Source organism: Neoarius graeffei, chromosome 4 (assembly GCF_027579695.1).
Source record: "Neoarius graeffei isolate fNeoGra1 chromosome 4, fNeoGra1.pri, whole genome shotgun sequence".
NCBI classification, from domain to species: Eukaryota; Metazoa; Chordata; class Actinopteri; order Siluriformes; family Ariidae; genus Neoarius; species Neoarius graeffei.
The window spans coordinates 104,642,553-104,786,731 of NC_083572.1; the positions used below are offsets into that span (position 1 = coordinate 104,642,553).

At 42.4% G+C, this 144,179-nt stretch overlaps 6 protein-coding genes across 10 annotated transcripts in view; 1 reads left to right on the forward strand and 5 right to left on the reverse strand.

Annotated features, from left to right (window-relative positions):
- Positions 1–15,707: 15,707 nt before the first annotated feature.
- LOC132884655 (uncharacterized) lies at positions 15,708–20,794 on the reverse strand. Its single transcript, XM_060918493.1, has 7 exons — positions 20,791–20,794; positions 20,263–20,586; positions 19,777–20,121; positions 17,817–17,951; positions 17,604–17,708; positions 17,230–17,285; positions 15,708–17,069 (listed from the first exon to the last, which is right to left on the reverse strand). Exons 1-7 carry the CDS (start codon positions 20,792–20,794, stop codon positions 16,755–16,757), a joined length of 1,284 nt encoding a protein of 427 aa, XP_060774476.1. The 3' UTR covers positions 15,708–16,754.
- Positions 20,795–22,303: 1,509 nt separating this feature from the next.
- LOC132885440 (CMRF35-like molecule 8) lies at positions 22,304–22,901 on the reverse strand. The gene is made up of 2 exons (XM_060920111.1): positions 22,832–22,901; positions 22,304–22,738 (listed from the first exon to the last, which is right to left on the reverse strand). The coding sequence occupies exons 1-2, from the start codon at positions 22,869–22,871 to the stop codon at positions 22,341–22,343; spliced, it is 438 nt and encodes a 145-aa protein (XP_060776094.1). The 5' UTR covers positions 22,872–22,901; the 3' UTR covers positions 22,304–22,340.
- A 10,121-nt stretch (positions 22,902–33,022) lies between these two features.
- sec61a1a (SEC61 translocon subunit alpha 1a) lies at positions 33,023–67,275 on the reverse strand. The gene is made up of 12 exons (XM_060920117.1): positions 67,169–67,275; positions 62,666–62,733; positions 62,498–62,563; positions 56,190–56,268; positions 54,008–54,139; positions 51,042–51,151; positions 46,304–46,457; positions 45,275–45,435; positions 44,992–45,189; positions 38,263–38,454; positions 38,092–38,168; positions 33,023–34,098 (listed from the first exon to the last, which is right to left on the reverse strand). Exons 1-12 carry the CDS (start codon positions 67,173–67,175, stop codon positions 33,912–33,914), a joined length of 1,431 nt encoding a protein of 476 aa, XP_060776100.1. The 5' UTR covers positions 67,176–67,275; the 3' UTR covers positions 33,023–33,911.
- tatdn2 (TatD DNase domain containing 2) lies at positions 64,879–92,510 on the forward strand. 5 transcript variants are annotated; one of them, XM_060920114.1, is made up of 7 exons: positions 64,879–64,994; positions 73,047–73,358; positions 78,124–78,459; positions 78,831–79,697; positions 82,062–82,189; positions 82,283–82,466; positions 91,731–92,510. In XM_060920114.1, the coding sequence occupies exons 2-7, from the start codon at positions 73,056–73,058 to the stop codon at positions 91,869–91,871; spliced, it is 1,959 nt and encodes a 652-aa protein (XP_060776097.1). In that variant the 5' UTR covers positions 64,879–64,994; positions 73,047–73,055; the 3' UTR covers positions 91,872–92,510. The 5 variants fall into 5 exon arrangements, with proteins under 5 accessions (XP_060776097.1, XP_060776095.1, XP_060776099.1 ...); XM_060920112.1 differs by lacking the exon at positions 64,879–64,994 and adding an exon at positions 68,011–68,091; XM_060920116.1 differs by lacking the exon at positions 64,879–64,994 and adding an exon at positions 68,011–68,091 and having other exon boundaries at positions 78,157–78,459.
- A 744-nt stretch (positions 92,511–93,254) lies between these two features.
- Positions 93,255–99,083, reverse strand: ghrl (ghrelin/obestatin prepropeptide). Its single transcript, XM_060918494.1, has 3 exons — positions 98,967–99,083; positions 94,877–94,963; positions 93,255–93,371 (listed from the first exon to the last, which is right to left on the reverse strand). The coding sequence occupies exons 1-3, from the start codon at positions 99,078–99,080 to the stop codon at positions 93,255–93,257; spliced, it is 318 nt and encodes a 105-aa protein (XP_060774477.1). The 5' UTR covers positions 99,081–99,083.
- Positions 99,084–142,024: 42,941 nt separating this feature from the next.
- Positions 142,025–144,179, reverse strand: part of ip6k2b (inositol hexakisphosphate kinase 2b) — a 10,908-nt gene continuing 8,753 nt past the window's right edge. The window contains exons 4-5 of the mRNA XM_060918396.1: positions 143,581–143,756; positions 142,025–143,406 (exon numbers count right to left, since the gene is read on the reverse strand). Coding sequence (XP_060774379.1) covers positions 142,861–143,406; positions 143,581–143,756 — 722 coding nt within the window. The 3' untranslated portion in view covers positions 142,025–142,860. The remainder of the gene's footprint in view (positions 143,407–143,580; positions 143,757–144,179) is intronic.

Below are 144,179 nucleotides of genomic sequence, written 5' to 3' on the forward strand. Positions count from 1 at the left end.
AGTACCCGGACCCTTCTTCTACGCAGCCATGATGCTGTAATTGATGCAGTATGTGGTTTGGCATTGTCATGTTGGAAAATGCAAGGTCTTCCCTGAAAGAGACGTCGTCTGGATGGGAGCATATGTGGCAGATCACAGAATCCAGGGACACATGTCCGCCCGGGGGCATTTTGAGTTATTGACAGATTCAGAAAGTACAGTTTCTAAGCTTTCCAATGATGCCTTCCATGTGGAGATCTGACAATATTTGAAGAATGTATGGCCTTTTGAAAGTGTATACTTCTTAAAACAGAAAAGGGAGAAAATCGCCCTCAAAGTTTTCCATCTCAGCTACTCTGGGTGTAGGGCGGGCACATAATGGTGCTCATTTGCATGACATTAAGGAAAGCCCTACCCCCTACGAGCTAGCACGATAATACTACTTTCATGTAAACAAAGATCACCACGTCAATTTTCCTTCCATGCAAAGTATGCCCAACACAATTATGAAGTACAAAAATAAGTCCTAAAGTATACTTTAACGTTTTGTGGTTGAAAAATTACTCACACCGTAAGAAAGAAAGATAGCACGATGATGACACAACTAACACAACACTAGTTTCATGTAAAGCCTCAGTCACAACCGGCCGTATGTGCTCCTACGGCCGGTCTACATGCAAAAAACGCAAGAAACACACGGAGAGCGCGCATGAAACGCACGAGAGCGCGCGTGTGAAAAGCACGAGAGCACGCGTGTGATGTGCTGATTTTCGAGCTGCAGAGGTTCTTTGTCATGTCAAACAAACTCTACGGGCGCTTACGTTTTTTTCAGGTTGCAAGACAAACTTACGGCCAACGCACGTCTTTCTCCATGAACAAAAAAAAAAACGCAGCGATTTGGGAAACGCCAAAAATCACACGGCCAAAAAATCATACGTCCGGTTGTGACCTAGGCTTAACCAAACCACAACACACTCCGTTACATGCAAAAATAACCACACAGTCTTAGATTAATAAACTTACCCCATCAGAAAGAGAAACGTCGCCTTGCACACACCAATGCCTCCGATGGAATGTAATCCTAGAACGGTCCGTGTATCATCCGATCATTCAAGTATTCCATTCAATCTGGAAAACGAGATTGCTTTTTTTTTTTTGCTAGAAATGGTGATCTCCGATGTAAATACCGTGTGTCTGTTTGCTTCGCGGTCTGTCACCTCCTCTGCGCTCTGTTTAGCAACTCATTCCATAGTGAAATCACACGCCTGTATGCAGGTTAAGTAGCCATGCGCTCAACTCGGATCATACAGCTGATTCGCGGAAAAAAAAAACAAATGACTTGAATCATCATGTGAATGGCCCATATGGTAATTTACCCACACCCCCCAGCAGGCTACAGTCCTGACAAAAACGAGACAATTTGCAACAAAAAATATATGCTTTTCCAACAAAACAATCTATTATCTGAAATACTGATTGCATTCTTCAAGATCTCAACTTGCACATGATGGAAAAAAACAAAAATCACAAATTTCGAAAAAAAAATGCTTCTTTTGCGATTATCTCGGATTCGTTTCGGCCGACGTGTTCCTGGATTCGGTGAGGGGTCACATATGTTGCTCTAGAACCTGGATATACCTTTCAGCATTGATGGTGTCTTTCCAGATGTGTAAGCTGCCCATGCCACACGCACTAATACAACCCCATACCATCAGAGATGCAGGCTTCTGAACTGAGCGCTGATAACAACTTGGGTCGTTCTTCTCCTCTTTAGTCCGAATGACACGGAGTCCCTGATTTCCATAAAGAACTTCAAATTTTGATTCGTCTGACCACAGAACAGTTTTCCACTTTGCCACAGTCCATTTTAAATGAGCCTTGGCCCAGAGAAGACGTCTGCGCTTCTGGATCATGTTTAGATACGGCTTCTTCTTTGAACTATAGAGTTTTAGCTGGCAACGGCGGATGGCACGGTGAATTGTGTTCACAGATAATGTTCTCTGGAAATATTCCTGAGCCCATTTTGTGATTTCCAATACAGAAGCATGCCTGTATGTGATGCAGTGCCGTCTAAGGGCCCGAAAATCACGGGCACCCAGTATGGTTTTCCGGCCTTGACCCTTACGCACAGGGATTCTTCCAGATTCTCTGAATCTTTTGATGATATTATGCACTGTAGATGATGATATGCTCAAACTCTTTGCAATTTTACACTGTCGAACTCCTTTCTGATATTGCTCCACTATTTGTCGGTGCAGAATTAGGGGGATTGGTGATCCTCTTCCCATCTTTACTTCTGAGAGCCGCTGCCACTCCAAGATGCTCTTTTTATACCCAGTCATGTTAATGACCTATTGCCAATTGACTTAATGAGTTGCAATTTGGTCCTCCAGCTGTTCCTTTTTTGTACCTTTAACTTTTCCAGCCTCTTATTGCCCCTGTCCCAACTTTTTTGAGATGTGTTGCTGTCATGAAATTTCAAATGAGCCAATATTTGGCATGAAATTTCAAAATGTCTCACTTTCAACATTTGATATGTTGTCTATGTTCTATTGTGAATACAATATCAGTTTTTGAGATTTGCAAATTATTGCATTTTGTTTTTATTTACAATTTGTACTTTGTCCCAACTTTTTTGGAATCGGGGTTGTAAAAAAAAAAAAAGTTATAAAGTTAGCGGTGTGACCTTGTTTGATCTTGTTTGAGCTGAATTTTATCTGGCTAGTATAATCCTACATTGTTAAAAGGAAATAAAAGGTTTCTTCTTTGAATATGTATTATGGCTCAACTTACCCACACCTATGAGGGAGTATGTGTCTTAAACCATATGAGTTATTTGGAAGTTTTTGGCTACAGAAGATAGAGAAGAATTTGAATTTTTGTCTGGTTTGAAGATTGCAAAATAAAACTTTTCACACACATTGCAATGATGAAAAATGCAAAAAATGGCTCATTTTACCCCACTCTCCCCTACTGATCTACTGCCAGAAGGCCTCGACTGCCCTCTAGACCACAAGGTGCGACACAGAGGAAGAAAGATACAGTTTAAACTGAACACTACAGTATTCACTATGGATGATTAAAATTTTAATAATCAGAGAGCAGGACTTTATCTGAATTGTAGAAGTTTCTGGTGCTGCTTTGGGAAAACACATAATCACATATTCACATCATCTGAAGTTCTTAGATCAGTTTCCTGCATAACAACACCGCTGTGTGTCTGTGAACACTAGGGGTGTAACACAATGACACTTTCTGTCCCTGTATCTGTTCAATGCTCTAAATATCCAGATGTGCATGAAAATATTCACTAATTCACTCATACAAATGACATGTTTATAGAGATCCTAGCCTGGACACTCTGTATATAATGTGTTTATATGCCTGTTTAATGAAAGCTGATCCAAAGTAATGTACATGCATGGAGTGATGCTTAGTGTCAGTGTATCTACACTGAACAAAAATATAAACGCAGCGGTCCATATTTTATGAAATACAAATGTTCAGATAGAAATTCATTTTCATTTTTATTTTCTATGTGCCCGAGCCCAGTCCAGACAAGAACGTCGTCGCCCAGCAGTCAGGTCCAATCCTCGATGAGGTCTACGTGCATGGAGGCCAGCTTCTCTGAGTCGGTTTCTCACAGTTTGACTGCTGACCCTGCGATTGTGTCTCCCCACGGTCTCATCTGCGGTCCGTGTTGCAGTCCGGCACCGATCACGCAGGTGGGTCAGACGGATATGCCGGTCTTGTGCTGGAGTGGTGACACGTGGCCTGCATGCATGTGGAATGTTGTCTGTGGTGCCATGCTGCTGAAATCGTCGTCGGAGGCGGACTATCGTGGAATAGCACCCCCAATTGACGCCCTACAGCTCTGATGGACATTCCAGCCTGCAGCATGCCAATGGCTCGTTCCCGGTTGATTCTGGTCATCTGTGGCATCTTGACATTTGAACATTTTTGTCATTTTAGGGTGGCCTTTTATTGGCCCCATATAAAGGATGGTCATGACATGCATTACTCAGTGAAATTTTTGTCTGCAATGGTCACACCCGACTGGATCATGGATTATCTCAAGTCTGGGCACTGCTCAGAACTTGAGTAGAGGGACATTTTTTTTTTTTTCAAAAAATGTTTACTGGTATGCTATACTATCATTTGATGTGGGCAGAAAAAAAATCAGTATCGGATGTACAAAATAAATAAAATCTTTAGGTGCTGCGTTTATATTTTTGTTCAGTGTATAATGAGTGCATGTGAGTCTGATAAGTGTGTTCACCTTTTTAATCTGCTGCTTGTGTTGTGAATGAGATTTAAATTATTTTCTTCTGAGAAAAACAGTGTGATTATTAAACGCACATGGATTTCTAGTGGATTATTAAAAAGTTTTACTCGACTTATTACTCAAATTATTCATTCGGATCGGCCTCAATCTGTGTACTTTATTCCAACAGAGTTATCAGTCTGATTAACAGGTTATAAAGCCGCATGTAAACATCATCACTGTGGTGGATTCATTTCAATACTGAGCTGGAATTGTCTTCCATTTTGTAATTTTCACCCCAATCTTGATGCCGTACTTCACGTTTCTGGATCTATTTTTTGTATCTTTTTTTTAAACCTCAGTAGTGTCCAAAACCCAAAATCAGTTTGAAATAAAATGAAAGTTGATCCACTTTTAAACTCTCAAAAAGGTTTTGTTGTCTGGTCCAGACTTGGATTCCTCGCTCTCATAACTTCATATGTTTGCCATTTTAGTTGCTGATTAAAAAACAACATTCTACTGTAAAATCAATCAAGTGTTTTTAGTAAGCTGTGAGTCGGGGATTTCACAATTCTGGTTTAAATCCTGGATACCCAGTGAAATACAGCTTAAAGAGGTTAATTCTACAAGTTTGAGGATCAATACTGCCATAGAAAGGAGCCTTTAGCATAGTGACCTGGAAATTGTGCCACAACTTGAATAATGAAAAGTTAATATTAGATGTAGGGCGGCACGGTGGTGTAGTGGTTAGCGCTGTCACCTCACAGCAAGAAGTTTCTGGGTTCGAGCCCAGTGACTGACGAGGGCCTTTCTGTGTGGAGTTTGCATGTTCTCTCCATGTCTGTGTGGGTTTCCTCCGGGTGCTCCGGTTTCCCCCACAGTCCAAAGACATGCAGGTTAGGATAATTGGTGACTCTAAATTGACCGTAGGTGTGAATGTGAGTGTGAATGGTTGTCTGTGTCTACGTGTTAGCCCTGTGATGACCTAGTGACTGGTCCAGGGTGTACCCCGCCTCTCGCCCATAGTCAGCTGGGATGGGCTCCAGCTTGCTTGCGACCCTGCACAGGATAAGCGGTTACAGATAATGGATGGATGGAATATTAGATGTTTCAATTTTCCTTTTTTGTTTTTGAGTTTTAAAAATGTGAAAACTTTCTTCATTTTCAGTTTTTTGAAACTAGATTTTAAATGTGGCCTCAGACTTTTGTATTATAGCTGTATGTGTATAATAATCTGATATATTGGTTTAAATATTGGCCTGAGATGATGACTTACTGTGACACACTTGCGAACTTTTCAAAGTTTATTCTGGAACAGCCTGCTGATCACATCAATACTGAACAGTGCTTAATTAACGCTACATGAAAACAAAAATTCTAAATGACAAAAATACACTGCGCTTTACTGGGGAAACAAAACCACCACTTCACAAGCGCATGCCTCAATACAGGAGAGACAATTCCTCAGGCCAGGACTATGCAGTCTATTTTCATCTCAATAACAAAGGACACTCATTTCCGGACTGCAATGTACACATTTTAGCCAGAGAAGACTGGTGGTTTGAAAGAGTTCAAGAAGCCATCTTTTTCAACTTGGAATGTCCATCACTGAACAGAGGAGGTGGTCTGAGACATCACTTATCAGCCACTTACAATGCAGTCCTTGGCACACTTCCCAGGAAACTGAACACACATCCACACCACGACTCCGCTGACTTCAATGATTCACATGACAGCAGAGAGCCAACGACCCACAAGTCAACCTAACAACCTTCTAGGCTGCTATCACCATTCACACCCGGCCTTCAGTGACCCGAACACCTACAGGATGACTGAGAGGGTGAATGACCCATGTGACCTCAACGACTCTCCTTAGGGTTGCTTTTGGTCCACTAGAGGATAAATACCTGGAACTCCCCACTAGTCAGACAGAAATGAAGAAGCCTTTCAGATGAGAGGTTCAAGATTAACTTTATTGTCTCACAAAGTGAGAAATTTGTTCTGGGCCATTCGCCCATGCTGCAGCCACAACACAGAACATACAATACAACACATTAACAAACATACAATAGATATACGCATCCATATCATACAAGGTGCCTAAAAGTGCAAGAAACATTGTGAATTTAAATAAATAAATAAATAAATAAGAGAATGAATAAATAACACCTGATTGGTGTAATAAAATGCTAAAATTCTAATAACTAAAAATACTAACCTGTGCAAAACAATCACAAGTCATCTGTGCTCAGGGCCCTGTACTACGAACGGAGGTTAACCTACCCAGAAGTAACCCAGGGTTCCCCCGCTAAACCGGGGTTGACAAAACCTGGTTATCTTGTTTGGGGTTAAACGGTACTACGACGCCAGTTATGAAGTTGATTTGTTGAACCTGTGTTAACCTAATCAGGATTAATGCACGTTCACGTGAAAGGGGAGGTTATCAGCGCAAATCACCACTGTTCACAATGGCACGGTCGCCGTACTTCACGGAGGAAGAATGCGCTGTCATAATGCAAAGCTACGAGGAGTTCAAAACAACATTAAGAGCAAAATCTAAGACAGCAGCTGCCAATAAGGAGCGGCAAGCATGTTGGCAACGAATTGCCGATCGGGTAAATGCGCAAGTACATTCTCCCTTCTACATGTTCCAGAACAGAAGTATAGGATGAGAGAAAGCTTCATGATCAATCACAAGTCACAGAAAATGGTCCTTTGACGTGGCCCCAGTCATATATAGCTTGTTTAATGTCCGAAAAATCCTGAATAAAATTTGGTATGGTAAATTCATGGAGTAGCCTACTTAAGCTGATATGTGCACAGAGTCACATGAATTAGGACGACTGACTGTTCAGTCCCTTTGACTAAGTTGGTGTATGTCCTGTGAACATTTCAGAGGCAACAGCAGTGCCAAACGCACCTGGCAACAGGTGAAAATGAAATATAAAAACATCATTCATAATGGTGTGTGTGTGTGTGTGTGTGTGTGTGTGTGTGCGCGCACGTGCAAGCAAGCATTCATTTGCCTTTTATTTATTCAAGTTTTATCTGTTTGCCTAATAGTTCAAATTGTTTTGTATATGGTTTATAATGTTGTTGCACGGACGTTCATTTAATTTATTCTATCTTCATTTTGTTTGTTCTATTTTTGTGTATTTTATTTATTTATCTGTTTGTCTAGTTGTATCTATTTTTCTAATAATAATATTTTTTTGCGTTAATAGTTTGTTTTTTTCCTATTAAAATAATCTTGTGTTCTTGTTATAACTTTATCTATTTATCTGACTGTTTAGTTGTATCTATTTTTGTTACAATTTCAATATTTAATATAGAAAGTGGCGGCACGGTGGTGTAGTGGTTAGCGCTGTCGCCTCACAGCAAGAAGGTCCTGGGTTCGAGCCCCGTGGCCGGCAAGGGCCTTTCTGTGTGGAGTTTGCATGTTCTCCCCGTGTCCGTGTGGGTTTCCTCCGGGTGCTCCGGTTTCCCCCACAGTCCAAAGACATGCAGGTTAGGTTAACTGGTGACTCTAAATTGACCGTAGGTGTGAATGATTGTCTGTGTCTATGTGTCAGCCCTGTGATGACCTGGCGACTTGTCCAGGGTGTACCCCACCTTTCGCCCGTAGTCAGCTGGGATAGGCTCCAGCTTGCCTGCGACCCTGTAGAAGGATAAAGCGGCTTGAGATAATGAGATGAGATGAGAATATAGAAAGTTTGTTTTTTTCTATTAAAATGTTCTTGTGTGATAACTAGTTCTTGTGTTATATTTATTGTAGTTGTATCTATTTTGTATCTCAGACTTAAATATTTTTGTAAAACAAGTGTTTTTCTATAAAATATTCTTGCGTTCTTGATAACTATGTTCTTGAGTGGGTTCTTTTTTTTTTTTACAGAAAAGCCGTTCTGCATGGACATTCATTGAAGCCCTCATTGTTTTTTAATGGTTATTTATGAGCGTTTAGGGGTTACAATAATGTAAGTCTAGGTTGCTTTATATAAAAGGTATGTCCAGAAATATTGTCACTGTCTAAGCAGAGGGATCTGGCTTCTTTAGACGCTGTCTTCTTAAAACTGAATAAATATTTAAAAAGAGCCAAATGAGCCAGTCTTTTGAACGGCTCTTTTCAAAGAACGGATCACAAAGATGCGGATCCCATCAAAGAGCCATAAATCCCATCTCTAATCTGCGCTCTGATATCGCACGGGTCATCCAGGTACGCTGGCATTGTCTCTAGAGGAAATGTCGGTGGAGAGGTGGTGTTTAAAAAGGGTGTGGTTAATCGGAAACCTCGGGTTAACCAAGAACATAACCTGAGACGAGCAGGTTTGAGATGCAGCGTAAGTTGCCATGGCAGCATACCTCGGTTTGAACATAGCCAACTTTCGTAGTATGGGTTAATCGGGAAGTTACGCTGCACGTGATCAAGTTACTCTCGAAGTTACCCTGGTAAGCCAGAAAACCCGCTTCGTAGTACAGGGCCCTGGTCTTATCTAACCTTGTTTACCAGCTTAATTGACACAGGAACAAACGAGTTTTTAAATCCGTTCAGTCTGCAGTGAGGAACTCTAAACCTTCTACCAGATGGTAGCAGCTCATACTCACCATGCATGATGTGTGATGGATCGCAGATAATCTTATTTGCTTGTTGCAGAGTGGCCTGTTCATAAATACTCTGAATGGAGAAGTGCTCTTTAACACCAATAATTTTTCCAGCAGCATGAATTAGCCGAAGCAGTTTGTTCTTTAGCTGCACAGAGAGGTGACCAAACCAAGCTGTGATACTATACCTGATCAGACTTTCTAAGACTGCCTTATAAAAAATCAACATAAATCTTTGATCAACACCATGAATTCGCAGACGACGAAGAAAATGCAACCGTTGCTGTAGTCTGCAACAGAGGCTGTCGACGTGTGTGCTCCAGGTGAGTGCGTTGTCAATAAAGACACCCAGATATTTGTATGACTGCACCTGGGCAATGGCTTGATTGTGGATGACCACGGGCCTGTGGTCACCCACTCCTCGAGGGTCGAACACCATTTCTTCCGTCTTATTCACATTCAGAATGAGGTGGTTATCGTCGCACCACTCAACAAACCGCTGAATTTCCAGAAAGTAGTCAGATATATCATGATTCTTTTTCAACAGTGATAAAATTGCAGTGTCGTCTGAGAACTTAATGATGTGATTGTTTGTATAAAAACTTCGACACGCATCTGTGTACAGAGTGAACAGAACCGGTGAACTCACGCATCCCTGTGGTGCACCTGTGCTCAGAGTTTTAGTTTCAGATAAAGTTCCATTAACACTGACCCACTGTCTGCGATTTGTTAAAAATGAAAAGTACCGTTTAATAATAAAAGGATGAACATCAAAATCATTTAATCTGCTAATTAAAAGATGTGGCTGCAACGTATTAAAAGCTGAACTAAAATCAACCAGTAAAAGACGTGCAAATGAACTAGAATCCTCCAAGTGCTTATTGATAAGGTGGGTCACAGCTAAAATGGCATCTTCAGTGCTTCTGTTGCACTTGTAAGCAAACTGAAAGGGATCTACAAAACCACTAACTTCTGTCTTCAAGAAATTGATCATGAGTTTCTCAAAACACTTCATTACCAATGAAGTCAGTGCAACAGGACGGTAGTCATTATTCTCTTTACAGCCTGCTTTTTTAGACACAGGAATGATAACAGAACTTTTCCAGATAGAGGGAGCAGAATGAGTGTCTAGTGATTTCTGGAAGATGGGACACCAGGCTTCTGCCAGTTCTTTGCTACAGGACTTCAGTAGGCGCCCAGAGATGCCATCTGGACCAGAGGCCTTTCTGGGGCAGATGCATGAAAAACGTCTCTCCACAGCATGCTGGTCAATAGTGATTACTCCAGGGCCTGATTCAGGTACGCCATCCATAGCTATTTTCTTCTCGTATGAGAAGACTCTTGAGTCAAATCGGCAAAAAAAAGTTATTCAGCTCATTAGCCTTTTCCTCCTCATTTAACACACAGATACACCTCTTAGCTGGAGTCATGTTTGTCATGGTTTTCATAGAGTCCCATAGTTTTTTAGTATTCGTACCTGAGCAATGAGATTCAAATTTCTCCCTCTCCTTCCTCCTAGCAGTCCTTAGTTTGTGATTAAGTTCCTTCTGCATGTTTTTCATGCTCAATAAGTCCCCATTCTTAAATGCTACTTTCCTCTGTACTATGCACTCTTTAATCTCCTTGGAGATATACGATTTATTATTTGGGTACATAGTGATAGATTTTTGAGTTAACACATTATCTTTACAGAACTTAATATAATCGGTGATAGTATCTGTGGCCTCTTCTAGTTCCAGACTATGAAAGAGGTCCCAGTTGGTGCAAGAGAAGCAGCTTTTCAGAGTTTCTACACTATCATTGTTCCATATAGAAACAGTTTTAACTTGTGGTTTGTTGCTTTTAAGCAGGGACTTGTAAGTAGGGATTAAATGGACAGCGTTGTGATCAGAGGACCCTAAAGGAGGTTTAACCTTAGTAGTATAGGCATTTTTGATATTTCCATAACATTTATCCAATGTGTTTTTTCCTCTGGTATTACAGTTAACATATTGGCTGAACCCAGGTAAAGTAGCCTCAAGTTTACAATGATTAAAATCGCCTAGAATAAAACATGGTGCTTCAGGGGTGCGTTTCAGTTGTCTGTGAACACAGTCTGCTATGATATTAGCTGCCTTAGCAGCACTACCCCCAGGCGGGATATATGCAGTACATAGTAAAATATTCCCAAATTCACGTGGCAGGTAGAAGGGTCTCAGGCTTAAACATACCAGTTCAATGTCGGGATCACAGACCGACTCTCTCATGGTGAACTGCGAGCACCACAGGTTGTTGGTGTAGAAACAGGTGCTGCCACCTTTGCTCTTGCCAGAGTTGTCGTTCCTATCAGAGCGCACCAACGAGAAGCCATCCAGGGAAACTAAGGAGTCGGGCACGTCCTCCTGCAGCCACGTCTCAGTGAACACGAGCAGGCATGATTCCCGGTACTCGTGGAGAAACCTGGCGTTGGCTCTGAGCTCCTCACCCTTGTTCTTCAGGGAGCAGACGTTACAGAGAAGCATGGACGGCAGTGGTGGTCTATTAGCTCTTCTCCGTAGTCTCTGTCGTACTCTGCCACATTTCCCCCTCTTCCACGTCCGTCTCCTGCAGCCTCTCTCCGGGCGTCGAGCCAGCAGTTCACACGGTAGCTGAGGGGCCGGTGTGGACCTGGTACAGAGAAGCAGGAGCTGGTCCCGGGTGTAACTCAGCAGCGCAGTCGGCATAGCACCAGCACCTTCTGGCGAGGGGCGGCATGATATAAGCTGGACGATAAAAGCCACAAACAGTCCTCTTAATAAAAGCAACATTGTTTTGCACAATCAAACACCGTGTTGGATAAAGAAAAATGGTTAAAAAGTTAAAAAAGACCCCACAAATAACAACAAAAACACTTAAAACGCTAAAGCAGTAGCACGAGGTGGCCCGGGTCGCAGCAGAGCAGCGCCACCCATGCGTGGAAACCCACCACCAGAGAGCAATCTTCTGTGAAACATCTTCCAGGATTTCAAGCAAGTCCAGCTGCCTTCTTTAGCACCGACGGTTTACGATGACCTGGATGACTGAGAACCTTCACAGACATATTTTCATGTGACAGTTACAAGGCCCACAGAGAACTCAGGTTTGCTGATGGATGTAATCATGTACTGTCAGAGAGATAAAACTGAATATTCTCAACAAGTCCCAGTGTTTATGTGGTTTAAAAAATAAAGTGAAAAAAAATGTTAATGGGATTTCAGGACTTTTTTTTTCCTCAACACTTTCTCCTCTGACTTATTCAGTCAGGATTTAAATCTAAATTTCTATGTCTATATTTAAAAACACCATACAAATCAAAATACAAAAAAATCATTACATGTACAGCATCCAGGAGACCCCCTTATCCAGAGCGACTCACAGATGTGTGTTGAAGTGTCTGTCAATAAATCCATCCTGATACTGGTTCACTAAGTCATGGACTAAAAACGGACTCCAGAAAGTTTCAGTTATTTTATTGTTTAACATCCTGGCAATAGCCTCAAAACACAACAGAGCCTAATTAATACAGAGATAACTTTACATCATTTAGCAAATAAAAAGTTGTGAAAAGCAACATTATAAACGCCCCAATTCCATTATGTGCTCCTTTAACTGATGAAGCAAACGTGCCAGAATCAGTTGCTCAATAAATTAGTACAAACAAATAAAAAATACTACAATCTGTAAGTATTAGAGAAGACAATACCAGATGCTTTCAGCGCAGTGCACTAATTTCACTATTTCTTTTCCAAAACTGACATGTTTTGCTTTAGGCCACTACAGCCAGCCCCCAATCTCAGCATATCACACAGCTATGGATCAGTATTTCAATTTCATAAACTAAAGAAAACCATGGAAATAACTGGACCACTGATGTGAGGTCACTTGCAATCAGAGTGGCAGGCAGTAGCTTGTGATTAATAAAATGGGAGCAGGCCCAATATGCTGTGTGACTGTGGAGGAAACCCTAGTCGGGGTCTGAGGAGCAGAATCACACGAGCTCATTATCAGCACTGTCCTCCTCAGTCTGGCCCACAGGAACTCAATACCATAGAGGGGAAACACCAACTGTGAAGAAATATCTTTAAAAAACCCCATTCCTGTCACAAAGTGGAAGTGGAGGTGCAGAACTCTTTAATAATAATAATAATAATAATAATAATGAATCTCGGAAATAAAGAAAAACTGGTTAAAACTCACAAAATCTCAGAAAACTGTCATAAAAGCCGAGACTGAGGCGAGCCAAGGCAAAGGAAGTGAACATGGAACATAAATGTGACCCATCGTGCAAAAAATACAACACACAGTAACAATAACAAAACAAACCCAATCAGAGTTTCTCAAAATCAAGGACACATCCTTTAAAGGCTGCATTTCAAGGATGCTACTTCATCAAATCCCATCTAAAGACTGATCCAATGTCTAGGATCCTTCAATTTCTACCAAGGACTGTATCCTTATTTCAGAGAAATTTTCAAGGATGTATGTGCGGATCCTCGGCATTCTTAAAATCACCCACAATCCTCTGCACACCAATAAGGTGGGGCCTTTTCAATGATCTACCCCAACACGACTGAATACAGGGGACACAAACCTAAATTGCAGTCAAAGATTGACAGGAAAACATCAGTCTGGGGTGTGTTTATACTGTGGGGACGCATACTTTTGGAATGCAGGGGAAAAAAACTGGTGGATTTAGCTAAATTGGCAAAATGTGGGTTGATATGAAATAGACTGCAGTTTCGAACCTGGAACACAATCCACGACTAAAGCTGTTTTCATATTTCTAAGAATGTCTCGAGTTCTTAATTACAATTAAACTAACTTTTTCTTTCTTTCTTTTTCGAGCATTCATATTCCCAAACGTATTCAAACCTCAGTCCTGCACTTGGGGGGGTAATGCACTAAGATTGCAAGCTGCCAGTAACTCAACAGAGGAAGAAGACACACACCTGCACACTCACTTCACTGTTACAGTTATGTATTCTCTGATTGTTAGGAAGGAGTCTTGCCTCGCCTCTGAAGACTCTGACTTGGAAGGACATGTCCTACCAAGGAAAGATCCTCGACATTGAGGGAAAATCCAATATTTCATTAGAGGACAGAAAACACAGGCCTTAAATAAGGGTAACAAATTAGGTGAAACAAAACACATATGCACAATCAAGGAAGGAAGTGGAGTAAACATCAAAAGAAGAATTCAAAAATAAAGGAAGGTTGACCTCTGGTGGTTTGGAGAGGAATTGTCCATGGTGATCATGACAAGTTCAGCCAATTTAAAGTGCACCTGACACCAAAAAACATGTTAATTTGTTAATTTCCGCCATATTGAGTTGAATAAAATGACAGATTTACTTCACACATCGGTGCGACAGAATAGTAAGTAACATCGTTTTGAATGGCCCGCCACGCAGATAAATCGATATCACGGCGAGCCAACCCACGGCCAAGGAAGAAGGCGGATATGACGTCACATGCAGAACCGCTGACAGACATTTTCTCAGCTTCTCGTTGTTCACCAGTGCTTTTGCAAGTGAATATTTTTGCGTCTGACTTGTGGATTTTGGTGAATATGCCTGCTCGCTGTGTGGCTGGGTTTTGCTCCAACACCAGGGAAGCCAGGTATAGTCTGTATACCTTTCCCAAGGATCCCATCAGACGCGAAGAGTGGGCAAAACAAGTGCGCCAGACACGGGACATGTGGACTCCCAATGACAGGTGGGCCTCTGACAGACTTGTGACACTTGTTTGATTAGCTGTTGATTGATGATTTTTCGGTGTAGATCTCCATCTTGTAATGAGATCTTTCCTACTAAATAATAGCAATAGGTGAATCTGTTCATGATTCAAAGTTCTGCCACAGTTCCGCTGCAATACCGTGTTGGCTGGAGCTTATAGGCCTAACATGCAATTGAATTTCATCAGTTCATAGAAGTTTTTATTCTTATCAAATAAAAATATGAGAAAACGGCCCAAATCTAAAGGACCATGAACTTTCAAGAGAGCATTTTTTTAAAAGGAAATCAGTGCAGTAATATTGTCAATGATTGTCAATTTTATATGATAGAAGTATTTTATCCTGTTATCATTTACCACCTAAGATACGGCCTATTTTTCAATGAAAAATAACATTTCGTATTATGAATATTCATAATAACACAATAGTTCGCAAATTACTGAATCTTCAAATCTTCAATCTTCAAATTTGACGTGAATCAAAGGGTTTGTATGCAAACCTAAGGCGATTTTTTGGTAATTCTATCAATGAAAACCAATCCAGTGCATACAAATAGGATGCTGTCGTATAAGATATGGGCAATCTGACTACTTGCATGGAGATTTCACAGTATTGTCTCTTGAGAGAAATCTTGAGAGAAATCAACATACTAACTCTGTTTAACAGGAAGTGATTAACACAAACAAGTGAAATGACCTAATCATTATCACGTTGCCATTGATGGCAGGATGTGTAAGGTAAACAAATCCCGCTCAGGTGGCAGCCGGGATGTGTACCGTACCTTACCAATCCCACTGTCAGTGGCAACCAGGAAATTGTTGCAGAATAATACAGAATAATACTGACTTGCTTCTTGTGTTACAAATTTATTATTATTATAATAAATGTTCAATCACTCAGTCATAAACTCTGTACTACACGGTACATCTATATCCTAGGTAAGTTTTTAGATGCTTGGTTACAATAATAGGGGAGAGGCCTGGATTTATGCACCAGTCCACATCAAGACCCAGTGTGTGTGTGTGTGTGTGGGGTGGCGTAGACTGGGCAAGGGGTCATTCCCTGCCTAATCGCCTTCCTCCCCCGCGCTTTCCTCCCTCATCCTTCATCCCCCCCCCCCCCCCCCCCCCGAGGACTAGATCTATTATTATTATTATATTACCATTCAGTGCTTTGGAGCCTCCCAATGTCAGCTGGGATCACGACGTCATCTGCTTCAGTCCCGTCATTGTCGTCTGTCCGAGTCGGAAATCTCGCCTTCTGCAGGCAAATCGTCCAGATACAGCTCAAAACGATAAGGAAAAATGCCACCCACTGCTTCGTCTTCATGTAATCCAACGTGTCCAGTGTCAACCTCAAAAAGGGCCTCAGTTTCTGAAGACTGATCAGAAAATCGCTCTGTTTCGTCGGCCATAGCTGCATAGAAGGCCGAGCAGTCGTTCTGCATGTGACGTCACGGCAAATATGGCGGCCACTGACAGCGGCTTGGTACTTGGCCAGATTGATGCAGCTGCGCACAAAGAGTTTCGTTCTGTTGGTGGTTAGTTCTATCATGAAAGTGATCAGTGGTGTTTGTAGTTTTATTACAGAAACCTATTTTAGAACATAATTTTGCTCTCAGGTGCACTTTAAGCAACAGAACAATGTACTGATCTTTACTTCAAACATGGCCTGTAGATTTCCAGCTACCTGACATGACCTCATCACCTATCGAGTGACGCATTTGGGCTTCATATATTTTGTTGAAGAAGAAAAAAATATCTGAAGAAAGCATCCATCCATCCATCCTGTTTGTAACAGCTTATCCTGTGCAGGGTTGCAGGTAAGCTGGAGCCTATCCCAGCTGACTGTGGGCAAGAGGCAGGGAAGACCCTGGACAAGTCACCAGATCATCACAGGGCTGACACACAGAGACAAGACAACAATTCATACTCACACCAACAGCCATCAATTAGCCAAACCTGCATGTGGGGGAAACCGGAGCAAACACACAGACACAGGGAGAACATGCAAACTCCACACAGAAAGGCCTCTGTTGGCCACTGGGCTTGAACCCAGAACCTTCTTGCTGTGAGGAAACAGTGCTAACCACTACACCACCGTTCCACCCCTGAAGAAAGCAAAAGATCCCTAATGATGGGAAACTAGCCACATGAAGTAACATGATTGACTGAAGCAGAGTCACATGAGAGCTCTTCCTTCTTGAAGATAATCGGAGGAACCGGTGGCCTTGGTGTGAAATCTCACTGTTGCGTAATTCAGACTTTCATCAGATTTCTCCGCTGAGACACATGTGGGTAACTGAGCTGTGGAGTTAGATGTAGGTAGTTGAACAGTAGAATAAACAACAGAATCACAGGGACTTGTGGGTATCTCTGTGTTTGTATAAATAGTTTGAGGATCAGAGGAGATTGTTGGTCGTTGTGCAGAAGAAAAATCTGTGAAAGTTCCAGCATCTGATGCAGAAAGTCGTGCAGTGCCTTTAATTTCCTCATACTCACAGACAGCAAGCAGAACATGAGAGGAAAGAGAAACAAAAAATATTAAATTTCACACTTTTAGTGTTGGTCTCACACACACACACACACACACACACACACACACACACACACACACACACACACACACACACACACACACACACACACACAATTACCTCTTGGTTGTTTCCTGAGCTTTCGATAAAACTCCTGGCAGTTGCAGCTCTACCTGCTGAAAACAGCAGCCAAGTCATCAGCAATTGTTCTAAATTATCTTATTTTAAACTTTGGATTTTGTTATATTTTGGAATCAGTTATGAATCATTAATTTCCAGTAAATGCTTTACATTAGTCCATTACAGGGCATCACATACCCACCTACCAGCATGTTTTTATTGAGTGGGATATTCAAAAGAGTAACCCAAGCTCAGGATTGAATGCGGGACACTGAAACTGTGATGCAGCAATAGGACCTGCTGTACCATGAACCAGTTACACTAAACTGAATGTGTTAAACATTTGAGAATGTGTTGTGCTTGTATGTGGGTACCTCGCATCTTGCGTCTTCTTTGTACAATCACAAAGACGAATGAGATTCCAATCAGAAACAGCAGCAGAATTATAAACACAGGGATCACAGTGGAAGCTGGAAATCCTGGAAGAGAAACAGTCAATTCAACAAACATGCTGATCCATCATAAGGGATCAGATTCATCAAAGTCATGGAGTTAGACTATGGGGGTGATGGGGATCTGAGCAGAACCTGCTAGAGGAGAAGCTGCTGTAGGCTCAGATGATGATGACAACGATGATGATCGTGGTGATGATGATGATGGTGGTGATGACGATGATGATGAAGGTTGTTTTGGCTTCAGGGTTGAAACTGGGACATGTGGATCTAAAGCAGTGAAAAGTTTAGTTAGATAATGAATGAGAAAGTGAGTAAATCTAGTATGTGACTGATAGCAGTGCAGATGCAACACTATACAGTGTACATTTTGTATGTGTGGAACTTCAGAAATACTGACTGCTGTTTGTACATCTGATAAACCACAGGAAGAGTACTGAAGCAACAATATTTTTGTACTATAATCAGAGCCGGCCCATGGCATAGGCAATATAGGCAAATGCTAAGGGCGCTGCGTCCATCCAGGGGCGCAGAAACGGGGGGAGAAAAATTATGACTTCCACTATTCTGAAAATGAGTCAGCATTATAATGTCTTAGCCTAATTTAATTGTACAGCAAAGCATGTAGTTAGAGTGCGATTTGTCAAAAAAAGCGGGGTGGGGTGGGGTGTGGTGGTGGTTGTTAATCATGAACAATAAGCGCTCAACAGTGGTTCGCCCTGTCTATAGTGTGTCTTTGGGCGCGCAAGTGCGCATCCGCGGCTATTCTCTGTTTTGGCCATGTAATCATAGCCGGCGATTGCTATAGGCGACCTCGGCAATTGCCTAGAGCGCAGTGTGCCCAGGGGCTCCAAGGGCGACCAAAACCCCACCAAAAAGGAGGGATGGAGTTATTGAATGGAGATGTTACCAAGTGCATCAGTGGTGTACAGTGTTTTCAACCACTGTGCTGCCGAACTCTAGTACCGCGGAACACTAGTGTGCCGTGAGAGATCACCAAGTGTACCGTGGAAAATTATAGAATGACTGTATATTGTAAATATTGGCAACAGCGTTTTAGTTTCAGTCAACATTTTCTATTGGTGATGTGCCTTGAGATTTTTTCATCGAAAAAAGTGCGCCCTGGTTCAAAAAGGTTGAAAAACAAGTGTAGCCTACGCAGTAGTGGTCGGTGATTTCCTTATGCCTACTAAAAATGCACAATGATAGGTTATAAGGGGGGCAGGGGGAGCGGTGTTCATCAGGGAATGAGAATGGCTATCCACTGCAAAAAGTAGCCCAGACTACAAGTGCTTAAATGAAGAAATCCAAACTCTCGGGTGCGCAAGGGCGCAAACGAAGGCTACAGGAAGAAACAAATAGAGCCAAGTATAGAGGTAAGTCTGATCTAATCTCTCATATCAACCATTATAGTGGCAAATTAATATTTTAGACGCCTGAATCAATGTCTGCCTAGCTAACTAGATGCAAACAGCAATAGACTTCAATAACAAAGTACCCATAATAGCACTTTTGTTTGAAAATACAGCCCATTGATGTCCTAACAGGGTGCGCAAGTTTGCACAATTTAGAATTGTAGAATTTATTCATTTAATTTGTTAATTCTTCAGAGATGACTTAACTTTTAATAGCAAAAAAGAAACTAAAAATAATTTATTGTTTATTGTCCATGCACTACACTTTGAACAGGGTGCGGAAGAGTTTTTGCCCATTATATGGAGATATGTATTGAATTTGTGTGGTCATTTTACTTTGTGACAGTTTATGTTAATAATGATAACAATAAAAACAATAATGAAAAAGATAAAAATGACTTCTTGTTTATTGTCCATGCACCATACATTGTTTAATAGTAATAGAATAGAGTGATTAGATTAAAGTGTTATTTAGATGTTATTAGAGGGTTTTTTTTCTTGGGGGGGTGGGGTGCCAAAACTCAATCTCGCCTAGGGCAGCCAAAGACCTAGAGCCGGCCCTGACTATAATTATCATTATATTATCGTTATATCGTAGGTTAGTCTTGGTTAGGATGTGCACTGACTCTGTAGTGTCAGAATAGTTAATATAATGTGTCTGCATGTCTCTCCAAACTCACCAGTAGCTCTCAGGTTGATCTGTGTGAAATAAACCTTGTGTCCATGATCAGATGTCCCGGCTCCTTCAGCTCCACACCAGTATTCACCAGAGTCCTGCTCAGTCACATTTCTAATACCAACAGTGAAGATTTGTTTTGCTCTGTCATCATACAGGGAGAATTTCCCCTCATTTACATACTTTCTTCTTTCTTTAACAGATCCTTTATAAAAACAAGCAGCTTGTTGCAGCGTCTTCCTGCAGAGAAACTTGGGGTCACTCCTGAGGGATTCTGGGTATTTACAGCTGATGTTCAAATCTCCTCCTACATGAACAGTCTTACTGATGGACTTCTCATAGAACAGATCTGCAAATCACAAACAATCAGATCAGTTTATATGTGTATGTGTGTATTAGCTCTGATTAACAACACACATACAGTAAATTTACATAAAAATATAATCACAACATGTTTCTTCTGCTAAAATCCATAATTATAGCTGCTCACCTTCTGCTACATTCAGCTTCACTACAGTGTAGGTCTTTATTTCATCAGACACAACAACAGCACACGAATATGTTCCAGTGTCCTCCGTAATCAGCTCTCTGATAAACACACTGAAGAATCCTGCACTTCTGCTGTCATGAACTGAGAATCTGCCATCATGTGACCATTCACTGTTTAGTTTTGTTGTTATTTGATTAAAACACCACTGATCAGCTCCGTTCTTACAGAAAGATTTTGGTTTGTCTTTATATTCATCCTCATATCTGCACTTGATGTTGATTCCTCCCCCTGCATATGCTCTCACTTCTCTAGAGACCAAGTCCCCTGTTCAAAACAAGTTCAAATCATGCACAATTCATTAAAACTGGAAATAACTATTACAATTTTATACTGGAATTCAAGTTTTAATAAAATATTTTTCTTTCAAGATGATGTCTCTCTGGCAAATTCCTGACGATGCACATGATTCACTTTGAATGAAAATTTCTTAAAGTTCAGGTCACAGTTAGACAATTGAAATCAGAAAACTCATGGTCATAAAAAGGCAGGAGTGAAACAGCAGGCAAACTGAGCAGTAGGGGAGAGCGGGGTAAGATGAGCCACTTTTTACATTTTTCATCATAACTACATGCTAAAGCCATTTTTGCTTACAGTCTACACACCATACCAAATTTCAAAGTGTACTGTTACTATCTGAGCAAAAAATAATTGATAAGCTCTTATGGTTAGAGTGATATTACCTCTTGAAAAAAAAATGTCAAGTGGCTCAACTTACCCCATGCACGGGGTAAGATGAGCCACTGTGTGGGGTAAATTGAGCCAACACAAAACATGTTAGGTTAACAAAGTAAACAACTTTTATTATTAGAAATGCAATCAGTGAATCAAGTCAAGTCAAGCAAGTGGGGGATAGGGCCGTTGCATAGAGAAGGGGAGATGAAGAGAGAGGTGATAGAACGAGATGGGATAGGGAGGGATAGATAGATGGATAGAGAGAGATATATGCATAGATAGATAGAAAGAGGGATGGTTAGAGAGGGAATGAGAGATATACTATATTATAGAAATTACTAAAACAGTAGAACAGTGCCAAAAAATCTTATTTCTTTCAGTAGGTTAAAACATTGCTAAAACATGCAGCAATCATTCCATCAATCATTTCATCATTATTCAATGTTCCAAGCGTTCAAATTGCAAGGGAACACCATTTGCCTCTCCCTCCGTGCTGTCCCCCCAACAGTAAAGGGGTGGGGCAATTTTTTCACAATATCCTGTCTTGACAGGACAGCCTCATCTTTCTCTTTGAAGACAAAGGTTGGCTTTCTTGCAGAGCCATGGCATGACCGGCTTCTTTTGACAAATCTTGCCTCTATTTCGAAGACATCCAATTTGATTATCTGGCCAATGAAGAAATGCACTTTCTTCTTCCCCGTGAATTTTGCCACAACATAATCCCCCACATCTAACAACTGGTCTTCCTCATCTGATGTCATATATATATGTTGTTGTCATATATGACTAGTAAATGTGAAAACTTAAGTGTCATCCATATTGGGTAAGCTCAGCCACCAATGGGGTAAGTTGAGCCAGTGTCTCAACTTGCCCCACATCTAATGGCTCGTCTTACCCCGTGGCCACCATTTTGTAGAAAAATGCTAATAAAGGGGATTAGGCTAATCAAAATTATTTTTATTAGCATTCATATCATAGCTTAGAAAGCCACTAACTTAACCCTAATGTGTCTAAATATTATTCTACTTTTGTCTTCTCTAAATCATCTTCACTGTGGACAAACATGGAATTGACTTAGAAAGCACAAAAACACATTTTTATAAATATCTCCCTCACCTAGTTTGACATGTGGTGCTCCTCTCCACAAGTGTAAGTAAATGGTCCCCCCCCCCCCCCCCCCCGTTTGAATGTGGTCACATGGTCACATTTGTTTACTGTTTCTTAGAAACAGGGGGTGGCTCATCTTACCCTCTGGCTCATCTTACCCCGCTCTCCCCTACAGGGCAATCAGAAACCAAATGAAGTGATGTTATAAATAATAAAGTTTTTATGTTAATAAAGTATGATTAGCCGGTTATTTGTTTGTTAATGACACTGAAGCTTTGTGGAGATAAACAGAAGGCAGTGGTGGGAGACTCACCTTCCTTTACCTTCAGTTCCACAGCTGTATAACTGTCTGTCTGTCCTGATATATCAACTCCACAGTGGTACGTCCCAGTGTCCTGTACAGTGAGCTCTCTGATCATCACCCTGAACTCTGCTGATTTGGTGTCATCAAACAGTGAGAATCTTCCTGACTTTACCCACTCGCTTTTATCTCCTGACCTTATTTGGTCATAACAGCCTGGAGCCCATGAATCCTTACAGAAATATTTTGGGTTTTGTGTGTATTCTGTATCATACTTGCACTTGATAAGGACTCCTCCTCCTGAATATCCTGTTACTTCCTTGGAGGCTCCTCCATCTAACAAAACACCAAACATCCATCTGAGCAAAACCTTCCTTCCTGTAACACTGCTGCTGATAGTGAGGATTATTTTGAAGTGCGTTTCTTTACCTGAGATCAGGCAGAGGGTGAAGATGAGGAGGATCTTCATCCTGAGTTCACACTCACAGATCAACACACCAACTCCACTTCAGAAAGATATTAAAGCTCCTGTTCTGTTCCACACTGTTACTGTCTCTGTCCTGCTCTGTAAATGTTCTGTCTTCATCTGTGTCTTAACCAGAAAGTGCTGTTTCGCCCACTTCCTCTTGTGGCCTTGTGAGAAAGAGCTGCACAGCAAGTTTGTGTCTGAAATATATGCATGAACTAACCTGACACAAAAATAAACCTCTTATTACTTTGTATGTAAACAATCATATGAAAGTGTCCGAGTGTTTAATATTACCATTCTGCATGTGAGCGTATTTCTCCATGTGAGTTATTTTTCCTCTCAGTGCTCCAGTGTTAACTTTACTGAGGATATTTATTACTCCATGTCAGTGTGTACTGATCTACTGCCAGAAGGCCTCGACTGCCCTCTAGACCACAAGGTGCGACACAGAGGAAGAAAGATACAGTTTAAACTGAACACTACAGTATTCACTATGGATGATTAAAATTTTAATAATCAGAGAGCAGGACTTTATCTGAATTGTAGAAGTGTCTGGTGCTGCTTTGGGAAAACACATAATCACATACTCACATCATCTGAAGTTATTAGATCAGTTTCCTGCATAACAACACCGCTGTGTGTCTGTGAACACTAGGGGTGTAACACAATGACTCTTTCTGTCCCTGTATCTGTTCAATGCTCTAAATATCCAGATTTGCATGAAAATATTCACTAATTCACTCATACAAATGACATGTTTATAGAGATCCTAGCCTGGACACTCTGTATATAATGTGTTTACATGCCTGCTTAATGAAAGCTGATCCAAAGTAATGTACATGCATGGAGTGATGCTTAGTGTCAGTGTATCTATAATGAGTGCATGTGAGTCTGATAAGTGTGTTCACCTTTTTAATCTGCTGCTTGTGTTGTGAATGAGATTTAAATCATTTTCTTCTGAGAAAAACAGTGTGATTATTAAACGCACATGGATTTCTAGTGGATTATTAAAAAGTTTTACTCGACTTATTACTCAAATTATTCATTCGGATCGGCCTCAATCTGTGTACTTTATTCCAACAGAGTTATCAGTCTGATTAACAGGTTATAAAGCCGCATGTAAACATCATCACTGTGGTGGATTCATTTCAATACTGAGCTGGAATTGTCTTCCATTTTGTAATTTTCACCCCAATCTTGATGCCGTACTTCACGTTTCTGTCTATTTTTTGTAGCGTTTTTTAAACCTCAGTAGTGTCCAAAACCCAAAATCAGTTTGAAATAAAATCAAAGTTGATCCACTTTTAAACCCTCAAAAAGGTTTTGTTGTCTGGTCCAGACTTGGATTCCTCGCTCTCATAACTTCATACAGTGGTGCTTGAAAGTTTGTGAACCCTTTAGAATTTTCTATATTTCTGCATAAATATGACCTAAAACATCATCAGATTTTCACACAAGTCCTAAAAGTAGATAAAGAGAACCCAGTTAAACAAATGAGACAAAAATATTATACTTGGTCATTTATTTATTAAGGAAAATGATCCAATATTACATATCTGTGAGTGGCAAAAGTATGTGAACCTCTAGGATTAGCAGTTAATTTGAAGGTGAAATTAGATTCAGGTGTTTTCAATCAATGGGATGACAATCAGGTGTGAGTGGGCACCCTGTTTTATTTAAAGAACAGGGATCTATCAAAGTCTGATCTTCACAACACATGTTTGTGGAAGTGTATCATGGCACGAACAAAGGAGATTTCTGAGGACCTCAGAAAAAGCGTTGTTGATGCTCATCAGGCTGGAAAAGGTTAGAAAACCATCTCTAAAGAGTTTGGACTCCACCAATCCACAGTCAGACAGATTGTGTACAAATGGAGGAAATTCAAGACCATTGTTACCCTCCCCAGGAGTGGGCGACCAACAAAGATCACTCCAAGAGCAAGGCGTGTAATAGTCGGCGAGGTCACAAAGGACACTAGGGTAACTTCTAAGCAACTGAAGGCCTCTCTCACATTGGCTAATGTTAATGTTCATGAGTCCACCATCAGGAGAACACTGAACAACAATGGTGTGCATGGCAGGGTTGCAAGGAGAAAGCCACTGCTCTCCAAAAAGAACATTGCTGCTCATCTGCAGTTTGCTAAAGATCACGTGAACAAGCCAGAAGGCTATTGGAAAAATGTTTTGTGGATGGATGAGACCAAAATAGAACTTTTTGGTTTAAATGAGAAGCGTTATGTTTGGAGAAAGGAAAACACTTCATTCCAGCATAAGAACCTTATCCCATCTGTGAAACATGGTGGTGGTAGTATCATGGTTTGGGCCTGTTTTGCTGCATCTGGGCCAGGACGGCTTGCCATCATTGATGGAACAACGAATTCTGAATTATACCAGCGAATTCTAAAGGAAAATGTCAGGACATCTGTCCATGAACTGAATCTCAAGAGAAGGTGGGTCATGCAGCAAGACAACGACCCTAAGCACACAAGTCGTTCTACCAAAGAATGGTTAAAGAAGAATAAAGTGAATGTTTTGGAATGGCCAAGTCAAAGTCCTGACCTTAATCCAATGGAAATGTTGTGGAAGGACCTGAACCGAGCAGTTCATGTGAGGAAACCCACCAACATCCCAGAGTTGAAGCTGTTCTGTACGGAGGAACGGGCTAAAATTCCTCCAAGCCGGTGTGCAGGACTGATCAACAGTTACTGCAAACGTTTAGTTGCAGTTATTGCTGCACAAGGGGGTCACACCAGATACTGAAAGCAAAGGTTCACATACTTTTGCCACTCACAGATATGTAATATTGGATCATTTTCCTCAATAAATAAATGAACAAGTATAATATTTTTGTCTCATTTGTTTAACTGGGTTCTCTTTATCTACTTTTAGGACTCGTGTGAAAATCTGATGATGTTTTAGGTCATATTTATGCAGAAATATAGAAAATTCTAAAGGGTTCACAAACTTTCAAGCACCACTGTATGTTTGCTAATTTAGTTGCTGATTAAAAAACAATATTCTACTGTAAAACCAATCAAGTGTTTAGTAAGCTGTGAGTCGGGGATTTCACAATTCTGGTTTAAATCCTGGATACCCAGTGAAATACAGCTTAAAGAGGTTAATTCTACAAGTTTGAGGATCAATACTGCCGTAGAAAGGAGTCTTTAGCATAGTGACCTGGAAATTGTGCCTCATCTTGAATAATGAAAAGTTAATATTAGATGTAGGGCGGCACGGTGGTGTAGTGGTTAGCGCTGTCGCCTCACAACAAGAAGGTCCGGGTTTGAGCCCCGTGGCCGGCGAGGGCCTTTCTGTGCGGAGTTTGCATGTTCTCCCCGTGTCCGCGTGGGTTTTCTCTGGGTGCTCCGGTTTCCCCCACAGTCCAAAGACATGCAGGTTAGGATAATTGGTGGCTCTAAATTGACCGTGTGTGTGAATGGTTGTTTGTCTCTATTAGTCAGCCCTGCGATGACCTGGTGACTGGTCCAGGGTGTACCCTGCCTCTCGCCCATAGTCAGCTGGGATAGGCTCCAGCTTGCCTGCGACCCTGCACAGGATAAGCGGTTACAGATAATGGATGGATGGAATATTAGATGTTTCAATTTTCCTTTTTTGTTTTTGAGTTTTAAAAATTTGAAAACTTTCTTCATTTTCAGTTTTTTGAAACCAGATTTTAAATGTGGTCATGGACTTTTGTATTATAACTGTATGTGTATAATAATCTGATATATTGGTTTAAATATTGGCCTGAGATGATGACTTACTGCGACACACTTGAGAACTTTTCAAAGTTTATTGTGGAACAGCCTGCTGATCACTCCTGAATATCCTCTTTCTTGGAGTAACAACAAACCAACTCCACTTCAGAAAGATATTAAAGCTCCTGTTCTGTTCCACACTGTTACTGTCTCTGTCCTGCTCTGTAAATGTTCTGTCTTCATCTGTGTCTTAACCACAAAGTGTTGTTTTGCCCACTTCCTCTTTTACCCTTCGCCGCAATCCACGCTAACTTATTCTAACTTTTTTTTAATTTTTCTTATTAACAATACTTCTTGGGACCAGAAGAAAATTACAGAGGTTTTTTTTAACATATAAAGTTTTAAATGTGCATAAATTGAAAACCTTTGCCTATGATCTTTAAAGGAGATATGCAGAACCATGGCCTCACTTTTTGTTTATAAATGCCTTGAGACCTCAAGAATGGCACAGGAATAGTTTTAAGCATTAATAAAATTAACACTTAAAGCGTTAATTAAAATCTAATATCGTAATTTTTATGATTAAAGTGATTCATATAGGTAGTGGTCTGAGTGAATAATCTTGACATCTATGACATCACTGCAGGAAGTCTATCAGTCTCATCGCCATTTCCGCTAAATTAAAACACAGAGCTGACTGCAACTTTGACCTTCCATTTTGAGCTAATTTATCATCATGTCACGTAGATGTGTTGCTGGCCGGTGCAGCAACACGACAGAAGGTGGATTTATATTGCATTCATGGCACAAGAATGTTCACACTGCAAAGATTTGGATGTGTTTTGTGAGAAGTTCACAGGCACATTGGGCGCCTACAAAGTGGTCTCTCCTCTGCTCTGCACATTTTGCTGAAGACTCGTACAGACCTCTGATATGTTGAGGAGCGTTGGCTATAAACCCCTATTGAAAGAGGGTGCAGTATTGTTATGCTCATGTTAGATATGGGAACTACTTTTCTGTTATGAGCATTGATATTTAACATACAGGCTGGTAACGTTTTGATACACTGAATTGAGAGTAGTGTATTGCCTAACTAAACCATGACTTGTAATGTTGAAGAAATACCTAGTAAAGACATCGTTAACTTTACTCTGGTGTTCATTGTATGTATGTTGTGAAAGTGAGAAACACAACAGAATTGGCGACGAGGACTATTTGGATGTACTCGCGTGTACAGGGACTTTAATGGAAGTTTAATCGAAGTTTTCGGTTTGTACACGTTGCTGCCTTGATGAAAGCGAGCCAGCTAGCTCCCTCTACAGTTGAACAATGGCGAACGACGGTACAGTGAGTAACTAAAACTGGTGGAAGAGACTGAAAATAAAAACGAACTATGGCCGGTGCTATTGGAAATGTGGATGCTTTTGACAGTAGCGTGGAGGAATGGGACACGTATATTGAGAGACTGGAACAGTATTGCTTAGCTAACCAGATAGAAAATGTTCTCATTCTCATGAGTGTTGTTTTTGTTGGATACAAAACAACACTCATTGTTTACCTGTATTTAGATTAATACAGTGCTGAGCGTAAATGAGTACACCCCCTTTGAAAAGTAACATTTTAAACAATACTTCAGTGAACACAATTTCCAAAATGTTGACAAGACAAAGTTTAATATAACATCTGTTTAACTCATAACGCAAAAGTAAGGTTAATAATCTAAACTTAGATTCCACATTTTCCAGTTTTACTAAAATTAGGGTGGTGCAAAAATGAGTACACCCCACAACAAAAACTACTACATCTAGTACTTTGTATGGCCTCCATGATTTTTAATGACAGCACCAAGTCTTCTAGGCATGGAATGAACAAGTTGGCGACATTTTGCAACATCAATCTTTTTCCATTCTTCAACAACGACCTCTTTTAGTGACTGGATGCCGGATGGAGAGTGATGCTCAACTTGTCTCTTCAGAATTCCCCGTAGGTGTCCGATTGGGTTCAGATCAGGAGAAATACTTGGTCACTGAATCACTTTCACCCTGTTCTTCTTCAGAAATCCAACAGTGGCCTTAGATGTGTGTTTAGTCATGTTGGAAAAGTGCATGATGACCAAGGGCACAGAGTGATGGTAGCATCTTCTCTTTCAGTATAGAGCAATACATCTGTGAATTCATGATGCCATCAATGAAATGCAGCTCCCCGACACCAGCAGCACTCATGCAGCCCCACATAAGGACACCGCCACCACCATGTTTCACTGTAGGCACCAGGCATTTTTCTTTGTATTCCTCACCTTTGCGACACCATACAGTTTTGAAGCCATCAGTTCCAAAAACATTTATCTTGGTCTCATCACTCCAGAGTATAGAGTCCCAGTAGTCTTCGTCTTTGTCAGCATGGGCCCTGGCAAACTCTAGGCGGGCTTTTTGGTGCCTGGGCTTTAGGAGAGGCTTCTTTCATGGACGGCATCCATGCATGCCATTCCTCTGCAGTGTACACCGTATTGTGTCACGGGAAATAGTCACCCCAGTTTGGCTTTCTACTTCTTTAGATAACTGCAGTGAACTTGCATGCTGATTTTCTTCAACCCTTCTCATCAGAAGACGTTCCTGTCGAGGTGTTAACTTCTGTGGACGACCTGGACGTCTCTGTGAGATGGTTGCAGTTCCATCTTTCTTAAATTTTTGTACCACTTTTGCAGCAGTATTCTGACTGATAAGTAAAGCTTTGCTGATCTTCTTGTAGTCTTCACCTTTGTGGTGTAAAGAAATTATTTTCCATGGGGAATTCTGAAGAGACAAGTTGAGCATCACTCTCCATCCAGCATCCAGTCACTAAAAGAGGTCGTTGTTGAAGAATGGAAAAAGATTGATGTTGCAAAATGTCGCCAACTTGTTCATTCCATGCCTAGAAGACTTGGTGCTGTCATTAAAAATCATGGAGGTCATACAAAGTATTAGATGTAGTAGTTTTTGTTGTGGGGTGTACTCATTTTTGCACCACACTAATTTGAGTAAAACTGAAAAATGTGTAATCTAAGATATTATTAACCTTACTTTCACGTTATGAGTTAAACAGATGTTATATTAAACTTTGTCTTGTCAACATTTTGGAAATTGTATTCATTGAGATATTGTTTAGCCCTGTGATGACCTGGCGACTTGTCCAGGGTGTACCCCGCCTTTCGCCCGTAGTCAGCTGGGATAGGCTCCAGCTTGCCTGCGACTCTGTAGAAGGATAAAGCGGCTAGAGATAATGAGAATGAGATATTGTTTAAAATGTTACTTTTCAAAGGGGGTGTACTTATTTACGCTGTACATGTAACTTGTATTGTGTGTTGAAGTTACCGGTATAAGATTATTTAATTTGCTTCAGAACGTGATTGTCTCAGTTCATCTGATTATTTAATTCACCTTTTACGTTTTATCAGTGAAAATGCATGCATGTACATGTTGCATAAGTTATAACACCCATCCTGTTTTAATGAGAGTCAACCCACAATCAATGAAGTCAAATCAGTCTTAGTTGAGCAAGTCGGTAACGGTATTTCTTACTTTCACCTGTAATGGAAACTTCTAATAAACACTTCAGAACGCTTAGCAGTTGTCTTTTCAGTTATTTATTATAGTAGATCATATAAAAGATATACAAGAAAGGAAAGAAAGAAAATTAAAGCAGAACACCACCTCTAGTGCTGTGAGAGTACGTGCACGCTCTGAGTTGTGTTTTAGTGGCTGTTATCTATATACTCTAAAGGCATTCGCTTTACTGCCCGTGTCTTCATGTGATTGGCTCAAGATTTTCTATGAAGCTTTGCTAATGAGTGCACCTGGCATGCTTTGGTACGTGCAGGCAGATGCAAGCAGGGAGAACTCAAGCTCTCTGCTTATCACCACCAAGGTCAGGAAAAGGTGGTTACATCATGAGAAGATGCGTAGTTAAGATGAACTCAAGCATCCTGCTCATTTCCACCAAGGCCACAGAAAGGTGATTACAGCATGTGGAAAACATCTCTTCTCAGTACACTAAGCTACTTTAACTCAACATACAGAAATGCAGAGAATAATAATGGTCCTCCATTAAATTTCCCTCACACACCCTAAATTTTTAATCGATATGACTTTGGCCTACAGCTGGAAAAGGCTGAGGCCTTAAAACCGGTTCCTGTTGTGACGTCACGCACTCAGGGCTGGCTGGCTCAGCTCGAATGCCAACTTTGCGGTCGATTTTAACTCTCAAATATGTATAAAATTTTTAAATTCCAATTTATGCAGCATACAAGAGTCAAGGATGGAGATACTATCCACTCAAATTTATTTAAAAATAAAGGTTCTGCGTATCTCTTTGAAGAACCAATTTTTCTCAGAGGAATAGAAAACCTACTGTATTTTTGGTATGTCTGTCACCTGGAAGAGTTACGTTAAACTCAGAAGAACCAATTGCTGGACCTTTGGGGAACCCTTCGATATTCCACAGAACGAAAATGTTCCCTCATCTTCCAAATAGAACCCATAAAAGAACCCTTTTTTCCCTCCAAGATTGCATGTATAATCAGAAAGTAAACTCCAATTGTTGCTCATTTTCTTCTCAATACCTACACTCACTGGCCACTTTAATGGAACTTGTTCTTGGCTGCAGGACTGGAACCCAATGTGTTCTACTGTTGCATGCAGAGATGCTTTTCTGCTCACCACAGTTGTAAAGAGTTGCTCTGAGCTACTATATCATTCCGGGCAGCTCGAATCAAATCAATCTGTCCATTTTCCTCCAACCTCTCTTAAAAGGACCCATGGCATGGTGGTTTGTTGATGCTTTAAACGGGCTCGTGGAGGTTTCCGGATGTTATATCCGCAGCCTTTCTCGAAATGAACCCTCGGCATGTAGATATAGCCTCCTGGGAGAAAGCCCCATTTCAGCGCTTTTCCCAGTGCGTCATTTTGCTAATGAGAAGCATGGAGGCGGGGAAGGGTAGAGGGTGGGGGCGGGCCATGGGGGAGGGGGAGGGGCTTGACCAAGCTGCAGGCATGCTACCTGTGTGTGAACAGTAGCAATGGCAAGCAATGGCAGGTCAAGCAACAGTCCAAGCTTTCGCTTTTGACCCGGAGTCCAACCCCGAAGCTAAGACAAAACCCCGTTCTCCCTCGGACTCCTTTCGTAAACTCAACGTGACACAGAGAACAGAGAGAGAGAGTGTTCGGAGTGGTAGTTTACGAACGTATAATACCCTAGGCTTGAACACGCACTCCATAACCAAAGAGGATAGAAGCAGCAACTACAGCAACATATCGCTTATCCAACAGAAGACCTGCATTGCGGAGCAATAGTCAAACATAAGCTCATAAGTTACAGTCAATTTCCAGACTAAACTTAGTTTAACAGAGCATGCTGCATGCTTTTTGGTTTTGTAGCACGGAGTACCTGGCTAACTGCAGGAAGCGGTTAGCTGCACAGCTAATGTAGCCATTGCAGGCTAACGCACCGATTTTAAAACACGGCAAAACGACTTAACAGTTATACACTTACTTGTTCGGTGTTTGTGGCTGATGCGGCAGGGATGCTTGGTACGGACCCAGGCTTCAGTGACAGTTGATGTGCAAAACCTGCCCTGTACTGTCCCAAGTTGTGGAAACATTCCTCAGGAAAATGCTTCTGACAAACATACACCGTCTTAGGTAGACTCGACGGCGTATTATTGAAGTAAATAAAATTAAGCCACTGCGTCTTCAGGGGCTCTCCCGTCGGCAGTAAAAACAGACTCCTTTCTGTGTTGTCACATCCATGTACAGCGCAATTTCCATGTTTTGCTCGCTTAGGTGGTGCCATGTTGTTGTGTCCTCTATGGTCTCCTCACTACAAAATTGAAGTGACATATCTATGGTGGCAACTTTTGAGCTGGGCGGGCAATCCATACAGTGGGTGGGAATCCAGAGGGGGGGGGGGGGGGGATCATCTCCCTTGCTGACGTAGTAAAGGGAAGAGCCTATCAACGCACCATTTTGACACACCATTCTCAAGTGTTGACAAAGGGTGGGCATAGTTTGGTTTACACATTGACATTTCTAGCCACTGGGGTGACTTAAGAAGGTCAGAGGAACTCATTTTAAGTGTTAAAAAACCTCAGAAAGTGAAAATTTCATGCCCTGGGACCTTTAACAAGGCGTTTGTTTCCACCCACAGAACCGTCGCTCGCTCGCCGCTTTGTTTTTCACACCATTCTGTGTAAACTCGAGACCGTTGTGTGTGAAAACCCCAGGAGATCAGCAGGTTCTGAAATACACAAACCAGCACCCATGTAACAATGAAAGAAAGTCACACTTTGAGTGAACATTAACTGAAGCTGCCAAGGGATTGCGTGATTAGAGAACTGCATAAAACATCAGTGACCAGTGCGTGTAGAAACCTTTATAAAGTTTCAGGGTTCGCCGAGAGCCATAACAAAAACACAAACAGCTTTACACAAAAAGAACTTTTATTGAGAATGAGCACTCTTTCCAAAAAGACAGATGTTTCACCATTTTTGTACATAGAGAGGAAAACAAAAACAAACAAAAAACCTTAAAGGTTTGTTACATGGTGGCACATTATTATATATACACACACACAAACCGTCAAATAGACGAGAGGAAGGAGGAGAGGGGAGGGAAAGAAAAAAAAAAGTCTCTGTCCATGGATGATCGATATATATATATGTAGACAGCTTCAGCCTGGATAACACCACTTTATGGGTGAAAAGGAAAGAAGAGGGGAAGAGAGAGGGAGGGGGAAAGGAAAAAGAAAAAAAAAAAAAAAAAAGGTCTACACAAAATGCATATGGTTGGATTTGACATCACAACCGAAATGTCTAATAATCCTACGAGTGTGAATATTCCCGTGGCGTCATACTGACAGCAGCCAAGAACAAAGAACGTGGCGTGGACACGCAACACTGCACCTTTTAACGAAAGGCTGGGCATGATGGAGGAGAAGAAGTGAGCATTGCTATCACTATACTGAATACAGTTGAGCAGCAAGCGGAGTTTGGGGGGGATGGATGAGTGTGGGAAGTGAAAACATTAAGGTCCCCCCCCCAAATCAACTATCGTCAGAGCTCACAGAGTCTAGCTTTACTCATCACGTCTCGCTCCGGAGTTTTTCATAAATACAGCATCTCTCTCTCAATCAATCTCTCTGCCACATCGCAAATCACATCTTGAAGCCGAACCTGGCTGTTCAGAATGGACCACTTCAACTCACTGTGCCGAAAATATATAAAATAATAGTAATAACACTCATAAAAATAATAAAAGTGTTTGATTAGGGTGTGTCTCAGCATACGCATGGCATGTGTCCATGATGCAGGTTTAGAAGAGTAGCGCCCCCATGCTTCCGACTTCACTCTGCTCCTTAACGAAGATCTCGAAATACTGGTAGATGATCGTGACGGCCAGTAAGATCCCGGTTCCTGAGCCGATCGCTCCCAAGAAATCGGCCATGACCGAGAGGCCGCCGATGCACAGGCCACCGAATGCAGCGGCTGTCGGGATGTACCTGCTCTCGCACACACGCACACACACAATCAAATGGTTAAATTCTCAAGAAAAAAAAAAAAAAAAAAAAAAAATCACCAATAGACCTCCTCGGCCTCACGATCACGTGATCTGAAACGGGTAACGAAAAGGACAAATCTTGAAACCATATTTTCACTGCCTGTTCGCTCAAAACCCCTCTCCTTCCGAGGCGCTTTGTCTCTCTCCATCTTTCAGCAAGGCCTTATGTCTATGGATTTCCTCGAGCTTTGTGGGGAGTGACCTTTGTCTTGTAATCTTGCGTTCAAGACTCAGGTTTTAATCTCCTTACTTTGCTTTGAGTATTAATAAAAATGTGCCAAACATACTTTTGTTGAATTGGACAGCTTTAAATCTCTCAATTCTCATCATCCAAATTTAAAAGAAATACAAATTTAACTGGCTCAGCAAGACACAGGTTTCAGCGCTACAGCGCACACAACTACCAATGCGAATTTGTTTGCAAATGTAATAATTTATTACCTCCTGAAGTCTTTTATCGCTTGGAACAGAATGAAATGAGAGTAGTCGATCAGTTGAATTGTTATTGCAGCCATAAGGTGTGTAATAATGTACCATTTTGAGCTCGATCTCAGACTCCACCTTCATGAATACAGATAACCCATGAACACATGGTGTTTGTTTACCCATTTCAAAACCACGTGACCACAGCACTTCAATGGAGCCGAGGAGGTCTACACACAATGTACATATAAGTAGGGAATAATATACATTTAAAAAAAAAAACAAAAACAAACAAAAAAAAAAAAACACACACAATGGGCGTTGTCTGAAAGCAATGAACAGCGACATCACGTGATCAACATGCATTACTGTTGCTACCACAACCATTTTCTCCAACAGCACATCCCAAAGTGCTTTATTCCCTTTATACCAAAGCAGTTCGCGAACGCTGACAATTTAAATCATTAACGAACATCACCACTCTGCTGCGCTCTACAGTTGCATTTAAATGTTGTAGAACATCTGTGAAACAAGTTCTCACTGATGTTACAGCAGTTCAAACTAAGATACAGTGATCACCGTCTCCCTTTAACTCTCACAGCCAACAAGACAAAATCGCAGCTTCTCAATTTACCGGGGGGGGGGGGGGATTTTTCCTAAAGATAGGAATGTTAATTCAATCCCTCCCAATGATATTTTGGAAAATAAATAAAAATAATCGAACTTTTTTTTTCGCGGTCCGGTTTCCATCAAATCCTGCACTCTGATTGGCTGGTGAGCGGGTCCGTATCCTACGATACAGACCCCAGTTACGGACCTCTGGCGACTCGCTCGTTCACAACAAACATAATAGCATTTTTTTTGTCAACATTTATCTTTTTTTTTTATATAAAAGATTATCAAAAATCTTATAAATTTGCCAGCATTTCTCTGGAGAATAGCATTAATTTTACAGCATGGATAGCGATAACGACAGTGTTCACAGCGAAAGCGAGTTTTACTACCCTGAGGAAGAAGAAACAAAAGAAAAAACATTTCAGGAGAAAGCTAAAAACCTCTAACTGTTGCCAACGCCGAGCAAAAACATGGCTGAATCCTGAATCAATTTTGTATAAATAGGGGACGACATAGGCGGCAAAATGTAGTTTTTTTCCTGCCATGGAAGTGCACTTGTATACCGAGGAGGAAGCCATTTGCATTACAGCCGTGAATGAGGATTCAAAATGGCGTCTCGGCTTGGTTTCCCCTTTCGGGCGCTCTCGTTTTTTGTTAGAATTTGGTAAAGAAAAAAATAAATATATTATTTACCAGCTTAAGGTCGGTTCGTATGGTGAAATATCATGACCTCGGCCTTGAATACTGTACTTTCAAGACCTCGGTCACGGTATTTCACGATTCGGACCTCCCAGCTGGTAAATAACTTATATTAAATGAAGAAAATTAGGAAAAAAAAAAACTACGCTATTGTTTAAAAGTTAAATATTTGTTAAATTACATAAATTTAAAAACATTTGCATCATTTTCTTAATAAATGAACAAAAATACTACATTTGTAAAAGTTGACTAAAATATCCTATGAGCTAAAATATTCCTTTTATTAAAAATGAAAACGTCTTTTATTAATAAACTGATGAACATTTGTTCTGCCTCCATTTGCTTCTCTTTTATCTTTCAGCAGTCTGTAAACAGAGAGCTCTGATTTCTTGTTAAATGCATTTGTAAACGATAACAGCGCTTTCACATTTTAGACCCGTCCCCCCACAGCATATAGCGCCCCCTGTCTAAACACTTACAGTGAGAAAAAACTAGGGGTTGTTTTACAATCAGGGTACAAAGTTTGTGTCACAGGGGTCCAAAATTCAAATTGATTCAAACTGGTTCTTGTACCAGTTTTTAAGTGAAGGACAAGTTAAAGAACAGATTTCAGGTCATTTTTTGACATGTGTGTATGGTAGTTTTGTGTAATCTGCTATAAGATGGGAGAAACAAATGAAGTGATTCTCGGAGAGGATTTTTTTTTTTTTTGACAATTCAGAATCCACTACTTCCATAGTGCTTTTAAATATAAGGCTGCAAGCTTTGTGTTAGTTGGCTCTAATATTTATGTCCCAATATCTTGACCACAGGGCGGCACGGTGGTGTAGTGGTTAGCGCTGTCGCCTCACAGCAAGGTCCTGGGTTCGAGCCCCGGGGCCGGCGAGGGCCTTTCTGTGTGGAGTTTGCATGTTCTCCCCGTGTCCGCGTGGGTTTCCTCCGGGTGCTCCGGTTTCCCCCACAGTCCAAAGACATGCAGGTTAGGTTAACTGGTGACTCTAAATTGAGCGTAGGTGTGAATGTGAGGGTGAATGGTTGTCTGTGTCTATGTGTCAGCCCTGTGATGACCTGGCGACTTGTCCAGGGTGTACCCCGCCTTTCGCCCGTAGTCAGCTGGGATAGGCTCCAGCTTGCCTGCGACCCTGTAGAACAGGATAAAGCGGCTACAGATAATGAGATGAGATCTTGACCACATTTTAGATATGTTATTTTATATTGAAAAACTAGCTGTCTCAGAGAGGACATTTTTTTTGACAATTCAGAATCCACTCCTTCCATAGTGCTTTTAAATATAAGGCTGTAAGCTTTGTGTTAGTTGGCTCTAATATTTATGTCCCAATATCTTGACCACATTTTAGGATGAAAATAATCATTTTAGATATGTTATTTTATATTGAAAAATTAGCTGTCTCGGAGAGGACATTTTTTAACACAATTACATACTAATTTGATCAAAATAGTCTGAAAACTTACTGGCATTCAACATTAAAACTTAACTATGTTTCCAATGATATGGAACCAAATGTGTTTTCTGGTATAAAGAATGATTTAAGTGCATCCCTTTTGGAGCTACCTGGGGTCAAAAAAGCACCTTTTTCTAAATGACACGTAATTTTGCTAAATATGACATATTGCCATACATTCACCAAAAATAACGTTATCACCAAATTTTTTTTTGCATGGTAAATAGAGCTATCACAGGGCTACAATAAACAACCAAGTTTATTTAGTCAAGCCTTTTGATATTGAAGATAAGTGTTAAATGTGATTTTTAGCTTGCGTACCCTGATTGTAAAACAACCCCAACCTTATTATTAAAAATGTGTGCTTTTTTAAATGAATAAAAAAAAAAAGTGTCATAAATTTGTACTGTGATTTATATCGTTATGTGCCTAACTAGAGATGTCAGAAAACTGACTGTTACAGAGCTCCGACACTAACATTTACAGAAGGAGTCTTGAAACACAATGTCACAGAAACCATCACAATTACACACACCTTTTAGCCCGTTCATGTGGAGTCCCCGAGAATGAGCTGAAATAATAATGTACTAAAGCGCACTGACTTAGAGCTGACGTTATAGGAGAACAAAACAAAACCTTTGAACCAATCAGAGAAGAGAATTCAACAGTGCTGAGATATTCTTATAAATAAAAAAAAAAAAAAAAAAAAAAAAAAAAAGATAACCGACGCAGACCTGTTGAGTTCATGCACCATGGACGTCTCTCTGTGTCCCCTCATCACCATCTGCTGCTCCTTGAGCTGTTTAGCCACCTGAAACAAACACACCCCCTCTCAGAACACTTCAGAAAGAGTACAGTGGCTCCAAAACAAGTGCTCAATAAAAAGAAATGAAACTGAGGCGTACATCTTTGGCAGATGACCCGGACACTTCGATCCACGTCTTGGAGAAGAACGCGCAGGAGCCGAGCATGAAGACGATGTAGATGATGGCGTGGACCGGATCCTCTAACACGGAGCCGAACGATTCCGGAGGAGAGAGATAGTAACACAGACCTCCTACAGGGTAGGCACGAGCTGGACCGCCGGTTGATGTGTCCTATTAAACAGAAAAACAAGTCATTTTTAAAATTACTTTTACTACTTTCGCATATACGGATGATAGAGCAATCTCTATCTCTAGCTGCTTATCCTGTACAGGGTCGCAGGCAAGCTGGAGCCTATCCCAGCTGACTACGGGCGAAAGGCGGGGTACACCCTGGACAAGTCGCCAGGTCATCACAGGGCTGACACATAGACACAGACAACCATTCACACTCACATTCACACCTACGCTCAATTTAGAGTCACCAGTTAACCTAACCTGCATGTCTTTGGACTGTGGGGGAAACCAGAGCACCCGGAGGAAACCCACACGGACACGGGGAGAACATGCAAACTCCGCACAGAAAGGCCCTCGCCGGCTGCTAGGCTCGAACCCGGACCTTCTTGCTGTGAGGCGACAGCGCTAACCACTACACCACCGTGCCGCCCTCACGGACGATAGATCTTTTCGCAAAACTAAAAGCGAATTAAAATTCAAAGACTACAGCTACACAGCTGTCACCTCCTTTAGGAATTCATTATATTGTTCGTTTGTGCTTTTTACACAGGCAGCAGAAACAAAATCGCGCCCACCTTCCTTTGTTTCTCCACACTCGTTCTCTGTCGAGGTTAAGCTAAGGTCACACTGCAGCTGTGAGGCGGTTTGGTGGCGATGTACAGACGAGCTAAAAGTTGCGGTCACACAGCAGGTGAACACTTGACTGTCACGCCTTCATGCACTTGAGCAGCTATTGCACACTCACAAAGCGCCTTGTGTGCTCTCTTGGGACCCAGTCATTATGGGAAATGCCTGACGCTGATTTGAGCGCAATCAGCACAAGGCTTCCCATACATAGACCATTGTGTGGCGCAGCGCCACACAATGGATTCCTATCGCCACACAATCAGACTCGCGATTTTGAAAAAAAAAAAAATTTCCATTGCGTTCCGTTCATTCATAGTGCTCTTTCTTCTCGTTCACACGCGCGCACACAGAGACGGAGAGGCGTGTCCACAGGCCTGCCGGTGCACATATACCCGAACTGCAAGTAGGCCTGTTAGGTTAATTAAAAATAACGCAGCCTTCCCGACCCCTTATTTTAAAAGATAGTCTACGTCGTGCTCGTGATGAGCTTTATCATAGCCTTCTTGGCTTACAGGAAACGGACATCCCTGAGTCAGGCTATAAACCAAGTTTGATGCATACAGTAGCAGCTTGACACGAGGAACCGGCCTTATTGCATTATCCCGTTTATCCCGCTTCAGCATTCATGCAAGTTATTAATAATGGCTTGACATTAACAATAAATAAGGATTTCCCACTAGCCTACATAAAAATGTTATACTCGCAGGGATGCCTAGTTGATGCTATCTGAAGCATAAAATATGAATATTTTAAGAAACATCTTTATGAGCTTTATTGGCGAAGTAGAATTGCGAGTGGGATTTCTCAGCTATGAATAGGGTAAGCACAGAAATTCAGTATTCCTTTGTATATTTTTTTGATGTAATGGAAATTTTTAGTGCTTTGATGAAGAAAATGTACTTTTTTATCCATAGATTAAAACAGACCTCAGGAATAGGCTCCAAGGGGAACACCTGGCAGCCTGCTTACGAATCTCCATAAATGGTCCCGAACCCAATGACTTCCCTTACGATAGGGCACTTGAGTTGTTTTTCAGTAAGCCATGCAGAATTAAACGTTCTGATAGGGCATGCAGGCTTTGCACCAATTAGGGTAATGCTTTTCATTATTGTTAGTTGCCTTGGTGTTACCTTAAGTGGTTTCTTACATCTAATTATGATATTTTATTTTATTAATTATTTTGTTGTTACATTATACTATTCATTTTCATTTTAGTATTGGTTGAGGTAAGTGTTGAGTTCAATATTTAAAATAAAAACCTTCAGCTTGTTTTTTTGCAATTTATTCCTTGAATGTCAACTAAAGAATGATTGAAAGATTGCCACCAAAAAGGCAAAAAACTAAAAGGTAAAAAAATTCAAATTTTGGTGAGTAATTTTCATAAATTTAAAAAGACAGGTTTTCCACCAACATCAAGCCCAGCAAACTAATGGCTTGCCCTGTAATGCAAAGTTGGGTCGAGGAATGAAACCAGGCAGGGTTCTGGTAAAAATTGTTTTAGCTGTCTTCTCTTAAAGAACTTGAAAGAATTTAGATTGAACTGAATAATCTCAAATGCTTCTTGTAGCTTTAAAATAGTCCCAGCAGGTGACTCTGAAGAAAAATACTGTGTGTTTGAACACCGCCCGCTGTAAACACTTTGCATACACCCCAATGACCGACTCCACCGACCGCCACAACACCACCGCGCACGATTCCCTCATCGGCACAGTGGAGCACCACAAATTGCTACCTGGTCTGTGGGAAACACTGCAGCACACGCATATAAGGACGCTGTTTTCAGAGACTTTGTGAAGTATTATCATGTTTGTTTCTAGCCATGTTTATGACTCTGGTTAAAATACTGTGCTTTTTGTTACGCTGACCTTTCCTGACATTTTGCTTTCTTGTAAAACATCACACCTGCTAATAAACACTCTTCTTGCACTTGCATCCGTCTACTGCCGCATACCTGACAGAATATTTCAGAAGTCTTTGAAAACAGCGTCCTTATCTGTGCATGCTGATCACGCTCAAATCAGCATCAGGAGTTTCCCATAATGACGGAGTCCCAAGCACGCACAACGCACTCCAAAGGATCCCCAAATGTAAATGCACCAAGTCTCTGTGAAGGTTAAGCAATGCTGAGCTGCTGTGTTGAGACTCCTGCAAGCATCAGGGATTTGGATTCAAGATAAATACATCAAGAGGTCCAGCGAAGGTTCCCCGATCTTCAGGAAGCTTTCCCAAACCCATCTGTGAGTAGTCACTGCTTAGTTTGCCAACAAAAACAAATAAACATCGCAACCAAATATCTCAATGCATGCACTGAAATTTTTGGCCTCTCAAAAGGCGGAGAACATTCGCTGTGCGTCACGCAATTAGTGGCAATGCGCCAAGTATTCGCAAACCCATCACGAGCTGTAGTGTGAGCAGGGCCTTAGACTCGTAGCCACAAAAGCGTGCATGTGCAGATCAGTGATCGGAAGCTTGTTTTTAACTTGCTTTATTGTCCCATCACTGCTCGTTTCTGTTTAAACACTCGGTGACTTGGTGGTAAATCCAACTCTCACTTCAGAAAACTGATTCACTCTGAGTGATGTGTCGTTCAGGGAACGAATCGACTCTTTTAGACGAATTTTAAATTGACAAAACAAGCAAACAATGATCTACAGCTTAGCACAACTGGATGAAGGTAAAAACAACTTCAGTCCAGTTATCAGTGTGATTGGTTTGGGAATCGCTTGACTCCATTGTTTAAAGGTGGAGACTTTTGGGCGGCACGGTGGTGTAGTGGTTAGCGCTGTCGCCTCACAGCAAGAAGGTTCTGGGTTTGAACCCAGCGGCCGGCGAGGGCCTTTGTGTGGAGTTTGCATGTTCTCCACGTGTCTGCGTGGGTTTCCTCCACAGTCCAAAGACATGCAGTTAAGTTAACGTGGGGCGGCCTTGGACTGAAGTGCCCTTGAGTGAGGTACCGAACCCCTGACTGGGCACTGTAGCGTGGCTGCCCACTGCTCTGGGTGTCTTCACTGCTTCAGATGGATTAAATGCAGAGGATGAATTTCACCGTGTTTGAAGTGTGCATGTGACACAAAGGTTTCTTCTTCTCTTTCTTCTTTCGACAAGGAATAGCACTCGAGAAGAACTGACCGCTGATTTTACCATGAAGCGGTCTTGCCTGGATGATAAATGACCCAGATGAACGCTAGAGCACACGCACAAACCTTCCTACTTGCCACAGACTGCGTTTAGACGGCAAGCGGGAACAAGTTGCACCCACCAGTGTCAAATTGTTCTGGAATAAAATCACGTTTCGATGGGCAGTTATGCCAGCGCAAATACCTGTGTAAAAGCAGCTTTAGGCCCACTTCACACGGGGACGGTCTGAAACAAAAACGCACAAGTCCGTTTTCGTTCTCACTTTTTTCCGCGTCTACACGACCGTTTTCAAGGAGGAAATCTGCGTCTATACGGTGACGCATAAATGTGTGGAATTCAATTGGATGTGCATGCCAGGCGGCTAGGTGGCGCTGTGAAAGACCTCCGCTACGTCTGCACGCATGCGCAACGTCTTCCGTCTTGTCTGATCTGCACATCTGCGCCGCGAAAACTTTGACTACTCTGGCTATGGTAAGTAAGAAAGTAAGTAAAAAAGTAAGAGCATACTATACCCGCCTCTGTTCATTAACGGTATATGTGCAGATTCGGTATAGATGTTCGAAGGACTCCTGGACGTTTATTAAAGCTGCTAGAGCAGCTTGAAGGTCCGTTGGATCGATGTAATCAGACATGCTCTTACTTTTTTACTTACTTTCTTACTTACCAGGCTGGCATGTACAGTATATGACATATGTATGACGTAAACGCATACCCGACGTGAGCAGATCCGAGCAGAGTTTCGCGTATTGGGTAGTTTAGACGGATATGCAATGGGGGCTGTTTTTAACTTATCCACTCTGGAAGGCGTTTTCAATTTTTTCCGTTTTTCAGCCTCGGAAACGTCGTCCCCGTGTAGACGAAAGGCACTTCCGATAATATATTTAGTCGTTTTTACCCGACAGCGTCCTCGTGTAAACGGGCCCTTATGGCCCTTTTCCACTACCCTTTTTCAGCTCACTTCAGCTCGCTTCAGCTCACTTCAGCCCGACACGGCTCGCGTTTCGACTACCAAAAACCAGCACGACTCAGCTCGCTTCAGCCCTGCTTAGCCCCTAAAACTCGCACCGTTTTGGAGTGGGGCTGAAGCGAGCCAAGCCGTGCCGAGTGAGGTTGGGGGCGTGAGCAGACACTCCCCTGTGCACTGATTGGTGAGGAGGAGTGTCCTCACATGCCCACACACGCCCCGCGAGCGCGCTGGGATCTGTAAACACCGCAAACCCGGAAGGAGAATAATTACGAATTATGAGAATTTCTGAAGCCTTATGCGCCTCGCCTCATCTATACGCTCTTGCCAGTATCTGTCCGCGTTGTCGGTGACAACAAGCCACAGCACCAAGACCAGCAACACTAACGACTCCATGTCCTCCATGTTTATTGTTTACTCTCCGGGTCGTGAGACTACCGCTTAAAAGATCACTGAATCAGTGACATACAGAGCATCGTGGACGAGTTCGCGGAGCGCAAGGCTCGCCGTATGCCCTTCAAATAATGCGCGCAGTAGGCTATTGATGTTTTATTATGAGCCATGTACAGTATGTCACCTAATGTTTTTTTGTTTCTGAGTTACATGTTCGTTTGAAGGACTTAATGTACAAAATAACATAGTTGCACCCCGTAGTGTTGAAATTGGTAAACACAGTGCATTCAGTGAGGTTTGCACCGCCCTCCTTTTATTTCTGACTCTTCCTGTCACCGTTGCAACCTCTGAGCGCTCATTTGTATGCCCTTCAAATAATGTGCGCAGTATAGGCTATTGATGTTTTATTATGAGCCATGTACAGTATCCTAATGTTTTTTGTTTCTGAGTTACATGTTCGTTTGAAGGACTTGATGTACTAAATAACATAGTTGCACCCGGTAGTGTTGAAATTGGTAAACACCGCAGTTGCGGACATTTTGTAGCCTAAAATGATGTTATGATAAGCTTTAATAAAGGGCCCGGTCATTTGCCCCGCCCCCGGCCCGGCTCTGACTTGTTCCGCCACTGTCACTGATGTCACCGTTTGCGCTGCTTAACGACATCACCTGACGTCCACCCACTTTCGCTAACTCCACCCAATGTGTCCACCCACTTCCAGCCAGCACGGTTCAGCGCGGTTGTAGTCGAAATGCAACTCCAACAGCCCCGCTCAGCTCGACTCAGCACGGCACGGCTCAGCCGCGTTTGTAGTGGAAAAGCGGCATTAGTGTGCGCTAATGAACATCGCAGTAGTGTTCGTTACGGTTTTTCAGCCTCATCAATTATGTTTCCAGGAACCAAACAGTACTGCGCAGCACGGTGGAGCTTTGACTCGTAAGATTGCCTAGATCAGACAAATATATCAGTTTCTCCACTTGCATTTATAGATGTACAAGACGCACTAACTTAAGATTTTTATTCTTCGTGCAATCCTGCTGTTGGGAAAAATATCGTGCTCCAACTCAATTTACAGCCTCTTTTTTTTTGTGTGTGTATTATTCAAATGAAATTTGACTGAATGTCATGAATAAGAATGATTTAAAAAAAAAAAAAGGAGTTTGATATAAATATAGACAAAAGGAAGCAAAGTGTGACATCACCCTGGCTCAAACGACTCAATTTTCACATCAAGTGCACCATAAAGAGTGGAGAGGCCACTTAATGGTCATTACATACGTTGCTGCACACATACAGGAAGTCCTAAAGGGCAGCCGAAGCTTCCGAATCCAACCACCTGACCTCCAGAACACTACCCGGTTATAATCATCGTAAAAAAGAAATACCAGTTTCTTCCCCTGTATGTAACTTACAGACCAGGTTCCAAGCAGGTTAACCAGGAAGTTGCCGCTGAAGCGAGTGGAGAGCATCTGAGAGATGACGTAGAGGTTGGACACCAGCGCAGACTGCAGGATGATGGGAATATTGGAGGTGTAGAAAAGCTTGATGGGATACGTGTTGTACTGGCCGCGGTAACGTGCAGACTTGATGGGCAGATCCACTCTGAAGCCCTGCGATTGAGAAAGAGCGTTTAGTCATTTCTGTTCAGTTATTTCGCATGTTCTTCATTCTTGGTCTGGGGAACATCTCAGTCACCTGGAAGTATATGACCACGGCGAAGACGAAGACAGTAGCGATGAGGTTCATGAGGTTGGGGAGGTTCTGCCTGTAGAAGGCCTCTCTCAGAGCGCGCACTTTATCAGTCCGAGTGGCCAACAGGTGGAACAGAGCGATGATGGCGCCCTCAAACTCGGTGCCTGGGAACATTAGATCAAACAAGATTGCCTGATTTTAAGGCTAAGTGAAGAGGTACGGTTTCACATACCACAGTGCTGCTGAATTCTTGGTTCTGATTGGCCGCTGGTAGTGATGGCTTAACGAGTATCATGGATGTGGCTGAAGAAGCCCTGCATCGACGCCTGTATCATTTAGCAGAAAACCACATGACCAATGACAGTTTCCTGCTGGACGATACATGCCTCGAAGCGAGGCTTCATCTGCCACGCCCCCTTATACTCTATACGCACGTCAATCAATATTTTTATCTAAGAACGTAAGGCGGCTACATGGAGAATTGCACTTGTAGGTGGTACAGCTATATGAATGCACTCACGCTATCGTTTCTATAGCAACGTATCACACATATTTAACGTTTATGGAAGGAACCTCCAGTGTCGGTGCTTTTGTAACAGTCAGAAATAAAGCAACGCTAAACCAAGTTTTCCAACATGAGGGTGTTAACACTGATGAGGGAAGACAAGCTGCTTTTTTTTTCTCCTTTTTCTTATCTTAACACATACTTGATTAGGGAACAAAGGTTAATAACTGCTAACACAAGTAACAAGCAAATTGCCGAGGTATAAGAGGAATAGAACACGTTCACGGCTCGGTGTTGTGCTGGTATAGTCAACTTTAAGACAGCAAGAGGAACTCTTGCTTCTTCAAACCACCCTGCTGCTGATTATTTTTCTGGAACAGCATGCCCGGAGTGTGTTTTATATTCCTGATATAACAAGTCAGTGTTCATCTCTGATTAAATTCCGACAGGACAGTCATGTCTTCACTGGGCAAAATGGCAGTACTACACCGCGACTGATAACACACAGACAAAGACTGTGGACGTACCTCTGCCCGTGTTCACCGTCGTTGGACTGAAGGCTTTCCAGACGATGGTCTCACAGATGTTAGTAGCGATGAAGAGGGAGATACCAGAGCCCAAACCATATCCTTTCTGAAGCAGCTCGTCCAGCAGGAGCACGATCAGACCAGCCACAAACAACTGAACACGAACACACACACACAGTCTCTTTCAAACCTACAGTCTTTATACCAGACACCCAAGTTCTCAAATCAACAAGTACACTACCGTTCAAAAGTTTGGGGTCACCCAGACAAATTGTGTGTTTTCCATGAAAAGTCACACTTTTATTTACCACCATAAGTTGTAAAATGAATAGAAAATATAGTCAAGACATTTTTCTGGCCATTTTGAGCATTTAATCGACCCCACAAATGTGATGCTCCAGAAACTCAATCTGCTCAAAGGAAGGTCAGTTTTATAGCTTCTCTAAAGAGCTCAACTGTTTTCAGCTGTGCTAACATGATTGTACAAGGGTTTTCTAATCATCCATTAGCCTTCTGAGGCAATGAGCAAACACATTGTACCATTAGAACACTGGAGTGATAGTTGCTGGAAATGGGCCTCTATACACCTATGGAGATATTAAGAATGGTGAAAACTTAAATAAAAAAAAAAATCTTGACCAACCACCAAGCCTTATTAGCCGGTTAACCTAAGAGTTTGACAGGGATGCAAATGGCACGCCTTTTGGCGGATGCCGCCTTTTTCACAGCTGAATCGTGCAGATCCGATTTTTTTTGGGGGGGGGGGGGGGGGGGCGCTGGAGTGTCTGAATAATTTCAACGGCATTTGCTTATTTAGTAATTTTGATACAGAATTTACTCTGATGAAATTATTCAGACACTCCAACGCCCCCCTAAAAAAAAAAAAAAAAAAAAAAAAAAAAAAAATCGTATCTGCACGATTCAGCCGTGAAAAAGTCGACATCTGCACCTTTAGTTTGTGTGGAGAGATATGATCTGCAATAACATGCATTTTTGGCTACAGACCGAAACATATACTTTCAGAATGCACTGGCTAAGGCAGGACTAAACTCGATGTGCCTTCTAATAATAATTAAAAAAAAAACAATAGTAATTTGCAAGCTAAAAACCCCTGTGTCTACACTTTCCTCTCGCCGAGTGGCAGCTGTTTTCAACTGGGGCGGGAAGGCGGGACATGACTGAATGGGTGTTTCTGATTTGTCAGCTGTCGTCCTTACACCGCATGGCATGCCCCAAGCGTTTACAACACAGAACTCCAGGTTCTCTGCTCCAAAATCGGCAGCTTCAAAACTTTTTTTTTTTACCGACAACCAAAAAAAAAAAAAAAAAATTAACCGGTTGACGTTGATTCGGTCAACCGGTCATCGGTTAACATCCCTAGTAGATATTGCACCAAAAACCAGACATTTGCAGCTAGAATAGTCATTTACCACATTAGCAATGTATAGAGTGGATTTCTGATTAGTTTAAAGTGATCTTCATTGAAAAGAACAGTGCTTTTCTTTCAAAAATAAGGACATTTCAAAGTGACCCCAAACTTTTGAACGGTAGTGTAACTGAAAACCCAATAATCAGACTCTTCCTCATTCCATGTGTTGCATATAAAGGAGATTTACAGGAAAAAAAAAAAAAAGGGGGTGGAGCTAATTTCCTCCCTCTCATTACACTTTGCGAGCAGGAATCAAGTTCTTTTCCACCACTGTGATTAACCACCGTCACCCAACCCTTTTTGCTTCTGAAAATACAGAGACTCGTTTAAATTTTTTCTAAAAACGTCCCAAAACCCACTCCAGTGCCTCAAGTCTTTTTTAAAATACCTCTTCACCTCATTTTAAAATGACACGTGGTTAATAGAACAGGATCTCTACTTCGAACGGACTTTCTCCTGCCAATAGCAGATGCTGAAAAAAGTTCTCTTACATTCACCACACTGACTTTACCCCGAGACTGAACAAACAGAATACAGGTGTATAAACGCATGCATATAGCGCCCTCCACAATTATTGGCACCCCTGGTTAAGATGTGTTAAAAGCCTTAAAATAAACTCAATTTTTATTGCAGAAGCATAATCCCTCACTGAAAATTGTAGAAAAATGTAACCCTTAACTCAAGTGAATTTAAAAAAATAAATAAATTAAAAAAAAAAAAAAATCTAGGAACCTTTAATTAGTAATTCATCACATCCTGTTTCCCTGGGGTATAAATATGATGTGACACAGAGGCCTATTTCTCTTATCCACTCTTCAACATGGGAAAGACAAGAGAACACACCATTCAAGTAAGGCAGATGTGTGTCGACCTTCATAAGTCAGGCAACGGCTACAAGAAAATAGCCGCTCGCCTACACCGGCCCATATCTACTGTCAGAGGAATCATCAAGAAGTTTAAAACAACTGGAACAGTGGCAAACAAGCCTGGACGAGGATGCAAGTTTATCTTGCCACCACGCACAGTGAGGAGGATGGGAAGAGAAGTAAAAAGTTCTCCAAAGCTCACCGTTAGAGAATTGCATCAGAGTAGCATCTTGGGGTCACAAAGTCTCCATAACAACCATCAGGCGCTATCTACATGCCAACAAGCTGTTTGGGAGGCATGCACGGAAAAAGCCTTTTCTCACTTACAAGCATAAACGTAAACGTCTGGAGTTCGCCAAGCGGTACTGGGACTTCAACTGGGACCGTGTGCTTTGGTCAGATGAGACCAAGATAGAGCTTTTTGGCAACAAACACTAATACATCACAAAAGATGAGTATGCGGAAAAGCACCTCATGCCCACTGTGAAGTATGGGGGAGGATCGGTGATGCTGTGGGCCTGTTTCTCTTCCAAAGGCCCCAGGAACCTTGTTAGGGTGCACGGCATCATGAACTCTTTGAAATACCAGGACATCTTAAATCAAAATCTGGTGGCCTCTGCCCGAAAGCTGAAGATGGGTCGTCACTGGGTCTTTCAGCAAGATAACGACCCTAAACATGTGGCCAAATCCACACAAAAATGGTTCACCAGACACAAAAATCAAGCTCCTCCCATGGCCATCTCAGTCCCCAGACCTCAACCCAATTGAAAACCTGTGGGGTGAGCTGAAGAGGAGAGTGCATAGGAGAGGACCCAGGACTCTGGATGATTTAGAGAGATTGTGACCCTCAGAAAGAGGGTCGAATATCCCTCTCTCTGTATTCTCCCATCTTGTGAAATGTTATAGAATATTAAGTACTGTCTTGTTGGCAAAAGGGGGTTGTACAAGTATTAACATCAGGGGTGCCAATAATTGTGGCACACATGATTTCATGTAAAAGAATTATTTCTTAATGTGGGATTTTTTTTCCCACTGAATAAATGCACTTGAATTAAAGGTTGGATTTCTCTCTTTGCATTGTTGTCCTATATTATTTAAAAAAAAAAAAATTAGAAGCCGAATAACATATCTTAACGAGGGGTGCCACTAATTGTGGAGGGCGCTGCATGTGGCCTTGCTTAGATTAGCTACCCAATTAAAAAAATAATAATAAATAAGTTATTCGACATACGTAGCTACATATTTAGTTTCGGTGTAATGATAGAAAATGTAACTTTTGTGATCTTCATTGCCACCAATTTGCGAATTTTACTTTGAGATTTACGGAGACTCTGGTCAGCTCCCATCACTCTAATTATATACACTGTTTACATCAGGGCTCGACATTAACGGTAATCCAACTGTCCGGAACGACCCAGTGGACAACTCAAACCCATATCTGCCTGTCCGACGGGACGAGCTGAATATTTGTTGAAAAATTACCGTTTATAGAGGAATTATTCAAGAGTTACACCAATAAAGTTCCAACAAAACGAGTTCAATCCCCTCAGTGACCCGGCCGTGTTACTGTTTGCAAAGTTCCGGAGAAGCCGAGTCCAGCAGGTGTGTGTAAAAATAACCACGGCATAATATCTAATTATAGATTATTAGACTTCATTGAAATTGGAGAAATAGCAATCAAATACCTCAATTAAAAAAAAAAAAAAAAAAAAAAATCTCTGCGGTGAATCATTTCATTTCATTTGGATATTCACTAATTTTTTTTTTTTTTTTTGGTATGGTTCACATTAACCGCACAAATGTGGTAAAATATTTCTGGGAATTTTACAACAGTGCCAAACTCATTTATGGTTTGTTTTTATTCACAACATGATTCGGTCACTTATGTCCAACTCGTTTACTTTAAATTAATTTATTCTTCAGGTTTTACTGGATTAATCAAGATTTAACTTTATTTCCTCCAGAAGCTTTGAATTTCAGAAAGAGAGAGAGAGAGAGAGAGAGAGAGAGAGAGAGAGAGAGAGAGAGAGACTGTAACTCAAAACTGCAGATCAGGTAATGGGAGAGAACACCATACGCACCACACTGGGGCTTTGGATAGCTTCTGTTTATTGTTAAAGTGAGTTTTATTGAAAAATTATAAATTAAAGCAGAATGATCAAAACTATACCTGCTTTTTCATAAACTTGGTTAAATCACTTTCAGTGAACTAGTAAATACAGAGGAATAAAAAGGTTCTGGTCAGGACAAGTGAGAGATCTGACTGCTTGTCCGACTGGACTAAAGGGGAGTTAATGTTGAGGTGGGGAGAATAAATCCAACCTAATAACAACAATGACAAGAAATCAACTACTCAAATGATCCAGCTTGGCACTAGTCAGCAATCGGATCATGAGCGTAATCAGAGTAGAGAAAATCAGACAACGTGTCGCATGCAATTTACCTGAATGATGATGAGGAGACAGATCCCAGCTCCCATCTCTGACGGATCTCCGTACATGCCCGTCATCACGTACACGATCGCCTGGCCAATCGTGATGATCATCCCAAACACTACACCCACACAAAAAAGAAAGATCAGGAGAGCATGAGTTCCATTCCCAATCAGTGTTCTCCCAGGATTAAAATGAAGCCCTAACTTTTGGGTGGCCACAGGACACCCTGCACGGCCCGTAGGGTGGAGAGTACGCCCGTCCCGTCCCCTATCCCCCAGAAAATTTTGCAAAAAGGGAGCCATTTGGTGATATCTGGTGAGCTTTAGGAGCATTTTATGGTGGATATGTGAATTTTGTTCTTTGATTTCCAGTTCATGAGGATAGTTTTCTTGGCGACAGCTAGCGCAACCAATAGGATGATGTTGTTAAAGTGATTCAAGGTGGATACAGTGGTATCTCCAAGCAAACAGAGCAATGGAGAGGTTGGGATGCAGCAGCCAAAGAAAGTGGAAAGTAGATCTGTTACCTTCTCCCAAAATTGTTTGATGGGGGTACAGTGCCAGAGTGCGTGAATATAGGTGTCCAGGCAGTTTTGAGTACAGTGAGGGCAGATATCTGTGGAAAAACCCACGCAAAACAATTTGTGGCCCGTGAGATGAGTCCTGTGGATAATCTTGTATTGGATTAATTGTAGGTTGGTATTTTTGGTCATGAGAAAGGTATTTTTGCAGACTTGAGTCCAGAATTTGGCATCAGCAGAGATAGAGAGATCTGAATCCCATATGGCAGATGGTAAGCTCATACTGGTATCAGTTTGTATCAATAACTTATAAATTTTGGATAATAGCTTTTTTGAAGAAGATATATTAATAAAATTTGAGATGGGTGTAGTGAGTTCTAAATTGGGTGTTTTCCAGGCAGATTCACATATCTGCCTGGAAAAACTTGTTACTGGACCACATATCATTAGAAACCTCTAATATCCCATCTAATAACAACCTAACCTGGTCATCACTTTCCAATTTCTTACAGTTATAACCGCTCTGGTGGCCCTCTCTGCCTGAGACAGGATGAGACCCACCCCCCCTTTTCCATTGTTTATCTATCCCCCCGCGCCCCCCATCAAAAACACAACATAACATCAGTCTCTCCTCTGTACTGCTCTGGCTTCCAGGGGTCAGGGGCTGGCTGACTTGTGTGAGGGGTTCTGGCCATGGTGGGGCCTCTCCCCCACTGCAGACCCCATCCTCCCCTGGAATGGACTGGGCTGCCTCCACTCTGCGTATCTCACTTTTTAACGCTCCACATTAGCTGACTCAGAAGGTACATTCCCACTCAATAACACAAACACCTCCAGTAAGTAAGGGCCAAGGTGGGGCGCTCTGTAGAGTGGCCTGTAAAAAGGCCCGAATCAGCTTGCGCCTCACTTCTTTTAATGCATCACATCTTAGAAAAATCACAATCTCAATTTATAGGAAAGGTGGGGGTGGGTCGGGGGGAGTCTTTAGTAAGGCGCTCTCTCTGCTCTGCCCCCCCTCTTTTTAATGCATTTAGACATTAGATAAAACACATCATAGGGCCAGCGAGGCGCGTGGATTGGGAGAGCCTTGGGCTCCTGTTCTGTTCGGGATGGTGGGGGCCGGGGGTGGGGGTGGTCTGGGGGGCTCTGCAGTGGCCCTTTCCTGTCCTCTCCTCCCGCTAGGGTTCGGCTTGTACCTCTGATGCACTGGGGCTTGGAGTGGTCAGAGGAAGTCATCTTACCCCCCCCCCCCCCCCTCCATTTTATTTTATTTATTTATTTTTTCTCTTGGGGGTGTGATTGTGTCTGGGGGGGTGCGTCAGTTTGCCCGAAGTCTGCTTCTCCCTCCCTTGTCTCTTCCTCCCTTCCTCCACTCCCTCCCAGTGGGACTCATCCTAATCCCCCATGCCCCGGACTTTTCTGCTCACATATCATTTACATAATTGCTAAACTGATAATATACATATGTATTCATGTACACACGCACACAAATACCCCCCCTCACACCCACACTCAAACATCCCCCTCTAACACACTCACAGACACACACACATTCTAATACCCCCCCCCTCAGTACCATGTCCCTAGCCCTTATTGAATGTCCCATGTCCTGGTTCACTAATGTATGTTTTTTGTTATATTGTTTGTTACACACATCTTGGTTTTGTAGTAAATTAAAAAAAAAAAAAAAAGTCACTTTTTCCTGTTAACATGGTTGAAAAGGTTGCTCCAACAAGTGGAGGTCCGTGATGCTGTGGTTTGCAGCGTGGGGGTCACATGAGCAAAAAAAAAAGTAATCATCTGATAATGTAGTAGATAATAATGCTGTTTTATTACCGAACCACTGCCAGAACGCCACTAACCAAAAGTTTAAATGAGTTCTGTTGTAGTTCAATAATAACCCTTACTGCACAAATGCCCTTTATACTTCGGCATACTTAATACTTCAAACACCAAAAGCACCTTCGAATAAACATGTTTGAGCAATAATACTTCTAGTCCATGTAATTATTGTACTAATTAATCATGTAATTACTGTACCATCAACTATTAGATAAAATGAAAAATAAAATCTTACAATATTGCCTGAAAGTCTAGAGCAAGATAGTTATTTTACAAAAAAAAAAAAGCACCAAATATTGAAAAATAATAAGAATCACTGTATAAATGACTGAGTGCAAATAGCTCTGTACAGTGGTGCTTGAAAGTTTGTGAACCCTTTAGAATTTTCTACATTTCTGCATAAATAGGACCTAAAACATCATCAGATCTTTATTACAGCCATCTCCCCGATAAACTAATCCAACCCGAATAGGGCTATCAGCTTCAGGTTTCATGAAGCACATGTTCACCTTCACCCTGCTGCCTGGTGAGTGGGAAATGGCCCCAAAAAAAGAAACTTGGAGAAAAATAAAAGACAAATCAAGATACTGTAATAAAAAGGCACACACTCACATTTCTGGGCTCCGTTAAACAGCGCTCGGTCTTTAGGTGTGTCTCCAACCTCAATGATTTTCGCTCCAGCCAGCAGCTGCATGATGAGGCCTGAGGTCACGATGGGGGAGATACCCAACTCCATCAGAGTACCTGCAACACATTATAATCAACCTAAACATCTCCAGTCAACATTCCTCAGAGTTAAAACACTGCCACAAAGCTTTCCAACATGTGTGACCTTATTAAACAAATAACAGGCTTTAGGGTTGTTTTACAATCAGGGTACAAAGTTTGTGTCACAGGGGTCCAAAATTCAAATTGATTCAAACTGGTTCTTGTACCAGTTTTTAAGTGAAGGACAAGTTAAAGAACAGATTGCAGGTAATTTTTTGACGTGTGTATGGTAGTTTTGTGTAATCTGCTATAAGATGGGAGAAACAAATGAAGTGATTCTCGGAGAGGACTTTTTTTTTTTTTGACAATTCAGAATCCACTCCTTCCATAGTGCTTTTAAATATAAAGGCTGTAAGCTTTGTGTTAGTTGGCTCTAATATTTATGTCCCAATATCTTGACCACATTTTAGGATGAAAATAATTAGATATGTTATTTTATATTGAAAAATTAGCTGTCTCGGAGAGGACTTTTTTTTTGACACAATTACATACTAATTTGATCAAAATAGTCTGAAAACTTACTGGCATTCAACATTAAAACTTAACTACATTTCCAATGATATGGAACCAAATATTTGTTTTATGGTATAAAGAATGATTTAAGTGCATCCCTTTTGGAGCTACCTGTGGTCAAAAAAAGCACTTTTTCTAACTGACACGAGTAATTTTGCTAAATATGACATATATTGCCATACATTCACCAAAAATAACGTTATCACCACATTTTTTTTTGCATGGTAAATAGAGCTATCACAGGGCTACAATAAACAACCAAGTTTATTTAGGCTACGTTCACACTGCAGGCTGAAGTGACTCAAATCCGATCTTTTCGCCCATATGTGACCTGTATCCGATCTTTTATTGACAATATGAACGACACAGATCCGATTTTTTTCAAATCCGACCCAGGCCGTTTGGATATATGGTCCTAATTCTGATCCCTATCCGCTCTTTTCATATGCGACTTCAGTCTGAACCGCCAGGTCACATTCATCCGACTTACACGTCATCAACAAGCCACAAACGTCACTATTCTGCGCTGAAGTAGGCGGCGGGTCTCTCAAAAAAAGTTACAACAACATGGCGCATAATCACGGGCACAGATAGAGGGGGGATTCGTCCCACCCAGATTTAAATTCACCTCGTTCGGTCCCCCCCACTTATAGGGAGGAAAAAACGTCTATGCTGTCTTTCTTTGCATAAGGCAAACCTCACGGAAAAATCAAAAGACTAATTACCATTCGGTTTATTGAGGTGCACAGCAGTGTATACATAGTTGCAACAACTCACATAAAACAAAGACTGATATTCGGTTGGTTGAGCTGCGCAGACTGCACAGGTTGCGAGCTCGAGCTTGGTTGCTATGGTTACTAACAACAAGTTTGACAGGCATATCGGGGTTGGGGTTGGTTTGCTGGCAGCTTTGTCCCTCCCAGTTCAAAAAACGTATCTGCGCCCCTGCGCATGACATCAATGCGAGGGACGCTTCGGGCTGTGAAGGTTCTGAATCTTCTCAATGGAAGGACGCAGAGGTTAGGGAGCTGATTTCCATTTGGGGGGATGCAGCTATTCAAGCTAGATTGGATGGGTCATACCGCAACCGGGCGGTTTTACTTCCGTAAACACTGGCCATGCTCACTGCGTGTGACGTCGTCGTATCCTGCAATGCGCATGCGGAACACTTTTAGGTCGCTTTTCGTTCATACTGAGGATCACACACAAGTCGCATATATTTGTTAATGTGAACGACCTCACAAAAAAATCGGATTTCACAAAAAAATCGGAATTGAGCATTAAGCCTTGCAGTGTGAACGTAGCGTTAGTCAAGCCTTTTGATATTGAAGATAAGTGTTAAATGTGATTTTTAGCTTGCGTACCCTGATTGTAAAACAACCCTTTAGCTCCTGTTCCACAAGATAAATTTCATGGAAGTAAATATAACATTCGTGCTGCCATGCTTTTGGGAAACTCGGCTCGTTATAACAGCATCACGATTACAGTGATGAGGACGGGTATGGAGACTGACCCCTGTTGGAAGCCAGAATGACTCTCATCCAGTAGAAGGGATCTGCGGAGTCTGAAGACATGATCCCAAACAGAGGGATCTGAGAGAGAAAGAGGAAAAAAATAAATAAAAAAACCCTGCAAAAACACACTAGGCATGTATTATATTATATATCGTGCAATAAATTCCAAGTGTGATACAAATTTGACAATTCAAATCAATTAACAAGAGTGATCTGAGAGCACAATATCCCCCGCTGGCAACTACATCTATAGGGATCGACCGATATGTTTTTTCAGGGCCGATACCGATTATTATGGAATTGGGATGCCGATAACCGATATGTGCAACCGATAAACGTAAACATTATAATTCACATGAAATTAAACATGGCACACACTGACACAGACCTTCATATCCATGAAATGTACGTTTAATTGTAAAATTGAACATGAAATTTTGTGCAGGGAGATGCCAGCAGCATTTGTACAATAAAGTCAAACAGTTAGAATAAAATGAGATAAAAAATAAATATTCACCAATAAAAAAATAAATCACTCCCTACTATATTACAGCTCACCATTTTCAGTGGAAAATAAATGAAAATACACTCTGGATTCTTTTACACCAAGTAAGACTTACCAACTTCAAGTAGTTTTTAAATAACAAAATCAAGTGTAGGGAGCTGCCTGGAGCATTTTTTAAAAAGTAAAATCAAACATACAGTAAAGTAGGCCATCACTCCCTATAGAGATCTTGCAGTCACGTGACCAGAAAGTACACAACCGCCATCGTGTCGGTCAAAAACACCGCTGAATACTGCTGCACTCGTGTACAGAATGGATCAATTTCAACCGACGGACTACACGGCTCATTTTTCTAATGAACAGATAACTAGATATATGTCTAAAATAAACGATCTACAGATTTGTGACCCTTATGGCTTTCCGGACGGAGTTTTCACGACCGGATATTGAACTGCCAGCGGAATACCCGGACGTGTATGATTACCTCATCAACTTTCCCTCGCTGTTCAGTGGTGAAGCACTGCGTGCTTATAAATCTCTGGACAGTTTTCTTTACAGAAATTCAGGATTTGTCAGCGACTCAGATGTGGCATCTTGTAAACAAGAAAATGATCCTCATTGGATGGGTAAGTCACTTAAGTATTGAGTATAGCACTGACCAGCCGATTATAGAATAGAATAAGGCAATTCCAAATCGTCCGTCTTGTTTACATGGATCTGGCGTTGGAGAGGTAGAGGCTTGGCAGTGGAGATTTGAGTGGCTGTTTTCTGAGCTTAGTCAACAAGCCGGCTCTGCCTGTAGCCTCACTTTTGCTCCCGGCGCCGCCTCCTTCGCTTTGCTTCCGATAACAATCCACGGAGACCCCGCTGGTCTCGCTATTTTTTTTTTCTCGTCCAGAATGTTGTGCATGCGATGGAAATCGCTACAAACCGTCATTTTCTGCTGGAAACCAATGTCCAGTAAGTCCATACGGTTGTAGTGGATATTGAAGTCTGGTACAGACGAACAACACGCAAAAATACACACAAAAAACACAAAAAACGTGCACAGGTAGGGAGAGCTTGTAGCCACAGCCGTTGTAGTAGAATTGTATATAGTAGGGTTTTCCAGAAGAAAAGGTAGAAGTAAAAGCAGAAGTAGAAGGTGGAATATGGCGTTTGACCTACAAGATGGCGTCTGTCACAATCTGGATCGGCTGTGATGTCACATGCAAGATCTCTATTAGGAGCGGCTGCTCCTTTAAGAGTATATCGCTTTCCGAATCAGAAGCGCTAGCGAGGAGAATCACTTGCGCAAGAATTATAAATACTAGTCACACCTGGCTTGTTTAAATGTTCAAATAGCGCTTTATAAAGTTCCCTAACATATACAAGTGCAATGCGCTTTTTGAGCACGAGTCACGTCATGAAGTTTACTCATCACCATAACAAATAGCCTTCTGTAGGCTAGGCTTGCGCTAGCCTACAGAACACAAACACTACGTTTTATTTCATCTTCCCTTGACCACCTCTCTGTATGGCTGTCATTCTACTGTTCGAGTAGAACTACTGACACATTCACAACGTTTCCAGACGGGGATTTAAAAATGACTGCAGCCTACGTTATGCTGTTTCAGCGAGACTAGTTGGTTGTAGGCTAATTCAAGTGCTTCCTTCCGTAAGCTAAGTTTGCCTGGCTACACAGATGCAAATGGACAATTTTAACGAGTAGTAGATGAAGAATGTAAACATATAATGATGTGCTTTTGCAACTTGTGTGTTTGTGACTTATTGCGGGAAAAGCAGCATGTCCTTACCTTGATACGGGCGCTTTGAAACAGTTCAGAGTATTTAGCTGCACGTGTCGATTGGCTATATCTCTTGTGCCAAACAAATCAGATGTTGTGGTGGGCGGGACCGTGTTCTTGAACTCAGAGAGGCGAGTGCAGGAAAAGACATGCAGTGACAGTCGCGTTAGGAACGAAATGGCTGCAAAAAGGCACGTTATCGGCATATCGGTGGAAATTATGGCCGATACCGATAACCCTAAAAACGCAGAATATCGGCCCGATATATCGGCCAGGCCGATTATCGGTCGACCCCTATATATCTATGCTATAAGTGCTTAATATACCCTCATGAAATTGTCAAAGTACAAAGTTTGGTCATCAAGGGCCATAACTCCAGTAAAACGCGACCGAGTTGAACAAAATTGCAATATGAGTATTACCAACATACAGTGCCTTGAAAAAGTATTCATACCCCTTGAACTTTTCACATTTTTCCACCTTACAACCACGAACTTAGAAGTTTTTTATTAGATTTTATGTGATAGACCAACACAGAGTAGCACATAATTGTGAAGTGAAACGAAAATGATAAATGGCCTTCAAAATTTTAAACAAATAAAAATCTGAAAAATGTGGTGTGCGTTAGTATTCAACCCCCTGCATCAATACTTTGTAGAGCCACCTTTTGCTGCAATTACAGCTGCAAGTCTTTTGTGGTATGTCTCTACCAGCTTTGCACATCTAGACACTGAAATTTTTGCCCATTCTTCTCTGCAAAATAGCTCAAGCTCAGCCAGATTGGATGGAGAGCGTCTGTGAACAATTTTCAAGTCTTGCCACAGATGCTCAATGGGATTTAGGTCTGGACTTTGACTGGGCCATTCTAACACATGAATATTTTTGATCTAAACCGTTCCACTGTAGCTCTGGCTGTATGTTTAGGGTCATTGTCTTGCTGGAAGGTGAATCTCCTTCCCAGTCTCAAGTCTTTTGCAGCCTCCAACAGGTTTTCTTCCAGGATTGCCCTGTATTTAGCTCCATCCATCTTCCCATCAACTCTGACCAGCTTCCCTGTCCCTGCTGAAGAAAAGCATTCCTATAGCATGATGCTGCCACCACCATGTTTCACAGTGGGGATGGTGTGTGCAGGGTGATGAGCAGTGTTAGTTTTCCGCCACACATAGCGCTTTGCATTTAGGCCAAAAAGTTCAACTTTGGTCTCATCTGACCAAAGCGCCTTCTTCCACATGTTTGCTGTGTCCCCTACATGGCTTCTTATGCCCGTCTTTCAACAATGGCTTTCTTCTTGCCGCTCTTCCAAAAAGGCCAGATTTGTGGACTTATAGTTGTCCTGTGCACAGATTCTCCCACCTGAGCTGTGGATTTCTGCAGCTCCTCCAGAGTGATCATGGGCCTCTTGGCTGCTTCTCTGACCAGTGCTCTCCTCGCTCGCTCTGTCAGTTTAGGTGGACGGCCATGTCTTGGTAGGTTTGCAGTTGTGCCATACTTTTTCCATTTTTGAATGATGGATTGAACAGTGCTTCTCGAGATGTTCAGAGCTCGGGATATTTTTTTATAACCTAACCAGGGCTTTGAACCGGTTCAAGGAACGAAAACGAAAACCGGGAACTTTTTCTATTTCACATGGAACAGAAATGAAACCAGAAACTTAATTATTTTTTGTGTTCTGGAACAGAAACGCTTATTAAAAATAATGGTAACCGGTTAATACCGGTTTTTATTTCGTTCCTCAAAGTTTCCGTAGCCTACAAATAAAAAAGCCATTCTTCTCCTGCGCAAGTTTCTATGACCTGCTGGGGTTCACTTCCTGTGTGACGTTCGCTGACTGAATGGAGAGAGCGGGAAGGTGGACTATCACGTCTCGTGTCTGAGCAAAGAAGAGCCTGAACGATGCAACCTCCCTATTGGCTGTTTGTAAAAATGTATCAGTTGTTGCCCTTCCCACGGGAATCATCGCGGGCTCGAGAGACGAGACCTGACGAGTTAGTTCGTTGGTAGCAGAACAAAATGTCTGGACACAAATCGGGTTTTCAGAAAAGGAAAGAAAATAAACGGAGGGTTGAAAATACATAAAAGGAGGCAGAAAATGCAAAACGAGTTTTAAGGTAGGACAAATGGTTACTTTTCTGAGGCAGCCCGCCGTGGCTGCCTGCAGGCTTATTTATTATAGCCCATTAAGTTAAAATAGTTGATATAAAATGTTTATAGTTATAGTTATGTGATGGTTGTCCTGATTTAGACTGGTTTTTTTTTTTTTTGGGGGGGTGCGCGATGTTGCACCCGGGTCCAGATTAGGGCAGAACCGGCCCTGGCTACATTTCAGGTGTAGTTTGTTTTATGTACGTATGTACTTGCATAGATGTGTACTTGGTCTTCCAATATGGCGCCTAACAAAATCTCGCGGCGCGGTGACATCATGCGGTAGCCCTCTATAGGGCCTGACTAGCCTTTGGTAACACACTAAACGAATTCTCTTTCATTTTTGGCACTTTTTCTGTTTGTGTAGATGGGAAGACATACTGAGAATCCAAATCGCCAACATTTGAAATAATTGTTTTGAATTATTTCTTGTCTTATTTAATGAAGGTTGTAATAGAATTAGCCTACATTTGGCTTAAGCTGGATGAGACAGAGACATAATTTTATAGCCATTTGTTAAACCGCTGACAGGGAACGTAATTAACTGTTCCGGGAACGAAATTTTTTTTGTTCTAACCGGTTCGGGAACGTCTATTTAATGGTGGAACCCAAAACCGGAAACGTTAAAATTACGTTTCTGTTCGGAACGAACCAATAGGAAAAAAATTTCTGGTTCAAAGCCCTGAACCTAACCCTGCTTTAAACTTCTCCAGAACTTTATCCCTGACCTGTCTGGTGAGTTCTTTGGTCTTCATGATGCTGTTTGTTCTTCAGTGTTCTCTAACAAACCACTGAGGCCTTCACAGAACAAGTGTATTCATGCTGAGAGTAAATTACACACAGTAGGACTCTATTAACTAATTAGATGACTTCTGAAGGCGATTGATTGCGCTGGATTGTATTTAGAGGTAACAGAGTACAGGGGGCTGAATACTAACGCACACCACGTTTTTCAGATTTTTATTTGTTTAAAATTTTGAAGGCCATTTATCATTTTCATTTCACTTCACAATTATGTGCGACTCTGTGTTGGTCTATCACATAAAATCTAAATAAAAAACTTTTAAGCTCGTGGTTGTAAGGTGGAAAAATGTGAAAAACTTCAAGGGGTATGAATACTTTTTCAAGGCACTGTATAACAAAGAACCCGGCCAAGTTTCGTGAACTTCCTCCAAAAATTGAGAGGAGTTGATTTCAGAAGGTGAGTACCCTTAAGAATGCTAATTTTAAGAAAACCCTTTTGTTTCACTAAAGAGTTAATTTGATGAAAATCACATCTCAAAAATCAAATCACGAATCCGGTGAATCATTTCATGCTCAACGTTCACACAGCCTGCTTTTATGAAGATAATACCACACTGTGGTGTTGGTGGTTAACAGAACACCCAGCACTGTTTTACTCCTCTTATACCACAGCAACTCACAAATCACAGGTTTATATCTGTCAAAGAACACCATGTCTTTAAATCCATTTATACTTATAGAAATGGATTTATACTTTAAAAAAAATTCTAAAGAAGCGTTCAGCATACGAGTTACTATGGAAACGAGCCCATTCATGTAAACCTGTGATTTGCAGCTGCATTACGGCCAAGAACTGCTGTGACGAGTGGAATAATAATTCAACACCTCCTGACCAATCAGAATAAAGAGATCTACAGTGCTGTGGTAGACGACTTCATCTTTTATTATTTGTTAGTTATTAGCCTTGAGATTTTGGAAGAGAGAGATTTCATGAATGGCTTTAAAGGACCGAGGCGTTTCCATGGAGCCCAAGGACGCAGCGATGGGTCGAAATGCTGTGTGGACTTAAGTATTACATAAGTGATCGATTTCAAGAAAAATACATTTATTAAAATGAATAAACAAATACCTGGCAGCAGACAAGAAAGATGAACAAGGTGATGGCCGTCCATAGCACCTTCTCTCTGAACTGGATCTGAAGGACGGATACAGACACAGGACCGACAAATGGAGTTTACAAGACAGAAAGAAATGTAATATATCGAGGATTATCCTTTAAGTGAAATGATGCACAAACCTTTCTTTCTGGTTTTTGGATCTCGGGTAAAACCGCGCAGAACGGCTTGATGACCTCCAAGAACTTAACTGAAAGCATTAAAGCACTTTGTTAGAAAACAGTTGCTATAAGATTAAGATCATAAGATATTCATGTCACACACACACACTTCACACACATATCTAGGAGTTGAAATGGCTTTGTGAACGTCTCAGACTGTTACGTCACTTCATCTATAATGTATCCTTCAGCAAATATTACTGTAAAACAACCTATATGACTTTTTAGACCAAATAAATATGTTAAAAATGCTACGCGCTAATTTAAACCGACATCATGAAGTTTACAGCTGATTTTCTGTTAAGATGATACTATAAAGATTTTAGTTCATTCCTCTGGATTGGCTGCACCAAAATTTAACAAATTATCCCGTTTTTTTTAAACAAGATAAGCTATAGATTTAGAATATCCAGTAAAACCACTGCATTTTCTCATGACATGTCCCATAGTGTCGTCCTCCCCCCCCAAAAAAAAAGTCCCATATGGTGCACACCTCCATCCTCATATCCTGTAAACCTGTGTCTAGCTTTTCTTTTTAAAAAAATTAAAAACAAACAAGTTATAAAGTAAAGACTAATAATCATCTCAATTATTATATCTCAAATTCCTAGCCGCTTAGAACAAATTGCTCATCCTGAATAATAATAATAATAAAAGAAGGTGGTGTCCCTGCTGATTTGAGACAAAAGAACAAAATGTTTAGTATAAATGCACAGGTGATTATAGAAAATTGTGCGCTCCGATTGGTCGAGAAATTCATATAGATGAAAGTCCTCTGGATGCGATTTTCTCTCCGTGCTTCCACGGAAGGCGGTCGCATTTTCTGCTCTCCCTCTCCCTCCTTTTTTCCCTGCTTGTGCTCCGTGTCTTGTCTCATCTGCTGTACTTTTTGAAGAGACTCTTCCTGCATTACTTTCTAAACTAAAAAGCATGGAATTGATAAACTGGTCTCCTAACGAAATTGACACAGTTTTGGGTTCGGGGGAACCCGTCTGTCCTGCCGGAACGTTTGCGGCTGGTTACACGATGGACGCGTGGGAGCGGTGGCGGGTCGTGTGCCTGGCGATTCTTTCTGTGGAGGACATTGAAGATATCTACCTATTCGGAACCATGATTACAGGACTTTTGCTGATTGGATTAGGCATTGCCCTGGTATATCGAGGAAATCAGACAATGGTGACAGCTGTTCAAAGCCCCACAAAGCTCCCCGATATGATTGGAGTGGTGGGCAAAGCTGTTGGCACTCAGACTGTGGACATTCAGAACTTTAACCACAAAATGGTTGTTATCTCGGAGCAGCTTTCAGCTTTGCAAGGAATACGTTTTTCGGAGATCAATTTGAATAGAACGGACAGATATGGATGAGCGGTGTGGATGTGCAAAGACTGCATCTGGAAAGACCAAACAATTCATATCTTATCGACATTCGGCTCCCTGAGACAGCTCTGGCCTCGGTTCAGGCCGTTGCTGAGGCAACATTTCCTCCTGAAGGTCACTGCCGGGAGACACACTCACATTCCTTCTCTAACTCTCCACGGTCACCATTTTTACCCCCAGTGTGACAAGCGGGTGCGTGACCAGCGCCTTCATGGCTGCAGGAGCGGACGGCTGCTTGCTTGCACTGGATTCCCCCCCCCTCAAGTCCCATGTTTAAAGTGTACTTGTGTTGTTGTGTGCTTATGCAAAGGTTTTTTAAATGTTCCCACACTGTACTCCTGACAGGAGCAGAGGGTGTGTGTGTTTTTTTTCCCCTCATCTCTCCTCATGTTGTGTTTCCTTTTTATCTTTATCCCTGTCTTCCTGTCCTGTCTACCCTATGTCAATTGTATGTTGTCTATGTACGGACAGGTTGATTGCTAATTCCGCTGGTACATGTGAATAGTGACAAAAGGGCATCATCATTTACCCGAAAATTTGACAAAACTCTTGAAAATCTACGGTTTTCAGAATGGAGAAGTTTATTTTTTGCATTTCTAGACACGGCGTAATACTTTGCATCGTCCTTGCATGGGCGCAGTCCTTAAATAGCCCATAGTTCACTGATTAAAGACAGGTGTCCTTTGTGAACGGCACGCGTGCCGGAGCTTGTTAAGCGCCTTCAGGTGCACAAGCTAAGGCGTGCAGGAGTGACACCGTTCTGTGCAAACCCAACACAATCGCATTAGAAAGCATGTTCAAGCTGCCAGTGTAGCTGCAGTCTTTTTAGTTGCGAATTACGAGTATTTCCTCGTGTTAATAATTCGCCGTGTCAAAACAAGCAAAACTTTCCTCCTTCTTTCGACGTGGAGAGGTACGCAATTTATTATATATTTTTTTCCATCAAAGTTGCATTTTGTGGTTTTGAAGCCAAGCTTTAGTGCCGTTTCTAGAACACATCAAGAAAACGTGGAAGAAACAGCAATAATGGAAGAGCCGGTTTCTAAGCTGCCTAAAACTAGCAATGGGAATTATTTTTTGTTACATAATGCACTCAGGCTGCCGGTCAGTGTGTGGACCCCCCTTTGAAAAATCCTAGCGATGCCCCTGATTTATATGAGAAATTTGGTTTTCATTGGTGTGTTTAAATTTACAGACAATACGAACTCATGTAAACAATTAGCTTCAACTCGCATAAATCTGAATTGGAAATGTTTAGTTCACTTTAGCTTACGCAAACGCACGACTCTACTAAAAGATTGTTAAACGAGGCTCAACGTCCCCAACATTGAAACCTGAAAGCTTTAGAAACTCTAACGCTACGTTCACACTGCAAGGCTTAATGCTCAATTCCGATTTTTTTGTGAAATCCAATTTTTTTGTGAGGTCGTTCACATTAACAAATATATGCGACTTGTATGTGATCCTCAGTATGAACGAAAAGCGACCTAAAAGTGTTCCGCATGCGCATTGCAGGATACGACGACGTCACACGCAGTGAGCATGGCCAGTGTTTACGGAAGTAAAACCGCCCGGTTGCGGTATGACCCATCCAATCTAGCTTGAATAGCTGCATCCCCCCAAATGGAAATCAGCTCCCTAACCTCTGCGTCCTTCCATTGAGAAGATTCAGAACCTTCACAGCCCGAAGCGTCCCTCGCATTGATGTCATGCGCCATGTTGTTGTAACTTTTTTTGAGAGACCCCCCGCCTACTTCAGCGCAGAATAGTGACGTTTGTGGCTTGATGACGACGTGTAAGTCGGATGAATGCGACCTGGCGGTTCAGACTGAAGTCGCATATGAAAAGAGCGGATAGGAATCGGAATTAGGACCACATATCCAAACGGCCAGGGTCGGATTTGAAAAAATCGGATCTGTGTCGTTCATATTGTCAATAAAAGATCGGATACAGGTCACATATGGGCGAAAAGATCGGATTTGAGTCACTTCAGCCTGCAGTGTGAACGTAGCCTAAATATCGGGCCATGTATATAATATAGTACTCGACATGACTAAAGCCTAGGTCACAACCGGACGTACGATTTTTTGGCCGTGCGATTTTTGGCATTTCCCAAATCGCTGTGGTTTTTTTGTTCGTGGAGAAAGACACACGTTGGCTGTAAGTTTGTCTTGCAACCTGAAAAAAACGTAAGTGCCCGTAGAGTTTGTTTGACATGACAAAGAACCTCTGCGGCCGGTCTACGGCTCGAAAGTCAACACGTCACAAGCACCCTCCGTGCATTTCTTGCGTTTTTTGCACGTAGCCCGGCCGTAGGAGCACGTACGGCTGGTTGTGACCGAGGCATTATGAGTAGTGTTCATGCTTATACTAACATCTTGGTTATTCATCTTCAGCAACTAATTGTTATTAATAACAAAAAAAACCCTCTCTCTCTCTTTCTCTCTCTCACACACACGTGTGCAGAGAATTGATAACCAGTTTACTCTTATTTGAATTTAAAAAAAGGTACAATAATACCGTGAAACCGCGATACTTTAAGACCAGATCATGATACCGAGACCATATCAAACCGAAACCCTTGTGATGTGACTGAGGTTGAGGAAATCTGAGATTGAGCACCTAAACTCAATCATCAGCTACTGGTTCACAGCTCATACTTATTGCTAAAAAAAACCCCGATTATTTAATTCATACTAAAGATAAACAAAACAAAGCCTTACTTAAAAAAAAAAAAGCTGTAAATAAAAGCAGGCTAACCCTGAGAGCTAACTAGCTAGCGACAAAACGAGTGCTTAATAAGCTTTTTAATCCACACTACATACTTAACTCGGTTTATTTTCTTACCTTAACATTAACACTAATATTTGTTTTTAATTTTAGCGTGTATAGTAGTGATTCTTTCCTCTAATGTTACATTTCTAGACTAGCATAAGAACTTTAGCCGACTAGCTAACATCCAATCAATGGGCAGTGAAAATGCAGGACGCTACGCTTTTACTAGCTCAGGTTAGCTAGCTGAATTGTCGATTAATCCATTATAAAGTAGTACACTTCGTGAATAAATAACATTAAAATGGTACTCACTCCCCATGGCGGTGGTTATCAGAGTGTAACCGGGTTAAGATCTCTGCTCCTGGAGTTAATGCGCCGGCAGAGCGCCTTAAAGACACGTCACCACTATACTACTCCTAAATACACGTCAGCCATATTAGCCGCCCTCGCTAGCAAACGTCAATACGTCGACACGTCCGCCATGTTAGAAAGGGCAAACCGACCAATCAGAATCGTCACCGTTCCCATGATGACCATACAGGAACTGGAAGTTTCCGAATAGATAGATAGATAGATAGATAGATAGATAGATAGATAGATATTCATTCATACTTCCTTCCTAGTATATTAAATATCCGTTTGAATGAACTTTCTAACTCGTAATTCTTCCTCAGCAGATTTCCCGATTCTGTGACGTCACTTCAATATTCAATATGGCGGCGCTCATCAGACTTCAGTAATAAACAAGAACAAAGAACGACAGAGCGGTTTCAGGTTATCATCACCAGCTACTAAAAGCTAAACATATTAATCACTAAACAAACAACTATTTAGTTCTATTTTACTGTGATATTATTACACTTATTATTGAGTTTCGCGTGAATGCTCCAATATGGGAAGTTGGAAATTTCCGACTTCCCAGTTGTCGTAAAAGCAGCACATGACCCGGATGGAGATTCTTTTGAGACGAAATGCTCAATTAAATTAAATAAAGCTGCTTTTATATTTAAAATATGAATACTAATCAGTAAATTATTACCAATCATAATTTACCAGCGCTGTTATTATAATCCAAGTTAAATCGGGAAAAACATGTAAAGTGCAGTGTCACGAGCCATTTATATCAGTTTAGCATTTCTGCTTTTCACCAGTAGGTGTCGTAAAACTGCTGTAAAACCCGACGCTCTGGAGTTCACTGGCTTTTGAACAGCAGCATCACTCTCTGGACTCTAAAGGTTAGGAAATATAGTTCATAGTATAAACATATTTAAATTCTTACATTTTTAATATTAATACAGTCTTTAAAGATTATTAAGGCTTGGCTGAGGTGCATGAGCGCAAACAAAGTGGCGATAGCTAGCTAGCTAGCTAGCTAGCCAGGTCGCTAACACAATTTATACTATGTATAGTTGTTTGTTTAATTAAAAAAAAAAAAAAAAAGATGGCGGCAGATAATGTCCAATTTTACGTGATTTTATCATGAGTATGAACTTTTTAGTTAATTTATCTTATTTATTTTATTGCTTTTAATTCGAGTAGCTCGCTAAAGGTCGTTATGATTCCAGATTTCAAATCGTTGGCTCTGATTCTGAATCAATAGAGTCGATTCGTCAAAAATTATTTTATTTTCATGTCACTGAAAATATAACTTGTTAATTTTTTTTTTTTTTTATTGCAATAAATTATCGCCACCTGTCTCATATCCACTGTGACTTGGTGTGTATTGTAGACTGGGTGGGTGTGATGTGTGATTCAGTTTTCTGTGTGGATTCGACTCTAAATCCGGAGAATCGACTCCTTGCTGTGTGCTCGTGCAGCGAGTGAGTGACGACGGTTCAAAAAATTCAAAAACATTTTTCCGTTAAAACCGTTAACGCTTCAAGGTATGTATTATATTTATAACCTGGTCAAAAATTCAACAAAATGGCGACAAGTTTTGAAGTTTAAGGCGTTAAATTTATTTTGTTCAGCTCATGTGTACTGTTGTGAGGTAAATATGCTGTAAACAGACAAAATGTATATTTAAAACTAAGGAGATACTATATTCTGCTAGCTAGCTAGCAAGTTGCTATTAATGGTTAAGGCTAGCTAGCTTGTAGCTAACTTTTTTAGTACAATTTGCACACAAACTTTAACCAAAATAATGTCCAACTGACATACTGAGGTTTTTTTTTTTTTTAAATATACACTATCGTTCAAAAGTTTGGGGTCACCCAGACAATTTTGTGTTTTCCATGAAAAGTCACACTTTTATTTACCACCATAAGTTGTAAAATGAATAGAAAATATAGTCAAGACCATTTTTCTGGCCATTTTGAGCATTTAATCGACCCCACAAATGTGATGCTCCAGAAACTCAATCTGCTCAAAGGAAGGTCAGTTTTATAGCTTCTCTAAAGAGCTAAACTGTTTTCAGCTGTGCTAACATGATTGTACAAGGGTTTTCTAATCATCCATTAGCCTTCTGAGGCAATGAGCAAACACATTGTACCATTAGAACACTGGAGTGAGAGTTGCTGGAAATGGGCCTCTATACACCTATGGAGATATTGCACCAAAAACCAGACATTTGCAGCTAGAATAGTCATTTAGCACATTAGCAATGTATAGAGTGGATTTCTGATTAGTTTAAAGTGATCTTCATTGAAAAGAACAGTGCTTTTCTTTCGAAAATAAGGACATTTCAAAGTGACCCCAAACTTTTGAACGGTAGTGTAAATAGTGCACACACTGTGTGTGTGCAGTTGCTAGAAATCAATATTAACACATTGTCTGGCCAAAAGTATACAGACCTCTCCATGAGCTTGTTGGATATCCCAATCCCTAACCATATGGAGCTTCTCAAACCCTTAAAGTGCATATCACGGATAAATTCAGGAGCATGATCAATGTAATTCTCTTATTTTATATTAAACTTTGGTCAAATATCTGTCACATTCTGCATTCTCTGCAATTTTTTTTTTTATCTTACGCAATACCCGAAAAATTCAGTTGAAATCGAGCCATTTGAGGTGAATTGGTCCGCCTCTGGAAAAACTTGGCATTTAGATTTCCCGGCAAACATTGATTTTCGTGACGTCGCGTGCGGGACGCCTCCTTCTGAATCCTACGTCAGCGCTGGTTTGTTTATGAGAAAACGACCTGGTGGTTTTCTGCAAATTTCTTCAACATTATCGTGTAATTCTTAAAATGGTTAACAAATGTATCATAGGAGGGTGTAGCAACAATGGGAGAGAAACGGGAGCGCTTGGTCTACACAGGCTGTGCACTGAAACCGTGCAAAGCTCTCGCAGCCTGCTGGCGCTTCCGCAGGTAACATCATGAATCTGGCTCCAGACTCACTTGGGATTTTTCCAGACGCGTTTTATTTTATTTTTTTTTCTGCTGCAGACAGACGGCCTTGTGCAAAACAACCCTTCTGGGTGGCACGGTGGTGTAGTGGTTAGCACAGTCGCCTCACAGCAAGAGGGGCCGGGTTCGAACCCAGCGGCCGGCGAGGGCCTTTCTGTGTGGGGTTTGCATGTTCTCCCTGCGTCTGCGTGGGTTTCCTCCGGGTGCTCCGGTTTCCCCCACAGTCCAAAGACATGCAGTTAGGTTGACGTGAGGCGGCCTTGGGCTGAGGTGCCCTTGAGCAAGGTACCGAACCCCTGACTGCTCCCCGGACGCTCTGGTGTGGCTGCCCACTGCTCTGGCTGTGTGTGTGTTCACTGCTTCAGATGGGTTAAATGCAGAGGATGAATTTCACTGTGCTTGAAGTGTGCATGTGACACAGGTTTCTTCTGGATGAGTGTGTAAAGGGACATTCTTTCATAAAAAAAAATGAATTTAAGAACAGTCATGTCAACCCGTCCTCCGGTACACATCCCAGCAGGAACCGTTCTCCTGACGATCACCAAACCCACGTTCATTCATCCACCGGCCGTGTTCCATCACTCTGACTCCAGAGAACATGTTTCCAGAATCCAGTGGCAACGATCCACACCAGGTTTTCGGCTTAGGACATACGTTCTCAACCATGGAGAAGCTCCTAATGTAACGTTCTCGTTCTGATGTTGCTTCCAGATGCAGTTTGGAACACAGGATGGGTGATATTTATTTACATGCTCTATAGTGCAGTATACCGACTTACTTGTGCAATACTTACACATGCAATTCCACCTTCGTAATACACTTTTTTATATATATATATATATATATATATATATATATATATATATATATATATATATATATATATATATATGTGTGTGTGTGTGTGTGTATGTATGTATGTATGTATGTATATGTGTGTGTGTCCGTCTCAGAAACTGGTCTCTCGTTTGGGACATTATGGTCAAAAAATAAATTTTTCTAATTTTACTTTTTTTCTTTTGTCATGTCTAATAAGAATATAGCATCTTGCTTTATCTGGCCTCCACTGTGGAAATTTTTTTTGATTACAATTCAAATACTTTTGTAAAATTGATTTCCATATAAAATAACTCCATCATGAAGAATTAAAGCCCCTCCTTCACAGATGAGTGAAAATATTGAATAAATTTCCTCTTTTTGATTGCTTGGGTTAAAAATGCCAAGTTATGATGACTGACTTGATTATTCACTTAAATATGAATAATATGATACATTTTGGGTATTTGATATGGCGAAATAGGACACAATGGAAAAATCAAGAACACGCCGGAAAGATGAGAATCACGGCGGTGGTAAAAGAAGAGCGACTGTACCGGCTGAAGGTCGCGCGGGTCTCTGCTGCGGCGCACGAGCAACGGGACATCACTACCGGGCGGGGCAAAATGACTGGCCGTAGATTCTATCAAAAGTTCGATCTAAACTGACCATGGTTGCAAAATATTGGCCAAAAATATGCCAACACTACGAAATATGAAAGTAAGATGAAAAAGAAACATTCTATTGCCTTATACTGCAAGACTAAAACAAAATAAAACTCTCAAAACTCACCTTTTCAGTGATAGCGTCCGAACAGATCACCCGCGTAACAGAGAGACCGCAAATGGAAGCGCGATCAACTTCTAACTGCTGGAGCGGAAAATTCCATTCTACACATGCAAATTGTTAATGTGTGTCCTTCCCCCGCACACAAATAACACGCTACGGTAAAAAATAGACCACAACTCATTTTATAGCTCAGAAATTCATACAAGACCAGCTACCATCGTAACATATTCTGGAAGAAACATTCTATACCCAGCTTTCGTTTTAAAAAACAAAATCACAGATTTATAACTAAATTTTTATACGGCGTAGTGATTTTAAGTTCCTACTTTTGGTGAGGTCGTGACCTCGACCCTGAGGCTTTCCGTTTAGATCAAAACACACGATCGTATTGGTTTTGGGTTTGCGGAAAATGGAGTTACGACGGTGATGAAATATTTTGCATGATGTTTTATTCCGGTTATGATTATTCTGTGAGCGCACCAATCCTTGGGTGTATAAAGTTATGACTTAAAATACAATTAGTGATAACTGTAGACTTTTCAGTGGACTACAACCTTTTTAAGGGAATGCGATGTGGTCGACCGTTTATCATGTCCCAGATCAAGCCGCCATTTTTCCACAAATTTGCAGAATTTTTGCCAAATTCTGAATAGAGTATTCACATCAAACATTTAGTTTTATCTGTATTTTTCATCATTTTATTTCAAATTAAAACCAACATCACCATTCAAAACCGTATAGTTTATTGACTGAGTATATTTAGTGGGGCACCCCCACAGCACCCAGTTTCTGAGACAGACCCGGATATCCTTTTTTGTATACTCGGTACTTTTGCACTATTTCACTGCCTTGTGTTTTTCCCTTTATATATTTTACTGCTGTAACAATGCAAATTTCCTCTTGTGGGATAATAAAAGGCTATCTTATCTTATCTTAATAGCACTTTGAATTGACTGGGGTAAATCTGTCAGGGTAGAAATTTCATGAACGAAGTACATTTAAAGTTGCTGAGCTCTCATTCAGCACTCCAGTGTTTGTCTATGGAGGTTGCATGAATATACACGTGCTTGATTTTTAACACCTGAACTCGATTATTCGGAGCAGGGGGTCCACATACTTTTGGCCAGATAGCGTATTTTGTCCTCCTCGTCTAGCATACATGGAGTAAAGCCCATAATGAAACACTAGGAGCTCTCGTTTCCCACACAAACACTCGTCTCTGTGTCCTTCCCAGTTCAGCATCATGACCAGCGAAAGGCCAAAAGTGAAGTTCAACTGGTTACACACAGCATTCGTCTCCCCGACAAAGTTCCAGAAGAACGCCGCCGGTTTGGCTCGGCCCACTCGCTGGGGTGGCGACGAGTCCGATGATTCGAGTAAAGACTCCTCTCCCAGCCTGAACGTGTCCACCAGCTCAGTGGGAGAACTGGAGAACGTTAATCTCAGCACACCTCAGGGGAGACGTGTCACACCATCACAGACACGGAGCGCTCAGAAAACACACCGTCTGTCCAGCAGACCCTGCAGACTGTTCGAGAACTCGAAGGTAATCAGGTCGTACCTGCGTCCTGAGGAGCTTTAACAGTAAATTTTTAATTAATTCAGTATAGATAGTGATGTAAACAAGAGTGAACAATAACAGTAGCTGATGATATAATATGGAACATGCAAAAATAGTTTTTTTCAATGCAAATTAAATAGGAAAAAAATAATCAACAGGGTCGTGTGACGGAGTTGACGTCACCACCCTGAAGTGCTTTATTTCCCTTGAACTGCAGATATTTTGCAACAATCAAATTTTTAATTGTTAAAGAATGACGTCTTTTTTTTTTTTTTAACCCATTTTATAGTTACATTTAGTGTTGTACAAAGTCTAATAGGCTGTTCACACGGCACATATTTGCATCGATGCTGCACCGATGTATTTTGTTGCGATATATCTTACACCGGTGTAAATTTTGCGCAGCGTTCACACGTCACAACCCTGCTTACTAGAGAGAAGCGTGTTAGCACCGGTGCAGCCTCACTTGCGGTCACACGGCAGTTTCTGCGACCGTGTTATAGTAGCAAAAACTTTACTATCATTTCCTTTGATGGTAATAAAGTTTTGATATTTCCTTTTATTACTATCATTTCCTATCATTATTACTATCATTTCCGATAGTAATAATGTGGAAATGAAATATGCGCATGCGTGAAAATGTAGTTCTTTTTCCCGGTTGTCATGGCATCACCAAGCGCCGGGAAAACAACGTGGATGAAGACACCAGTGTTGCCAGATATTGCTGACGTTTTCCATCCCAAAATATGTTAAAATCCGCCAAAATGCACTTAAAACTGCCAAATCTGGCAACGCTGGAAGACGCGCAGTTCTGTTGTTGTTGATATTCGCCATTTTGGAAGCACAAAATACCAGGATGCAAATTATGCAATGCTCGTATGTAATCAACTCTCCTCACGCGTAGCGAGTCTACCCCTGTAGCGTTCAGACGTCCCATTTTATATCGGTGCTGCCCCGCAAACTAGCATTTACTCCGGAGTAAATTTCTTAAACCACCTCCCGAGCAGGGTTAGATTTGCACCGGTTTAAGCAGCTTTCAGGGGCTACACCGCTATAACTTTGTACCGTGTGAACGCTCTACCGGGGCAGCCCCGGTGCTACACCGGAGTAAAAGTTGCCATGTGAACACCCCTTAAGAAAGAAGTTAGTTCTGTTCTCACTTGTGTGAGCTGCTTCCCTCACCAGCCTCCGATTTTTACCTCCGCCAAGGAGGTTATGTTTTCGGTAGCGTTGGTTTGTCTGTTAGCAACATTACGGAAAAACTTATGAACGGATTGCTCTGAAACTTTTTCCAGAGGTGTGACTGGGCACAAGTAACAATCCATTAAATTTTGGCGGTGATCCGGATCACCTTCTGGATCCAGGATTTTTTTTTTTTTTTTTTCAAGGATTCTTTATCATTGCGAGATGTGCTGCTTGGCGGAGGTCTGCGCTCTCCGAGTGCTTTTTTTTTTTTTTTTTTCCCCCCCCTTGTTTTTGTTTTTTCTTTTCTCTTTAAGTTAATAAGACAAAAAAAAATGCACCAAGTACAGTTTGTAAACTTTCTAAACATGTTCCTGTGCCTGAAAACTCAGCTTGCTTTAAGTCTTCTTTCATTATCCCCCTAATATGTCTAAGTTGTTAGAAAAGGCAGTTCATGCTCAGCTTTATGAATATTTAGACCAGGTTAAGATCATAAGCCCATGTCACCGTGGTTTTAGGAAGGCGCGCTGGGCTGAGGCTGCGGCTTTATCGTTTGCAGACACAATCAGGGATGAGAATTTTCCGCTGATCGGCAGATTTCCGACTTTTTCAGACCAAAATGATCGTTTCTGAGATCGATGTAAATCCGTTGAGAAATTTTCGGGGGGTGTGGTTAACAATCTGTGGTCCCCTTATACAGTGCTTAATTTGTGAAGTGGGAGGTCCCGGAACGCAGGAGGTGGGTTGGTCCGGCGACTCAAAAAAAAAAAAGGTGGGGGGTGGTTTACTATAACTTTACGCACACACGCCTATTGTGCGTGTAAAAAAAAAAAAATAATAATAATATCAGACATTATGATCTTAGAAAACGCTTTAGTGACGAACAGTTAGACAGTAATATGTCGTGATATTGTTAAATTATTTTTATTAGTCTATATATTAAATTATATATTAAATTTATCTTCTAAAATAAGACTGTACTCATATCACAACCGGTTTATTTCACCATTGGAGATCAGATCACACAAGACATGAGTTAAATGACTCATTTTAAGGATTTAAGTAGGGGATTTAAAAGTAGTGCCAGCAGGACTTCGTTGCTCAGGTGGATAAGGCACCATACCATAAATCCAGGGACCCGGGTTCAATTCCAACCTGCGGTCATTTTCCGAGCCCTCCCTGTTTTTCTCCCGCTTATTTCCTGTCTCTACACTGTTCTATCCAATAAAGGTGGAAAAAGCCCCAAAAAGAGAATAATTTACAAGCAGTGCCAGCAAACACAAGTGTAATCAATTCAAGTAATAGTTAAGAAATAAAGGGTTTACAAAACAAGTTAGAGAATTCATTTTAAACATTTTAGTAAGCTTTCTTGTTTTTTTGCCATTTTTTCCACAGCGCAAGCTAACGGCTACAAAAAACCCGGTGTTCTATTGAGCGGAAGTATACACCCCATGCCCCCCCCTTCCCCTTTCACATAGATTTTGTGGATGTCATAGGAGAGAGGTCAACAACAGATATCAAAACCGAACACTAAACACATTTTTATTTACTTATTTAATTTTTTATTTTTTTTCCCTTTGTGATGGTCACGGAGGTGATCTGATCCATTTAAATAGTTGCCGGATCACCGAATGAAATGAAAATGGCTGCCGGATCCGACAACGGAGGTTACGGATCTTGTTCCGTCATGTTCCGGCTCAAATTAAGCCCTGCCCTTATAACGTCTTGATTCTTGGTGGGCTCCGGGTTAAAGGCGTCGTGCAGTAATTTCAGCAATCAGGCTATATCATGTGTCAAAATGTCGGGTTTGGTGGGTTATTCAAGCCCCTCGGTTTCCCGCGATCTCAGTGTCACGATGCGCCCGCTACAAGCATTTAAAGTTGACGCGCACAGCCAAATTTAGGCAGCCAGCCGTTAACTAGGTCAACTTAGGTGTGACGTCATACCAGTAACCTCCCTTGGGTGATGCTGGCCTGTCGCCATGTTTTCTCTATAGCGTACGTTTACCAGAGTTGTTTACATTGTGGATTTATTCAGTTTGTGGATAGTTTTGAACACTCAAAACACTATGAAATGATGAATATTCTGTGATACAAAATGCCTAATCGGTGTATTGCGTTTGGCTGTAACAACGAACACTGAACACTATTTGTGACTGTTATCACTGGATCTGATTTCAAGGTCATGGCTAGGTATTGATTAGAAAAAAAAAATTTTTAAAAACACGTTTTAAGTGTTTCTATGTATCAATCATTAATTATACAAAATGATTTTCATACATTTATGTATTTGTCATCTTTCTTTGTCACATGAAGTGTTGTCTTGATAACATGTGGCACATAATTTTATCAAATGGATGACAGAAGATTAATTGAAAGGTTTATGCCACAGAGCTGCCTTTAACTAATAATTATCACTTATTACTGACGATTGTACGTTTACTAAACAATACAATACAAAGCTCAATACTCCCAGCCTATAACATACTGAATATCAAGTTAAAATCAACCGCAATAAAAGGAAAATGATGAAAACTGGAATATCAAGGGGTCTACTGTATCAGAAGGCCCACTGCATTTCGCGAGATCGCAAGCTGTCAAGTTGCTAGAATTCAATCTTTCTAGCTATACTTTCACCCCCTACAGCTATCAGTATTACACATAATCATAGATTAATCACACAGCATTCTAATTCAAGTGAAAATGGTCTTTAAAAATACACACAAGTAGTGATTTAGTCAGAGAAACCAATCAAAACATGTCCTCAAGTCGCCGGTCTTCTTCATTCTCGTCGTCGTCAGAACTGTCCTCATTTTCTTCTGAAGATGAGCGCTCCGGTTCAAATCTGTAAGGCTGGATACCACCAGGACATTCAGCTGTCAAAATCTCTACTTGTGGGCCATTTTCTTCTACTGTATCGGTAAAATCAAAGCTAATTTCCTCAGCATCGCTCCTATTTTCTGGTGTGTCCGCCATTGCAACTGCACCGAGTGGTTACTGGTATGACGTCACGCAGCTGTTCCATTGACCGAGAGGGGGCGCTGCGAACGCGGAAAATTTCAAGTGATGGGCATGACCAAATAAGGAGCGATTACAACCGCGGGAAGCTTTTGAAAAATCGACAGTCAATTTATTTCGAATCTCGAAAGCATTCTGGTGCAGAATAATGCGACTTTTATCGCCACTGCGTGACGCCTTTAAGTTTGTAGTTCATTTTTTAAGCCAATTTGAATATATTAAACACATTGTAAATGTTGCAAATTAATACTAAACGTAACTAGCTCCTTTTTAAGTTTGTGTTTATTGTATATTCTATGTGTAAAACAGGGCTCGTTTTGATAGCAGAGGTATATAGCCACTGATTGGACTAACCCGTTGCTTTTATTAATGTTTAAATAAAGGTTTCTATCTTTTAAGCAATCTAAGGCTGGGAACTTTTTTTTAAATATTTTATTTTGGCCCCTCCCCTTTCATGTCTTTCCTGATGGATGAAAATGTATCTTCGAATGATATGAAAATTTATTTTAAAAGCAAGTGGTAATACTGGTGAAGAAAATGTGTTTTGGCAGGGCCCTCAGTCAGAACATCCATCACCTTTGCAGTCGCCATCGTCCACTGCTGGTGAGAAGTGTAAAGACAGGACTCCAGAGGAGGGTTCAAAGGCCATCTATCTCAGAGCCCTGAGTGCTGCTCTCGGGAACAGACTGAGGAGGTCATCCCACGAGAAGCCACACTCCCAAACAGCTCCTATAGAAACCCTCGCGGTTAGACCTGAGCCGGAGATAAAAACGGAACACGGTGAGGATACGGCACCTGTTCGTGTCCAGTCAGACGAGCGCGCACACACCCATCTCAACTTTCCAGATGATGAGGAAGAGGACAACGTGTTGGTAACTCACACCAAGGTAAGCAGGACCGAGTCAAACCTAGTTCGTTAACCGACCTGGGCGAATGTTCGTAGATGTTTCCGCTATACATGATTTCTATCACAATGTTTTGTTTTGCCGATGTTCAAGTAGGAAATCGCAGCAAAGCAGCATGCGCAGTAGTGTGAAAAGATGTGATTGGCTGGCTTCACGTGTCTCAAAAGAAGCACGTCTTGGCCCCGAGTGTGTTTAAAATAAATCTGTGACTTGTTTAGTTGCTGCAGTGATGGACGTAAACGCTCATTGTTTAATACTTAATTCTGTAATAGTAGCTGTGGAACAGTATCTATAACCTCACCACAGTCCAATTCAAGTCCACCTGATGATGATTGGTTTATCTCCATCCACAGAACGTGGTCTTGAAAGGTCGCGACTCTGCTGATCGGCTAAACGTTGAGGATCCCATGAAGCTGAAGAAGTTCTCACAGCAGGACGAATTTGTGGAGTGCAAGCAGGATGGAGAAGCTGACGATGCTGAAGCCCCACCTCCAGCAGTCACGCTCATCCGACAAACTTCATTCGGTAAACCATGGATTGATGCATCCTACCAGCCCTCCTCCTCCTCTTGGAGCACATGGAGGGAGGGTGGCAGCGGCGACTCTTCCAGAAGAAGCAGCATGCATCTACCCAGGAATCCGGTCGCAGTATTGGGGTGGGACCTCAGTCCTAAGCAGCCAATCAGACGGAGTCCTTCATCTTCAAACTCTCCAAACAACCTGTGCGAGTACTCCCCACTGTTTAGACACCGGTCCTCATACGCACACTTGCGCTACGGATTAACAACGTCCCTTACTGATGACTCCACCCGCAGGAGGTCAGTGGGCTCAGAGCCTCTCTGGCTGTCCGGCTCCAACTCGTTGGGCTTCATCGACACCCATTGTCACCTGGATATGCTCTATGGGAAGTTGGGCTTCCACGGAAGCTTCCAGAGCTTCCGAGAGAAATATAACAGCAGTTTCCCAGCGGAATTTCACGGCTGCATAACGGACTTCTGCAATCCAAGGATCACGCAGAAGGAAGCCATCTGGGAACGGCTTCTCGAAGAGGAGTTCGTATGGGGTGCTTTCGGGTGCCACCCTCACTTCGCCAAGGAGTACAACTCCACTCACGAGCAAAGCATCATGGGAGCCATGCGTCACCCCAAGACCGTCGCGTTTGGAGAAATCGGTCTGGATTACTCACATAAGAATTCAACCGGCCACAGCACACAGAAGGAGGTAGTGCTGCATGACGATGGATAAAATCACAAGTATTGAGTTTAATATTAAAATCACAGTGTGTTGTATGCTTGGGGAAATGAAGCGCACTGGTCAGGGCTCGACATTAAGGACTGCCCGATTGCCCAGGGCAAGTGAAATATATGTACTGGGGCAAGTGGGATACGTGCCCAACCGGGCAAGTTGGAACAAGCGTATATTACGAACTAGCACCACAAAAATGAGACTTTTTGATCTTTTATTTCAGTTCCTAAAAGCGCCCCTCACTACGTATCCGCCATTATGTCTTGGCTGTTCTCTTCATCTCTGTTTCATTTCCTGCTTTGCGAGTTATTTTATACCCCCCACCCCCCCTGCTGGTGTAGTATGGTACGCGTACTGTTTACAGACCCCTTGTGCATGACGCCACGCATCACATGACATGATAATTACAGCTGGGGTCAGACAGGCACCGTCTTTCATGCAAGCAGCTTAATCTGTCTTCAATATGGTTAATTTTTGCGCTGTTTTTGCTTGTTCAAACAGAGAAATGGATAAAAGGCATTACTGTTTCCCCGCTATCAAGAAAAATGTTAACGAATGCTTCAAGAGCAACAAGGAAATGAGTGGTTAAAGAATACGAGGAGAGGAGCTCAGCCTGAAAACTCCAGAGAAATTCACGATTGCATTTAAAATGTATTTGACAAAAACAGTCGGAAGTGAGGATAGAAGAGTTTAAGAATCTCGTTTTATTTATTTATTTTTTCTGCTCACAGTTGAGTTCGCTCCTTCATGAAATGGTTTGATTTTCTTACAGGTGAAGCCGCTTCCTTATTCAACACAGAAAACCCAGATTGGTTTCAAACAACTCGGGCATAAAAACTCAACAAGGAGCGACATGCGCGATAAATCCTGAAAGAACAGAACAGATTAAGAGCAGAGAGAGCTGGAGCTTTGTTTCTGTTATCAGAGGAACACAGTCCTATGAAAAATATTGATATATCGGGGTGTTTTTTTAAATCATCCACCTCTAGGTTTAAAAAAAAAAGCGCTGTGTCATGACAGACCGGCTGCACTGATTCAGTTACAGGTTGCCAGGTCTGTATAAAACACCCACAATCTACACACTGAACAATTTTAAACTCTCCTTATCCTGTCTGTCATGACGCAGCGCAGGTGGGGTTGTTGGGGTTTGTTTTATTTTCATCTCATTATCTCTAGCCGCTTTATCCTGTTCTACAGGGTCGCAGGCAAGCTGGAGCCTATCCCAGCTGACTAGGGGCGAAAGGCGGGGTACACCCTGGACAAGTCGCCAGGTCATCACAGGGCTGACACAGAGACACAGACAACCATTCACACTCACATTCACACCTACGGTCAATTTAGAGTCACCAGTTAACCTAACCTGCATGTCTTTGGACTGTGGGGGAAACCGGAGCACCCGGAGGAAACCCACGCGGACACGGGGAGAACATGCAAACTCCACACAGAAAGGCCCTCGCCGGCCACGGGGCTCGAACCCGGACCTTCGTGCTGTGAGGCGACAGCGCTAACCACTACACCACCGTGCCGCCCTGTTTTATTTTTTAATTAAAAAAAAAACCTAGAGGTGGATGATATAACAAAAAAAAAAAACCCCGATATATAAATATTCTCAAACACAGTACTGTTCAAAAGTCTTGGCACCCTATTGTTTTCTTCATACGAACTTTTGTTATAGATTTCTATTTTATGATCTCTACATTATCAAGTAGTGAACCTACAGTCTGAGAGAGTTCTACACAAACACACTGAACTTTACAACAGCTGCATGCATGTGAAATGGAAATAAATCAACTAAGGCAGGAAAAACTATTTTGGATAAAATTGTTGTTGTCTTTTACAAATAAAAAGTAACCAAACTTAAGTTTAATCAATAACCAAACTTCAACTCAATGTGTGATCTTCATTTTGTGTTACAATTCACAACTATTCTATGGTTTTCCAAAAAAAAAAAGTACTTGCAAAATAAAGGGAAAGTGATAATATTGGGGGGCAAGTGGAAATTTACCCCCACTTGTCCCCCAGGGCAAGTGGGTTTAAAAGCTAATGTCGAGTCCTGCTGGTTTTAGGAAAGTAATCAACAATGGGATGGTGTGATTACAACCCTGATGATTGTTTTCCTCCAACAGCATGTTCTTATGTTTTATTCCTTTTATACTACATTAAATTTTTTTTTTTTTAAATTAAAGAACATCATATCGTACATTTTTATGTTTATAAAACATGACATTTAGTGTCATGAAATATATGTTGGGCCTCCCCCCCCCGCCCTCTTTTTCTCTATTGAAGAAACTGATAAAGTGGGGGGGAGAGCTGACTTTCGCTTGGGTTTTGTGTGCGCAGGTGTTCGAGCGGCAGCTGCGATTGGCCGTGTCTTTGGGAAAGCCTGTGGTTATACACTGCCGAGATGCCGATGATGATTTGTTGGACATTATGAAGAAGTGTGTTCCCCGAGACTACAAGATACACAGGTTTATATTTAAAAATAATAATGATTCACTTGGAGGAATTCACTCGTGATGTGTCGAGGTGACTGACTCGCATTCCATGTCCTTGTGTGTTAGACACTGTTTCACCAACAGTTACTCCGTAATCGAGCCGTTCCTGAGCGAGTTCTCAAACCTCTGTGTGGGTTTCACGGCGTTGGTGACGAACCCTAACGCCGCGGACGTCAGAGACGCTGTTAGGAAAATTCCACTGGACCGAATCCTGCTGGAAACGGACGCACCTTACTTCAGACCCAGACAGGTATCTCACAGCCTTAGAACATGTTAATAATCCAACTTGGACACTTTTTTTTTTTTTTTTTTAATCTAGAAAATCAAGGGTCTTTTAAAGGGATCCTTTAGCAGATTTATTCTCAAACGTATTTTAAGTAAAAGTAGTCACAGATTTCAAAAATCAAACTTTTCATATTCGGAGACCAAACAGTTGTCTTCTGGCTGCTCCCGATTAGGGGTCGTCACAGCAGATCTTTCATCTCCGTTGCTCCCTGTGTTCCGCGTCCTCCTCTACCACACCTGCCACTTTCATGTCCTCTCACCACATCCATGTATCTCCTCTTTGGCCTTCCTCGTTTTCGTCTGCCTGGCAGCTCCATCCTCAACATTCTCCTTCCAGCATGCTCTGCATCTCTTCTCAGGATGTGCCCAGACCATCTCAGTCTCATCTCTCTCAGCTTAATTCCCAAGCTCTCCACATGTGCTGTCCCTCTGATGTGCCTCCCATCGCAAACCTTAACATCCTCAACTCCGCCTCCTGTCTCTTCGTTAAGGGTACGGTCTCCAGGCTTTCGTCTAAACCAGGGAACAGGGGCGCTGCGCCCTCTTACCGAAATGCCGATTGAACCCCAAGTCACACTTGGGCCATGCACTTGTATGCTACTGCACAACATGCAATCTTTCTCAAAACGATCTTTTCTCCATGAAAACATCCCAGCAACACCACGTGACAATGTGTCTGATCATCAAATGTTATAATTACTCCAAAAATATTCCAATCATAGTAGATACACCGCTAGACGGTGCAAAAACAATCCAAATTGGCGTTTTCCAGACTGAGGCGCCATGTTTACTTGTCGCGGCTGCTCTCGCGAGATTTGACATGGGTTACATACAAGGTCAGCTGACTTGTAGAGCGAGATTTCTCGAGACTGAATGACCTTTCACCCACCGGCGTGGGAGCTTTTGACAGAAGGAGTTCGTGAGTTGTTTTTGTTGACACTTGGGCATTTAAAGGATAAGGCAACTTTTGTACAAAATCACCACAAATAGATAGATAAATATATAAAGTAATCGATCATGGAATTTATAGAGAAAGAACAGACCGCATAACAGTATCTTTTAACTTTTAATAATATGGGCTTGCGCTGAGCTCAGCGAAGATGCGTTCCACCATATTGATCTACTGCGTGACGTCATGCGGCCCACCACTGAAAAGAACTCTTCAGTGCTTCATGGTAATAAGGTAAAAAACCAGTGCAATCGCTTCTTCAAAGTTTCACCAAATGGTTTTATTTATGCAACTTAAAGCTCATAATACTGTATAACTTTGGTTGAGTAAAAACACAGAGCAAAAACATGGCTGAATCCTGAATGACTCCTATTTGGATTTGTCCTGCCAAGCCTACTGCGCATGCGCGAAGCGGCTCGGCTCGGTTTTCCCTTTCGGGCGCTCTCGTTTTCTGTTAGAATTTGGTAAAGAAAAAAATATTATTCAGCAGCTTACCGGGTCCATGAACATAAATCTGACAGCTGACAAGTTCGGGATATAAATGAATCGAATACAAGCCACCCGCCGGGACTCCTAATCACAGTGATCTGTCTGTAAACACTGTTTTCATGGGCCCAGTGACGTCACAGATCAGAGGAAGGCGCATTAACGAAAGATTCTGATTGGTTTATAGTTGCCCACAATCTCAAAATGGCTGCCTCCTCCAACTTCGACTCCTCTGTGTCAATTCATGATTTCAAAGTTAAAAATATTTTTCATGTTCGATATATAATGGAAATAATTAACGGAATTGATTATGTATATGGGCGGCACGGTGGTGTAGTGGTTAGCGCTGTCGCCTCACAGCAAGAAGGTCCTGGGTTCGAGCCCCGGGGCCGGCGAGGGCCCTTCTGTGCGGAGTTTGCATGTTCTCCCCGTGTCCGCGTGGGTTTCCTCCGGGTGCTCCGGTTTCCCCCACAGTCCAAAGACATGCAGGTTAGGTTAACTGGTGACTCTAAATTGACCGTAGGTGTGAATGTGAGTGTGAATGGTTGTCTGTGTCTATGTGTCAGCCCTGTGATGACCTGGCGACTTGTCCAGGGTGTACCCCGCCTTTCGCCCATAGTCAGCTGGGATAGGCTCCAGCTTGCCTGCGACCCTGTAGAAGGATAAAGCGGCTAGAGATAATGAGATGAGATTATGTATGTTTTTTCTCCTATTACACACCTGGTTTTGTACAAAAGTTGCCTTTTCCTTTAAAGATGTCATCCCGCGGCACGAAACGGAAGAAAGCCAAAAACTGTCGGGGGCAGAAGATTACTTTTCTTTTTCAGTGTTGACAATTTGTTACAATTTCCCTCTCAGCCTCAGAATGTCCCATTGTAGCCTCAATTTTTCAAAGGCTTCGCACGGCGGAGGGGGGGACGGATACCCCCCCCCCCCAGTCGCTTCGCTCCCTCGCCATGGTGAGCGCCCTCATACTAAATTTTTCTAGAAAAACCCCTGGTCTCCAATCCATACATCACAGCTGGTCTCACTACTGTCTTGTACATCTTACCTTTCACTTTTGCTGGGACTTTCCGATCACAAGTGACTCCTGAAATCCTTCTCCAACTGCTCCACCCTGCCTGCACACTCTTTCTCATCTCACTACCGCAGCCCCCATTTTCCTGCACAGTCGACCCCAGGTACTCGAATTCACCAACTTTTTTCTTTACGTCTACTCCTTGCATCTTCACTACACTCTCATCCCCATTCTCATTGATGCACATGTATTCTGTTTTGCTGCTGCTCACCTTCATTCCTCTTCGTTCCAATGCATCTCTCCAAACCCAACTCAACCTCCTTTCTACTTTCAGCACATATCACAACATCATCCGCAGACGACATGTTCCACAGTGACTCTTGCCTCACTTCATCCGTCAAGCTATCCATCACTATGGCAAACAAGAAAGGACTCGAAGCAGATCCTTGATGGAGTCCCACCTTCACCTGTTCAGAGACCAAATAGTGTTTTGAGAGAAATGAGTTCTTTAAAATGTCAGATGGGCTTCCTGCAGTGGTGACTCTTGTGATGACGGTCACTTGGAGCAACTCGGCTGTTTTATGTTCTCTGTTTGCATCGTAGTTTTGCAAGTTTTACAAAATGAGTTTTTAAATAAGTGTCTCATTGTGGTATTTGTATGCTACACAGTGATGCTAAAAACAAAGCTTAAGCTGGAACTAGACTGCATTTTCTCTGTGGAAATAAATACAAAGTGTACTTGATCAGCTGGAACAGAGAGTCACCGACAGAAACCCGATCAGGCACCAGACCTCGCGCTGCAAAGTCTCTTCCCCCCGATCTACAGTGTGAAGTGTGCTCTAAAATTTATTTTTTTTTAACATGATCTACATGGTGCTGGGTAGATTAACAAAGTGTCTGAGACATGGTTTCAAACAACAGGTTTTATAGCACACAACTGCACACACTTTCTGTAGAGCCTGTAAAAGCAGATTTTGCAGCGCGAGTTTTCGTGTCTGATCCAGTTTCTGTCCGTGACGCTCTGCTACAGCTGATCAAACGCACCTTGTATTTTCTCTGTGGAAATGCAGTCGAGTTCCAGCTTGTGCTTTCTTTTTAGTATCATCTTGGCATTTGTGTGCTTCGCAGTGAGTCATACTTATTTAAAAACTGATAAATTCAGTAAAATCCTTGTAAAACTCTCAACACTATGATGCAAACGGAGAATATAAACAGCCGAGTTGCTCCAAGCAACCGCTACCTGACATCATCGCAAGAGTCACCACTGCAGGAAGCCCGTCTGGCATTTTAAAGGAAATGGACCACCCCCACCCTCAAAAAAAAATTTGGTCTCCGATAATGAAAGTTTGATTTCTGAAATCTGTGATTTGCTTAAAATAAGTTTGAGAATAAATCCGCTGGAAGATCCCTTTAAATTAAATAATGTGCAGTGAGCACACAGCAGGGCTCGACATTAACGCTTGTCCGGGACAAGGGATCCTTTGTCGGACAAGTTCATCGTCTCAGTTACTTGTCCGATTGGACAACTGCCAAAATACGCCGGTATCCGGGTTACATATCAAATTTATCAGTTTATTCACATGATTTCCAAAGCATATCACTTGACATATTGTTTTAATGAATCGCCGGATGTTTCTATTCGGAAAGAGCGATGTGCGCATGCGCGATATTCCACTTGCGAAACCGGCCAATACCGCTTCGTGTATTTGAGCTGAAAAGTAAACGGTCGTTTATGATTGGGTTTAATCGTGTCATACACGTGGATTTGTTGACATTTCTGTTGGCGGGCTCATTATTCAACTGTATATTTACGTTGAGTGTGTGGTCATTTCCAAATCTTTGGATTGTTGTTGATGGTGTTCGTTATCTAGCCGAGCGTGTGTGGCGGGGAATGTGCGCCTGCATGCATGTGGATTGACGGGGAGTGAGGTAGGAGTGGGGAAAGTTATCTATGAAATACCAAGCTGTCAAATGGTTGCTAATTAGGTTACCGGCTGTATTAATTAACTAATTAGTAATGGGAGTTTAGGGATCTGAAACATAGGGCTCTATAATTTAGATATAATTATGGATTATTTGAAATTGTTAATCTTTTTTTTTTTTAACCATTTAAATACCATACAGGAGCCACACTGAATAATTAGACAACAATTAAATCAATGTCTGTTTTACTATATTTTTGAACTTTTGCCTCAGTATATCAAGTACTGATTACTTTTGATTTATAGATATTATGCATATGTTGTGAATTCGGAAACAAATGCAATAAAGATTGTTGGGTTACAAATAGTTTATTTGTGGGGGGTTTTCTCAAATATTTCTACGGACAAGTCAACTTCACATTCGGACGAGTAAATTTCCTTTCAACTTGCCCGACAGGACAAGCGGTTTCAAAAGTTAATGTAGAGCCCTGCACAGTCCGTGTACCTGTGTGTTTTGAATTTTTGTTCTACATACACAAAGTTAATTTTGCCTCCAAAATGAACAACAAGCGTGAACCATATTTTAATGAGTTAAAGTCCAAGACTACGTGGACGTCAGCGGCACTTAAAGATGTGGCTTTTTTTTTTTAAAAGAGAAACTTTCTTGAGTGGTTTTATGACACCTGATTGTCATACCCGTATATGGTTCTTTCCCAAACTGTTACCACAATATTGGAAGGACCCAATTTTATACAGAATTTCTTTGTATGCTGTAGCTTTATAATTTCCCTTCACCGGAACAAAGACTGCCTCCACACTTGAGGGTAATCAGGCCGATTTTTCCCTTTCTGATGATCCTGGGAGCGTTCCTGAAGCAAATATCTGCCCAAATAACCCTGCAGTGTGAGAGGTTTACAGACGTAATCTTCAGGTCACTGACTGGATCGGAGCCTCCTTGATTTTAGAGTCATTAATTTCAAACATGTTTGGAAATTTACGACTAAAAATCGTAGCGTGTGAAAGGAACAGTGATGGAATATTGAGCAGAGGGAGAGAGGGAGACGTTTAGCACAGAATCTCCAAGGCAGTGGAAGGTCGGAGAACGTAAAGAATTGCGCTTCTAATGATCACAGACGGGTTTCACTCTCCCCTCCACCTGTGTACGCAACAACGTGAGCTTGTAGTAGGAGTAGTAGTTTGTACTAGCTCACCTCCTGCTCATGCTGGAATATGTACAAGGGCAGGGATCCAAATACCCCCCCCCCCCCCCCAGCACCTCAGTCGTTTATGAGGAGCACGTGCACTGCACTCTTCCTCCCACCCCACCCCTGAGCATATGGCTGCCTTTTTTATTTATTTACTTATTTATCCTAACTGGTTCCATCCGTCCAGTCACGTTTTCGTTTCCAGGTCATATCTTGAAAACTACTGAAGATATCTTCATGAAACTTCTCATCTCATTATCTCTAGCCGCTTTATCCTGTTCTACAGGGTCGCAGGCAAGCTGGAGCCTATCCCAGCTGACTACGGGCGAAAGGCGGGGTACACCCTGGACAAGTCGCCAGGTCATCACAGGGCTGACACATAGACACAGACAACCATTCACACTCACATTCACACCTACGCTCAATTTAGAGTCACCAGTTAACCTAACCTGCATGTCTTTGGACTGTGGGGGAAACCGGAGCACCCGGAGGAAACTCACGTGGACACGGGGAGAACATGCAAACTCCACACAGAAAGGCCCTCGCCGGCCCCGGGGCTCGAACCCAGGACCTTCTTGCTGTGAGGCGACAGCGCTAACCACTACACCACCGTACCGCCCCGCCTTTTGCCATATATTTCAATTTTTTGCATAAAAAAATAGATTTTGACTTGGTTTCTAAGAGCAATGTTCGTTTCCGGAGCGCATATCCAAAACTCTTCATGATACGGATTTGAAACTTGGCATACGTGTTAACAAGGTGATGTAGATCTGCCTTTTCATACTCAAAAACTTTGAGGAATTTAAATTTTTCATGTTTCCATGGAAACAATTTCAGACTTTGTCTCTCAGGTTAGTCTTGGGGGTAGGTTTTGCTTCCGGAGCAGAACTTGAAAACTGAGTGGCATGGTCTTGAAAGTTGGTATATGTGTTGATTAAGTCATGTATACAGTGCTGAGCGTAAATAAGTACACCCCCTTTGAAAAGTAACATTTTAAACAATATCTCAATGAACACAAACAATTTCCAAAATGTTGACAAGACAAAGGTTAATATAACATCTGTTTAACTTATAACGTGAAAGAAGTAAGGTTAATAATATAACTTGGATTACACATTTTTCAGTTTTACTCAAATTAGGGTGGTGCAAAAATGAGTACACCCCGCAACAAAAACTACTCCATCTAGTACTTTGTATGGCCTCCATGATTTTTAATGACAGCACCAAGTCTTCTAGGCATGGAATGAACAAGTTGGCGACATTTTGCAACATCAATCTTTTTCCATTCTTCAACAATGACCTCTTTTAGTGACTGGATGCTGGATGGAGAGTGATGCTGAACCCCACTGAACACCTTTTGGGATGAACTGGAGCCCCAACATCACTGCTTGAGCTCACTACTGCTCTTGTACCTCACTGATCACAAATCCCCATAGCCACGCCCTAAAATCTAGTGGGAAAGCCTTCCCAGAAGAGTGGAGATCATTTATAATTGCAAAGTGGGAATAAATCTGGGATGGGATGCTCAAAAAGGACCCAAGAGCAAGATCGGGCATCTTTACAAACCTTTTGACTATAGAGTGTAATTAATTGATGGAACATCACTTGGCGCCCAAGGTTGGATTAGTCCTGGGTCGGACTTTAAACTGCAACCAGTGGTGAGTCTCAGGCCTGGGAATACTTGAGTATTGGGTAGAATGTGGCAGATGAACCCAACAGGGTCAATGGTATACTGTCAGATGGCATGTGGAAGAGCCACTCAAATGGCTAACGGATGGTGTCACTCGGCAAGTCAGTTGTCACTGCGGGGCAACTTCTATACCCATCAGGTCTGTGGCACTTCTTTGCACCACTTGGCATCAGGTCTGGAGGTCCAGACAGACAACACAATGGGGGCATGACATTTCTTGTCTTATCTTACTGTGCAAGGCTTTTAGTTAGGAGAGGAGAATAGTATACGAGAGCTCAGGAGGCCAGACATTCCACGGCGGCTCGGCCGGGCCATTCGTGCCACTGCTGCAGGCGACTCGGTCACTCTGGTTTGGGCCTCGTGACCCATCTGCATTTCTGCACATCCTAATGAAGCGGTCATCATCACTAGCAACGGACGGCTGATGATAAGGTTGAATCCATGCCAAACATTTTAGTAGACTTTATTTTCAGAAAGTTAATAACCAATTTAGCTCACGCTAATCTCACACTGGGTCTTCAGTCTATCTGAGCTTGGGACCAGCGTGAAGTATGCACGGTCTTGTACAAACCCAGTGGCTTGGTATTTTACCTAATCTGCAAATTTTATTATTTTTTAAAGCTCCTGTGTACTCGTAGCCTGGCAAGCCAGACTAAATGTGAATATTTAGTCTGGCCTCGCTCGTAGACATTTCCGAAGGGTGTGGGTGGAACAACCCGCTGTCTTTCAAACTGCCTCTGTGCGTATAGGCCAACGCTCTGACCAATCAGCGCAACAGTGACTGTGACGTAGTCAGAGCGACAGAAAGCAGTGGGGGAGGCCTTGAAATAAATAATTTTTCAAAATGCGTATTAATTAATAAACAGGTTCTAGATATTAAGAAGTTTGGAGATAATGACCACAAGTTTGGAGTCTGTACCACATACTTAACATGCACTCTTATTTTTTTCAAGGGTTTGCTTAAACTGTTTGAGAGTTTTTATTTAGTGGTGTTTGGTGAAATAATTTCCCTTAAATTTAAAATAACGGGAAAATAAGAAACAATCAAAAAGTAATGTTTCAAAGCTGTTTATTAATTCTTCGTACTGCACAAACTAGCCCCATCCTTTTGGCTACGAGCGGAGCCAGCTGGTAGATCAGACTTTTGCCATAGCCGGTCGGCAAAACAGCGAAAACGTCGTCCTTGAAAAGGAATGAGCGGAGAGCCTCTTCCTGCTCATGTTTCAACGAAAACTCCAAGTCTAATTCTTCTAAAACTGATTCCAAAGCGGAGTCAAACGTGCGCTGTTCACTAGCCGTAGCCATCTTTCCTGTTGTGCTTTCTCCAGCGTCGCGCAGCTTTGTCGTCACTCCTGCAAAAGCCCGCCCAAAGAATCCAAACAAAAACCTTGCGTTGTGATTGGCGGGCACGATTTGATGCCCGGGGTGTTTTGTTGATATGGTGCGAGGCTAGACCCATTCGCAGGCAAAAAATATTTTTGGCCGCTAGGCGGGTGGGTCTAGTTTACTAGGCTAGTGTACTCGTGGGCATCCTCTTCTTTTCAAATTCAGAGATTTTGTCTTTCTGTATCGGTCTGGGTTGTTTAAGCAGTCATTTTTGGACAGTTTTATAAAGGGTACCAATATTTTTGGAGCTCTGTCATAGCCTAGTGAGTCACACTGTAGTGTTGTATTTAGGGTGTAATGTTTCTACTAGAACCTCCAGAACCAGCTGAAAAAAGTGGGTTGTCACAGTTTGGCTCTGTTTCAGTGATTTCATGGATGTTTTAAAAATGTTAAATGTAACTATAAAAGGATAAAAAGTACAACGTTTTTCCAAGAAGTAAAGAATTGTAATTGAATGTATTATTGGTGTATAAGAATAATAATTTTTTCTTCATCACCGTAGTGTTTTATTTTCCTGTAACAGCACAACGCCAGTGTTGATCAGTGTGTGTGTTTTGGATTGTTTCCCTGCAGGTGTCTCCGTATGTGTGTAGGTTTTCTCACCCTGGGATGGGAATACACACCTTACAGGAGATCAGCATGCTGAAGGGAGAGCTCGTCTCCACTGTGCTCCAGACGCTCCGCAAGAACACCACACACGTCTACGGGCTGTAAACCTGCCACCTCCTCCTTTAAACTAAATAACCTGCGTACAGGAATATTTTGGCTGCGTGTTGAAGCCGGGAGAGCCCTGGGGATTGGCTCCAGCTTCCACCGTGAGCCTGATGGGTAAAGGGGTATAGATAATGGAGAGGTGGATGATAAAATTGGAGTCTGTTCCCCTAATTATAGGTGACTCTTTTTTTTTGACTTGCGCAGATGTGGATGTGCTCGCATTCCCTACATTCACATGGATTTAAAGAACTGATTAGGAATTAATCTCGCTAGTTTCTTCATTTTAAGGTTTTAAGTTTTCTTGTTCTGAAATTACATGCTGTATTATTTGTTTTTATTGGCATTCTCAGGGAAAAGGTTCGCATGAGTGCGCAGTATATGACACAGAGAACCCAGTAACCCTGCTGCCAGAACCTAAAAATAAGAGATTGGAGTTGTATGAGAAATGTAGCAGGATTTAAACAAAAAAAAAAAAAATTTTTTTTGTGCACGTTAATGTGGTGTAAGCAGAAAGAAACTGAACACTGCTGTTGCCATTTTATTTTCATTTTATTCACGTTTCACAATCTGTTTTAATGATTCAGGTCCGCTGCTGTTTAATGTGCTCGATCTGAAACAAATGGAAAAAACGAACACGTGTCTTTACTGTGTTAGTGTTACTGTGAGAGTGTGAGAGAGAGAGAGACACGGATAGAGACACACAGCGCGAGAGAGACACGGATAGAGACACACAGCGCGAGAGAGACACGGATAGAGACACACAGCGCGAGAGAGACACGGATAGAGACACACAGCGCGAGAGACAGACACACATGGATAGACAGGGCGAAAGAGAGGGACAAATGGATAGACAGGGCGAAAGAGAGGGACAAATGGATAGAGCGAGAGAGAGCTAGAGACACAGTGAGAGAGACAGACAGACATGGCTAGACATAGAGAGAGACACACACGGATAGAGACATACAGAGCGAGAGAGAGACACACATGGAGAGAGAGACAGATGGATAGAGACACAGCGAGAGAGAGAGTGAGAGAGAGACACATGGATAGAGACGTACAGTGAGGGAGAGGCACACGGCTAGAGACGTACAGTGAGGGAGAGGCACACGGCTAGAGACGTACAGAGTGAGAGAGACCGACACGGATAGACATACAGAGCTAGAGAGATGGATAGAGACAGACACACACAGCGAGAGAGAGAGAGACACAGATGGATAGACGCACACACCGAGAGAGAGACAGATGGATGGAGACAGACACACATAGAGAGATACAGATGGATAGAGACAGAGAGAGAAAGGAATAGAGAGAGACAGAACAACACACACAGACTGAACGAGATGGAGGAATGGAGAGAGACCGACAGAAACAGAGATAGCAGAACTAACCCAGAGTTGGTGGATCACCCAGAACATCCAGTAGCATCCTTTGCAGCACAGGACCGTAATCCTCATATTCTGTCTCACTGAGAGACACAGCCAGCTGGAACGGTGCGGTCACCTGCAGAGCCGCCAGAAACGTTCCCAATGTTTAGTTCACAAGTTTAAAACCCAGGAGTAGAAATGCAAACATCAGCACTGCCCGAGAATTCTGGTCTCAGCTAGAGACTATTTTTGTTTGTTCTTACCAGCTGGTAATATTTTCTTCTAACTAATTTAATTCTATTTAGTTCTTTCTTTTTCCCTCCAAAATAAACAAACCTATCAGCTTAATTTAATCTAACATGACCCTGATCAGTCGGTTACTGAGGATAAATGAACAAATGATTGCTGTAAATAGTTCACACAGCTCTGAATGTGCTGTTTGTTTGTTCTGCAAGATTCATCTCTGACCCCTCGCTCACCCCTGCGTGATTTATTTGTCGAGATCTCAGGCCGGGTGAACATCTCTACAATCAACCAGATGCCCTGTAAACCTTTCTGGCAAGTTCTCTTGAAGGGGAAAAAAGAAACAGTGGCCGCCTATCAGATCAGACGTCTATGTTTCTTGTACAGAGATACGCTTCTTTTTATCCATTCACAAACCATGGGTGTGCAAACTTTTGTACTCAGCTGTAGCTATATACCATAAAGGTTGCATCTACATGGAAAGTACGATGAGTTATTGAAATTCAAACATAATGAAAGCTAATATATTTATGTTCAAAAATCAAAGCATCATAATTGCCACCCAGTCTGTGTTGGTATGTCATACAGTTCAAAATTATTGGAATTTAAAGAGACCTTTTTTTTAATGTTAATTCTGAGATGCTTTTCTGCTCGCCGTGGTTGTAAATAGTGATTATTCCTGCCCTCCTCTCATCAACCAGCTGTATCTGCCTGCAAAATCGTCCATCGCTCACTGGATGTTTTTTGTTTTTCACACCATTCTGTGTGAAAAACTCTAGAAACTGTTGCGTGTGATCAATAGCTGAATCTCAGATGAAATACTTGATTTGCAGGTAATGAATTAATCAGTGAATGAGTGTATATTGTACGACACCAAAAAAAAAAAGTCCAGAGGTTGTGCAAGATGATAGAAACCATCTAGTTTACCTGGCACTGATCTCTTCATCTTATTCAAATGTGTCACTTTGAAGACGGTCCCTAACATTCTCAAGTGAGAATTATCTCAGTGATGTGGGGGGGGGGCACGGTGGTGTAATGGTTAGCGCTGTCGCCTCACAGCAAGAAGGTCCGGGTTCGAGCCCCGTGGCGGCGAGGGCCTTTCTGGGCGGAGTTTGCATGTTCTCCCCGTGTCCGCGTGGGTTTCCTCCGGGTGCTCCGGTTTCCCCCACAGTCCAAAGACATGCAGGTTAGGTTAACTGGTGACTCTAAATTGACCGTAGGTGTGAATGTGAGTGTGAATGGTTGTCTGTGTCTATGTGTCAGCCCTGTGATGACCTGGCGACTTGTCCAGGGTGTACCCCGCCTTTCGCCCGTAGTCAGCTGGGATCATAAACATCCTTTATTGTTATTTATTTTATTTAGTGCTTGGTTTTATATCTCGCCTGAATGTTTGCATACCATGATCTGATCCTCAGGAGGAAGAGGAGGCTCGAGTTCATCTGCAGTCCTCCGTCCCACTCGAGTTGGCTTTCGGTCACCACGATTCTAAAAAAACGCACACATCTACTGACAAACACTTTTCATCATCTCTAAATATTCAACATCTCTAGTGATTTAAACATAGAAACAAATCTTCAGGTGCTTGCTTATACATACACACACATCCTTCTATTATTATGAGAACCTGTCATTTACATAATTATCACTAATTGACACTATTGCAAAAGTATTGATTCACCTAAATCCAACCTTAACTTCACTAACCAAAAGAAACATTTCAGTTTTTTAAATCAAAGTTGCAGTTTTTCTCACAGGGACCAGTCCCTATGAAGATACACTCACTGTCCACCTTAATAGGAACCTGTTCTTGATTCTAAGATCCCTGTTCTTGGCTGCAGGAGTGGAACTCAATGTGTTGTTCTGTTTTCTGTTGCATGCTGAGATGCTTTTCTGCTCACCACGGTTGTAAAGAGTGATTATATGAGTGTAACCCAGAGATTACTTAGTATTCATTTTCCTTTTTTTTAATTTTTATCAGCATATTTTAGTGTTTTGACTCAATGTTTTATTAAGTCTTATGATAAAATAGTACTACATGCCACAAAGTTCCCTAGTCTCGACTTAAATCTACGACCCCGATTCCAAAAAAGTTGGGACAAAGTACAAATTGTAAATAAAAACGGAATGCAATAATTTACAAATCTCAAAAACTGATATTGTATTCACAATAGAACATAGACAACATATCAAATGTCGAAAGTGAGACATTTTGAAATTTCATGACAGCAACACATCTCAAAAAAGTTGGGACAGGGGCAATAAGAGGCTGGAAAAGTTAAAGGTACAAAAAAGGAACAGCTGGAGGACCAAATTGCAACTCATTAGGTCAATTGGCAATAGGTCATTAACATGACTGGGTATAAAAAGAGCATCTTGGAGTGGCAGCGGCTCTTAGAAGTAAAGATGGGAAGAGGATCACCAATCCCCCTAATTCTGCACCGACAAATAGTGGAGCAATATCAGAAAGGAGTTTGACAGTGTAAAATTGCAAAGAGTTTGAACATATCATCATCTACAGTGCATAATATCATCAAAAGATTCAGAGAATCTGGAAGAATCGCTGTGTGTAAGGGCCAAGGCCGGAAAACCATACTGGGTGCCCGTGATCTTCGGGCCCTTAGACGGCACTGCATCACATACAGGCATGCGTCTGTATTGGAAATCACAAAATGGGCTCAGGAATATTTCCAGTGAATTTTTTGGGACAGCATCAATATTTTGGGTATTGTCAATAAATACTTGATTGAGATATACTTTCTGCTTGATATTTGCCACTCACTGCTGGGATAGAAGCTATTAGGATTCAGATACAGTTTATATTTATTTATTAGTCTCGGTTACTGAACTCAACACCAGTCCACTTATCATTTACCACATGATGGGAAGGGCTACATGAGTTGTGATATCCTTCCTGGCAAAAAATCTCAAACCAATCTGGCCATTTTCCTCTGACCTCTCTTATCGACAAGGCATTTGTTTCCACCCACAGAACTATCGCTCGCTCACTCGATGCATTTTTCGTTTGTTTTTTGCACTATTCTGTGTAAACTCTAGAGCAGGGGTCTTCAATCCTATCCACAAAGGGCCAGTGTGGCTGCAGGCTTTCATTACAGCCAAATTGGAGGCTCACTTGATTGTTGATTGGAGACGAGGGTGAAATGATTAAACAAGTGAAATCAGGTGCAGCTCCTGCTTGGTTGGAATGAAAGCCTGCAGCCACACTGGCCCTTTGTGGATAGGATTGAAGACCCCTGCTCTAGAGACTGTTGAGTGTGAAAATCCCAGGAAGGAGATCAGCAGTTTCTGAAATACTCAAAAAAAAAAAGTCCATCTGGCTCAAACCAACACTCATGCCACAATGAAAGAACGTCACACTTTGAGATCACAATTTTCCCATTCTGATGTTTGAATCAAGTGAACATTAACTGAAGCTCTTGATTTGTATCTGCATGATTTGATGCATCGTGCTGCTCAGAGGTGGACAAAGTCCCCAACTTCATTACTTAAATCAAAGTACAGATCCCTCTGGTCAAATGTTACTCTGATACAAATGAAAGTTGCTCAGTCAAATTTTTACTTATGTTAACGTACTGAAGTACTTACTTTTAAAAATACTTAAGTATTAAAAGTACATTTTCTGTCAACGCATTGTTGTATTATTGCCACAACACTTACAAAACCGGGCGGCACGGTGGTGTAGTGGTTAGCGCTGTCGCCTCACAGCAAGAAGGTCCTGGGTTCGAGCCCCGGGGCCGGCGAGGGCCTTTCTGTGCGGAGTTTGCATGTTCTCCCCGTGTCCGCGTGGGTTTCCTCCGGGTGCTCCGGTTTCCCCCACAGTCCAAAGACATGCAGGTTAGGTTAACTGGTGACTCTAAATTGACCGTAGGTGTGAATGTGAGTGTGAATGGTTGTCTGTGTCTATGTGTCAGCCCTGTGATGACCTGGCAACTTGTCCAGGGTGTACCCCGCCTTTCGCCCGTAGTCAGCTGGGATAGGCTCCAGCTTGCCTGCGACCCTGTAGAAGGATAAAGCGGCTAGAGATAATGAGATGAGAGACTTACAAAACCGAATGCCTCTGAAGCAACCGACTGGATTTACTGACTAGCTTATAGAACCTGTAGCGCTGAAGCTCCACTTGACATGCTTTCAAACTCAAAATCATATTGGGTAGCTAACGCTGCTAGAAAAGAAAGATTTCTACATTCTGTTTATTTGGCAAGATTATGCCAAAGTTAACGTTATTCATGTTAGCGTGACTCTATTTTTACATGCTAACTAGCAGTGTCCAAGTTAACTAGCTATGTGTAAACGTTAGCCGTGGACAAGGCTATGGCAACTTGGCAGGAAAATCCATAGAAAGTCATTTGCCTAACCAGACTGTATAGCTATTGCAACGTTATCGCTAGCTCTAAAAGCACAGACAACTTCACTGCAAGCTTTCTCTTGGAATAAAACGTTTTCATACCTCAATATGCTTCCACAGGTCAGATGGCGAGTTTTTGTAGGCTGTAATGTGGTTCGTTTTCGGCAAACATATAAAACAAAACAAATCTTTAATCCTTTCTGAAAATTGAAACATGGGCCATGGGTGCGTTCATTCTCCAGAAGAACCGCCTCCTTCCATTCTGCCATCAACTTATCGTGTTAAATAACGCTGCTGAGAAATCACTGATCTTGATTTTATACGGTCTATGGACGTGACGTGACCCTAGTGATTACTGTCTCAGTGTCACCTGGGAAAAAAACATCATGCTTTAGAAAAGAAAACAAAAAAACATCCACTTTCAAAACCGCTTCATAGTAACGAGGACCTTGATAGAAATGTAGTGGAGTGAAAAGTACGATATTTGCCTTTCAAATGTAGTGAAGTTAAAGTCATAAATTTCTAATAATAATAATACTGGGCCGCACGGTGGTGTAGTGGTTAGCGCTGTCGCCTCACAGCAAGAAGGTCCGGGTTCGAGCCCCGTGGCCGGCGAGGGCCTTTCTGTGCGGAGTTTGCTTGTTCTCCCCGTGTCCACGTGGGTTTCCTCCGGGTGCTCCGGTTTCCCCCACAGTCCAAAGACATGCAGGTTAGGTTAACTGGTGACTCTAAATTGACCGTAGGTGTGAATGTGAGTGTGAATGGTTGTCTGTGTCTATGTGTCAGCCCTGTGATGACCTGGCGACTTGTCCAGGGTGTACCCCGCCTTTCGCCCGTAGTCAGCTGGGATAGGCTCCAGCTTGCCTGCGACCCTGTAGAACAGGATAAAGCGGCTACAGATAATGAGATGAGATGAGAATAATAATGCTCAAGTAAAGTACAGATACTCAAAAAGTGTACTTAAGTACAGTACTCAAGTAAATGTACTTCATTACTGTCCACCTCTGGTGCTGCTGTCAAGGGATCGGCTGATTAGAGAACTGCATCAAACAGAACAGCAGGTGGATGGATGGATGGATGGATGTATAAAAGTATGCCTACACACACTCGTACTCATTCACTCACCTGTGGTCTCTGAGTTGGACTGAGGAAGCTGGAGCCACATGTCACCATTTCAGTCCACAAAGAAAAAGTGCAGAGGAGCAACATCATGTAACCGGTACGACGGTGACCCAACATCGTGAGTATCAGTCTCTCTCTCAGGATTTGGAGTAAAACTGAGCAGAACAACCAGTTAAATAACCACACACAATTCAAATATACATATCCAGTATTACACACGCACACGTCTATAAGCTTGGTGTCTTACCTGGAGTCAGGTAATGTCTGGGTGCTGTTACGAGTTGGTCTGCACGCCTCTTAAATATCCTGAAGCTTATCACCTCTGAGAAGATGACTGTGTACAAAAACAAACATTGTCGAATATCACTATCTGTTAATGCACTGAATATTTTCCACGCTACAATAACAGGGTTGTTTAAATATTTGAGCTGTGTGTTTAAAGATAAGATACAGCATATTAACTCTTCTGGTGGATTCAGAGCGACATTCCGAGTGTGTGTGTGTGTGTGTGTGCATGAGCAATAAATGGACGAGGTGATAAATGTCCAGGTGAGTAAATTTCTTCCTGAAACATGTTATCTGATGAACAAAATGATGTTTGAGTCTCTGGGAACCAAACCATCTCACTCAGCACTGCGTACACACACGAACAGTGACGTGTGTGAAGACTCATGGGTTTGAAGTTGGTTCTTGTGGAATTCTTGATCGTAATTGTTTTGAAAATGGCATACATGTCAACCTATACGGAATGTCCGTATTTTATACGGATTTGATTCAATAAACGTAGTATACGGGCGTACAAATAAAGTTATGCGGATTCTTTAAAAAACCTTCTACTTATTTAGAGCTATAATCAATTCTCATGATGATAAAAGAGCGCATAACATTTACAAACGTACTGTACACCACAGAAAGCACGGACAGCCAGTAAAGAGTCTTATGAAATCGCGCGTTGTCTTGTGGTAGCGAGACTTCGTTCCACTTTTGATCATGCGCACACCACATTGCGAGAATCCCGCCAACCGGGAAGTAACATTTTGTTTGAAAAGCGTATTTCCACCTGAGCGACTTTCACTAGCGACTGAAAAGATTCTGAATGGGCACTCCGGCACGATCAACACAGACACTTGCTGTGACATGCAGCCTAGTGAGGTATTGGTGCGGAGTGCTAAAAAAAGCTGTCATGGAGTACAATTCAGAACATTAGAGTGACACTTTGTGTTTTTGTCGAACATTGGAGCTTTGTATTCATTCTGAAGGTTTATCTCATCTCATCTCATTATCTCTAGCCGCTTTATCCTGTTTTACAGGGTCGCAGGCAAGCTGGAGCCTATCCCAGCTGACTACGGGCAAAAGGCGGGGTACACCCTGGACAAGTCACCAGGTCATCACAGGGCTGACACATAGACACAGACAACCATTCACACTCACATTCACACCTACGGTCAATTTAGAGTCACCAGTTAACCTAACCTGCATGTCTTTGTACTGTGGGGGAAACCGGAGCACCCGGAGGAAACCCACGCGGACACGGGGAGAACATGCAAACTCCACACAGAAAGGCCCTCGCCGGCCACGGGGCTCGAACCCGGACCTTCTTGCTGTGAGGCGACAGCACTAACCACTACCCCACCGTGCCGCCCCCTGAAGGTTTATTGTTATTAATATTGAATAAAAAGTAACTGGGATATATCATTGTTAATTATCATTCAAATTTTAGATAAATTATTTTAATTTGCATCTTATACAGATTTTATAAGGGAAATACGGATTTTGGAGGTTGGTTATACAGGTTTGATTGACCAAAGGTTGACATGTATGAAATTGTCTTGAACCCTGATCATAACTCATTCATCAGTGTTGCATGAATGTTTCATAGAAAAAAATATAAAGCTGTATTATATATGTTTTAAAAAAAATGCAAACAGTAACAAAACATTCATGTAGTTTTGATGTATTTTCAAAGCAGTTCTGGTCAAAAATGGGAAATCTTTTAAATGGACGGTTTCTCTAAATCCATCCTGTTTTTCTCGGATCTCAAGTTCACAGTTTATGTAATAAGTTCAGCAGAGATGCTGGAGCTGGAGATTATGAAAGCTGAAGACCACGTTCCTCTTATCTTGTGTTTTCTATTACATTATTCATAATTTAATTTTACTACTATCTTGTAAAGTACTTTGAGCGATCACATGTTTGAAGTAATTTATAAATAAAGTTTATTCTTAGTATTATCTTCAAGAAACATCTTGAGATGGTGGTGTAGTGGTTAGCACTGTCACCTAACAGCAAGAAGGTTCCGGGTTCAAATCTGACAGCTGCCAGGGGCCTTTCTGTGTGGAGTTTTCATGTTCTCTCTGTGTCTGCATGGGTTTCCTCCAGGTGCTCTGGTTTCTTCCACAGTCCAAAGACACACAGATTAGGTAAAATACCCAGCCACTGGGGGCGGCATGGTGGTGTAGTGGTTAGCGCTGTCGCCTCACAGCAAGAAGGTCCGGGTTCGAGCCCCGTGGCTGACGAGGGCCTTTCTGTGCGGAGTTTGCATGTTCTCTCCGTGTCTGCGTGGGTTTCCTCCGGGTGCTCCGGTTTCCCCCACAGTCCAAAGACATGCAGGTTAGGTTAACTGGTGACTCTAAATTGACCGTAGGTGTGAATGGTTGTCTGTGTCTATGTGTCGGCCCTGTGATGACCTGGCGACTTGTCCAGGGTGTACCTCACCTTTCGCCCGTAGTCAGCTGGAATAGGCTCCAGCTTGCCTGCGACCCTGCAGAACAGGATAAAGCAGCTGAGATGAGATGACCCAGCCACTGGGGTTGTATAACCCAGTGCATACTTTGTGCCAGTCCCAAGCCCAGATAGATTGGGGAGGGTTGTGTCAGGAAGGGCATCTGGTGTAAAATCTATGCCAAATCAAATATGCGGAACAGAGCCACTGTGGCGACCCTGAACATACAGGACAAAGCCAAAAGAAGAAAAAGAAACATCCCGAGGTGGAAGATGTACAGGACACAGCACGTAAGCTGGAAAGGCTGAGGCTGCATGTGCATACGCGTCCTTAAAACTGATTTGAAATCATGTACTGTTATTGAAGTGGTCTGGAAGGGAGTGGTTTTGTTCATTAAAGCAGCTCAGATTTTTACCTCCACCAATTTTGTTGGAGGAGGTTATGTTTTCGGGCGGCACGGTGTTGTAGTGGTTAGCGCTGTCTGGGTTTGAGCCCCGTGGCCGGCAAGGGCCTTTCTGTGCGGAGTTTGCATGTTCTCCCCGTGTCCGCGTGGGTTTCCTCCAGGTGCTCCGGTTTCCCCCACAGTCCAAAGACATGCAGGTTAGGTTAACTGGTGACTCTAAATTGAGCGTAGGTGTGAATGTGAGTGTGAATGGTTGTCTGTGTCTATGTGTCAGCCCTGTGATGACCTGGCGACTTGTCCAGGGTGTACCCCGTCTTTCGCCCATAGTCAGCTGGGATAGGCTCCAGCTTGCCTGCGACCCTGTAGAACAGGATAAAGCGGCTACAGATAAAGAGATGAGATGAGGTTATGTTTTCGCTTCTATTTGTTTTTTTTGTTCGCAATGTAACTCAAAAGCTAGTGAACAGATTTGGATGAAATTTGGAGGAAAGGTGAGCCATGGGCCAAAGAACAATTGGCTAGATTTTTATGCAAATTGAGATATGAGGACTCTGTCCTGGATTCCTCATGCGCATTGTTTTTTGTTTTGTTTTTCTTCCCGTCTCTACTCTTTGTGTTCTGTCACTGGTTTGTATTCTGATTGTGTCCGCCTGTTCTGTGTTAGCTCGAGGAAACAGGTTTAGTAAAGCTTTTTTTTTTTTAAACTATAGAAGAACACTTGGTAGAGTTCGTACCTCCACCAAGCCACATATTATCAACATCAAAATCAAATTACTTGACCCTGGGATAATACTAAAGCTGTCCACCAGATTTCATCCAAATCCATTCAGTACTTTTTGAGTCACATTGGGGGGGAATCCTGGATCTGCATACATACCGTATCTAGATTTGCATCAAAATCTAGAAGAAGAAACCTTCATGTGTCACATGCACACTTCAAGCACAGTGAGATTCATCCTCTGCATTTAACCCATCTGAAGCAGTGAGCACACACCCAGAGCAGTAGGCAGCCATACTACAGCGCCCGGGGAGCAGTCAGGGGTCAGGTACCTTGCTCAAGGGCACTCCAGCCCAAGGCTGCCCCATGTTAACCTTTGGACTGTGAGGGGAAACCGGAGCACCCGGAGGAAACCCATGCTGACATGGGGAGAACATGCAAACTCCACACAGAAAGGCCCCCACCGGCCAATCTAACCAATTGTTCCTTGGCCCATGGCTCACCTTTCCTCCAAATTTGATCCAAATCGGTTCACTAGCTTTTGAGTTACACTGGGAACAAAGAAACAAATGCCGCTTTTCCACTACCAACGCGGCTGAGTCGGGCTGAGCCGTGCCGTGCTGAGTTGGGCTGAGTCGAGCTGAGTGGGGCTGTTGGAGTTGCATTTCGACTACAACCATGCTGAACCGTGCTGGCTGGAAGTGGGTGGACACATTGGGTGGAGTTAGCGAAAGTGGGTGGACATCACGTGATGTCGTTAGGCGGCGCAAACCGTGACATCAGTGACCTTTTAAGCGGTAGTCTCACAACCCGGATAGTAAACAATAAACATGGAGGACATAGAGTCGTTAGTGTTGCTGGTCTTGGTGCTGTGGCTTGTTGTCACTGACAACGCCAACAGATACTGGCAAGAGCGTATAGATGAAGCGAGGCGCATAAGGCTTCAGAAATTCTCGTAATTCGTAATTATTCTTCTTCTGGGTTTACGGTGTTTACAGATCCCAGCGTGCTCGCGGGGCGTGTGTGGGCATGTGAAGACACGCCTCCTCACCAATCAGTGCACAGGGGAGTGTCTCCTCACGCCCCTAGCCCCACTTGGCTCGGTTTGGCTCGCTTCAGCCCCACTCCAAAACCGTGCGAGTTTTGGGTGCTGAGTAAGGCTGAAGCGAGCTGAGTCGTGCTGCTCTGAGGTAGTCGAAACGCAAACTGTGTCGGGCTGAAGTGAGCTGAAAAAGGGTAGTGGAAAAGGGCCAAAACAGAAGCGAAAACACAACCTCCTCTAACAAAATTGGTGGAGGTAAAAATCTGAGCTGCTTTAATGAACAAAACCGCTCCCTTCCAGACCACCAGAGGGCAACCTCATCCTGGTGTTTGCATTACTTCTTTCCTTGTCTAACCTACTACCTGTATTTGAGCACACTTGTTTGGATTCCCCTTGGTTGGTTGCTTTGGTTAAGCTCTGTCCAGGTCTCCTTGCTTGTTGAGTGTTGGTACTGTATGTACTGTAGGTATCATGTGTAGCTTGTATTCATATTGAAGCTTCTTAGCCTTTGTTATTGTTTCTTCAAAATCATGGTTCTTTTCCTGGCTGTGCTTCTTTTATTAGTACAGTATCTCACTTACTAAAGATTATCTTATTATTCTGGGCTGCATTTCAAACATAACACTTTGCTTTAAGATCAAAAGCCTCAAAATCTTTTTTCCAGAAACTCAGATTTTGTTGTCACATGATTTCTGTTAAACTCCTTTCTGTTCACCTTTCTCAGAAGTGGCTTCCTTATGGCTATTCTGGCATAGAGGACATATCTGTGAAGAGCTGATTATATTGATGTCTACACAGGTTCTCCTATTTCAGTCAGTGAGCTCTGCTATCCCTTCAGTGTCATAAATTCAAGTTAACACACTGGATATTGGACATTTGTTCTCCGCTGAAGATTCACGGAATGTTCCCATTGCCCAAAAGGATCATCTGACCTTTGAGATGAACTGGAACACTGACTGAACTCCAGGTCTTCTTGTACACCATCAGTGCCTGATCTCACTCATACTCTTGTGATCATTCAGACACACAGAGCCGGCCCGTGGCATAGGCAATATAGGCAAATGCTAAGGGCGCTGCGTCCATCCAGGGGCGCAGAAACGGGGGGAGAAAAATTATGACTTCCACTATTCTGAAAACGAGTCAGCATTATAATGTCTTAGCCTAATTTAATTGTACAGCAAAGCATGTAGTCAGGGTGCGATTTGTCAAAAAAAGGTGGGGTGGGGTGTGGTGGTGGTTGTTAATCATGAAACAATAAGCGCTCAACAGTAGTTTGCCCTGTCTATAGTGTGTCTTCGGGCGCGCAAGTGCGCATCCGTGGCTATTCTCTGTTTTGGCCAATTGCCTAGAGCGCAAAGTGTGCCCAGGGGCGCCAAGGGCGACCAAAACCCCACCAAAAAGGAGGGATGGAGTTATTGAATGGAGATGTTACCAAGTGCATCAGTGGTGTACAGTGTTTTCAACCACTGTGCTGCTGAACTCTAGTACCGCGGAACACTAGTGTGCCGTGAGAGATCACCACGTGTACCGTGGAAAATTATAGAATGACTGTATATTGTAAATATTGGCAACAGCGTTTTAGTTTCAGTCAACATTTTCTATTGGTGATGTGCCTTGAGATTTTTTCATTGAAAAAAGTGCGCCCTGGCTCAAAAAGGTTGAAAAACAAGTGTAGCCTACGCAGTAGTGGTCGGTGATTTCCTTATGCCTACTAAAAATGCACAATGATAGGTTATAAGGGGGGCGGGGGGAGCGGTGTTCATCGGGAATGAGAATGGCTATCCACTGCAAAAAGTAGCCCAGACTACAAGTGCTTAAATGAAGAAATCCAAACTCTCGGGTGCGCAAGGGCGCAAACGAAGGCTACAGGAAGAAACAAATAGAGCCAAGTATAGAGGTAAGTCTGATCTAATCTCTCATATCAACCATTATAGTGGCAAATTAATATTTTAGACGCCTGAATCAATGTCTGCCTAGCTAACTAGATGCAAACAGCAATAGACTTCAATAACAAAGTACCCATGATAGCACTTTTGTTTGAAAATACAGCCCATTGATGTCCTAACAGGGTGCGCAAGTTTGCACAATTTAGAATTGTAGAATTTTTTATTCATTTAATTTGTTAATTCTTCAGAGATGACTTAACTTTTAATAGCAAAAAAGAAACTAAAAATAATTTCTTGCTTATTGTCCATGCACTACACTTTGAACAGGGTGCGGAAGAGTTTTTGCCCATTATATGGAGATATGTATTGAATTTGTGTGGTCATTTTACTTTGTGACACTTTATGTGAATAATGATAATAATAACAATAATGAAAAAGATAAAAATGACTTCTTGTTTATTGTCCATGCACCGTACATTGTTTAATAGTAATAGAATAGAGTGATTTAGATTAAAGTGTTATTTAGATGTTATTAGAGGGGTTTTTTTTCTTGGGGGGGCGCCAAAACTCAATCTCGCCTAGGGCAGCCAAAGACCTAGAGCCGGCCCTACAGACACAAATCCCTTCAGCCACACCCCAAAATCTAGTTGAAAGCCTTCCCAGAAGAGTGGAGGGAATCAATCTGGAATCAACAAGTGTGATGGGTGGAGGGCGACAAACTTTTGGTCATAAAGTGTTTTATGTTTGCGAACCATCTTAAAACTAGAAAAAGAAGATGACTGAGTGGAAGAGGGTGGTGTTAAATGTCAGCAATAATCATGACCACGACCACCATCTTGACCTGTAAACAAAACTAGGCTTTGCTATAAAATACTCCTGCTAGCTCAGTGAACCTGAACACTGACCCACAACCTGAACAGTAATAATCTCTGAGAGCAGATTCTCTGTAATCCAGTCTAGGGTCTATTTTGTGCAAAAAAAAAAAAGAAGCAAACTGGGGTTATATTATGATAATTATGGTATGTGTCATAGTTTCATTATTACTATAATTATAGTTGACGCAGTAAAACCACAATAATATGATAGTGTAGAGTCCACCAAACCAAAGTTATTGTAAGATACCACAGTAAATTTATGGCAGTTAAATATACATTAGATTATAGTTATCATACGCACCAGAGTACAACCATGGAAGCATTTAAACAGTTTATTTGAACTCAGAAATGGGAAAGAATTCATCCGGATTGGTGAAAATCTAACTTCAGAAGTCATATACTGTACCTCCATACCTACAAAGGAGGATATTTATGTTGAACAGTCATCGCTAATGTCAACAAAACCATTTTACTTTTTTAACTGATCAAATGTTCACATAAAACCCAACTGATCCATTTAACAAACGCTACAGACTTCATTGTTGATGGTTATCACTATAAGCCTGTATTGGCTCTATAGACACTCGTCATACATGACTTATAGCCAACTTGGTGCTACGTGCCTCATCATGTACGACTCGATTTTGTGGAATAACTATTTCTTAGATGTTCCACAACATATGTTATTTACCAGCTGGGAGGTTCCGTATCGTGAAATACCATGACCGAGGTCTTGAAAGTACTGAGCGAGGCCCTCTGGGCCGAGGTCAGTATTCAAGGCCGAGGTCACGGTATTTCACCATACGGACCGACCTTAAGCTGGTAAATAATATATTTATTTTTTTCTTTCCCAAATTCTAACAGAAAACAAGAGCGCCCAAAAGGGAAAACCGAGCCGAGCCGCCATTTTGAATCCTCATTCACGACTGTAATGCAAATGGCTTTCTCCTCGGTATACAAGTGCACTTCCATGGCAGGAAAAAAACTACATCTTGCTGCCTATGTAGTCCCCTATTTATACAAAATTGAGTCATTCAGGATTCAGCAGTTACAGGTTTTTAGCTTTCTCCTGAAATTTTTCCTGAAAGGGAAACCATATTTAGAACAAGCTCATCAAAAACCTGTTTGACAAGCTACGTCAGCTCAGAATTTTCCAAAAATAAAAAACTTGATCTAGGCGACACAAAACCAGGCGCTTTCATCATAGTAAATAATATATATATATATATATATATATATATATATATATATATATATATATATATATATATATATAATTTTTTCTTTACAAAATACTAACAAAATGAGAACATGTGAAAGGAAATCCATATTTAGAACAAACTTGCTACAAACTCGTCAGAAACCTGTTTGACAAGCTACTGTTCGCCCGGAAGAAAGGAAAATGTTTTTTATTAATCTGAATCAGAGTCAAGAAAGCTGAAGTGCCTTCTCTTGGTTGCAGAGCTAGAAGAAGTATCGCTTGTGCTGGGACCAGCGAAGTTGAAATGGAATGTGCATCCTTCAAACTTCCCAATGTTGGCACCAGAAAACAAACCAGAAGCTGTAGTACTTGCAGATTCTCGACAATAGTTAACACTTGCGGAGGACTGAACTGGTAGACTTTGTTGTGTGTTTGACCTGGAGAGAACCTTTGACATTTTCCTTTGATGACCAGCAGAAGCAGATTTATAGACATCTAGACTTTTCAGGTTTTTGTGCCCGTTGAGTTGAGCCACATAATTCTCTGCAATCTCAGCGTCCATCAGACGGGAGATACAGGTTTTCCTGATGGAGTGGTTGCTTACATTGCCTGGTAAACCTGCAGCTTTAGCAGCGTTCAGAAGAAACTTCCCGATCGTGTTTTTGCCCAGGGCTCCATTACTGAACCAAATCTGTGAGTTTTCCTTTCTCTTATGGTTAATCGTCAGAAAAAACGGGGATTCTGGTTTCTTTGCTGCTTCTAGCCGGCGGCTGGCAAATGCTTTATAGATGTTAACTGGGCAACGACGATTACCAGCTGCTTGTGCAGTGGGATAGAAGGCTCGCCAGGGTCCTTCGCCATGGCATGTGTTACTTCCTCTCTCAGCTCGCCACACAAGGACTTAATTTCCCGTTTTGGGTTCCAGTTCAAGAGTTACGTCTCCCCACTTCAGTTTTCTTGACTCGTCTCGGGCTCTGAAGCCAAAATGCAGTGCAAGAACCCACCATATGGTTCTCTGGAGAACTTCTGGGTCATGGCTGCTGAAAAGGCCTTTATCAAAAAGCAAATCCTCTTCGTCCTCTGTCAATGCCCTGGCTGCTTGTGGATGGTTTCCCTTCGCGAAAACCTCGACCAACTGCTGTTTATGAGCCACAAGGACTTCTCTTGACTTGTTGAACTCAGGGTCTGTGAAGATATTTAGTTTCGAGCTGGACTGATTCAGATAGCGCTGGATACTTCTCTGGAAAGACGTGAGTGAGGATGGCTCGTACACATTGCCATTTTTCTTTGTTGCGGACATGAAAAAGTGGCACAGCAACATGTTTAGTTCTTCGCCAGGTATGTCTTCCACTTTTTGACCTTCATTTAGGTTTTGACAGAACTTCTCAAAGACATTGAGGTCGTAGGTCGTCTTTTTTTGTTGTATTTTCTGCCCTTTGCTCCTCAATAAGTAGTAGTATCCAGTATTTGATTATACTGCTGCGGGGGTCCCTGACACAGGGGTAGGCAGCAGTCGGCTAGTCTTCACACCGTGTTTCCAGGCAGCTCTGTCCAGCGGATCCACACTGGTGAGGCCGCATGCTTTGATGTCCTTCTTGACACACTCCATCCAAGATTTCTTCGGTCTACCATGACCTCTGTTGCCTGGCAACTGCAACTTGGTGTTGATGCAGCCACTGGCTCGTTCAACATGATCGTACCACCGGAGTCGGTGCGACCACAGCACTGAGGTGATGTCCTCCACACTGGATTTGCTCAGCGTTAGCAACAGTTACCGGTTTTCTGCTTTTTCCCAAAATGTTTTCTTTTATTTCTTCTTCCTCAGGGTAGTAAAAGTCACTTTCTCTGTGAAGATTGTCGTTATTGCTATGCATGCTGTAAAAATAATGGTATTCTCTTGAGAAATGTGAAAATAAATGTTGACAAAAATTACTACTAGGTTTGTTTTTGTTGTGAACGAGTGAGTTGCCAGAGGTCTGTAACTGGGGTCCGTATCGCAGGATACAGACCCGCTCGCCAGCCAATCTGAGTGCAGGATTTGATGAAAACCGGACCGCGAAAAAAATAAATAGATGATATTACACAGTGGCATGAAGATATGAAGTTTATGTCCCAGTGGTGAATGTATATTTTACAAGTGAGTGAAGCAAATGAATGTATATATTTTTCAACGCAAGAAGATAAACTTCATATCTTTGCACCACCATGTAATGTTCTTTATATTATATGGACACACACACACACACAAAAAAAATGCAAGTTAATCAAAATTATTTTAATTTTGAACCTGTTCACCATTTTGACAATGTGCATCTAGTCAGCGAGAAAACACTGGGAGTGACGTCATCAGAGTGAAATATCAGGAATTATTATCCATACAGGACACTTTTTCAATGGAATAAAATCATGTGTTCTATTCCCTTCTAGCGGGTTTCATTCATTTGGTTTGAAAGCATGCAATATTGTTAGCATATCGCTTATCCTACTTGTATTACATCACTCTACCCAATGGAGAATGAGCACTGAATATGGTTTATGATATTGCATGGTTGTCAAGACTTAGATAGACTTTGTTGTCGTTTCATCTGATCTCCGGCCCTATGTCTTGGACACTCGGGTGAAGAGAGGGGCTGAGCTGTCAACTGATCACCACCTGGTGGTGAGTTGGATCCGCTGGCAGAGGAGGAAGCCGGACAGACCTGGCAGGCCCAAACGTATGGTGAGGGTCTGCTGGGAACGTCTGGCCGAGCACTCTGTCGGGGAGGTCTTTAACTCCCACCTCTGGGATAGCTTCTCCCAGCTTCCGAGGGAGGCGGGGGACATTGAGTCTGAGTGGACCATGTTCTCTGCCTCCGTTGTCGACGCGGCTGTTCGGAGCTATGGCCGCAAGGTCTCCGGGGCCTGTCGTGGCGGCAATCCCCAAACCCCGTGGTGGACACCGGAAGTAAGGGATGCCATCAAGCTGAAGAAGGAGTCCTATTGGGCCATGTTGGCCTCCAGGACTCCTGAGGCAGCTGATAGGTATCAACAGGCCAGGCATGCCGCAGCTTGGGCAGTTGCGGAAGCAAAAACTTGGAACTGGTAGGAGTTTGGTGAGGCCATGGAGGAGGACTATTGGTCAGCCTCGAAGAAATTCTGGCAAACCATCCGGTGCCTCAGGAGGGGGAAGCAGTACTCTGCCAACACTGTTTACAGTGCGGGTGGGGAGCTGTTGACCTCGACTGAGGACATTGTCGGGTGGTGGAAGGAATACTTCGACATCTCCTCAATCCCACTGTCACGTCTTCCATTGAGGAAGCGGAGGCTGATGACTCAGAGGTGGACTCATCCATTACCCAAGCCGAAGTCACTGAGGTGGTTAGCAAGCTCCTCGGTGGCAGGGCACCGGGGGTGGATGAGATCCGCCCCAAGTATCTCAAGTCTCTGGATGTTGTGGGGCTGTCTTGGCTGACACGCCTCTGCAACATCGCGTGGCGGTCGGGGACAGTGCCTCTGGAGTGGCAGACTGGGGTGGTGGTCCCTCTTTTTTAAGAAAGGGGACTGGAGAGTGTGCTCCAATTATAGGGGAATCACACTTCTCAGCCTCCCAGGGAAGGTTTACTCCAGGGTACTGGAGAGGAGAATTTGGCCAATAGTCAAACCTTGGATCCAGGAGGAGCAATGCAGTTTTTGTCCTGGTCATGGAACACTGGACCGGCTCTATACCCTTCATAGGGTGCTCGAGGGTTCATGGGAGTTTGCCCAACCAGTCCACATGTGCTTTGTGGATTTGGAGAAGGCATTCGACCGTGTCCTTCGTGGTATTCTGTGGGGGGTGCTTCGGGAGTATGGGGTTTGGGGCTCTTTGCTAAGGGCTGTCCAGTCCCTGTACGAACGGAGCAGGAGTCTGGTTCGCATTGCCGGCAGTAAGTCAGACATGTTCCCAGTGCATGTTGGACTCCGGCAGGGCTGCCCTTTGTCACCGGTTCTGTTCATAATTTTTATGGACAGAATTTCTAGGCACAGCCAGGGGCCGGAAGGAATCCTGTTTGGGAACCGCAGGATTTCATCTCTGCTTTTTGCAGATGATGTTGTCCTGTTGGCTTCTTCAAACCAGGACCTTCAGCATGCACTGGGGTGGTTTGCAGTCGAGTGTGAAGCGGCTGGGATGAGAATCAGCACCTCCAAGTCCGAGGCCATGGTTCTCGACCAGAAAAGGGTGGCTTGCCCTCTCCAGGTTGGTGGAGAAGTCCTGCCTCAAGTGGAGGAGTTTAAGTATCTCGGGATCTTGTTCACGAGTGAGGGAAGGATGGAGCATGAGATCGACAGGCAGATCGGTGCAGCCTCCGCAGTGATGCGGTCGCTTTACCAGTCCGTCGTGGTGAAGAAGGAGCTGAGCCAAAAGGCGAAGCTCTCAATTTACCAGTCGATCTACATTCTGACTCTCACTTATGGTCATGAGCTTTGGGTAATGACCGAAAGAACAAGATCGTGGATACAAGCGGCCGAAATTAGTTTCCTTCGCAGGGTGGCTGGGCGCTCCCTTAGAGATAGGGTGAGAAGCACAGTCACTCAGGAGGAGCTCGGAGTAGAGCCGCTGCTCCTCCACATCGAGAAGAATCAGCTGAGGTGGCTCGGGCATCTTTTTCGGATGCCTCCTGGACGCCTCCCTGGGGAGGTGTTCCAGGCATGTCCCCCCGGGAGGAGGCCCTGGGGAAGACCCAGGACACACTGGAGGGACTATGTCTCTTGGCTGGCTTGGGAACGCCTCGGTGTTCTTCCTGAGGAGCTGGCTGAGGTGTCTGGGGAAAGGGAAGTTTGGGCTTCCATGCTTAGACTGCTGCCTCCGCGACCCGGCCCCGGATAAAGCGGAAGAAGACAAGATGAGATGGTTGTCAAGGCAACATGATGTCACACATCAGAGATGTAAAACTTTCGCGCTAGTGAGCAACTGGGACAATTTGTAAACAAACATGGCCATCAGGTTTGCTTTGTTAAATATGGAAGATTTTGAGAGAATTTTGAAAGAGAAAGGCACGTTGAACACCCGGCTGTTTTTTTTTCGTGGTATATCAGATATATTTCATTCAGCTACTCATCTTCGACTTGTTCAGTATCATGCTAGGTGAATGGAATATATCTGATATACCACTCAACACCAGCCAATATTATTTAAATACGTCACTCAGATCCGCGATGTATTTTATATGAAAAATGCATGTTTTTCAACACGAGAAGATAAACTTCATATCTTCAAGCCAGCATGTGATTTTCTTTTTATTATATCGACACAGTCACAAACAAAAAGTCCCCAAATTTATCAGCGATTTCCTTACGAGTGACAGATAGTCAAGTTTATTTGTATAGCGTTTTTAACAGTAAACATTGTCGCAAAGCAGCTTTACAGAATTTGAAGGCCTTAAAACATGAGCTAATTTTATCCCTAATCTATCCCCAATAAGCAAGCCTGTGTCGACGGTGGCAAGGAAAAACTCCCTCAGACGACATGAGGAAGAAACCTCGAGAGGAACCAGACTTAAAAGGGAACCCATCCTCATTTGGGCAACAACAGACAACATGACTATAACATTAACAGTCCTAACATAAAGTCAGCTTCGTTGATGCTAGAGATTTATGTCACAGTTTTGGTTCTCCATGTCCCAAATGGAGCTCGTATGAAAAATACAAGTGGTGTATTTCCCAGTAAAATACTCATGTCTGTAACCTCCTGGGAACCAAGAAAAAAATGTGTCTCTCAATTTCTCTTTTGTTGTGATTTCCTTACTAAGAATTTCCCAGCAACCCTCCTAGTCACATGATATATCACTGGAAAGCCCAGGATGTACTCTTTACAAGACACCAGGATTCAAGTGAATAGCTTGAAAGAGAAGAGGGTGTGCACTAGGGTGGTCCCGAAATGTATGGGAAAAATTATTTTTTACCAAAACACTCCGACCACCCTACCATTTTTTTACATAGGCTAAAAGAAGGCAACAAGCAACATTTCAGAAAAATTGGTTAATATTTAGAAGTGCCACACGAGGTTCCAAATCAGGTTAAGCCATTAAGATTAGTTGGTGCATAGACTGTTGCAGAAAAGATCTCAAACCCCCAAAAAGTCACAGTTCTCGAGGGAATATGCCACTTCTATGAAAAAGAAGAGGCAGGAAGAGTTTATAGACTGATAGAAGGTTAACTTTCATGCACCAAGGGGTTCTTAAACAATGAGCACTGATCGTAATATGCTGACGAAGTTGTGAATGTTTTTCTTTCTGTGTTTTTCAGATGGCTAGCAACAGTAATATGAGTACAAGTAGTACCGGTGGTGCAAAGCACAAAACCAGAAAGGACAATTATGTTTGGTTAATTGGTCCCACTTCCAAGGAACTGTCTGGGAGAAAGCTTCCTTAGTGTGTTCTTTTATCTCCACAAGATACCATAATACCGAAGGCTTTAGAAAATCACAGACAAGTAATAGCTATTGTTACTTTGAACACAGGAAGTTATATTACTGTATTGTTTGTATTAATATGAAACAGTTAATAAGCCACATTATTTTATATTGTGTCTTGAGTGAAAACTTTAATGGCTTTGTGGCACCTCTAAACATTGTTCAATCTTAACCAAATTTCGCACAATAACTTCTTTTAGGCAATGTAAAAAAAAAAGGTAAGGTGGTCGTAACAAAATCCTAAAAAAAAATTTTTGGGACCACCCTAGTGTGCACGTAAAACAAATGTCAACTACAGAGGACACAAGTCTATGGATTGGTTCTCAGGAGGATATAATGTAACTGTAAGTGGATAAAAAAATATCGTGTTAACATTCCTTAATAAATATTGGTAAATTGCTTTGGTGTAAGAGGAATAAAACTTTGGGATATGCTCATGTAGGAAAATAATCAACTCTGCTTCCTCACACTTCCTCGTGCTTATTATTTTCCTTTCACAGCACATCAAGTCTGTTAATCTTTACATACACACTCCTCTCCTGTATGGTTTTTTTTTTAAATTTTGCTTTCTGTGTTTTGTTTGTGGAAGGCACTGAGAAGGAACTCATTAAGGCTTTAATGATTTTGTAAGCTCTATCAGTAACTCAGACTTATTGTTCCTTCGGTGACTATCATTTGAGTTAAAAAAGGGCAAGTCTGTGAAATCCTGTGTATTCATACAGTGCAATGCTGACCTCTCTCTCTCTCTCTCTCTCTCTCTCTCTTGCGGTGGTTTCACACCCACTCACACCTTCATATTTCAGTGAGTGTTGTCATAAAATTGACAAGTTTTGTCATGTCAGAGGTGTGAATTTCTCACAGATTTAAATACAGAGGAATTCCTCATCATTATATTAAGCTGATGAAGGTCTGTGGACGAGCGGTGAAACAGCTTCAGGACTGTAACACACATCCAGTCATTGTGACCCACTGCTCCACACTGTGCTCGAATGTGTCTCATGCGTGGCTGTGTCCCCCAGCAGGAATGTGTCATATGGCAAAGGCTGGAAAGAGTGATGTCACTGTCATTATGCCTGAATCACTGGTCTCTGAGGCTTTGAGGGACGTCTTACACACACACACACACACACACACACACACACACACATGACACAGATAATGTCCTCTTTAAACAGGATACACACACTGCCTTTGTAAACAATTTAGGATTACTGCAGATTAAACCAGATAAAAGTAACTTCTGCACGCACACTCTCTCTCTCTCTCTCACACACACACACACACACACACTGTATTTTATTCCCCTTTATTTCTATTGTTTTTAATTTATCTTATCTATATATTTTTATACTCTCAATGACCTAAGGTACATAAGAATTTCACTGTAATTACTTGTAATTATATGTGACAAATAAAACTTGAACTATTGTCAGCAGTCTTGGTGGAAATTATTTGAAGCTGTTTTGCAGCTCAAAATTCACGGAAAAAATGCAGCAATACCCCTCCCTCACATTTATTATTATTATTATTATTATTATTATTATTATTATTATTATTATTATTAAAAACAATTTTTATTAATAACAATAAAATATCTAATTACAAGAATAATAATAGTAAAACTTTACCTACTGAATTTACAAAAATGCTCATAATAAATAATAAATATTGATTTGTATTGCAAAAAAAATAAAAGTTCGGTATATATACTCTAAAAATCAAAAGTCTATCTAAAGAGCTCCCTCTGCGACTGCAACATCAAAATCATGGCTGATGAGATCGAGTGGGGCTCGTCGTTTGACTCTCGTGCCTCTCAGACAGACCAGGGCTGATCGGAGGAGTGCAAAAGATGTTTTTGCCCTTATCCATGAAATTGTCTGCGCATATTGTTCCCCTTTCTTTGCTGCTATCAGTTCGGCCAATCGACAGTGATACCTATGGCATTCGTCCCCCATTCCTCCTGTTGTTGCAAATATAAGTGGCGTAAATGAGCTGTACTCGACATCCAACACTCTCCTTGAATACAGTCGCTTCTTGTCGGTTTCATGGATGCGATAGACTTGCTGTATTTCCTTGTCTCTATAGGACTCGGCATTAGGGTGGCAAACCCTCACATCAAAAAATGCCGAGCTTTGGGGACCCCAGAAACCGCGCGCGTGAATGTCCAGCCTTGCATCTTGAGCTTTATTGGATCCTCTGTTAAGCTGTTCCCCAGAGATATCTTGAAGAACTGGTTCGATTTCAACGTCACTACACTTATTATTATTATTATTATTATTATTATTATCCCTGTGATGACCTGGCGACTTGTCCAGGGTGTACCCCGCCTTTCTCCCATAGTCAGCTGGGATAGGCTCCAGCTTGCCTGCGACCCTGTAGAACAGGATAAAGCGGCTACAGATAATGAGATGAGATTATTATTATTATTATTATCTTCAAGTACATTAGAATCTGATGTTCTAAAGACCACCTTGCACACGACACATTAGCAAGTTGTTTTTTTAAGTGCATTTTTATTCTCTATCTATCTATCTATCTATCTATCTATCTATCTATCTATCTATCTATCTATCTATCTATCTATCTATCTATCTGTCTGTCTGTCTGTCTGTCTGTCTGTCTGTCTGTCTATCTTTGTCTGTCTATCTGTCTGAATGTCTATCTATCTGTCTGTCTGTCTTTCTGAATGTCTCTATCTTTCTGTCTATCTGACTGTCTGTCTATCCTTTTGTCTATCTTTGTCTATCTGTCTATCTATCTGTCTGTCTATCCTTTTGTCTATCTTTCTGTCTGTCTGAATATCTATCTATCTATCTATCTATCTATCTATCTATCTATCTATCTATCTATCTATCTATCTATCTATCTATCTATCTGTCTGAATATCTATCTGTCTGTCGATCTGTCTGTCTGTCTCTCTAGCTTTGTGTCTGTCTGTCTATCTATCTGACTGTCTGTGTGTCTGTCTGTGTGTCTGTCTGTGTGTCTGTCTGTGTGTCTATCTATCTATCTATCTATCTATCTATCTATCTATCTATCTATCTATCTATCTATCTATCTATCTGTCTGTCTGTCTGTCTGTCTGTCTGTCTGTCTGTCTGTCTTTGTCTGTCTGTCTTCTATCTATCTATCTATCTATCTATCTATCTATCTATCTATCTATCTATCTATCTATCTATCTATCTATCTATCTATCTATCTCTCTCTGTCTGTCTGTCTGTCTGTCTGTCTGTCTGTACATCTGTCTGTTTGCTTGAGCAAAGTTATTTCTCACTTCCTTGCTAGTATCTCCATTAGCTGTTATTCGGGTTCCGAAGTATTGGTATGATTGGACCCTCTCCCATACTTCCCCATTGATTGGAACATGAGTACGGTCCCCTTGTCAACCGTCATAAGCTTTGTCTTCTTTGCATTTCGAGTCCCATTGATTCACACTACTCTCTTTAACAGCTGTAATGCACTGTACTGTATATTCAGTAATACTGCATACTTACTGTAAAGCTTCGAAGTACAGAATTCCACTTGCTTTTACATTTATTCATTTAGCTATTCATTGTACTGTACTATATTTGTGTATTTTTGTATTTATTTATTTACAATACAGTAAATTATATGTATTCAAACAATACTGTACTGCATTTTACTGCAAAACTACCTCACAGAGGTGGCAGAGGGTTAAAAACTTTGAATATTATCCAGTCTCTTGCAATCTGTCTTGGGGGCAAAGGATCACTGGAAGAATGGTACCTTTCTGGTCGGCCACTAGCTTGGCATCCCAGACTGGTCTCCCCTTATCCAGCGGTATGTGATGTGCAATATATGGCCAATTTGTCATCAGCAAGTGGCCACAACAACTAGCTTCTCACATGTCGCAGACCGCATGCTGTGGCTCTTCGCACTGCCCCTAGTTGTTAGCAGAACACAGCAGATCTAAGGGAGTAAACCCCGAAAACAAATCAGGACCAGTCCCTGCTTGGATTAGCCCACTGGTCCTTTCATGTCAGCCTCTCTGACCCAGGCCTGGTGATTTGTGTTTCGTTATGAATCTACTCCAGAATCTGCTCATTGAGGAACACAAGTACGGAAGAGGGCAGCCTACTTGCTCACTACAATGGGGCTAGCAACCCCTTGCAGTGGTACATAACCTGCTACAGACCCACATAAGCAATCACATCACCAACACCTGTGTCGTGGATCTGTGCAGCATAACAGCAAGCATGACGGACCCCGGGTAAAGCCTCGTGGACCCTGTGGCCCTGATCAGCCCAGATCTGCTCGCATGAATCCCAAGCAAGTTAAACTAGCTTGTTGGAATGTCTGGACTATGTCCAACGCAACTTCTACCAAACGCCAGGCCGATCAGCTTTAGTAGCCTTGGAGCTTTAGTAGCCTTGGAGCTCAAGCACCTTAGGATTGACATTGCCTGTCTCAGTGAATGTCAGATACCAGGAGAAGGTGAGTTTGTCAAAGGAGACTACACCTTCCTTCACTCAGGAAGACCACCCGATGATACAAAGCTTGAAGGAGTCGCCATTGCCATTAATAATACCCTCCGCCCCCTTGTGATTAGCTGGAAAGGAATTAGCCCCAGGGTGATGAGCATTAGAAGTAAATTGGACAAATTCATTGCCACAGTTATAAGCATATACCTGCACGCCCCAACCTTCAAAAGACCACCCGAAGAGAAAGCTCTGTTTTATGACCAGTTGTCGGAAGTATTAACATCAACACCCAGACTTGACAGAATTTTCCTACTTGGCAATTTCAATGCTCGTGTAGGAACAGACTCGGAAGCTTGGCCAAATGTGATCGGCCGCCACGGTCTTGGTGACATGAATGAATAGGGCACCTTGCTGCTTGATTTGTGCACCCATTGTGGCCTTTGCATTACCAACACACACTTTTTTTTTTTCTCATGCGGATATTCACAAGGGAACATGGCAGCATCCAAGATCTAAAAGATGGCATACCATCGACTATATTATTGTTAGGCCACATTACAAAAGTGATATCATAGATTCAAGAGTTCACCATAGTGCTGACTGCTGAACTGACCATAAAATGGTGTGTGCACACCTTAATTTTCATTTACATCTATCAGCGCAAAAACGGAAGAGCAACTTGCCAAAGCATTTCAATGTAAGCAAATTGAAAGACCCAGCTATAGCTGAACAGTTGCAAGAAACCATCTGTCAAAGCCTACCAAGTAACCACGCTGAAAACCAGTCCCTTGAGGAGCAGTGGGAGAATCTTCGTGATAATCTATATGCCAGTGTGCTGATCACCGTTGGCTTCCAAAAGTGCAACCATCGGGACTGGTTCGATGAAAATAACCCCACCATTATGAACCTCCTGCACCGAAAGCAAGCTGCTCTCCAAGCTGTCCTCGGCAATGACACCCAGAAAAACAGAGAATGCTACAGACAAGCCAGAAACATCTGCCAAAAGGAGCTTCGCCGTCTTCAAAACCAGTGGTGGCTGGATCGCGCCAAAGAAGTTGAGCAGCATGCAGAAAGGCATGACTCTAGACCCTTCTTCCAATCAGTCAAATTTGTATATTAGTGGCGCCAAAGCGGATGACCAAATGATGACCAAGGCAACCGGCTGACAGAAAAAGACAGCATCTTGGCTCGCTGGAAACAGCATTTCAGCAATCTGCTGAATCAACCTGGAACAGCAAATACTAGCATCCTTGATGAGATAACACAGGAAGAACCACTCAGCGAACTCGTAATACCCCCAACCATCGAGGATGTTAAGTTAGCCCTTGACCATCTGGCCAACAACAAGGCCCCTGGCCCAGACAGTATTCCTGCAGAGGTCCTCATGGAACTCTGGGACCTCCTTCTTTCCATCTGGGAGGAGGAGAGGGTGCCTCAAGATCTGAAAAATGGTAACATCACCATCTTCAAGAAGCAATGCCACTAAACATATCTGTTTAGTCAAGCCTTTTGTTAATGGTGTTTCTGAGGTAAAGGTGTAGATCTGGAGGGTCCTCAGACATAGTGTTTTGGTAAGCTGGGATGTATGGATGCTGTCAGTCCCCACTCGCTTGCTCACTTGAGTTTGTTGATGGTGTAGTGGCTGGCTGCTTTATGTCCCAGGGCTCCCTCATGCCTGTGTTACCTTCTGGCTCTCCCCTTTTAGTTATGCTGTCATAGTTAGTTGCCGGAGTCCCTGCTTGTACTCAGGGATATGTACTCAGTATATGTATACTGTTCCTACTTATTCAGGTGACATTGGGCATACCTAACAACCTGTGTTTTCTCCCCCCCTATCTGTCCCTCTGAGTTACATGTCGGTCCTGGGATCGAGATACTGACCTCTTCTGCTCCTTGGACCTACCTGATCCATCCTGGTGCCCTGTGTCTGGTTGGAGTCTCATCGCATTGCTCCTGTGGAGGGCGGCCCCATGTGGACAGTTGGGGGTCACGCCTGGAGGACGCTCTGGACTCTTGCAGTGGTGCTTTGGTGGCTGGGGACTGTAGTTGACTTGCTGACTTTAGGACTGCAGTTGACTTGCTGACTTTGGGACTACGGTTGTCGTGAACGGTTTTGCGCTTGGGTTTCCATCTGTGGGGGGTTTGTAGTATCAACAAAGCTGACTTTATGTTAGGACTGTTAATGTTAGTCATGTTGTCTGTTGTTGCCCGGATGGGGATGGGTTCCCTTTCAAGTCTGGTTCCTCTCGAGGTTTCTTCATCATGTCGTCTGAGGGAGTTTTTCCTTGCCACTGTCACTACAGATGTGCTCGTTGGGGATAGATTAGGGATAAAATTAGCTCATATTTTAAGTTGTTCGAATTCTGTAAAGCTGCTTTGTGACAATGTTTATTGTTAAAAGCGCTATACAAATAAACTTGACTTTGCTTTAATTGCAGTAACTACTGTGGGATCACACTTCTATCTGTCATCAGCAAGCTATTTGCTCATGTCATCTTGGACAGGGTGTGGCCTTGCATTGAGAAACACCTCCGCGAGGCACAGTGTAGCTTTAGAGGCGGCCGTACGACCAGTGATATGATGTTCGCTATCTGGCAGCTTTTGGAAAAGTGCCGAGAACAACATCATGAACTGCACGTAGTCTTCGTGGGCTTAGTAAAGGCTTTTGACATGGTTAGCAGACCCCTTATGTGAGCACTACTGCAGAAGATCAGAATCCCTCCCAAAATAGTTAACATCATCCAAAGCTTTCATGACGGTACGGAAGCGAGAGTACTGGTTGGTGGAGAATTCTTTCAATGTAACCAATGGCCTTCGTCAAGGATGCATCCTAGCTCCCATGCTGTTTATCCTCTTCTTCTTGTTTGTCCTCCAACATGCCCATAAATCCATCAGGGAGTTCGGCGTGGAGATAAAACACAAGCGTTTCAATCTTCAGCAGGCTTTTCAATCTTCAGAGACTCAAAGCTAAGTTGACAGCGACTTCAAGACTCGACGACTTTCTCTATGTGGATGATGCTGCATTGGCTACCAGAACTGTGGAGTCCTTACAGGAAGGCATCTCGGCATTGAATAAGTCTTGCAGGGACTGGGGTCTGACAATCATCAAGCCTAAGACAGAAGTAATGTATGTTCAGTGTTACCAACCACCCGTCATCACCATCAATGGGTCTGAGCTAAAATGCACCCAAACATTTACATACCTTGGAGGCAATCTGTCTGACGATGCAAGCCTCGACTTGGAAATCCAGTGATGAGTGTGCCGTGGTGCAGCTGCGTTTAGTGCACTTCGAACTAGGTGCTTCAACAGAAGGGGGCTTACCTTGTCTACCAAGCTGACTGTATATAAAGCCATTGTTCTACCCTCACTCCTCTATGGATCCGAAACGTGGCCAACGTTAGTCCACCACATCCGAAGACTAGAAGCATTCCACCAAAGATCGTTTCGGCAAATAATGAATGTCAAATGGTGGCACCGTGTGACAAACCAGGGGATTCTAGAACGTGCCAACTCCACTACCATCGAGACCATGCTTCATAATAACAGACTTCGCTGGTTGGGCCATGTCTCACGGATGAGCGACTCCAGAATACCCAAACAACTGCTTTTTGGGGAGATCAAGCTGGGTAAATGCGACAGGGGGCACCGAGTACAACGGTGGAAAGACTGCATTAAAGAATACTTGTGACTTTTTGGGATTGACAGCAAAAACTGGTACAAGACCGTGCAAGATCGACATGAGTGGAGATGTGCTCTCTACTCTGGCAAGAAGCTTTGTGAAGACGGCCTCCAATCCTGGGCAGCAGAACGTCGCAGGAGGAGGCACCAAAGGGCTAACAAGGGTCCCCCATTGTCATGAAGTGACGGGGACCATAAGTAAGTAAGTTAGTAAGTAACTTGCAATCAATCCCCCCCAACACACACACAGTAATATGTAACTTTGTAGTATTGACAGTGTTATATCACACAGAAAAAAATGCTGTCTTGTGCATTTTCAGTCAGTGTTTCCAAAATCCTAGTCACAGTTTCATTAGAAACTGTTCTATCGATAAAATGACTTAGCATTTTGACGATCTTGTTCATAAACAATGGCGCAAGGACTCATCATTCTGATGGCACTGACAGTTTCATTGGCATCAATATTTGCTTTTAAGATGAAGCATTTTGATCAAGTGACGTGCTCTTCCAGGTTATTCACTGCGTTTTACAGTTTGCACACACCATTTCAAGAAATGCACTTACTGTTGCGCAAACGTTAATGATGATTCGAGAAGTGTGCCAAAGCAACGTAGATGTTTTAAATGATTAACACTCAAACTGAAAGCAGGAAAATGACAACGAGCCAATTTTTTTTTTGCTTACAGTTGTCATTCTTATCACGTTTCATCATTATGTGAAGTGAAACGAAGCGTGCGTGTCTCAGTGCTCGCAGAACTGAAGTGCTGTCACACATCGAAGCCTCTCTGCATGCTCAATTTACTACACCACGCTCACAAATTCCTCTACGTACATGCAGTTCACTGCATTTTTGTGCTGTTTTTTTTATTTTTAATCGCCATGCTGACTGGTACTGCTCTGTGCAACCCTGAGTGCGTGTTCACAGAAGTCATAATCAGTGACATTTATCAGCATTATATGAAAAAGCTGCCGTTTATGAGTAAGAGCAGTCCACAGCCAAGTCAACCACTTATCTGATACAGTGAATAGATGCTGTATAAACTCCCTCGTTCCACGTACGTGTGGTTATATTTTTTATTTATTCAAAACTGAGATGTAGATCCTGTAAAATGTGTTAATCTTAGTTTTTTTTTGTAAGAGTGCAGGTTTAGATATCTGTAGGTATTTAGTGATTTCACTGTGTCCTACATACTTTGACCTGTAAAGTTGTCAGCATTTCAGAGAACTTTGTTCAATATGAGGAGGAGGAGGGCATGTTCACAGTCATAGCCAAGAACAAAGTCTCTCTCTCTCTCTCTCTCTCTCTCTCTCTCTCTCTCTCTTTCTGTAAATGGAAATGGAACTGTCAGTGGACCTTAGAGCGTCTATGTCTTTTTTTTTTTTTTTACCTGTTTTGCAGATGTTCCACAATATAAATGGACAAAAAGTATAATGTCATTCTTCAATAAATCAAATCTTGCAAATCGTTGGTAATTTGCTCTGACATAAGAGGAATAAAACACTCCTGGATGTGCTCTAATAGGAAGCTGATAAACAGGAAGTACAAGAACATATTTTGGATTTATTTATTTATTAAAAAGTGTTTATGTGGCCTCCATTATTAAACAAAAGTAGAGATATGGTCATAAAAAGCCTAAAGACTGATTTAAAGCTAGACGGCCTTTCGATTTCATAAAACCAGTGAAATTTAGTTCCCTCTGAAATGTGGTCATTGTGAGATGTTTATTTCTGTAATATCTCACAAAATATCAGGCCATTCTGTGGCTGGGAAGTTATTTAATTTGAGGGGATTAAAGCAAATAATGCACATGAAATCGCTCGCTTCATGCAGTCAAGCAGACAGAGGAAGTCCGTGTGCGCATGCGCAGGTTTACCTTCTTCTTTTTCTTCTTTTGGGTTTTACGGCAGCTGGCATCCACAGTGCTGCATTACTGCCATCTACAGGTTTACCTTTGAGCGTGCACTGACAGTTCCATCATTCTGTCGCTAAACGAACAGCTGATCACACCGAGGTGCTCGCTGAGCACCCATAGTTATTAGTTTGGTCCTGCGTTTCCTTTCCTTCATATATAACATAACGTCTTTTCTTCTCGCTTTCACGTTTCATTCACACACTCACGTCCTCCATTTTTCTCTCCTGTTTCAAATTTGTATCCCACAATGCCTTGTGTGAACAGGGAAAGCCCACCACATGATGCATGATGTAGTATCTTGAATTGGGTCATGGTGAAGCATGAAAAAATAGTGGAGAATTTCGGGCCATATAGTGTTAAATTCATTAATTGTTCTATTTAAAAAAAAAACAAATACAATTTGAAGTTGTGGGTGGTAAAAGAGAGCAACTGGACTTGCTTGAAGATTCTTGAAGACGTTTCACCTCTCATCCGAAAGGATTGCTTTTCATCCATGAGAGGATAAATACCTGATACTCCCTATTCGTCAGACAGAACTGTAGAAGCCTTTCGAATGAGAGGTGAAACATCTTCAAGAATCTTCAAGCAAGTCCAGTTGCTCTCTTTTACCATCCACAGTTTACTATGACCTGGATGACTGAGAATCTTCACAGACAACATTTTAAATCTGTGATTCGAATTCAGTAGCTTTTGGTCACTAAACAAAAATAATTAGGCGTCTGGGAAATTCTTTTTTATGACTTACACTTGAAAAATCTGAAAGGCAGTACAGCTTTAAATGAGTGCTTGTGCGTTTTGTGAATCATCTGCACATGTTGTGGGATCTCCATGAGCAGGAATTCACTCACCTTTGACTGAAAAAGCTCATGAAAGCTTTCTACAAATTATGTTTAAGACTTCCATAGATTTCAGGGTAAAATATTCAGGACCAGAGGATTCCTTTAATACTTGTGTTCATGGTGGAAGCTGTTAAACCTGTGGATGAGGACTGAAGCCCTGGGAGCCAGGTCTTTGTTAAATAACATTTAAATAACGTGGACTGAGAATATACACAGAGAGAGAGAGAGAGACACACACATGGGAAGAGATGGACAGACAGACAGACATGAGAAGACACACAGACAGACAGACATGGGAATACACACACAGACAGACAGACATGGGAAGACACACAGACAGACAGACATGGGAAGACACACAGAAAGACAGACATGGGAAGACACACAGAAAGACAGACAGACATGGGAAGATAGACAGACATGGGAAGACAGACAGACAGACAGACAGGCATGGGAAGACACACAGAAAGACAGACAGACATGGGAAGATGCACACAGACAGACAGACAGACAGACATGGGAAGATGCACACAGACAGACAGACATGGGAAGATGCACACAGATAGACAGACATGAGAAGACATACACAGACAGACAGACATGGGAAGACACACAGAAAGACAGACAGACAGACATAGGAAGACACACACAGACAGACAGACATGGGAAGACACACACAGACAGACAGACATGGGAAGACACACAGAAAAACAGACAGACAGACATGAGAAGACACACAGATGGACAGAGAGACATGGGAAGACACACACACACATAGATAGACATGGGAAGACAGACAGACAGACAGACATGGGAAGACAGACAGACATGGGAAGGCACACACAGACAAACAGACATGAGAAGACATATACAGACAGACAGACATGGGAAGACACAGACAGACAGATATGGGAAGACAGACAGACATGGGAAGACAGCCAGCTAGACAGACAGACATGGGAAGACACACAGAAAGACAGACAGACAGACAAACATGGGAAGACACAGACAGACAGACAGACAGACATAGGAAGACATAGACAGACATGGGAAGACACACAGACAGACATGTCGAGAGAGAGAGAGAGAGACAGACTCTTTCAGAGTAATTAGTCAGTTTCATATACATGTCTGTATATGAGTTATCAGGTTGATCAGGAGCATGTCAGTGTTTTGGAGTTAAACCGATTCCTCTGCATGCAGTCGCCTCAAACATACTGAAACTGTTTCCATAGCAATCCATCCCTATTGTAGATCTTATTCCCATGGCAACAAGAAGAGAGGAAATGAGATTGTAGGGCAGCTGGAAAAGTACTGATTTACTCCCCCCCCCCCCATCACACACACACTCTCTTCCACATGCAGCACGTGTCCTGACACCTGCTAATTTTGTTCAGAACAGAAAGCCTTGTTGGGTTTTGTAATTTCAAGTGCTTTCATATACACTGTGTTTAGTGTGGGTTCCTGGAAGGTTCCTCCCTCTATGCGGTTCATTACACACATGAGAACACAGCAATCACACTCGCGTGAAGCAAAGCAATCCTTTTGAGAGCATGTGAGGTGACCTCCAGTCCAATCCGGGTTCCAAGTGAACTCAGGTGACAAAGCAATTTGACTCTGAATCGACTCACCTGCAGGAAGTGAACCGAACGTGCAGTGTGTTTTTGTAGATGTGAGCTTCTATCCTGCGCTAAAGACGTGAGAGCCGTAGCATTGCAGAAATGCTGTGTGCCATGTATTGGAGATTTGGATCAACAAACAAAAAGGGAAAACGTCAACTAGTTATTTATAGTCTATAATTATCCGAATATGTAATTAGTTCCAGGTTTTAGGTTCATGTTCTTGAGGTTCAGGTGATTTTTGTTTGTGATTTCAATGTGTATTTGATAAAACTTTGTTTATCTTTTTCCTTTGCTATATTTTTGTCCAAGGAAAGAATTAATGAGGATTATGAGGTTTTCAGCCCCTCATCTGAATTATTTTTTACATTTAATTTTTTTTTTTCAAATATCAAACAACCCAAAAGTATTCATTTCTATCTGATTCAGACACAGTAACCTGCATGAGTGCAGCTTCAGCTAATTTTAGCGATGGATAAAATTGTGGTTACTATGGTGATGTCATATTTTCGACAAGTTTGGCTGTGGTTAATAAAATCCCTGAAAATATGATGATGAAACTCGTGACTCTGATACTGAAGTCCTAGTTGTGTTGAGCTGTGAAAAATACAAGAAGAGTTTTTCATCTGTGATATTTGAAATATCACATATATTCATAAATTTCTATGAGTTTTAAGATGTTTCCAGATCATTTTCAGTAGGTTCTTGTGCATTGATATACAGTTAGGTCCATATATATTTGGACACTGACACAAATTTTATTTTTTCCCTGTTTACTGAAACATATTCAAGTTATAGTTATATAATGGACATGGACATAAAGTCCAGACTTTCAGCTTTCATTTGAGGGTATCCACATTAAAACTGGATGAAGGGTTTAGGAGTTTCAGCTCCTTAACATGTGCCACCCTGCTTTTAAAGGGACCAAAAGTAATTGGACAATTGACTCAAAGGCTATTTCATGGGCAGGTGTGGGCAATTCCTTCGTTATGTAATTCTCAATTAAGCAGATAAAAGGCCTGGAGTTGATTTGAGGTGTGGCGCTTGCATTTGGAAGATTTTGCTGTGAAGAAAACATGCGGTCAAAGGAGCTCTCCATGCAGGTGAAACAAGCCATCCTTAAGCTGCGAAAACAGAAAAAAAACCATCCGAGAAATTGCTATAATATTAGGAGTGGCAAAATCTACAGTTTGGTACATCCTGAGAAAGAAAGAGAGCACTGGTGAACTCATCAATGCAAAAAGACCTGGACGCCCACAGAAGACAACAGTGGTGGATGATCGCAGAATAATTTCCATGGTGAAGAGAAACCCCTTCACAACAGCCAACCAAGTGAACAACACTCTCCAGGAGGTAGGCGTATCAATATCCAAATCTACCATAAAGAGAAGACTGCATGAAAGTAAATACAGAGGGTTCACTGCATGGTGCAAGCCACTCATAAGCCTCAAGAATAAAAAGGCTAGATTGGACTTTGCTAAAAAACATCTAAAAAAGCCAGCACAATTCTGGAAGAACATTCTTTGGACAGATGAAACCAAGATCAACCTCTACCAGAATGATGGAAAGAAAAAAGTATGGCGAAGGCGTGGTACAGCTCATGATCCAAAGCATACCACATCATCTGTAAAACATGGTGGAGGCAGTGTGATGGCTTGGGCATGCATGGCTGCCAGTGGCACTGGGTCACTAGTGTTTATTGATGATGTGACACAGGACAGAAGCAGCCGGATGAATTCTGAGGTATTCAGAGACATACTGTGTGCTCAAATCCAGCCAAACTGATTGGTTGGCGTTTCATAATACAGATGGACAATGACCCAAAACATAAAGCCAAAGCAACCCAGGAGTTTATTAAAGCAAAGAAGTGGAATATTCTTGAATGGCCAAGTCAGTCACCTGATCTCAACCCAATTGAGCAGCATTTCACTTGTTAAAGACTAAACTTCAGACAGAAAGGCCCACAAACAAACAGCAACTGAAAACCGCTGCAGTAAAGGCCTGGCAGAGCATTAAAAAGGAGGAAACACAGCGTCTGGTGATGTCCATGAGTTCAAGACTTCAGGCAGTCATTGCCAACAAAGGGTTTTCAACCAAGTATTAGAAATGAACATTTTATTTACAATTATTTAATTTGTCCAATTACTTTTGAGCCCCTGAAATGAAGGGATTGTGTTTAAAAAATGCTTTAGTTCCTCACATTTTTATGCAATCATTTTGTTCAACCCACTGAATTAAAGCTGAAAGTCTGAACTTCAACTGCATCTGAATTGTTTTGTTCAAAATTCATTGTGGTAATGTACAGAACCAAAATCAGAAAAATGTTGTCTCTGTCCAAATATTTATGGACCTAACTGTACATGTCATCACAATTTCATTACTATTACACTGATTTCTTTCAGTTGTGCTCATCATCCTGTAGCAACATTACCTCAAATCTCAGGAGGATCTATGACTGTTTTGGTTTCTTCATCAGTTGCTATGCGTTTATCAGGACACGCCAGGCACACTGAGACCTGGTTAGATCCTCAAGGACCTGTTTGGAAACTTCCACTCTGATTAACACTCAGCAGTCTGCAGTTATCTTGAACATCTGTGAAGAAAGAAGAAAGACATCTAATGACAGACCATTAAACTAGTAACCTACTAATTTCAGCGTAACTTACTCAGCAACATTTTTTTTCTTTTTAAATTGGGTACACTTATTCAGAGATGATAATTAACAGTTATTCCAGGAAGTCAAGTCATACATGGCTTATAGCCAACTTGGTGCTACGTGCCTCGTTGGCTATAAGCCATGTACAACGAGATTGAATGGAATAACTGTGTTATTCTGTCCACATTCACTGGATTTTGAAAAACAGAGCATTTTTATTTTTATTTCTTTTTTGCAAATTTGATAAAGAAAAACTTTATACAAAATGTCCAACAAAATCATTTCCGCTTAGAATGTAAACAAACTGGCGAAATGACAGGAGCAATTTGTGAAAAATGCTATAATAATAATAATTCTTGAAAATTTAAAAAATGATATGTTCTTGCCATCAAATACTTTCATTCCATATTTTGTTGCTTTTATTTTTATTTTTTGTTGGGGGGGGGTCCTTCTTTTTTTTTCTTCTTCCTTTGGGTGTTTTGGTTGTTGGCAAACCAACTTAAAGGTGCGTTACTGCCACCGACTGGACTGGAGTATAGAACAGGAGATATTGGGGGAAAAATATATTCTTTTAGCTATTTCTGTTTCTTTTAAAAATACTTGATAACAGTTTTTGGGGTTTTGTTTTCAAGTACAGTTTTTATTTCATCCTCGGTTGGTTCAGCAGCATGCTCTGCCATTTTGGTTTTCTCTACTCATGGTATATGAGGTTATATCCTAGTAGTAAAGTAGCTAATCAGCTTGCATGATTACTGATATCCAGTGAATTTGGATAGAATAAATTCTAGAGGGCAGCATGGTGGTGTAGTGGTTAGCACTGTCGTCTCACAGCAAGAAGGTTCTGGGTTTAAGCCCAGCAGCCAACGGGGACCTCTCTGTGTGGAGTTTGCATGTTCTCCTCGTGTCTACGTGGGTTTCCTCCGGGTGCTCTGGTTTCCCCCACAGTTCAAAGACATGTGGGTTAGGATAACATGGGGTGGCCTTGGGCTGAAGTGCCCTTGAGCAAGGCACCTAACCCCCCAACTGCTCCCGGGCATTGTTAGCATAGCTCCCCACTGCTCTGGGTATGTGTGTGTGCGTGCATGTTTTCACTGCTTCAGGTGGGTTAAATGCAGAGGACGAATTTCACTGTGCTTGAATGTGCATGTGACAAATAAAGGCTTCTTCTTCTAAACAGTAGTATGTAGTTAGCTCTGGCATTCCTGTCAACCTAAGAAGAAAACCTTTATTTATTCGTCACATGCACAGTGAAATTCATCCTCTGCATTTAACCCATCTGAAGCAGTGAACACATGCACACACTCAGAGCAGTGGGCAGCCACACCAGAGCACCTGGGGAGCAGTCAGGGGTTTGGTACCTTGCTCAAGGGCACCTCAGCCCAAGGCCACCCCACATCAACCTCACTGCATGTCTTTGGATTGTGGGGGAAACTGGAGCACCCAGAGGAAACCCACACAGACATGGGGAGAACATGCAAACTCCACACAGAAAGGCCCTTGCCAGCTGCTGCGTTCGAACCCAGAACCTTCTTGCTGTGAGGCAACCATGCTAACCACTACACCACTGTGCCGCCGTTCAAGAGAATGCAATTCTAAACTGCACAAATTCCTCAAATGAACACACGATATTAAATTAATATTGTGCTATTGTGACAATACAGAGTGTAGACACAATACACATACATTAGCAGTTTTAAGTAAAATCTTCCTTAAACACAAGAACACAGGAAGAACAAGAAGAGGTACTAATGTATCCAACATGCTAGTAGTCACTGACCAAGTATCAATTGGAGGGGTGCAGAACATTTAAGAATTACTCAAGAAAACCTTTTATTTCTGGAAAATTACACTGATAAAATAAACCCTTTATGTCAAAGCTCAAAACGTGACCCATTCATTACTATTTCTCTATATCCTTCATTCAAGGGTGCCAGTAATTATGGGGTTGACTATAATGGTGAACTGTAAGCCTGGTCGTGACCTGGTTGTGCTGTGTGTGCGCTTTCCGATATGGGATTTGCAAGCATAATCCTCAGAGGTTTATTTCAAGCAGTAAGAGGCTGTTCTTCTGAGGCTGTATGGAGACAAACACACTCGGGGGCAAAAACTCTTATACACACTTGCACAAATACATGTATAAAGAACCGAGTTTACAGTCAAAATATTGTATATGTCATTAACGTCCCAGACTACACTCAATCAAAAGCAACCCTCCATGATGCAGGTGTTTAAGCAAAATGATGTTTATTTATTAAAGTTGTATAAGGTCAAAGCTGATTGCAAAACAAGCGTACGCAATTTTCACCCTTGTCAGGAACGCAGACGAAAGACGGCTGTAAGTGTGGTTGAGAGTTTATTAAGGCAAACTAGTAACCAAACCCAAATCATAAGGCAAAATCATGTTCAAACAACAAGGAATGGTCAGGTAAGATACAAACAGATTATCAGAGGCACAGACAAAAGGGAGAATCCAAATAAACAAAGTCAAACCAGAGAAGCAATACAGAATATAAATGTCTTGGTCACGTCAGACACAAGGAACAGAGTGTATACTTTGAAATGTTTGCGTGTTTAAGGAGTCCTTATAAGCATTTGCTGTCATTGCACTCTAATCTGGAACAGGTGCATGGTAAAACTACAGTCACACTACAGCTCGAGATGTTTTGCGATGGGTTATTAATGAAAATGAGGCGTTTTAGTGATAATGTTTATGACTCTGCTTTTGGTTTCATTTGTGTTTTGTTTTTGTAAATATCACGCCTGCTAATAAACACTCTTCCTGCACTTACATCCATCTACCGCTGCATACCTGACAGAACACTTGCAAAGTCCCTATAAAAACAGCGTCCTTATATGCACGTGCTGACTGCATTCAAATCAGCATCAGGTGTTTCCCATAATGACTGGGTCCCAAGCACGCGCATAATGCACTCTGAAGGATCCCTGAATGTAAATGCACTTTAAGTCCCAGTGAAGGTTAGGCTATGCTGAGCTGCTGTGTTGATGAGGCTCCCACAAGCACTGGGGACATGGATTCGAGACAAATACATCTCAAGAGGCTTGGCGAAGGTTCCCTGAGCTTAGGGAAGTATTCCTAAACCCATCTGCGAGTATTCGCTGCTTAGTTTGCCAACGAAAACATCGCCACCAAATTTCAATGTATGCACTGAAAAATTTCATGCCATTTTTGGCCGCTCACTAGGCAGCAACACACCAAAAAAAAAAACAACTCGCGAAGCTCAGAGAACAATCACCATGTATTGAGGTTTTTCACCCATGTGACCAAGTCATGTGATGCATCGTTAGGCTGCCATTTTGGACGTCACGGCTCGAATCAGTTTGAATGCGAGGAAGGCGACAAACGAAAAACATAAAAGAAAAAGGAGCGAGATGCAGAAAACACCTTCACTATCCAGTGACGTAGGGCGTTTACAGGGCGAGCAGAGGGAGAGGTATTTGCAAAAATTGAGGTTAGCAGGCTTAGAGAACGACGTTTACCTGCCTCCACCAGGATTGTTCACTGATGTACGGAAGTACACGAAGCCCTCATCTTTACCTGACTTCGGCCCACATGATCTGTATACCTATGTCGTTAAAAACCCATCGCCATACACAGGTATTGATCTGAAAGCGTATAAGAGTTTGGATGCCTACAAATATTTTGTGTCAGGCTGGGTAACATGCCTACATCAGCGGGTCGTCCCTGGAGCCGGTGGTCGCCATCTTATTACAGCTAAGGTTTGTTCACATTTTCATTTACTTTCAGTCCTCAGGATAAACAAAATGTTATTAAATGTCATTGAAATAACTTCTTAGTCTGTTGAGACATGGCCCGTTATAAATTTGCTGTTACCAGGCAATGACCAAGAACTGTATTATTAGGGTCAGTATCTGTGTTGTAGCAGTGTACTAGCAGCTAGCTGTTAGCACTAGCTAATGTCAACAACATAGCTAGTATGTTACTGTAGCAATGTTTACGTTCAGTCATTTTGATGACTGTTAAAACCTTTCAGTCTCAAGTTTTTCCTTTACTGTATTTACTAGTTTACTGTAATTATGATCTGGCAGCTATTTACACCGGATCCAGTGTAAATAGCTGCCGGAGCGTGCTCCGGCTTGCTCCCCCTCAAATTAAGCAGCGTGCTCCGGGAGCAAGCCGGAACGCGCTGCTTAATTTGAGGGGGAGCAAGCTGGAGCGCGATCCAGAACCTCGGCCGGAGCACTCCGGGAGCAAGCCGGAGCGCGCTGCTTAATTTGAGGGGGAGCAAGCCAGAGCGCGCTCCGGCAGCTATTTACACTGGATCCGGTGTCTGTAACACATTTTTTTTTAAGCTGGTTCTCCCTCTCTGTCTGCAGTGTTAGTATGTAGCTTGACCTTCAAAATGGCAGACACCGGGGCATCACGTGACCCTGTGACGTCAGGTGAAAAACCTCAATTGCACAATTGGTAGCGATGCTACCAATTTTTTATCACCAAGTATTCGCAAACCCGTCGTGAGCTGTAGTGTGACCAGGGCCTAATTAGTCCTAATGATGCTGCGCACATGTACCTGAGTAGCAGTTTGAGGTGCACTGCTATGTGACAACCCACGCTGCTACGTGAAAAACTCACATCTGTTCTGAATGGAAATTTGAGCATAATGTTTTACCAATTTGAAAAATGTTTTATTTGTGAGTTAAATAATAAAAAAAAAAATCAACATCAATATCAATACGTATAGAAACTATAATTAGTAGAATAGTATAAATAATAACCATAAAAATTTACATTAAAGCATTAACTATAAAGCACTTACCTGGATGCATTATTCTGGACAGGCAAACAACACACATGGGTTATTCAAATATGGTTATTTTGGTTATACAAAAATTATCACAGATTTCATTACTTGAGGTTATTACATATGTTCAAGGGTAGGGGTGGCTCAATGATTAAGGCTCTGGGTTACTAATCAGAAGGTCAGGGATTAAAGCCCCAGTACTACCAAGCTACCACTGTTTGTCCTTGAGCAAGGCCCAGGGGTGTCATATCATGACTGACACTTTGCTCTGACCCCAGCTTCCTGAGAAAAGTGTAAAAAAGAATTTCACTGTGCTGTAATCTACAGTTGACAAATAAAGGCTTCTTCTTTATTCATTTTGGTCGTCAGCTTTTCAGTGTTCATTATCTTCCAGTGCTTCCATAGAGTAGGTGCTAATTTGCATTCCAACAAGCCCCTGTGGCTTTTTTTCATTTTGTTTGGCTAATCACCAAGCCTGTGTTTGTGTCTATAAGTGTAAGTTTGTCAGTAAAAGAGTGATCTTTCTTGATCAAGTTTCTTCTACACTAATCTCACAACAACTCCTGAGAGAGATAGTCCAGATAGTGGTTGGTGGAAGAATAGAATACCTTTATTGTCACTATACACATGTACAATGAGATTAAAGCATCTCCAATAACAGTGCAAACAGCGTGTAGAGAAGGAGAGAGAGAGGAACGGGGGAAGGAGAAAAAAAAGGGGGGAGTGTAAGGTGCACAGTCTGAGGTGTATGTGTTGTGTTACACATTATGGAGTGAGGTATTGCACATATAAAGTATTGCACAGAGACAGTCACATTGTAAATTATTGCACGAGAGTCACATTATAAGATAAAATATTACACATTTGAATTATTGCAAGGTAAGGCAAGGTGCACAGACTTGAGGTATATGTGTTGTGTGTAAGGTGCACAGTCCTGAGGTGCATGTGTTGTGTGTAAGGTGCACAGTCCTGAGGTGCATGTGTTGCATTTCACATTTTGGAGTGTGGTATTGCACATTATAAAAGTATTGTATAGAGAGTCACCTTATAAACTACTGCACATTTATAAATTAGTAAAATCGTAAAATAGACTATAAAGTCAGAGCATATCTGAGTTCAGGGTGGTTATGGCTTTTGGAAAGAAGGTGTTTTTTAATCTATTTGTCTTTGCCCTGATGCACCTGTAGTGCCTCCCTGAGGGCAACAGGTCGAACAGATCAAAGCCAGGGTGGGAGCTGTCCTTGATAATATTCTTAGCTCTGCTAAGGCAGCGGGAGGTGTAAATGTCCATCAGGGAGGGGAGAGGGCAGCCAATGATCCTCTGTGCTGCCTTTACTACCCTCTGGAGCCTCTCCCTGTCTACAGCAGTGCAGCTGCCGTACCATACTGTAATACAGTACGTCATGCTCTCGATGGATGAGCGGTAGAAGGTCAGCAGCAGGTTGGAGCTTAAGTTGTACTTCCTGAGGACTCTCAGGAAGTGTAGCCGCTGCTGCGCCTTCTTAATGACTGCTGTTATGTTCTCTGACCAGGAGATGTCGGCGGAGATGAGGACACCGAGAAACTGGAAGGTGTGGACCCTCTCCACATACTCGTTGTTGATGTAGAGGGGGGCTAGGTTGGTGCTGTGCTTCCTGAAGTCAACAATGAGCTCTTTGGTTTTCTTGGTGTTCAGAGCGAGGTTATTTTCTGAACACCAGGCTGCCAACTTCAGGACCTCCTCTCTGTAGGCTGCCTCGTCTCCCTTTGAGATGAGTCCGACCACTGTGGTGTCGTCAGCAAACTTGACGATAAGGTTGTTGTTGTTGTGGGTCAGACTACAGTCGTGGGTGTAGAAGCAGTACAGGAGGGGGCTCAGCACACAGCCCTGTGGAGAGCTGGTGCTGAACATGCGGGTGGAGGAGAAGTGGGGGCCAAGTCTCTCAGTCTGGGGCCAGTTAGTAAGGAAGTCCTTTAACCAGGCACATGTGGAAGGGGGGAGGTCGAGAGTGTCCAGTTTTCTAATAAGGATGTCCAGGATTATTGTATTAAAAGCTGAACTGTAATCCACAAAGAGTATGCGGATGTAGCTCTGCTGCTGCTCCAGGTGATTTAGCGCAGAGTGGAGAGCTACGGCAATGGCGTCCTCTGTGGATCTGTTTGTGCGATATGCGAACTGGTAGGGGTCGAAGTCTGGGGGGAGGTGGTCCTTGATGTGCTGAAGAACTAGTCTCTCGAAGCACTTCATGATTACCGGGGTGAGGGCCACAGGATGGTAATCATTCAGGCTGGTGATGGGAGACTTCTTCGGCACTGGGATTATTGTTGCAGATTTTAGGCAGGGCGGGATGACTGCCTGAGCCAGAGAGAGGTTAAAGATCCTGGTGAAGGTAGGGGCGAGCTGGTGGGCGCACACTCTGAGCACCTTACCAGGTACACCATCTGGGCCGGCAACTTTCTTGGGGTTCACTGCCAGGAGCACCCATCTGACATCGTGCTCCTCTACAGTGAAAGGAGTGGTGTAGGAACTGTGTGGTGGTGGAGGCAGGGCAGGAGCAGATAAGTGCTGCTGAGATGTTTCGAAGCGAGCAGAGAAGCGATTTAGCTCCTCTACTAGTGGCGCACTCCAGTCTCCTGTTGGCACATCACAGTCTCTGAAGTTTGTGATGTTCTGAATGCCCCGCCACACCTCCCGTGTGTTGTTGCTGGACAGGTGGGACTCTATGCGCAGCCTGTGGTCCGCCTTGGCTTTATTTATACCTCTTTTCAGATCAGCTTGAGCAGCTCTGTACAGAGCTCTATCACCTGACCTGAAGGCAGCATCGCGAGCCCTGAGGAGTGAGCCGACCTGGCTGGTCATCCAGGGTTTCTGGTTTGGGAAGACCCGGATGTTTTTATCCACTGTCACATTCCCAATGCAGAACTTGATATAGTCCAGCACCGTTCATGTGAATGTCTCCAGCTCCTGATGTTCAAATAAGTCCCAATCTGTCCATTTAAAGCAGTCCTGTAGTTTTGAGAGTGCGTTGTCAGGCCAGGTTGTGATAGTCCTTGTGGTGGGCCTGGCTCTGCATCTGAGGGGGGTGTAGGCTGGGGAGAACAGGAGGGAAAGATGGTCTGACTGGCCGAGGTGGGGGAGGGGTATGGCTCTATATGCATGCTTGATGTTAGAATAAACATGATCCAGAGTGTTCTCCCCTCTAGTAGAACACTTAACGTGTTGGTAAAACTTCGGTAGTACAGTCTTCAAGTTGGCCTTATTAAAGTCTCCTGCGATTATGTGAACACCGTCAGGGTGGGCCCGCTGCTGTTTGTTAACGGTGTTCAGCAGGAGAGAGAGCGCTATGTTTACACTGGCGTCAGGTGGAATATACACAGCTGTGATAATCACCACAGTTAGCTCTCTCAGTAGAAAAAAAGGCCGGCATCTTACAGACATGTACTCGAGGTCTGGGGAACAGTGTTTATCTATAATTGTTCCGTTGTTACACCAATTATCATGCACATAAATACAGACCCCTCCCCCTCTGCTCTTACCAGAATCCTCAGTTCTATCCCAGCAGAGCAGAGTGCGGCCTGCTAGCTGCAAGCTAGCATTGGGTATTTCCGGATGAAGCCAGGTTTTGGTGATAATTAAAAAACAGCAATCCCGAACATAGCGATTTCCAGTGAGTTGTAGTTCCAGATCATCCGTTTTATGTACCAGGGATCTAGCATTAGAGAGATACAGGCTCGGTAGAGGTGGCTTGTGTGGTTGTTTTCTTAGCCTTAGCATAGCACCGGACCTGCAGCCCCGCTTCTGCTTCCTCTCCCTCCTCCGTCTGCGCCGCCTCCTAGACCCGACAACAATCCACGGAGAGCCCGGCAGTCTCGCTATATCATCTGGGATGTTATGCGTGAAGAGAAAGTCACTTGAAACAGATACCTGATGTTGGTTACCGATGACTAAAAGTGTCTGGCGGGTGTACTGGATGTTTGCAGAACCGATGTTGCACAAACAAGCAAGAAATAAATACAAAAACAAACAAAAAAAAAGAGCACTGAAAAGGAGAGCTGTAAGCCGCTGCAACCACACGCGCTGCCATCTTGAAAAAACAAAAGAAGGCAAATGCAATGGGCAGTAGAGGACAGTGGTGAGGCCTCACAGGTTCTGGATGCTGAGTGTTGTTCCTCCCCAGCTGTTCTCAGTGGGGTTTGCCAGTCAGAGCTTGCCTGAAGGTAGACAGTGAGTATGATTGTGCCTCAAAGAAACCCTTGCCTGAACACCGCAGTGGTGCTGAAAAGATAGCTCTGCTTTAGCACCAGTGATTTGGACCCCAAAAGACAGTGTGGCCATGGGACAGAGCCAGCCAATCATACGCAGCTGCAGTGGTTTAAGCAGCACCTCTCTTCATCCTCCAACAGCAGCCAGGAGAGTACAAAAAATTGCCACCACACAAGCAGCTTAGATAAGCTCCATATGTGCTATGAGGCTGATGTTTCCTGTTCCTCTGTCTACAGGTTACCTTGCTGCCATCAAGGACTATGAGAATGACATCCCCTGATTTGTGAGAGCTCTCCTGGTCTGGCTCCCCAGCTCCAGCCCTTGACTGGAAGATCTTTAAGCACAACTCACTCATTTCTTCACCCACCTGTGACCTACAGCCTGGCTGGCTCCTCCACTTCACCCATGGAAATAAAAAGCACTTGTATTCCTCTGCTCCTGGGTCTGTGTCCGTGTTTAGCTGCTAAAGCTTGGTACAGTGAGCCATACCTAGTGCTCAGGAGGCCTGGAGGGACTAGACAAAGGGCTGTGTCACCAGCAGCTAGCAGCAGGAATCATACACCTGCCCCACTCAAGGACTGAAGGACACACACTGAAGAACACACAAGCCTCATATCAGCAGCCATTCAAGAACTACATAGTCAGCCAGCTTGAGGTCTCTGGATGCCATGCCCTGTGATGGGTTCAGCTGATGATGGTACTTAAGATGGTACTTGTGCTGCAAGAGAGGTGACTTGTAGTCAGCATGGATAACCAACAATTCAGACATGAGTTCTGGCTCACTTCCATTAAGGACTCATGCATTTTGGGGCTGGATGCACCAAATGCCAAGGCTGTTTGAGGGTTGAGCAAAGAAAAATGACACCATGTGTAGGGGAATGATGTTGAGCTGGTGAGACTGGAGGTGCAGAGGCTGGATTGGTCAGATGCCCCCCCCAGCCTGACCATGAAGAACTAATGCTCACAGTGGTTGGTCTTGTTTGGCCAAGCACAACAGAATGATAGGATCAGCCCAGAACTGTGATATCTGGCAGTTGTCAGTGCCGTGGAACTTGTGATGGAGGGTGCTCCTGATTGTCCACAGGCCAGAAGGGGTTGACCAGGGATCCTACTGGCCTGGGATGCTGTGCAGATATGGAGCTGTTTGTGCATTGCTTCTAGGAGCAGGCTTATGACAGTCTGTACCAAGATGTATGCAGGACAAGGTCTGGCTATTTGGCCCACAAGGATCAGTTTTCTATCTGATTATGGGCTGAAAGTACTTCTTTCATTGGACCTTAATAGATCCAAGGAATAAATTAGGGCATGTTTCATATAAATTATATTATATGAGAGTAAATAGGGTATGTAGTACATAGATGACATGGCCCAATGTCTATTTCCACAACACTTAGACTTCTCTGTCCAGGTACCCTGACATAACTATTGCTTTTCATAAACTTACAGAAGTCTGCTGTTCAACTGCATCTCTAATGGTCTTACTGTTTGAGTGAAGAGTGTTCACACTGGGAATCTCAGGAAGATGTAGTGCTGTTAATACCTGGACAATGTGCCAGAATCACCAAAAGGCTATATATGGAACTCCAGACATATGGTCTATAGAGGAGAAGGGTTGGAGCCATCACAGAAAACATCACCTGAAAACATCTCAGCTGGACAGTTCCTGTAGTTTAGGGAATTGAACCAGCAACCTTTTGGTCGCAAATCTGCTTCTCAAGCCATGAGGCCATGGCTTTCCCCATGCATATTTCGTGCATGTTTGTATGATAGTGTCAAATGAAATACCAACTGGAGCAACTGTCCAGTTGAGACATTTTCAGAAAGCAAACATTTTTAGTTTTTGGTGTCTCTCCCAATCATTGTCCCCCCCCTTCATAATTAGTCAATTACCAAAGTTATTATTTTCCCATAACAGCACATTACAAACTGATTTATTCCTCTTGTACCACAGTAATCTGGCGATAGACAAATACATTCTGACATGCCGTATGCCCATCCATCCATTATCTGTAGCCACTTATCCTGTACAGGGTCGCAGGCAAGCTGGAGTCTACCCCAGCTGACTATGGGCAAGAGGCAGGGTACACTTTGGACAAGTCACCACAGGGCTGACACATATGCCGCTTTTCCACTACAAATGCGGCTGAGTCGGGCTGAGCCGTGCCGTGCTGAGTTGGGCTGAGTCGAGCTGAGTGGGGCTGTTGGAGTTGCATTTCGACTACAACCGCGCTGAACCGTGCTGGCTGGAAGTGGGTGGACACATTGGGTGGAGTTAGCGAAAGTGGGTGGACGTCACGTGATGTCGTTAAGCAGCGCAAACAGTGATGTCAGTGATCTTTTAAGCGGTAGTCTCACGACCCGAATAGTAAACTATAAACATGGAGTTGTTAGTGTTGCTGGTCTTGGTGCTGTGGCTTGTTGTCACCGACAACACCAACAGATACTGGCAAGAGCGTATAGATGAGGCGAGGCGCATAAGGCTTCAGAAATTCTTGTAATTCGTAATTCTCCTTCTTCCGGGTTTACGGTGTTTACAGATCCCAGCGTGCTCGCGGGGTGTGTGTGGGCATGTGAGGACACTCCTCCTCACCAATCAGTGCACAGGGGAGTGTCTGCTCACGCCCCCAGCCTCACTCGGCTCGCTTTGGCTCGCTTCAGCCCCACTCCAAAACCGTGCGAGTTTTAGGGGCTAAGCAGGGCTGAAGCGAGCCGAGTCGTGCTGTTCTTTGGTAGTCGAAACGCGAGCCGTGTCGGGCTGAAGTGAGCTGAAGTGAGCTGAAAAAGGGTAGTGGAAAAGGGCCATTAGAGACAAACAACCATTCACACCTACGGTCAATTTAGAAATTAACCTAACCTGTATGTCTTTGGACTGTGGGGGAAACCAGAGCACCAGAAACCCACGCAGACAACATGAAAACTCCACAGAGAAAGGCCCCCATCAGCTGCTGGGCTTGAACCCAGGACCTTCTTGCTGCAAGGTGATAGTGCTAACCACTATGCCGTACTTTATATCAATTTATAATTACATTTAATGTATTGGAACATCCATTCTTAGTTACATACATTATACCAGCTATTAACAGTCATTCCCTCACCAGCATCTCTTTTCTTTCTCTCTTTAAGTTACGGTAATAAGACAAAAAAGAAAAGCAGCTTATATTACAGAGAAGCCACAAAGCATAAACTCCTCCATCCTGAAGACCTTCCTGTTTTGGAAAACATAAAAATGACCACTTTACCTGTGAAGCGCTGACACTGGAGACTCACCAAGCTTCACCAGAATGATTATACATTCTTCGTTGTTAAATCAAAATACGTCTTGTATTAATATATCAATAATATAAACCTATGATTTATAGAAAATTAATCAACACTGTCTGACCAATCCGAATTGAGAATTTAACTTGGTTGTGGTATAAAGCCAGATCACCAGATCATTGATTATCTTCAGGTAAAATGTGCAGTTATGATCAATCATGGACCATCTCAGTTTAACACAGCTCATACACATACACACAGAGATTCACACACTTTTTTTAGCACAGTTTAGTAAAACCAAAGACTTTATTTCTGTTGTATAGTATTGAACAGAGATAGAACACAGTGAAAACCAGTATCAATTCTTATAAATATCACATTAAAAGGACAGTACAGTAGGATGGAATGTCATATAATCCTTTTAGGTTCATCTTAGAAATATGCTCATCAATAAATAAAGTTCGTTTATAGCATCTTATGTCACAACTAGTGAACTATGGAATGAAGTGCGAAGATAAACAAGTGTTGTAAAGTGTCATTAATAATTTAATCAGTCCATTAGATTATCACCCATGTGATTTCTTATTCCCTTATATAAAAAAAGAGTCGAGTCTCTTTCGTTTCTTTTCTTATGTATAAATAAATCTCTCTTGGTCTTGATCTTGATGGTATTTATAAAGCACCTTGATGTCTGTGAAGTGTTTGTATCATAATGGCTTTTCTTTACTGTGCTATCAAGATAAAAAAAAAGTTGCTTTGCTACAAATCTGCATCCCATTCGACATATGAATGTGTGCGCGAGAAGTGTCTCTTTTTTGTTTAGATACCATAACCTACTCCGATCGCTTCTATTTCAGAGCAAGAACAGATGAAAACATCTGCCAGAACCCAGATGGTCGTGGTCTACCTCCATCCGTCTATCACATAAGTAGAACTGACTAGAGGAGAGAGGGACCACACTTAAAAAAAAAAACAACAAAACAGCAAAAGTGTGAGCAGTTCAGTCCCATCACCTCCTGAAGACCTTCCACCCTTTCTTGACCCTTCCTCTGGTGCCTCATCTTCAGGGCGTGTTTAAAGCTCTGAGGGATCGGAACCTAGCCTTCAGCCCTGTTACCTTTATCAGGGTATCCACTATAAGCCTAGCATAGCGGTCGGTGCAGCAATGACACGTTTCATCATGTCTGCATTTAATCATTGCTGTGCTCCTCAAGCTGCGACAGAATGCTAATGAGATTCTGCAGGCCGAAGATATAGCCACTGTCTCCGCCTTCATGCACGACACTGTCCTCGCAGTAATCGCGGCACGTCGTGTGAGCAAAATCGATCATCCTCACATCCACCAACGGAGAGGTCGATCCTGATCCGCTGGAGCAATCCTGATGCTGGGAACGGCCACCGTACGCTCCTTCCTCCTCATCCTCATCCTCATCGTCCTCCTCCTCTTCATCTTCCTCCTCTCCTCCACGAGATGGTCGAGGTCTGGTAGGAGCAGGCGCTGGTGCTCCATCGTAGATGATGAGGAGAGAAGAGGAGAAAAAGCGGTAGCTCTCGCAGGCCTCGAGGATGGCTCGCATCTCTTTGAGCCGGTGAAGAACTGGAGAGAGGAGTTCTCTGCGAAGAACGCGTCCGTCACTGAAGAACTGACACAGGGCTTCTTTAAAGCCGGCCAGACTCAACTTACGGCCGTGGTACTTGTTCATGAACATCAGCTGTCCCGTCACACTGTGATACACCTACACACAGAGAACAAGAAAAGAAAAAAAATTATTGTGACTATTCCAGGAAATCTCCAAAAGAAGATACATCTTTTTTGAACAATATGGGACTCGACTTTTAAAACTAAATTAAGGTGTAAGAGTGGTCCGTTAGTATTTATACACAGTATTTAGGATTAAACATGTCATTACCTGCATCCCACAGAGCCGGACTCCTATCGAGGATGATGTGCTCTGCTGGCATTTGCGGATTTGGTTGGCTTTCTTCTCTTCTGACGCGTCATCACCGTGCTGCCGGGTTCCCATTTTCAGATCAAGAACACAAGGAACCCGATAGCGCCATGTCAAGTTCTCAAGTAGAATAAACTCTGAAAGGGGTTTGAGTTAAAGAAGTAACATTCCCATCTCAAAATGTTGAAAGAAATACTCAAGGATTTCTCAACATAATCACATCTGTAGCATTTGAGAGATTAAGAGTCAGAGAAAGGTTTAAATGTTCCGCCCACATCCACCAGGGGCGTAGATGGGGGGGGGGGGGGGGGTCCTGGGGTTCCCGTGACCCCCTCTTTGTCGGACCATACATTTTTTTCGATAGCCGCATAAGAATATTAGAAAAGTGCCCACTGTAATTTTTCTAACTTTTTTTTTTTTTTAAACTAGATTATCACCTCAGCCTCATTAGGGTTTCTATAACCTTGACTTCCTGTGGTTTGGGCGTGAAAACCCAGTTTGTCAGAATGTGTGTGGGAGAGGCGGATGTAAGTGCAGATATGTTAAATAACACACAGTGC

Excerpts from the sequence above, each read along its gene's own strand:
- tatdn2 (XM_060920114.1), top strand. The coding sequence starts at position 73,056 with ATGACCAGCGAAAGGCCAAAAGTGAAGTTCAACTGGTTACACACAGCA. Across the intron at positions 79,698-82,061 it reads GCCACAGCACACAGAAGGAG|GTGTTCGAGCGGCAGCTGCG; the intron begins GTAGTGCTGCAT and ends TTGTGTGCGCAG. Across the intron at positions 82,467-91,730 it reads CTTACTTCAGACCCAGACAG|GTGTCTCCGTATGTGTGTAG; the intron begins GTATCTCACAGC and ends GTTTCCCTGCAG.
- LOC132884655 (XM_060918493.1), bottom strand. Across the intron at positions 17,286-17,603 it reads AAGAAGACGCAAGATGCGAG|CAGGTAGAGCTGCAACTGCC; the intron begins GTACCCACATAC and ends TGCTGTTTTCAG. Across the intron at positions 17,070-17,229 it reads GCTCAGGAAACAACCAAGAG|TATGAGGAAATTAAAGGCAC; the intron begins GTAATTGTGTGT and ends GCTGTCTGTGAG.
- LOC132885440 (XM_060920111.1), bottom strand. The coding sequence starts at position 22,871 with ATGAAGATCCTCCTCATCTTCACCCTCTGCCTGATCTCAG. Across the intron at positions 22,739-22,831 it reads CACCCTCTGCCTGATCTCAG|ATGGAGGAGCCTCCAAGGAA; the intron begins GTAAAGAAACGC and ends GTGTTTTGTTAG.
- ghrl (XM_060918494.1), bottom strand. The coding sequence starts at position 99,080 with ATGTTGGGTCACCGTCGTACCGGTTACATGATGTTGCTCCTCTGCACT. Across the intron at positions 94,964-98,966 it reads GTCCAACTCAGAGACCACAG|AATCGTGGTGACCGAAAGCC; the intron begins GTGAGTGAATGA and ends GCGTTTTTTTAG. Across the intron at positions 93,372-94,876 it reads CTCCTGAGGATCAGATCATG|GTGACCGCACCGTTCCAGCT; the intron begins GTATGCAAACAT and ends GCGGCTCTGCAG.
- sec61a1a (XM_060920117.1), bottom strand. Across the intron at positions 38,455-44,991 it reads ACCTGCTTGGAACCTGGTCT|GACACATCAACCGGCGGTCC; the intron begins GTAAGTTACATA and ends TCTGTTTAATAG. Across the intron at positions 38,169-38,262 it reads CCGGGTCATCTGCCAAAGAT|GTGGCTAAACAGCTCAAGGA; the intron begins GTACGCCTCAGT and ends TGTTTGTTTCAG.